Raw genomic sequence first — 144,179 nt, forward strand, 5'->3', positions numbered from 1 at the left:
CCCTACCTGCTGTTCCAGTGCTTGAACCTGACTCGCCAAGGATTCCACCGCTGTTTCAGAGGCTGCAGTCCGTTTCTCCACCTCCATGATCTGCTACCTGAGACGCCGGATCTCCTGGTCACGCTACTGCAACATGACCGAGATCGGTTCAAACCTGGCCTGGGTCTCCTCCATCGCTGAATCGATCTTCTCTCAGAGTTTCACAAACACCAAGGCCAGGCTCTGCTCCACAGCTGAGTCTCCGGGAGCGCTCACTGAGGTCGGTGATGTGGCCGCAGACGTGTCCCTTGCTGCAGGGGAGTGCCCTGCTTGTTGCAATCCTCGCGGTCCCTTCCCTTTAGTCATTTTGCTAACTACTTTAAACTCACGCACAGCAATTCAGGTCATCAAAAACTAAAGATTTCGACTGCAATGGGTTATAAAGGGAGAGTGAGTGCCCCACTTTGGGTTCTGGTGCAGAGCTCAGCAGGGCAGGCCTACGGAATTGCCCACCATCTTGAATCCTCCCGCCGTATGCCTTCTTAACAACTCTATCAATCTGGGTGGTAGATTTCAGGGATCTATGCATATAGACACCGAGATCTCTCTGCTCATCCTCATGACCATGAAGTTTCCCACTTGCCCAGTACTCTTTATTCCTGTTGCTCCTTCTAAAGTGGATCACCTCACACTTTTACGCATTAAACTCCATTTACAACCTCTCAGCCCAGGTGTGCAGCTTATCAATGTACCTGTGTAAGCTGCAACATCTTTCGGCACCATCCACAACTCCAACAACCTTAGTGTCATCTGCAAATTTACTAAATTATCCTCCTACTCCCACATCTAGGTCATATATGAGAATGACAAAGAACAGTGGTCCCAATCAGATCCTTGCGGTTCACCACTAGTAACTGAACTCCAGGATGCTCATTTCCCATCAATCTCCGCCCTCTGTCTTATTTTTACTAGCCACTTTCTTATCCAAACCGCTAAATCGCCCTCAATCCCATGACTCTGCATTTTGTGCTTTAGCCCACCATGGTGAACCTTATCAAACACCTTATTGAAATCCATATACACCACATCAATCCAAGGATTTTCAACTTATTGAAAAGACAGGGAGGTGGGCAGAGGGGGTGGGGTTGCCTTGTTAGTTAAGAACAAAATTAAATCTATGACATTGAATGACATAGCGTCGGATGATGTGGAGTCTGTGTGGTTGGAATTGAAGAACTACAAAGGCAAAAAAAAACATAATTGGAGTTGTGTACAGACCTCCTAACAGTGGTCAGGTCCAGGGATGCAACATGTACCGGGAAATAGAGAAGGCATGTCAGAAAGTCAAGGTCATGGTGATCATGGGAGACTTCAATATGCAGGTGGACTGGGAAAAAATGTTGCCAGTGGATCCAAAGAAAGGGAATTCATGGAATGCTTACAGGATTGCTTTTTGGAACAGCTTGTCATGGAGCCCACAAGGGAGCAGGCTGTTCTGGACCTAGTGCTTCGCAATGAACCAGACTTTATAAAAAATCTTAAAGTAAGGGAACACTTAGGAAGTAGTGATCATAATATGGTAGAGTTCAGTCTGGAGTTTGAAAGAGAGAAGGCAAAATCGGATGTAATGGTGTTACAGTTAAATAAAGGTATTATGAGGGCATGAGAGAGGAACTGACAAAAATAGACTGGAAGCAGAGGCTAGCGGGGAAGACAGTAGAGCAAAAATGGTAGCAGTTTGTGGGTATAATTAAGGACACTACACAGGGGTTCATCCCCAAGAAAAGAAAGATTATCCGGGGATGGATTAGACAACTATGGCTGACAAACGAAGTCAGGAAATGTATTAACGAAAAAGAGAGATCCTATAAAGTGGCCAAGAACAGTGGGAAATCAGAAGATTGGGATGGTTACAAAAACAAACAGAGGATAGCAAAGAGAGCAATAAGAAATGAGAGGATCAAATATGAAGGTAGGCTAGCCAGTAATATTAGAAATGATAGTAAAAGTTTCTTTCAATACATAAGAAACAGACGACAGGGAAAAGTAGACATTGGGCCACTTCAAACTGATGCAGGAAGCCTAGTGATGGGAGATGAGGAAATAGCAGGAGAACCTAACAAGTACTTCCACTTTTCACAGTGGAAGACATGAGTAATATCCCAACAATTAAAGGGAGTCGGGAGGGTGAGTTGAGTATGGTTGCCATTACAAAAGAGATAGTGCTAGCAAAGTTAAAAAGTCTTAAAATTGATAAATCTCCTGGCCCCGATGGGATATACCCTAGAGTTCTGAGAGAGGTGGCTGAGGAAATAGTAGAGGCATTGGTTGAGATCTTTCAAGAGTCACTAGAGTCAGGAAAGGTCCCGGATGATTGGAAGATGGCTGTTGTAACCCGCTTGTTCAAGAAAGAATCAAGACAAAAGATGGAAAATTATAGGCCAATTAGCCTAACCTTGGTTGTTGGTAAAGTTCTAGAATCCATCATTAAGGATGAGGTTTCTAAATTCTTAGAAAAGCAGAGTCTGATTAGAACAAGTCCACATGGATTTAGTAAGGGGAGGTCATGCCTGACAAACCTGTTGGAATTCCGTGAAGATGTGACAAGTAGGTTAGACCAGGGAAACCCAGTAGATGTGGTCTATCTAGACTTTCAAAAGGCCTTTGATAAGGAGCCACACGGGAGGCTGCTGAGCAAGGTGAGGGCCCATGGTGTTCGAGGTGAGCTACTGGGATGGATTGAGGATTGGCTGTCTGACAGAAGGCAGAGAGTTGGGATAGAAGGTTCTTTTTTGGAATGGCAGCCGGTGACGAGTGGTGTCCCGCAGGGTTCAGTGTTGGGTCCACAGTTGTTAGCATTATATATCAATGATTTGGATGAAGGGACTGGGGACATTCTAGCGAAGTTTGCAGATGATACGAAGTTAGGTGGACAGGCAGGTAGTACTGAGGAAGTGGGGAGGCTACAGAAGGATCTAGACAGTTTGGGAGAGTGGTCCAGGAAATGGCTGATGGAATTCAACGTCAGCAAATGCGAGGTCTTGCATTTTGGCAAAAAGAATAAAAACATAGACTACTTTCTAAATGGTGAGAAAATTAGTAAAGCCAAAGTACAAAGGGATCTGGGAGTGCTAGTCGAGGATTCTCTAAAGGTAAACATGGAGGTTGAGTCCATGATTAAGAAAGCAAATGCAATGTTGTCATTTATCTCAAAAGGGTTAGAATATAAAAGCACCGTTGTACTACTGAGACTTTATAAAGCTCTGGTTAGGCCCCATTTGGAGTACTGTGTCCAGTTTTGGTCCCCACACCTCAGGAAGGACATACTGGCACTGGAACGTGTCCAGCGAAGATTCACACGGATGATCCCTGGAATGGTAGGTTGAATATACGAGGAACGGCTGAGGATCCTGGGATTGAGACTTAATAGATACGTACAAGATAATACATGGCTTGGAAAGGGTGGACGCTAGGAAAATGTTTCCATTAGGCGAGGAGACTAGGACCCGTGGACACAGCCTTAGAATTAGAGGGGGTCAATTCAGAACAGAAATGCGGAGACATTTCTTTAACCAGTGGGTGGTGTGTCGGTGTAATTCATTGTCACGGAGTGTCGTGGAGGCCGGGACGCTAAATGTCTTCAAGGCAGAGATTTATAGATTCTTGTTGTCTCGAGGAATTAAGGGCTACGGGGAGAACACTGGTAAGTGGAGTTGAAATGCCCATCAGCCATGATTGAATGGCGGAGTGGACTCGATGTGCCAAATGGCCTTACTTCCACTCCTATGTCTTATGGTCTTATGGTCTTATCAGTCACTTTACCCTCAACCAGTTGTTTGGTCACATTCTCAAAGAACTCAATACAGTTTGTGAGTCACAACCTGCAGTTCATAAAACCGAGTTAACTATCCCGAATGAACTTATTCCTCTCGAGATGTTTACAAATCTTATCTCTTGTAACCTTGTCCAATACTCTACCCTGAAACGAAGTAAGGCTCACTGGTTGAAAATGTCCAGGTTGTATCTACTCCCCTTTTTGAACGAGGGGACATTTGCTATCCTCCATTCGTCTGGTACTGCCGCCGTTCCTTCTCAGTTATTGGGTCAAAATCCTGAAATTCCCTCCCGACTGGCATAATGGGCCAGCCCACAGCGAGTGGACTGCGGTGATTGAGGAAGGCAGCTCACCACCACCTTCTCAAAGGCAAATCGGGATGTGCTATCAATGTTGGACAGCCAGCAATGTCTAAGTCCCAAAAATGTTGTTTATAAAGCTCTTGGACAGGGATTGTGTGGAGTCAGATGAAGGAAACGGAGTTTGTCACCGTAACAGAAGGCAGTGACACCAATGCTCCCAATATTTGAATAGCCATGGCAGTGAGGCAATGGCTCACTGCTGAAACTCAGTCGGTTAACATGGAGACCCATGGGTAACACTGCCAGAAGCAAGGAAGGAGACAGGAATTCAATAAGTTCACTGGAGCAGTTTATAATAGTCTGCAGAGTGAATATCTAGATTCAGAGTGTCAACAGGAACAATGATGTTGGCAAGAAGTGAAGATTCTGTGATAGAACAGTAATGCCGTCATAACTGGTTTATAGAAAAAAAAATCTGGAGAGTGAGACCTACCAGGGAGACAAACAATAGACAGGAGACAATAATAAAAGTATTGAATAATGCAAAAAGCAAAATAGATCCGCGATGATAATGACAACCGATCATAAAATGTAGAAAGAAAAGAGAAATATTCGGATGAACTCCGTTTCATTGTTGGAACATTCCAGCCCAATGTTCACAGATCCTGAGCCATTGTTGGAATATTCCAGCCCAATGTTCAAGATCCTGATCCATTGTTGGAACATTCCAGTCTAACGTTCTCAGATCCTGTTCCATTGTTGGAACATTCCAATCTAACGTTCTCAGATCCTGATCCATTGTTGGAACATTCCAGTCTAATGCTCTCAGATACTGACCTCTCCTCCCCTTCTCTCTGGAGGTGCAGATCTCTGTTAGTGCTGTCGGTGATGCTCCCACTCAGACAATGGAATAACGTATTGAATGGAGCTCACTTATCATTAAAAGATGGGAACTCTCACTGGGATAATTAGAATCCATGGAGCTTGGCATTAATCTCAGTCACTGAAATAGGCTCAGTTAACGCCTTCGTTACATCCCTTTTCGTTGTTCAATAAAAGTGAGAATTTACTCAGTGTGGTTGGAATCGACGAGCGTTACTGACGGATGTACCATGAATCTTTCAATTTATTTAATAATTTTTCCTTGTATGTGGGCCTATTGCTGAAACACTGCAGGGTTGTATATTCCCGACCCTGTTTATAAAAGGAGACAGGGATAAAATAACAAAGCAGCTACAAAAAATGCATGGTGGGGGACATTTCTATAGACTTTAACCCAAGTTATGATACTTATTGCCAAACTTATTGCCAAGTTATTTTGCGTGAGGCTACTCCTGGTTAAAAGTGCCTAGTTATTACACCCTTTCATAACTTTGAGACAGAGCATTGAGTCTGCTACTCAGGAATGGGGAAAGCAATTCTCTCCCAATGCGCCTGTTACAGAGGGATAGGAGGAGGCAATTCAGCCCATACTAGCTTATTCACACTTGAAGAGGTGGGAAGATGCAAAGGGAACTATTCAAAACAGAGAGAGGTGTTACTGCAGCTGTACGAGGTGTCACTGAGAGAGCACCTGCAGTACATTGTGTTGTTTGAGTCTTTGTAACTGAGAAGGGAGGGACCTTCATTTGATACAGTTTACCAGCCCCTCATCATCCACGGGTTGCTGTGTCATTTAATGTCTCGGGACTGTTACAGAGGCACAAGAAAGAGACCATTCAGCCTCTCGAGTCTGTCACACAGGGATATGAAGAAGGCCATTCAGCCTCACAAGCCTGTTGCAGACGGACAGGTGAGAATCTGACATCTGAATACAGGCTGAGTTGACCAGTAGTAGTCAGGGTCAACCATTTAACAGCTGCTCTTCATAACCTATGTGGCAACAAGATGGTTTCTCGGTACAAATAACATGAAAAACAGCTTCTAGGCTGCAAACTGACAATTCTGCTAAAGCTGCAGAAAATAGCTTTTAAACTACTAACTGCTAATTCAATATAAGTGACTAACCACAGTCTGCTTCAGTAGTGATTATCAGACCATGTGCGCTTTAAAGCATAGAATAACTCAACTAGATAAGACAGTTTTAGCCAGCGTTTAGCTGCAGGTGCAATGGCTCCACTAGTGAGATCAGGGTGGCCTGTGTTGGAACATAAATTTGGTTCCAAGGAAATATCATTGGACCAAGGAAGTGTCACATAAAGCAATATCGTGGTTTAAATGGCAATTGTCGGAATGTACTAGTCGATCATGGCCTCTACCCTTCTACAAGGAAAGTATTTTAAAAAGTCTTTGTTTTCATCTTTGTACACCGTTACACCAAGGAACACGGAAGTGTATAACCTCTGTGTATTTGCACGCTCTGTACTTGGCTGTACGAAAAATAAAGAGTGCAGTCTTAACAGCCAGACCAATTACGAGTGTTTATTGACCGATTACGGAACCGAGAGACCTCGCCGGGGATCCTGATCTTCATCTGGTGTCGTGACTCGGATTCAGTAGGGATGGATTGTAGACAACAGTATAAAAGACTTCAGTCCTCCATATTCAATGCAGAGAAATTGGCCGGCCAGACATGAGTATAGTCTCTGTTTGGTTTTTCTCACATTCAAACATTGTTGACTGGAACCCTCGCTCTGTATCGTCTAAGTCCAGCCCGAAAATGTCCTGATAAGAATACATTGTGAAATGATAAAAAAGGAGTCGGGAACTCCAGGGAGTTGTCCAAAAATCTGGCATGCCAGATCAGTATGGACTGGTATAAGATTTAAGAGCTATCATTGCTATTGCACAGCCTGATCATGTTCTGGACCCAAATCTCTCACCCTCACAGTTGGGTCTGCATTGATCCAACATGAAGATGACCACCTTGTTGCCAGTCTAGATGAAGAATCTAATCATTACGATGTCGTCCTCTTCAACTATCTGAAATGCCTGAGCTGTGTTGTCTCTCCCAAAAAAAAGTCTCAATTGCACAATGCCAGGTATGGTTTCTAGGTTTCATACTGACAGCTGTCACACGTTCCTTTGAGCAGAGTGGTATTACTCCTATCGACAACTTCCCAATCCCAACAACTGTGAAACAGGTTCACCCATTACTGGGCATGGTCAAATTCTGCCGACAATGGATCCCAAACGCTGCCCTCCTCGTTCAGATGTTGACCCCCTTTACTTCCTATGAAGGTACCTTCGAACTCTCCTCAGAGAAAAAACAAGCTTTTGAGGAACTTGAGCAAACCTTGTCATCAGCTCCAGCTTTAGGAAGGCTCCTGTATAACAAACCTTTCCAACTTTACTGCACTATTATGTTTGACTGTGCTTCCTCAGTTCTCACTCAACTACATAGAGATCGTCACCGCCCGGTTGCCTATTTCGCAACTCAACTTGGCTCTGTTGCGTTAGGAAATCCCCGCTTTATTCAGAAGCTTACTGTCAAGTATCTTAGATTACAGTCCATAGAAAGCCTTACACTTCAGCAGGATATTGTCGTCCACAGTTCTCATGCGGTGATCGCCCAGCTGGGATAATTGCAAACTCAACATTTAACTGGGCTTGCCAAAACCGTTATGAGATTTACCTCTTCAACAACCCCCGCTGCTCTGTAGTTATTGTACCACCATTGAACCTGCCAATTTCCTTGCACATACCCCATCACCCTTATCCAATCCAGACCATGACTCTCCTCATCAATGAGAACATCCACATGCGTCAAGATCTTTCCCATGCCCCTATCACAGACTTTGGCAACAATACGTTCACTGATGGTACTTCGTCTACTGGCCATACAGGTACTTACTTCTCATGTGACACAATAATTCATGAGTTGGCTTCATCCTAGGATCAGCTTCTTTTGAGATTTCCTTTTCTGCCCAACAAGCTGAACTTTTTGACCTGATCAGTGCCTGCGTCTTTGGGACAGGCCTTCATGTTAACATGTACACTGGCTCCAGGTAAACTTTCAGAGTTATGAATGTTTTTTGGTCAATTCTGGAAAAATGCAGGGTTTTTGACATCTTCAGCTACTCGCATACCACTGGCCAATCTCTGTCGACATGTGTAACCATGCTGTTGATGAGGCCACAATAGCAGCCTCTCATGGCCATCTTATGATTGTGCCTAACATAATGAGTCAGACTGAAAGCTAGAGAGTGCATCAAAACTGCAGAAAAGAAGGTTGTTGGGGAAGGTTTGTCCACTGAGTCAGTATGAATGGGAGTTAGGACAAGCAAGGGAACAGCCACCGCATTGGGGGTTTTCTACAGACCACCTAATAGCAGTAGGGAGATTGAAGATCTCATAGGCAGGCAAATTCTGGAAAAATGCAAAAGTAGCAGGGTTGTTGTTATGGGTGATTTCGACTTTCCCAATATCGACTAGAACCTCCTAAGTGTAGATGGTTTGAGTGGTGCCAATTTTATCATGTATGTTCAGAAGTGTTTCCTTACTCAATATGTCAACAAGGAGAAAGTGAGGACTGCAGATGCTGGAGATCAGAGCTGAAAATGTGTTGCTGGAAAAGCGCAGCAGGTCAGGCAACATCCAAGGAGCAGGAGGTTCGACGTTTCGGTCATAAGCCCTTCTCCAGGATTCCTGACCTGCTGCGCTTTTCCAGCAACACATGTTCAGCTCAGTATGTCAACAGACTGGCGAGAGGAGAGGCCATTTTGGACTTGGTGCTCGGCAACGAGCCAAAACAGGTGTCAGATCTCACAGTGGGAGAGCACTTTGGTGACAGTGATCATAGCTGCTTCACATTTACCATAGCCTTGTAAACTGAAAGGAACAATTACCAAGGGAATGTATTTAATTGGGAAAAAGGAAACTATGACGCTATCAGACAGGAGTTGGAAAGTATAGACTGGGAGCATTTGTTCCACAGAAAGGGCACAGCAGACAAGTGGAGACTATTTAAGGAGAAGTTGCTGCGAGTGATGCCCAAATTTGTTCCTCTGAGGCAGGTAAGAAGGGATAAGATTAAGGAACCTTGGATGACGAGAACAGCGAAAGTTCTCGTCAAAAGGAAGAGTGCAGCTTATGTAAGGTGGAGGAAGCAAGGATCTAGCACAACTTTAAAGGATAACAGGCTTGCTAGAAAATGAGCACAGAAATGGACTGAGGAGAGCCAGGAGGGGACACGAAAAAGACTTGGCAAGAAGGATTAGGGAGAACCCAAAGGCGTTTTACTCATACATGAGGAATAAAACAATGATCAGGGAGAAGGTAGGGCTGATCAAGGATAGTGGACAGAATTTGTGCGCGGAGTCTGAGCAGATAGGGAAAACCCTACATTAGTTTTTTTTCTTTGGCTTTCACCAAGGAAAGGGAACTTGTTGTAAATGTAAACTTAGAGGAGCTTGGATACATTTTTGGCCAGATCAAGATTAATGAAATTGATGTGCTAGAATTTTTTGAAAACATTAAGATTGATATTTCCCACGGCCAGACCAGATTTATCCGAGGCTGTTCTGGCAAGCGAGAAAGGAGGGTACTAAAGTGCTGTCAAGAATATATGCCTCCTCTCCACGGGAGTGGTACCGGAGGATTGGAAGGGCTCTGTGCTTGGGCTCTGCACTTTGTAGTTTTTTAATAAATGACTTGAATGTGGAGGTTGAGGGGTGGGTTAGTAAATTTGCAGATGATACGAAGGTTGGAGGCGACTTAGACAGAATGCAGAGCTCGGCTGAAAAATGGCAGATGGAGGTCAACCTGGATAAATGAGAAGTGATGCATTTTAGAAGGTGGAACTGGAATGCTGAATATAGGATTAAAGATCGGATTCTTGGCAGTGTGGAGGAACAGAAGGATCTCGGTGTGCAAGTACATAGATCTCTCAAAGTTTCCACAAAGGTGGATAGGGTTGTTAAGAAAGCATATGGTGTCTTGGCTTTAATGAACAGGAGGATCGGGATTAAGAGCCGTGAGTTTTTGCTGCAGCTCTACAAATCCCTGGTGAGGCCACCCTTGCAATATTGTATCCAGTTATGGTCGCCCTACAGTATGAAATATATAGAGGCTTTGGAGAGGGTGCAAAGAAGGTTTACCAGGGTGCTGCCTGGACCGGAGGGCTTGGCTTATGAAGAAAGGTTGAATAGGTTCGAATTTTCCCTCTGGAGAGAAGGAGGAAGAGAGGGGACCGGGTAGAGGTGTATAAGATAATGAGAGGAATAGATAGAGTCAATAGCCAGAGACTTTTCCCCTGGACAGGATTGACTGGTACTAGAACTCATAGTTTGACGATATTAGGAGGAAGGTATAAAGGAGACGTCAGATGTAGCTTTTTTTTACACAGAGAGTTGTGAATTTATGGAATGCATTACCAGCAGTGTGGTGGAAGCAGAGTCTGAGGACATTTGAGCGACTGCTGGACATGCACATGGATTGCAGTGAGTTGAGGGGTGCGTAGGTTGCTACTATATTTTACATTAGGAGTAAATCTCGACACAACATCATGGACCAAAGGGCCTGTTCTGTGCTGTAGTTTTCAATGTTCTATGTTCTGTGTCCTCTGACAAGAGTGAGTCGACAAACTAATTCCAACTGTAAAAGATGTTGAAAGACTTCATTGAGTTTCAAAGTTGTCAGCACTATAAATATGTTTTGGTCATTGTTGATTTTTTTTTTCCTTGATGGTTTGAAGCTTACTCCACTTCCAACGCTCCTGCTAAAACAGTTGTAAATATTTTACTCAAGGAGATTATTACCCATTTTGTTTTTCGCGTTTGTCTACCTTCTGACAATAGCCCTCATTTTATTTGAAATATTAATGAGGAATTATGTTCTCATTTTGGGATCCATCACCAACTTATTGTCCACAGGCTGCAGGGCTCGTGGAGCATGGTGACCAGAGTCTGAAAACTAAACTTGCCAAATGGACTCTTGAGACAGGTCTTTCCTGGTTCGGTTGGTGCCTCTGGTATTGTTCCACCTACGATACACTCCGATGGGGAAAACTCGCTAGTCCCAAGCCGAAAACATCCATGAACGAGCTGTCTGCTCACCTTGGAATGACGCCTCCTCTCCACTTCCTATTAAACACGTTACTGACGGTATGTCCTCCTGAATTCTTTCTTTGACCAAACGTTTGTGAGGTCTTCACTCCAAGGTCTGTGCTGCTCATGAGAAACACCCCTCCCTCAACAGCATTCCAACTGTTGAACCAGGCTTTTTCATTCTCATCAAGAATTGGATAAGCCACAGCCTCGAATCTCAATGGCAAGGGCCCGTCCAGGGTCTCCTCACCACTCCAACTGCTGTAAAGGTCACCAGGCATTCCGCCTGAGTTCACCTTCATCATTCCAAGGTCATTAGATGAGCCCCTTCTGGGGTGGGGGGAAAAGGGGGTGGGTAGTGTGGTGGCAGTGATGATGGAAATGGAGACGATGGGGAACTGGAAGATGAACCAGAATCAGTTGATAACAAACCGGACTAATATGATATAGCTGCACAAGTGTTGCTGGTCAAAGCACAGCAGGCCAGGCAGCATCTCAGGAATAGAGAATTCGACGTTTCGAGCATAAGCCCTTCATCAGGAATATGATATAGCTGCATGTTTCGAATCATAATTCTTCTTCTCTTTTGCCTATCTTAATCCTTGGGGCAGAACATCCATTATGATGAAGGTCGAACTTATGTGGATTCGTTGCCACCAGCATTAGTGCTGAAGAGGGTCTGCTTGCCCGTGTGATCCTGAGCAACCAGAAACTGTGTACCGTTTAAGCCAAAAAGATGTCCCTATGTGCCAGAGAAACTGATTCCTTTGATGAATGGAATGTTACCAAGAATGACTTCTGCAATGTTCAACTGCACCAAGAAGATCGGACAGTTCATTTACAGAACAAGTCTCAATGGTCTTTACTCTGTCAAGGTGTTTTGTGCCAGTTTGATTTCAGTTGTCGTTTCAGCGTTCTGGGTAAGTGTTGCCTGTATACAAAGAGGCCGAAATCGGCACGTCACAAAAGACAAAGGGGGGATTGTCGTCTTGCATTAACAATTTGATTTTGCAAAGTCAGCGTAAAATATTCGGCCAGGGTGAAGTGTTCTGTTACGCTCTCACATCATCAAAGGACTCTTTGACCCTTTTTCCCCTCCTGAGTCCCAACTTTGGAGTATGTAAGGCGGTTACCAGATATAATGCTTCCTTCAATTATTAAATATCCCCACCTGCTAGCTGTCTGTGGAATTCCTCTAAGTCCAGAGAATCCTATCCAATTTGTTACAATTGTACAGCATGGGGACTCGCTTACGTGAATGTGACTATGTTTATTCCATGTGCCTTTGTCCAATGTACCAACCGCTACTGCTTCCCTGTGGCGCCTCGCATTCCATGCAGGAGTGTTTCTCTTTATTGTGCGTATTCAGGCTCTTTGTGATATTTATAATGGAACACACCTTAATATGAGACCACTAATAGCACCTCCATCTTCTCAATTGTGGGAAGGAAGGAACCAGTCTGGGTCAATAATCACATCTCTTACTGAAAGACCCACCACTTTTTATTGAACAGCTTTCACCCTAAGAGCCCATTGCGACCATATTTTGCAGCTATGGACTACCCATACGTTCAGGTTAGTCACAGGCCTGTCTTTTTTATTGGGGAGCCCCCTCTATTATCTATACTAAACCCAGGTATTATTGTCAGCCGAGACAAACGGACTAACTTCATTGCACTTAATGAAATAGGTAATCCATGTGCTGTAGCTGTAGGGCAGTTTTCATAACTACTGTTCCCTGTCCAACTAACTTGGAATGTGGTTGGGGTTTCCCTACCAAATGTTCAGTTTCACCTCTATTCTGCGCACATTACTGGGATGATAAGGCTTTGGGTAACAGTGAAGCCCAGTTTCTGGCTTACACATTTCTCAGAACCTTTTCCTGAGGAGGATCTGGCGGAATTATTTGCCATCAAAATTGAAACTATTTTATTTGTGGTATAACCCGCTTGGGAAAAGAGACCCCTTGGACTTAGCAGGAGGTTAGGACATGCTCTCAGAATTACATCTATCTGCCCAGCAAAACCGGTATGTCCTCGACTACCTACACGGCAAAGAGGGTCGGGCTTGTTCCATCGTAAAGGGCAAGAGTATGATGGGGATTACTGACCTCAAGGAGAACATTAGCAGGTAGATAACATCTGCACCTTCGACAATCAAATGATAGAAGCCACTGCATGGCGAGATAATGTGGGCTGCTGTATCCACGAGTGTCACCCTGAGAGCATTATGGTGTGGGATGGTATAGCCCAGAGTATTCCCTTGACAGTGACGTGGTGTGGGCTGGTGTAAGCCGCAGTGTTACTGTGTCACTGACTGAAATGGAGTGTCATTGAGTCATAGAGTAATCGAGCATGGGAACTGGCCCTTCAGCCCAAACCGGTCCGTGCTGACCATGCTGCCCACTCAACTAATTCCAATTGCCCACATTTGAACCATATCGGTCTCAACCATTCCCATCTATGTATCAATTCATTTTTTACATGTGGCTATTGTACCTGCCTCAATCACATTTTCTGGCAGCCCATTCCATTTCATAAACATTCTCTGCATAATGAAGTTGCCCCTCAGCTCCTTCTTAAATCTTTCCCCTCTCACCTTAAACCTATGCCCTGTAGTTTACAGTCCCTCATCTCTGGGAAAATGACTCTATGCATTCATCCTATCTATGGCCGTCATAAAAACACCCCCTTCTTCTCCTACATTCCAAGCGATGATATCCGAACCTGGCCAAACCCTCGCTATAACGCTGGCCTATTAGTCCTGACAACATCCTTGTCAAACTTATTTGCACTCTTTCCAGGTTAACAGGGTGATCAAAACTGTACACAATACTCCAAGTGTGGCCTCTCCAACGACTTACAGAATGGTAGCATAGTGTCCCAACTCCTACATTCAATGCTTTGAACGATGAAGGCCAGCATGCTAAATGCCTTCTTTACCGCCCTGTCTACCCGTGATGCGTCTTCCAGTGAAATATGGACTTGTGGTCCGAGGTCCCTCTGTTCCACAACACTCCTCAGAATCTAACCATTTACTGTATTAGCTCTATCTTTGCTGACTTTCCAAAGTGTAACACCTCCGACTTATCTGTATCTAATTGCAGTTGCCAATCATCAGCTCACTTCCCCATCAGATTAAAATCCCTCTATTATTTCTGATAACGTTCATTGCTATCAAAGATACCTCATAATTTTGCATCATCCATAAATGTAGTAACCTCCTTGGGAGTACTTGGAGTATTTTGTGCAGTTTTGGGCCCCATATCTCACAACAGATATACTTGCCTTGGAACGTGTTCAGAGGAGCTTCACGAGAATGGTCCCAGGAATGAAAATTTTAACATACGAGGAACCTTTGAGGACTCTGGATTTTTACTCAATGGATTTTAGAAGGGTGAGGGGAGATCTAATAGAAATATACCGAATACTGAATAAAAAAGACTGAAATGGACAGGTTCTTGATTGTCAAGGGGATCAAGGGTTATGGCGAGAAAGCAGAAGAATGGGGTTTAGAAACCTAGCAGCCATGACTGAATAGTGGAGCAGACTTGCTGGGCTGAATATTTCAATTTCTGCTCCCATGTCTTATGGTCCTCATCATGCCTTGTATATTCACATCCACGTCCTTTATATAAATAACAAATAACAAAGGTCTCAGCACAGTCACGTGTGGCACACCATTAGTTATAGGTCTCCAGTCTGAGAAACAATCTTCAACCATTACCCTCTGCTTCTTACCATCGTGACAATTTTGAATCCAATTAGCTAGCTCTCCCTGGTTCACATGTCACCGAACCTCACTGACTAACCTGCCGTATGGAACCTTGTCAATATTGTTACTAAAGTCCGTATACAGATCATCCATTGTCCCACCCTTATCTATTCTCGCAGTTTCCTCTTTGAAACAATTTAAAAGATTTGTCAGACATGATTTCCCTCACACAAATCCATGCTGACTATTTCTAATCAGACCTTGAATTTCCAAATATTGGTTCATCCTGTCGTTCATTATCTTCTCCAACAACTTACCTAACACTTATGTTACGCTCACTGACTAAGAGCTCCCTGGGTTGTCTTGGCTCCCTTTCTTAAACAATGGAACCACTCCAGTGGCAAACGATGAAGCAACAATCTGTGCAAGGGCCTCTGTAATTTCTTCCCTAGCCTCCCATACCATCCGAGGATGGACATGTTCTTGCCCAGGGGCTTTATTCACCTTATTGTGCTTTAAGGTATCAAATATCTCCACTCTGATAATACATATGCGGACCAAAACATTCCGACTTGTTTTCCTTATTTCCTTAGTATACATCATTTGCTCCTGAGTAAACATGGAAGAGAAATATTCATTAAACAATCCCCCCACCTCCTGGTGATTCCACACAAGGACATCAATGCTCATCAGTAAGGGGACATATTCTCTCCTGAGCCACGCTTCTACTCTGAATATGGCGAGAGAATCTCTTGGGATTATCTTTCACCTTTTCTGAGAGATCCATGTCATGTCCTCTTTTAGGGCTTCTGGTTCCCCTCTTAAGGGTGCCTCTACACTTCGTGTAGTCATCTAATATTGCCTTAAGCCCAACCATGCCGTATGCTTCTTCACCACTCTACCGATCTGCCTTGCCACCTTCAGAGAGCAATGGACCCGAACACCTAGATGTCTCTGTACATCATTTTTTTTCCCAAGACATTTCTATTTACTCTATAGTTCGCTCTTGGATTGGATTGTACAAAATGCATCGCCTCACATTTGTCCAGATTGAACTCCATCTGTCATTTCTCTGCCCATGTCCCCAATCTACCTATATTCTGTTGTATTCTTGGACAGTCCCCCTCACTGTTTGCTACTCTAACAATCTTAGTGTCACCTGCAAACTTGCTAATGAAAGAAGCTACACCTTCCTACAAAAGATTTATGTGCACCTCAAAAAACAATGTCCCAACAAGGGCCTCTGTGGGACACCACTGGTCACAGATAGCCATTTTGAGGAGCTCCTTTCCATTATTCCTCTTTGTCTCCTGTTGCCTAACCAGTTCTCTATCCACCTAGCTAGAACACCCATGCAACTTTACCTTCTTCATCAGCCTACCATGTGGAAATTTATCAAACGCCTTACTAAAGTCCATGTATATGACATCTATATCCCTTCCCTCATCAATCAATTTTGTCACCTCTTCAAACAATTCTATTAAATGTGTAAGCCATTACCTTACCTTCAGAAAACCATGCTACCTAGCACTGAGAAGTCATTTTATTCCAGATGGGTATATATCACATGCCTCAGTATCTTCTCCAGTAGCTGCCCTACCACTGACGTCAGGCTCACAGGTCTGTAATTTCCTGGATTATTCCTTAAAAAAGGAGATACCATTAGCAATTCTCCATTCCCTAGGGACCTTCCCCGTGTTCAAGGAAGCTGCAAAAATATCTGTTAAAGCCTCAGCTATTTCCTCCCTCGCTTCCCTCAGTAACCTGGGGTAGATCCCATCCAGAACTGGGGACTTGTCCTCCTTAATGTCTTTTAGAAATCATAACACTTCCTCCCTCCTTACGCAGACTTGACCAAGAGTAATCAAAGATCTATCCCTAACCACAACATCCACCATGCCCCTCTCTGAGGAGAATACTGATACACAGTATTCATTAAGAATCTCTCCCGAGTTCTCTGCCTCCAAGTATATCTTTCCTGCTTTCTCCTTGAGTGGGCCAACCCTTTCTCTAGTTACCCTCTTGCTCGTTATATATGAACAGAAATCTTTGGCGTTTTCCTTAATCCTGCTCGCTAAGGATATCTCATGACCACTTTTCGCCCTCATAATTCCTCATTTCAGATTGGCCCTACAAGTCTTCCTCTATCTTCATTCGCCTAGACACTATGTACACATCCTTTTTCCTCTTAGCTAGTCTCACAATATCACTTCTAATCCCTGGTTTCCTAACTTTGCCATTTCTATCCATAATTTTCACAGGAACATATCTATCCTGAACACTAATTAACCTCTCTTCAAAAGTCTTTCACATATCAAATGCGGATTTCCCTTCAAACAGCTGTTCCCAATCCACGTTCCCCAGCTCTTTCTGAATTTTGCTATAGTTGGCCTTTCCCCAGTTTAGCGCTCTTCCTTTAGGATCACTCTCATCTTTCTCCATGACTATTGTAAAACTAAAGGAATTGTGATCATTATTCCCAAAGTAATCCCCCACTGTAACTTCCACCGCCTGGCGGGTTCCGTTCCTAACCCCAAATCTAGCATGGCTGCTTCCCGAGTTGAAATATATCTCTACTGCTCTAGAAAACGCTCCTGGATGCTCCTTACATCTTCTGCTCCATCTAGACCTCTAACACTAAGTGAACCCCAGTCCATGTTGGGAAAATTAAAATCTCCCATCACCACCATCCTGTTGGTCCGACATCTTTCTATGATCTATCTACACATTTGCACCTCGATCGGTGTCGGGAGGCCTGTTGTACAAACCCAGCATTGTTACTGCACATTTCAATTTCTGAGCTCTGCCCATATTGCCTCACTGCTCTAAGCTTCCATGGTGCACTCCTTCAGCACAGCTGTGATATCTTCTTTGACCAATGACGCTTCTCCTCCACCACTTTTCCCTTCCTCTCTACTCCGCCTGAAGCAATAATATCCTGGGATATTTAGTTCCCAATCACGCCATTACCTCAAACATGTCTCAGTAATATCAATAACATTATATTCCCAAGTACTATTCCAAGCCCTAAGTTCATCTGCCTTACCTACTATATTTCTTACATTAAAACTACGAGTCCCTCTGAATTCACCCTCTGCTTCCTGCCTCCTCTTCCCCTCAGTCATGCTGATTTCATTATCTAGCTACTTAGGCTTTAGTTACTACTTCCTTTCTGTTCTCCAAACTCCTCATTTGCTTCCAGATCCTCTGCCACATTAGTTTAAACCCTTCCCAACAGCGTTAGTAAATGCACTCCATCGGATATTGGCTCTCGTCCTACCCAGATGTAGACTGTCCAATTTGTAATAGTCCCACTTCACCAAGAACCGGTCCCAATGTCCCAAAAATCAGAACACCTCCTTCCTGCGCTACCTCTCATACCACGCATTCTCCCTGATTATTCGATCATTTCTACTCAGACTAGCACTTGACACTGGTAGCAATCCAGATATTACTACCTCTGAGGTCCTACTTTTTAACTTGGTTCCTAACTCCCTAATTTTGTTTCTTGTAGGACCTCATCCCGGCGGCACGTTAATGAAGGGAGAGTTCATCCAGGCACATAAAGCATTAGGGATACTATATTAGACTGATGAATGGACTCTGTAACTCCAAATAATGCTGATCTTGTTCATGTTGATTGTGTCATTTCTAATGTCCTACGCATTGTAACCTTACTCTCTCCAAGTTTATTTTTCACCCTATGATCTGTGTGTCCTTGCTTCCTTTCATCTGCCTGTACTGCTCGCAAATAAAGCTTTCCTTAGGCACATGTGAAAATAAATCTCATAAATTAAGTATTTATCACCCTAACATTGTCTCTTTTAGAAATATGTGAACGTCGCTAACCCTCACGTTTCAACGTAATCATCCCTTTTTGTCTCCTAGCACGACAGATTAAATACTCAGTTCCATCACTGTCTTATTATGGGGTCATCATCTCATGGATTAGACTGCTAATACTTAATTGAGCTGTGTCTGTGTTACTGAGATCATGCCTTACAAAGGAGACCATATCTTTTCACAGTGCCCCAAATACTCTATCATCATGGTCCTAGAAATACAGGAAGATGGCCTTACTTATGCACTTGAATCATATTACAATGAAGGGCAGCATACTATATAAGATGCTCAATACTTACGTCCTTGGATGTGCTATTTTAGGTGAGTCTGATCAAGGACATTCAGGTCCTTTTGAAAAACAACACTTCTCAACGTTATACCATTTAATCAATACAAAATGAAATGCATGCTGTTTATTTCTCACATCCAAATCATCTCTATGCTTTGCAAACTGTTGTGGTTCAAACACTGAAACTTGTGACATCCCATGAGTAATTTACTTCAGTCCATAAAAGTGCAAAAGCTCTGTATTGCTTCCACTGACCAATTTTCAATCCATGTGGTACATCCAGATCACCTCATCTGCAACTTATCAATGTACTCTAACTTCCTTTGCTCACTTGTTAGCAACAATATAAAAACGAATTCTACAAATTCAAATACACCACTCCCACTGGTTCTGTTTTGTGGATGTATCAACTAACACAAACTCCACAGGTTTCTCATCAAGTCACATTATGATTTCCCAAGTGTCGAGTTCTAACATTTCTCAAAGAAGTTTCTAATATTTTCCACAGACCTATCATCTAGGTAACCTTTTCTTTCGTTTCCCTCCCACTCCGGTTTTAAATATTTAGGATTTCAATAACTACTTTCCAGTCTACAGGAACGAGAATTTCCACAGTCTAAAGACATTTGAAGGGTAATCAATTTCTTTCTTGCTGTTACAACGTTTAAAAGACATTTGGATAAGTACATGAATAGGAAAGGTTTGGCCGGATATGGGCCAAGCGCGGGCAGGTGGGACTAAGTTAGTTTGGAATTGGAATAGTCAGCATGGACCGGTTGGACCGAAGGGTCTGTTTCTGTTCTGCATGACTCGATAACTCTTTTACTTTCTGTATTGCCACTTCCCTGAAAAATCTGGGATGGAGCCCATTTGGGGCAGTAACTTGCCAAAGGTCAATTCAATTAATTTTTGAGTAAATTCACTTTATTAATTCTAATCATGCACATGGTCTTATTTTCACGAATCTGTCCCATATAATTTCTAGAAGATTTTCGGTACCTTCCATTGTGGAGACAGCGCGAAGGTTTACCCTAAGCAGCAGGCAGAGATGTATTCTGTCATTGTGTGAATACATCGGAGCAGTGCAATTGGGAGATGATGGATGTGACACCCACTCCTGCTCAGAAAGTTCTAGAATCAAGACAGCTCAATGAAACTGTCACTTCCTGGTCACTGACAGCATAGTCCTCCCTCTCGTGTGAGTTTACAGGTTATGCTGAAAATCATTTTAGAATCAAACTGACTTCACACTTTGCACCTGGCATAGGTCCAGGACGAGGTAAGGAAACGTTTGTGATTAAAATAAGTGGAACCAGAAGAGTTGCCAGAAGAGAATTGTAACTGGAAAGGTGTGGATAATGGATTATTCGGAAACAGCGTTGAGGCAGAAGTGAAGACTGGGGATATTGTGAAGGTGGGAGTGGACATGTTTTGTGGTAGAAGGAATATTGAGATATAAATCAGTTCATGATAAAATGGGATAATCGTGGTTATGAACACTTTTGCTTCTCCTCAGATGTTTGTAAGGGAGGGATATAAACTTCATGGTATAGAAATGGAGATTGTGATTAAAACCGAAGACAATAGTTTGGATCTTTGCCAAATATGGACTACAGAGAAAACGATGACATTCACAACGGGTTAGAGAATTAGTAAATGGGCAGAGATAGACTCACCAGGAACACCAACAATAGCGAGGATGGGATTGTAACCTGCCTGAATAGTCATCATTACACAGCGTCAATCGAGATGTTGTCACTACACTGAAGTATACTCCACCACAACAACTTCTAATATAAAAACTGCTTCTGGGCAGAACTGCCCTGAACATACACAAGAAATATGGATTTCCCTGGATTTTACTCTCACAGCTCTTACCAGTTAATTGTTTATCGTTTACACAATACAATTCTATAATCTGTTTATAATGATGCAAACATCTTATTGCACAATTTATATACCTTTTCTTTCTGAAATTTTTTGTAGCCTTAGCTCAAAAGTAAGTGTTCTGTTTACAATTGACCTGTTTATTGGGGTTCAAGGGTCAGACACAGTACCTATCGTTCATGGGTTAAGAAACAGAAAGGAATAAAAGACAGTGGCTGTGGAGACTGATGAGGAGTAAAGTGACATCCCCGCCAGTCCCAAATGTCTTCTTGACGGACAGAATAAAAAGATTGCAGTGAAAGGAACAGAAAATATTCAGAAGAAGGAATGACAAGTGACAATGTAAACAAAACAGAATCATTTGAAATCGAATGATTGGTGTGTGTGTGTATGTGTGTGTGTGTGTGTGTGTGTGTGTGCGTGCGCGCTGATAGATACGATTGTTCATATGTGTGCAACATATTCATCATGAACAAGAGAGACATACTTAACAAAAATGATGCATGTGATGTACAACATTTATAAAATATTAATATGCTATTTAATCTTCAGCTGGGATGTTATGTTCCCCTTCTCTCAATATATCGTCTGGCTCCTGCCCTTTTCTGGCATTCCCTGATTTAATCTTTCATTCTTATCAGATGGATGTTATACATTCCTGCTTATGGTGTTCCACTTTATTTCAGTTAATCCATTTTCTACCAGGAAACAAATGCTGGGTTCTGTCAACAGGTGGTGCTTGTCATATTGATGGAGATAAAGGCTCTGGCACCAAATCCAGGATTTCAACTTATTAATCTCTTGCACATATACTGTACAAAGGACCACAGCACACAGGAATTGTCAAACCAAATACGGAAGCACATCTAATTCTATAAATCATGTAGACTTCCCTATTTTTACATCTCCAGTCTGTAATCTCTCTCTCTCTCTCTGTCTTTCCATCTAGTTAATAAATACTCCAGTTGTTCTTCGTCTCCTATGTCTCAAACCTCCCTCCTTCAGTTTACATCTATTGCTTACTTTTGGTTCAGACGGCTCATAATTGAGTAATGTAACTAAAAAGACATGAGGGTGCCGTTGGCCAGAGTTAGTTGGAAGGGGAGCTGAGCACGACAATATGGTGAAGCAGCAATGACAGGAGTTTCTGGAGATAATTCAGCAGCACATCAGACATTCATCCCAAGTAAGAAGAAAGATATTGAGCGGAAGACAAGGCAGCCGTGCGTGATAACAAACTCTGGGACAGCATAAAAACAAAAGAAAATGCGCACAATGTGGTGAAGATTATTGGGAATCGAGACGATTAGGAAACCTATAAATTCCAGCACGGATATCTAATGACTGCAAATGGGAGGAGAGGGTGAAATATGATATTACGCTTGTGAATCATGTAAAAGAACATTGAAAGAGACTTTTAGATATATAACAAGGAAGACAGGGAGCATAGAACAAACAAAGGAATGTTGGAAAATGAAGCTTAAATAGTTTTGGGAAGCAACGGAATTGCGGAGGAATTGAATACATTGCACAGTCTTCACGGTGGTAGACACCAGCAAAATGTCAGAAATTTAAGACAGTCAGTGGGTAGAGGTGAGTATAGTGACCACCAGTAAGGGGAAGGTGCTGGGAAATGTGAAGTTGGATCAATCAGCGAGACCAGTTGGAGAACACCCCATAGTTCTAAAGGAATGCCGAAGTTGATTATGGAGGCACTGCTGGAGATTTTTCAGGCAATTTTGGAGTGAGGGAGGATTGGTAAATGTAACCACCCTGTTGAAGGAAAGAGGGACACAGAAGACAGGAAATTACGAATGGCCAGGCAAGTTGAAACTGTTGTAAAGAAGGACTTAATGGATCCTTACGTGTATGAATAGATGCGTGGAGTATAAGAACAAGGAAGTTGTGAAGTATATTGGACGCAGTGTGATTAAGCTTCAGCATAACAAGAGTTACATTTATCATGCTATTGCGAACAGCAGACTTGAAAGTACGGTTAAAACAAAGGAAATCGTTTCGAAGCAGACAGGAGCATGAGTGACAAAGAGACTGTTCCCTTGACGCTGAAGTGTGAATGTTGAGGTAAGCTTGTCAGTAAACAAAACAAAAGAATGTATAAAAAGCACAATAAAATCTGTTGTTGCGGATATAGCAACACATATGAAACTGAAAAAGCACAGCAGGTCAGACAGTATCCTAGGAACAGGAATGTCAACATTTCAGGCTGAACGACTTCGTCAGGGTTGGGCCGGGGGAAGGGGAGCTGGGAAGTAAATAGAGGAAGGGGCGTCGGGCTGAGGGAAGGCTAGATGGGATGAGGATGGGGATGAAGTAGGGCGATAATGTGATTGGTCAGTGGGAAGGGTGCAGCGGATATGCGACTAGGAAGATGGACAGCTTAAGTCAGGTCAGGGAAGGGGAACATGGAATAAGGCTGTGGGCGGAGAGATCTCGAAGCCAGTGAAGTAAATATTGAGACCAGTGAACTGTAAGCTCTCCACACCGTCGGTTTCCCGTCAACCCTCCTCTAGCTCTGGCAAGAGATTGAAAATCCCCTTTCGAATCCTTTTCTGTTCTGAAGAAATGTCACATTGGACTTGAAACGCTACCTCTGTTTCTCTGTCACTGTAGATGCTGCAGATCTGTTTTGCTTCTCCAGAAATGAACAAAACACATTTTCAATAAAGCAAATAACTGTTGATACCGGAAATCTGAAACCAGAACGAAAAAAGAATCTGCGAGCCTTGAAGAATGATCACTGGAACCAATGACTAACTTTACTCTCACTCCACAAATGCTGCAAGACCTGCTTAATGTCCCGAGCAATTTCTGTTTTTTCAAGACGTTTCAAAGATGTATGTCAATGTTGCTCAAACCCCCTGTCCAACCTGGAGCACCATATACCGGGAAGTGAAAGATTACACAAGATGTACAAATTCATTGGTTCTGAAACTACAAGAGGCTGGTATCACTGACACTACAGAGCTCTTACTCTTCGTCAGGCCGAGAAACAGAGGGAGACGTATTCACTCTAAACACAGAAGGTTGCACATACTGGAAGGGAAAGGATTCAGATGAATATATTAAAGTGTGTTGAGGAATGAAATAAACTGTAAGTGTGACACCATGGAGGGATCCTCAATGGAATGAGAATATAAAATTGGACGTGCATCAGAAACCAGAGTAGTTCACTAAGTACAGGGCTGATGGGTGACTGAGTCTCGGTGTGAACTGGGGAACAGGCAGCAGAACTTATTAGAGATATTGCAGCTCAAACCATGTATTCCATGCCGTGCTGTAGACCACAACAACAGCAGAAGCAGAATTATATAAAACTATAATCTGAAACTTTTTGCATCGGATAATCCCTCAGTCTACCATTACCATCAAGCTGATCTATGGCTCAGTGGCGAGTGTGGGTAAACATGCCAGGGTCAGAACCTGATGACAACCTGATATAGATCCCACACTTGACTGGTTATATTCCAAACAGTGGAACTAATATCTGATATAGAGGGCGCAATGATCCCAAGACTAACAGATCAGATCGAAACTCAGCAGTTCTGCCACACGCAGTCATAAATGAAATAATCAACTCACTGCAGGAGATTGTCATACACATGTCCCCATCCGAAATAATGGAACAGCTCTGCACATCAGGGCAATAGAACAAGGATTCTTATCTACACCATACTCAGCCAGAAATGTTGAGTTTATGATTCAACTCACCACATCAATATGCCCACAGAATCACAAATGTCAGTTTTCAAACAATTTGAATCGCTCTATGTGGCATGGAGAAATATCTGAACACAGTAGATACGACAAAGGCAATAAACAACAAGCCCTGTCCCTAGGGAAGCTGTTTCATTCCATTTCCGATTCTGACATCTATCTGGCAATGTGGAAAATTACTATGACAAGTCCCTTAAGAGGAAAATAATTACCGTATGACCAATATCATCTCCTCAACTCCATTATGGCAGTCAGATGGGTGGCAGGACATTTTGACAGCGCTGTGAAGCAGCACAAAAATTACCTGCTCAGTGTGGTTTCCGATGGGTCCCCATGTGGAGATGGTGCTGTTGTGGAAATGTCACTGGATCACTAACCCAGACCACGTTAATGTTCTGGCAGCTGGCAGAAGTCAAAAGCCATTAATAAAATGTCGAGATCCAAAGCCTGGTGTAAGTAACAGTGACTGTGAAGCCAATGTCGATTTTAAACACCAATTTGCTTCCCCAATGTACTTTCAGGAAGTGAATCTCCCGTGCTTTCCTGATCTGGCCTAAAAGTCACTCCAGACACACAGACATGTGACAAACTATTCAATGGTCTCTGAAACGGCCAACCAAGCCACTCAATTGTATCAAATTGATCCGAGACCTTAAAGGATAAAACCAGACAGAACAGCCAGCACCAGCCTCTGGATCAGAAAAGAGAATGGAAAACACAATCCTGTCGACCCTGCAGAGACCTCCTTCTGATCATCTGAGAGCTTGTGACAATATTTACAGTGTTTTCCCACAGACTGCATTGAAACATCAGGAAAGGAGTTAGTTATTCAACACAGTGAGCCTCCCACTTTCTCATCTTGGCTGACAATCTCCTCACTGCATTTCTCCTACAGCAGACTAAGATATATTGCAATTGATTTCATCAACCAGATGTTTGAGATGTTTGAGATGTTTGGGAATAGCCAGGACCCCAAGGACATATTCCTGAGCTACTCCATGAACCTCCATCTCCAATAAAAGGATCCTTTTATTCCTGTGTTTCCGGTCCGAGGGCTCCTCTGCTGGAGCTTGTACACTCTGACCTGCTTTCTTGTACTTATCTTCTTCTCACGTTTCTCTTTGTAACTTACTGGCCTCAAACTAGCCCCATGGTTTGGAGCTCAAGCTGAGCCCAGTGCGGAGGAGAGTGAGTCCTTACTGACCTTTCCGGAGTAAGCACAGTACGTGGAATTGGCAGTGGCTACATCAGCAGAGGCAACGTGGATGTGATAGGGGCCAGCAGCAGAGAGTGATGCCTGAGGATTAGAGACTTGTTGATGATTGGGTCCTGCACTGGTGATGATGAAGCAGATAGTGGAAGGCCATCATGGTAACATCGGTGAGGTGGGTCCAGTAGTGAGAAGCATGTCTCTGACATTGGAAGGGTCTGGCACAGGGGGCAAAGAGCCGGTGATGGAGGAGTATCTGCCCAATGGCAAAGATGGTGCCTGAGGATCAGCATCTTCAATGTTGCTGGGGTCTGGTGTAGATGGTGAAGTAGCTGTCCTGGAGGGATTGGGTTGCAGGGGTGGTCGATAGTGAAGAGCTTTTTCACAACTCATCAACTCTCTTCAATCTGTATCCTCTGTTTATTCCATTTTCTTCAATTGGTACCACTTTGTGGCAAAACGTGAAAGCTTTTCCCTGTATTTTATTGTATCGATCATGTAAAATGCACCTGGTCATAAAAATCAAAATTAAAACTTTTACTCACTCTTTCCTGCCAGCTGATCCATTCTGAAAACATGTCCAAATATTCACCACAATCCCACAAGATTTGATTTTGCACACTGGGCTTGGGACTTCAGCAAAAATCTTTCTGAAAATATCTCTTGTAATCGTATCCTACTGAATCATCTCTCCATCAGCCTTCTCTGCTCCAAAATAAACAACCCGAGCTTATTCAGCGTCTCTCCATAGCTGATATGCTCCACCCCAGGGAGCATCCCGGTGAATCTCGTCTGCACCCCTCCACTACAATCACATCCTTCCTGCAATAAGGTTCCCAGAACTACACACAGTATTCCATTTTGGTCTAACCAAACACTTGTATAGCTCTGACATTGCATATGTTGGGGAATGAAGGTTGGGCCGACGGTTCCCTCTGCCTTCTTTACTAATCTATTAACCTCAGTCAAAAAGAGTGTTGCTGGAAAAGCACAGCAGATCAGCCAGTATCCGAGAAGCAGGAAAGTCGATGTTTCGAGAATAAGCTCTTCCTCAGGAATGTGGCCATCATTCCTGATGAAAAGCTTATGTTCAAAATGTCAACTCTCCTGTCCCTTGGATGCTGCCTGACGGACTGTGCTTTTCCAGAAGTTCACTTCGTGATTCTGGTCTCAAACACCTGCAGTCCTCGCTTTTTCCATAACTTGTTAACCTGTGCAATCACAGTCAGGGATCTGTGGAGAAACGCCCTCTGAGCTTCCCAGTGTGCTGCCATTCATTTGCATACCCCTATTTTTGGTTCCTTCTTCCAAAGTATAGCACCTCATATTTATCAGGGTTACTTTCCATCTGGCCATCTGACCATTCCATTTGAATCTTCCTATAATATCTTCCTCAATGCCAAGACCACCCCCTCCCCTGGCCAAGCTTTGTGTCAAACACAAACTTAATTATCACACTCCCCCGCCCCTCTACAAATTCGCATCTAGATCATTTATGAATGCCACAAAGAATAATGGACAGTGCCACCAATGCTGTCAGTAGAAACTGGATATTTTTATGCATTTGATAGGTGGTGCGGAGTGAGAGGGGGTGAGGGGGGTGTTTTGAGCCGTGTACGAAGAGGACATCCTTTATCTGAGATTCCATCCTTTATTTCCAAATAGACATCCAAGTACGATGGGAATGGCTGTTTCTGAATGAAGAGGCTGTGCTTGCTGCCATGACAGGGGTATTCACCAACATGATGTATTGTGCATGGGCACACTGCAACATTAATGAAGTGAGATTTCCTTCAGTTCTTCTACCTCTCCCCATTGACATGGAACCCTATAGAGCTATGTACACCATCGGGAATCCCATTGTATTGGGAAAACAAGGATACACCCTGCTGAGGAGAAAACATTCACCTCATCCAACACATAGATCCTCCATCACTGAACGGTGACATTGATACTGAAATGCTGGGAGATGACAGATATGTCATGCACTCCTGCCAGAAACGTTCCAGATCATCGAAGCTGAATGCATCAGTGACACTAACAGCCACTGGCAGTATCGTCCTCCTCCTGGTGTGAAGCTGCAGGTCGTGTTGACGGAGGTGACACCACTCTGTGACCAGCTCCTTGTTCAGTCAGGGACCCCTCACACCCCACTCCTGGGTTAAGTGTCCCTTGGGCAGCTGGTCTTGGAAAACCTGGAGTGGATATAGCAGATCCCAATCCCTATACATGCTCACTCCGTGGCTTCAGAGCTTCCCCTCTCTGCAGCCTGTGTTCCATTTGTTGTTCATATTGCAGGCCCAGATGCTGTAACTACAGTCCCCATGCTCCGTTCAGAGTTGGATCACAAAATCCTCGAGTATCCCTGAATGTCTGAGGCAGCTCACAGCACAACCTCCAGCAAACCATCCCCAGCATCTCCACGAACTTTTCAATAACGGGAGACAGTCAGAAGCCCCTCAGCTGCAAGTGTTATACACCAGGCCAGACCACCACAAAGCATTTTTCTTTTTTAAAACGTAGATGTGAGTTGGATGTTCCCGATGTGTTGTGATTGGCCAACCGTTCAACATTAAGCAAAATGCAATCCACTCAAACGCTCTAGTTAAACCACAATCAAAGAGATGAACAATTGGGGATAGCTTCTTTACTGGAACACTTACGCAAACAATTGATACAGTACCTTCTACTCATTAACTGTTCTAATACAGGAACATCCTATAAACATGCCCCTTGACAAAAAGGTAAATTCAAACTCAGAATCTTATGTGCAGTTCTCCAATTCAGAACAAAGCGCCTTCAAGAGAGTTTTCAGAGAGATGAGCAGCTTGCGATCATGTATTGAAATCTGCAACCCTTCTGGGATCCCCAGCAGCTTCTGATTGCTGCAGCTAAAAACAAAACGAGATGACCTGGTCTGAGAGAGCTGTCACTGCCCTTCCATTGTTCCCACCATTTTAATAAATCCTAAAGGCCTCCTGAGTTATTTACTTCTGCCATTTTCAGGCAGCAGTTCGGCATTTCTCTATTTAAGTCTTCTCTTTAAAAAAAACCCACAAGAAAATAACCTTTTTAAAGTGACAGTATTGTCACACCTTCCACTTTGAAAAAAATGACCATCAGTATTTACAGATAGCATCATTTTAGACCCCTTTTTCTTACTGTTACAGTAGACTACAATATGTATATATATTCTATTGACACTAAGCATGCAAACATTCACAACTCTATTATTTTTAAATCAGTTTACTCCTGCCACAGAACGCCTCTGTCTTTCTTCATCCAAGTCTTGACACCTTATCAGCAAGTGCGGTTTCTCGTCCACTCACCTGTATAACTTCCAAATTGGATGGCATTAATAATAAGTGCTGCCTGAACAGACTGGAAGTTTTCTCCTTAAATTTCTCCAAAAATGTTTAGGCGTTGTGATCAATATAACGATTTGTCTCAGACCAGATATTTACAAGTTAAATGCTGAAATGTTGTAAGGCCAAGCTCAAGGCCTCTTTCCCAATTGAGGAATATTTCTGTTGATGGTTTCACCGGACACTCCAACCACACATTACATAAAGGAGCAAATCTCATCTCTCCAAAAATCCTTCTCAATGACAAGTCTCCTCATGTCTCAGCATAAAAGAATTACATGCTTCTGTACCCCTCAATGCTGTAACCTCTTAACCTGCTACTCCTGGCCTACACAAGTAAACCTTACTCTCACCGGTATATGTTTTAAGAAGATCTTGCATATTTTTCTCAATGCCTAACAGAAGCCAAACTTTGACTCATGGATCAACTTATCATCATCAGCCATTTCAGCTTCTAATTTGTCCATTGTAACTCTCTGCTCTTCCACACGAGTTCTCACGACTGCAGGAAGTGAATTTTTGAACTACTCCAAAGTAAGAATATCCCTAAGAGTGTCATAGATTGTTCTCTTTTTAATACCCTTACCCACCTTTCAAAATTAGTTTGTTTGATTCTTTCAAACTTAATGTACGTTTAACCAGGGATGCTACTTTAGATTCCTAAAATGCTGTCTGTGGGCTTCTGGCATAAGCTCATATGCACTTCAGATTGCTTTCTTCACCCTCTTATACTGGCCAGATACCTCCTCCGATTGGGATGCAAATACCTCACTCCTTATACCTACGAGCTTTGTTTGGATCAACTAAATTCATATGGTCACTGATCAGTGCATTCGTTGAGCCACTTTCTCAAATTAAAAAGGCTTTTACATCCTTCTCATCAAATGTAGACTATGACTGGATGTTTTTAAACAGATCCCCACCAATCCTTTGGCTACCTCCTCCTCACTATTCTCCCGTGTCAGCGTACCATCTACCTTCATCTCCGCTTTCTAAGTCGACTATCCTCTCAAATTGTTAACTTTTGAAGTTGAAACTCTATCCCTCTTTCTACTCTTCTTCTTTATTTTTCTGTCTTTCTTAGTCATCTCCTTTTCTTTTAATTCTACTTTTAATCACATCTCAAACGGTTTCAATTCCTTTTCGTGTTCAAGTTGCCTCATCAACTATTGAATTCCAGCCATTTCCAAAAATTCTGGTGATGTTTCAACCAAAATTTAAATGCCAATGCACAGCTGTATTTATTTGTCCTTTTCTTACAGAGGGTTGGTGTGGACTTGTTGGACCAAATGGCCTGTTTCCATACGGTAGGGATTCTAATTCTGAACCCAATTTGGTATGGTTGATTTCGAACCATACAAGATTGCAAAGTTTGCTATGGACCTGATCAGACTGCTTTAAAAAACTTTAAGATGGGAGCCTGGACGCTAACTTTGTCTTATCGTAAAGGTAGATGAGAAATGAGTGTTACAGATGTGATATGGCTGGTCAAACCACACATCTTAAAGCAACACACCATTTATTTAAACACTCTAATAATACCATATACAAAAAGAAGAGGAATATAGAATAACTTAACTACTGGAAATCTTATCAGAATAATAGATACAGTACCTTCTACTAATGAACTATTGCAATGTACTAACATCCCATAAATACATCCCTTGGCAAAAAGACACGCCCAAGGCCATTCAGTCTTGCACGATCAGTTCAAAGGGACAAACACACAAGTCACAATTTCATTGGACAGGCGCAGATTCAAAGCTGCTGAAAACCCAATCCGACATAGAGCAGCACATGGGACACACCGGAAAGTGAACAACAGCCCGCCACACCACCCCACCCCCTTGTCCATGGAGCACCACATGGGACACACGGGGAAGTGAACAGCAGCCTGACACATACCAATTAATTTTTTCTGCGCTTCACAATGCCAGCACTCGATACATTCGGGAAGCAAAAACCAAGGAGAAAGTGAAGACTGCAGATGCTGGAAAACAGAGCTGAAAATGTGTTGCTGCAAAAGCCGAGCAGGTCAGGCAGTATTCAAGGAGCAGGATAATCGACGTTTCGGGCATGAATTTCCTGAAGAAGGGCTCATGCCCGAAACGTCGATCCTCCTGCTCCTTGGATGCTGCCTGACCTGCTGCGCTTTTCCAGCAACACATTTTCAACCAAAAACCAAGGCCAGGGAAAGATACAGAGGGACAGAGAGATTCACATTAAATATGGAAGCAGTTAATTAACTGGGAACATGTTGTGGAAATATGGAGAAAAAGAAAGGGCAGTGGGAATAAATGGAGGATGAAACCTTTAGAGTACGAAATTATAAGAATGAGAACATTGAATAAAGGTATTTTCAGATCAGCTGAAATGGTTTGTTTCAGCAAGTTCTGAACTGGTTTCACAGAACACTTCAAACAACATTAGCTGGGACAAGATGACAGACCAACATGGAGAGCTGAGTAGGCCACGCTAGTGCATTGCTCAGTAATCTGGATTATCAGACCAGCATGAATAGAACTGCAAACCTTTACTATCATGTTTCTGCAGGTTTCAACTCAAGAGTGTCAGCAGCAAATGTTGTCATCATTACATCTGTATTACACAGCCCAACTTTCAAACAGTAGATTGGTTAAGCCAGTGAAGTACACTCTGGAGCAGTGAGTAGTTAAAGTTATTATTGGTCGAGGAATGGTGTCAGAAATCAGCTCATGGCCAAAGAGATCACCACAGATGTGATTCGTCAGTTTCAGCCACAACATGGATGTTCCCCTCCACGCCACTTACCACCCTGACTTGGAATTATACCGCTGTGCCTTCACAGTCGTTGGGTGAGAATCCTGGAATGCCCTCCCTAATGGCATTGTGGGCCAACCCACAGCATGTGTACTGCAGCAATTTAAGAACGAAGCTCACCATAACCTTCTCAAGAGCAAATCGAAATAGACTATTAATGCTGGCCAACACCCAAGTACCACAAATGAATGAAAAAAAAGATATTGGCCAGGATGGCATGGTTGTCCAGGAAGGAAATGGAGTTTGTCAAGATAATAGAGGACAATGACCTCCACACTCCCAATATTTAGATAACAAGGGTGAGAAACAATGAGCGTCAGGCAGCATCCAAATAGCAGGAGAATTGACGTTTTGGGCATGCCCGAAACGTCGATTCCCCTGCTCTTTGAATGCTGCCTGATCTGCTGCGCTTTTACAGCAACACTTTTTCAGCTCCGATCTCCAGCATCCGCAGTCCTCACTTTCTCCTGAGAGACAATGGTTCACATCTGAACATGACCAGGTCAACGTAGAGACCCATGCGTAACACTGCCAGAAGCAAGGAAGGAGACAGTAATTGAACAAGTTCAATGGTGCCATCACTAGCGGTTTGCAGAGTGAATATCTGGATTCAGATTGTCAACATGAACAATAAAAGTGGCAAGAAGTGAAGACTATATGAAAAACAGTAATGCAGTCATAACTGGGTTATAGAAAAAGAGTCTGGACGCTGAGACTTACCAGGGACACGAATGATAGAGAGGAGAGGAGAATAAATATATTGAATAATGCAAAGAGCAGAATAGATCCGTGATGATAATGATAACCAATCATAATATGTTGAAAGAGACCAAACAAAACTGGATAAACTCCTGTCCATTGTTATAACATTTCAGTCTAATATTCTCAGATTCTGCTCCGTTGTTGGAACGTTCCAGTCAAATATCCTCGGTTTCTGATCTCTCCTACCACTTTCTCTGGAGCTGCTGATCCCTGCCAGTGCTGTCGGTGATGCTCCCGCTCATACTATGGCACAACACATCAAATGGAGCCCATTTATCATTGGAAGATACGTTCCACTGGGATAATTACAAAATATGGAGACTGACATTAATCACAGTCACTGAACAAACAGGTTCAGTTAACCCCTTCCTTCTACAACTTTACATATCGCAATAAAAGGAAATATTTACTCCGTCTCAGTGGAGTGGATGAGGGTTACTGACGGATGGACTATAAATCTTTATTTTTTTTCACTTTTTCCGTGTATGTGGGAATATTGCCAGAGCACGGCAGGGCTGTATGTGTCCAACTCTGTTTGTACAGGGGACAGGGATAAAATAACAGGCCACCTGCAAAAGATGTCTGGTGGGGAAATTTCTGAATACATTAATATAAGGGAGAGAGTGAGGATTGCAGATGCTGGGATCAAAGTCGAGAATGTGGTGCTGGAAAAGCATAGCAGGTCAGGCAGCATCAGAGTAGGATCGACATTTCTTGTGTAAGCTTTTCTTCTGGAATGAGGCTTGTCGCCCAAAGATGCTAAGAGATAAATGAGAAGGGGATGGGATTGGGGAAGATAGCTGAGAATGTCGATGGCAGATGAAGTTGGGGTTAGAGGTGATATGTCGGAGAGGAGGGTTGAGCAGATAGGCAGGAAGGAAGATGGTGATGGGGCGGTGCTGAGTTGGAAGATTGGATCTGGGGTAAGATGGTAAAGCAGAAATGAGAAAACTGGTGAAATCCACTTTGATCCCATGTGGTTATAGGGTCCCAAGGCAGAAGCTAAGTGGTGGAAGAGCTCCAAGACCTGCATGTCCATGATGGAGTGGGAGGGGGACTTCAAGTGTTCAGCCACGGGGTGGTGGGGTTGGTTGGTGCCGGTGTCCCAGAGATATTCTCTGAAGTGTTCCACACGTTGGCGTCCTGTCTCCCCAGTGTAGAGAGACATCAGGAGCAACGGCGACGTGTGTAGAAGTGCAGGTAAAACTCCGAATGGTGTGGAGGGATCCATTGGGGTCTCGGACCGAGGTGAGGATGCAGGTTTCCCAATTTTTACGGTGACAGGGGAAGATGCCATGAATGGAGGGAGATTTGGTGGGTGACGTGGACCCGACAAGCGTGCCGTGCTGCGAATGTTCTATATGGAATGTAGTTCGGGTGGAGACGGAAATATATTCCTGGTGGTGGGGTCTGTTTGTAGGTAGCGCAAATGGGTGAGGATACTACGTTGTATCTTGGTGGGATGCCTTTAATTCTGTTCTCACTGCTGTAGGAAAGATGTTGTTAAAATTGAAAGAGTGCAGAAAAGTTTTTCAAATTTATTGACAGTTTTGGGGAGGGTTGTGGTGTTGAGTGATGTTGAGCTATGCGAAGAGTATGAATGGGCTGGAGCTATGTTTCCTGGAGCGTTGGTTCTGAGGAGTGACCATTCTGAGATTTATTGCGGTGAATCCCGATGCTCCAGGGTGAGCAATGCCAACGACCGGGAAACAGACAGAACAGTTATTCACACTGAAACCGGATAATTACTGATCGACAATATGTTGGCGAACGATGGAGGTAGAGTGAAGAATGTGACTGGCTGGAGGAATCTGTATTTGGAGGGTCCAATCACATGAATGAGAACAAAATTAAAGGCATTACCATATCAACTGAAAGTATTAGTTATACCACATTCTAAATCCACCTCAGCGAACCATAAACCCAGAGGAGATATCTGTTCGGCATGGAGCACTGCGCAGACCAGACTAGTGCACTGCTGAACACCACCGTGCAATCAGTCCACAGTGGAACACTGTGCATACTATGGCAGTCCATTGTTCTATAAACCCAGATGAGATATGTGTTCAGCAGGGAGCACTGTGCAAACCGGGCTGGTGTACTGTGCAATACAATGACAATCTACCCAGAGTGGAAAGGTACGCTGGCCACAGCAGTGCTTTGATCTATAAACAAAGATGAGATATGCAACCAGGTGTGGAACTGTATCCATCAGCCCAGTGCATTGTTCACTACATTATAACATGGTGTTAGATCACTGCCCAGCGTTGAAAAACTTGCAACTCATGCTGGAAGTGACAGGATGTGCAGCTCCCACACATTTACAGCTCCATATCTGTATTGTGCCATGACAAGCGGGTGCTGTGGGTGTGAACATCACTGCCAGAGAGAGATGGCGGGACAGTCAGTTTAAGTATCAACAAATGGGAGGGATTTGGGGAATAGAGAGAGCGAGACTGAGAGACAATTTCCTGGAAGGATGTTTTCCCAGGATCCAGAATGCTGAAATGCAGACATTTCAACAGTATCCTGCAACATGAGCCAATGTTTTCAGGAATGATGGATAAACTGGATATTCGTGTGATGTCAGATGATGGAGAGTATTGGATGAGCATTTGTTCTGCAGCTTTTTAACTGGGAGGAGGGGCAGCAGAGTCTTCGACACATTGGGCTGAATCTAACAATATTTTGCCTCAGTGTCATTTTCACTGAGTATAACAGAAGGATTGTCTGTATGAGACTGAGCTAGTTTGCTGGTGATATCTCATCGAACTCACCTCATTAACTATCTATCCCACCCCATGGCAACATTCTCATTCAATGCCAGCTCAATTTCCTTCATGGTTGGAGGTACTCACCAATACCCGCAAGACTGTAAATATTCCGTGATCCCTGGCACTGGTGCCATCATCAAAAGGCCAATGGGCACACCGTTTCTCTGTTTGGAGCTGCCCTGCACAGTTTACCCCGAGCATGGCAGATAAGAGGCAATTCCATCATGGTTTGTCAACAGAGTTACGGAAGTCCTGGTGAATGGGCTAGTGCAGAGGAGGACCATTCTTTTCCCAGAGTAGGCCATACTATCAGACCCACAGAGCATGATCTGAGATCACCACCCAGCTCAGTGCAGTATCGGCAGTCTGAAGAAATGTCCACAATACAGGACAAGCATCAATAACCTTCCCCATTCTGTCAGGATTAGGGTCACTGTATTCTCTCAGCTCCCTCACACTCATGTATTTCTGCTACCCGAACAAAGCTCATGCTCCACCACTCTCATTACTGCTTACCGTTTCTCTCTCTCTCTCTCTTTCTCACACCATCAACTTTACCCCCTCCCCAACCCATCTCTCTCTCTCTCACTCACACACACACACACACACACACACACACACACACACACACACACACACACACACACACACACACACACACACACACACACACACACACACACACCAATAACACTGCATAGATACAACACTGTGGAATGACTGTCTCCGGATACCTCACCATGTCCCTCACCTACACCAGCACTAACAGCAGGGCCACCCACCCTCGCTCCCTTTCTCCTATTCCAGGCGAAACAGCCTGGAATAAGACAGAAAGGGCCAAGCCGGGTGGTGGAGCGCCCGATATCCGTTACATTCGCCCCTCCCCCAACCATGTGTGGAGGACTCTGGTACGAGCCAGAGAGGACCGGGACGTCTTTTGGGGTTCTGAAACATCCATGTCCCACCGACTTAGTAAGGAGCAATGTTCAGTGAAGTGCAATTCTCACTTTAAACCCACCGGCAGCTCCGTTTACCACCGGCACAACATAGAAGCCGTGACCGTGATGCCATCTCCCTTTTGTGTCGAGCTGGTATAAATGGAATTCCCAAGGTGTCAGTGGGCAGGAGGGTGGGCTCACAACTCATCGTCAACACCACCTCCCAGGAAGCGAGCTCCTACACTTCCTCCTGTAAACACCTCAGATGCTGAAACTATTTTCTGCTCTCCCCACTTGCCCTGACATCTTCAATAGTCTGTACTCATATTCAGCAAGTGCACTATATTCTGATGTTCCATTCAGCCCTTCGGACATGCTACACAGGAGCAGATCAAGACCACTCTGACGATTAGGTGTAATTTCGGAAATGTACTTGGAAAATCGAGGCTGGGTCAGGAAGTGACCCCGCCACCCCCAATCCCTCTTTTCAGGCTTCCCCTCTCTGTCACTTATGCTCCAGATGTGGGTCATGTCAAAGATCCAGATTCACTGGGAATTCAGCTCCCAGACCCCACTCAGTTTAAACCCAAACAAATCGACTGCTCTCCTGGAATGCAGCATTGTACAACATGACTTTCCGGAAAATAACCAGTTACTTTTGAAAAGCATAACATGACAACATGAGAAGTGGGAGCAGGAGTAGGCCATTCGGCCCCTCAAACCTGCACAATCATTCAATAAGAGCATGGCTGATCTACTCCAGGGCCCAACTCCACTTTCCTGCTAACCCCTTGCATCCCTAAACTCGCTGATATGTCAAAAGCCAATCCACCCCGTCTATAAATGCATTCAGTGCCCCTTGGATGCTGCCTGAACGATTGTTCTTTTTCAGCATTATATTCTTTCAACACAGACACACGTATACACATACACATGCTCACACCCACCCACACACACACACAAACACACATAGTTGAGAGAGACACAGAGGTGCACAAACAGACACACAGAGATGTATACATGCCAAGCGACATGTGTGTGTGTGCGCGCGCACACACACACACACACACACACTCACAAAACACACACAGCCACATATTTCACCAGTTCCCTCATTTCTCCTTCCCTCAACTTATTCCAGATCCAACCCTCCACTCGACACCTCCTTCTTGAACTGTGCTACCTGTCCATATTCATCCCCACCTATCCACTCCACCTTCCGGTCTGCCCTATCACCATCACCCCAACTTCATTTAACAATCGCCTTTCCAGCTACCTTGCCCCAGCACCACCCCCTCCCCTTTATCCCTCAGCTCCCTTTGCCAACAAGCCTCATCCCTAACGAAGGTATTATGCTGGATATTTCCACTCTCCTGCTCCTTGGATGATGCCTGAATGGTCGTGCTTTTTCAGCACTACACTCTTTCAACACAGACACACGCACGCACACACACCGACACAGAAACGCATATACAGAGAGACACAGATACAGACAAACAGACAGACAGAAACAAACACATACCGACACACGCACAAACACACAGACAGCCACACTTAACACCCGCGAATACATCCACACTCTCCCTCCACACACAGACACCAACACTCCCCCCCCCCCCCCCCCCACACACACACACACGGAGATAGGCTCACATAAAGGCACACACACAGGCACACACAGACACACATACACACGGACAGACATACTCAAACAGTCACATACACACTTACAGGCACACACAGACACACATATACACGGGCAGACATACTCAAACAGTAACATACACACCCACATTCCCTACACATGCACACATACGCTAACATAGACACACACAAACAGATATACACACTCCAACAGACACACACTAACACACACGAAGACACACGCAAAAAACACACATACACATACATACACACAGATACAAACACACACACACACAATGCACACACATACATATGCAGTCACAATGATACACACAGACAGACATACACACACAAGCTCACAGGTAGAGGCACACACTCATTCACATACACAACATAGAAAACACACACATACAAACCAACACACAGGCACACACGCACGCACACACAGACTCTCTCACACATAGGCACATACAGATGCCCACAACCACCCATACACAGACACCCAAATTCCCCACACACATGCACACGCACAGATGTACACAGACACACAGGCACACAGACACAGACACACAATGACATACAAAGACATGCACACACAATCGTGCATGCATACACACAGCTGCTCACACAGACTTACAAACACACACACACACAGAGTAAAATGCAATGTTTAGTGATAGTGACTTACCCTTGCAATTAACCTTTCATGTAAGAAAGGATTGAAAAGTCCTAAAACACAACAGCAGAGCATGGCATTTTATCACTTTCAGCAAAAGAGGGAGAGATGGAGGGAGAGGGAGGAAGGGAGGCTTTGAACCCCATTCAATGATCCACCCCAAAACAATACATTTCACATTGCACACAAATGCAGAGATAGAGATGCAAATATATCTGCACATCCTAATGCAGAACACATGAGAGATTGAAAAACATAGGTACACATATAGACACACACAAATCAATAAACGCGGAAAAAATATATGCAGATACATACTTGGACATGCAAGCACACATGGAACCATAGAGTTATACAGGGGGTTTGAAAACAGACCTATTAACACATACACTCAATGCTAACGATAATCTCAAACTAAACTGGTCCCACGTTCCTGCGCTTGGACCATTTAGGTTGCTGGAAGATATGAGGCTGACCAATGTGGTGCTATTATTAAACAAACTGGCAAGGAAAAGCGAGGGAACAATAGACCAGTGAGCCTGACTTCGGTGGTGGGCAAGTTGTTGGAGAGAATCCTAACGACGGGATTTACATGTATTTGGAAAGGCAAGGACTGATAAAGGAAATTCAACATGGCTTTGTGCATGGGCGATCATGTCTTACGAACTTGATTGCTTTTTCTTGAAGAAGTAACAAAAAGCATTGATGAGGGCAGAGCAGTGGACGTGACCTACATAGACTTCAGTAAGGCATTCGACAAGGTTCCCCATGAAAGCTTGGTTAGCAAGGTGAGATCTCATGTAATACAAGGAAAACTAGCCATTTGGATACAGAACTGCCTCAGTGGTAGAAGACAGATAGTCGTGGTGCAGGGTTGTTTTTCAGACTGGAGGCCCGTGACCAGTGTGTGCCACAAAGATTGGTGATGGTTCCACGGCTGTTCATCATTTGCATAAATGATGTGGATGTGAATACAGGAGGCATGGTCAGTCAGTTCATATTTGACACCAAAATTGAAGGTGCAGTGGACAGAGAAAATGATTACCTCAGAGCATAACGAGAACTTGATCAGACGGACCAATGGGCTAACGAGTTGCAGGTGGAGTTTAATTTAGATAAAGGTGAAGTGCTGCAGTTTGGAAAGAAAAATCGTGGATTGGCTTGTACATTTAATGTTGATATCATGGGGAACATTGTTAAACAAAGACCTTGGAGTGCAGGTTCATCGTACTTTGAAAGTGCAATCGCAGGTCGACAGGTTAGTAAAGGAGTTGTTTGATATGCTTGTCGTTTTTGGACAGTGCATTGAATGTAAGAGTTGGAAGGTTATATTGCGGCTGTACAGGACATTGGTTAGGCCACTATTTAATATTTCGTGCAATTACGGTTTCGCTCTTCGAGGAAGGATGTGTGAAAGCTGAAAGGATTCAGAAAAGATTTATCAGGATATTGCCAGGGTTGGATGTTTTGAGATTTATGGAGAGGTTGAATATGCCGGGGTTATTTTCACTGCAGCATCAGCGGTTGAGTGGTGATCATAGAGGTTTATATATTCACAAATGGATTGGATAGTGTCAATACCACGGGTCGTTTTCCCAGGGTAGCCCTTTCCAAAGCTAGAGGATATAGTTTGAAGGTCAGAGGGGAAAGACTTAAAAGGGATCAAAGGGGCAACGTTTTCAAAGAAAGGGTGCTTTATATGTAACGAACTGCCAGAACAAGTTGTGGAGGCCGGGACAATTACAACAGTTAAAAGGCATCTGGATGGACACATGACAAGGAAGTGTTGAGGGAGATATGGGCCCAATGCTGGCAAATGGAATTACATTAATGCAGGGCATCTGATTGGCAGGATCGAGTTGGATAGAAGTGTGTGTTTCAATGCTGGACAGCTCTATGACACTCTATCTTCAATAAAATGTCCTCCAGTCATCTTAAAATTACCCCTTTATCTTGAAATCCACCATCCGAAGGAAAGGGCTCCTGCCATTCAACTTTATCTATGCCCTTCATTGTTTTATAAACCTCTATAAGGTTCATAAGGTCTCAAGGTCTATGCTGCAGTGGAACAGGTCCCAGTCCATCGAGCCTGTCCTTATAACTTCAACACTCCATTCCCAGAAACAGCCTGGTAAATCTTTGTCTGAACCTCAATGTAACTCGTTGACTAGAACTGCACACAGTACTTCAGGAGAGACCTCACGTGTGTTTAGCACAACCTAAAGATAATGTTCCAGCTCCTGTACTCAAAGTTCTGAGCAAAGAAGGTCAGCAAACAAAGCGCCTATTTCACCAGCCTGCCTACACATGATGCAAACTTCAAAGAAATATATCAGTACCCCTAGATATCTCTGTTCTACAACGCTACAAATGGCTAGACATTTAATTGTGTATATTCTCTCATTGTTTGTTTTACGAAATTGTGATACATTGATTTATTGAAATTAAACTGCATCTGCCACTCCTCAGCCCAGTGAGTGAAAATACTGAGGAACAAAGGCTGGACAGCAATCAGCTGACTGAGATCATTTCGTGGTTTTAAAAAGAGGGTAGTCAAACGTTACAGGCGGGAAAGAGAGATTGGTGTTTTTGATCCAGAAAGTAGGCTCTGTCTTCGTCTCTGGTGTTCAGTAATAAATATCTATTCCAGATCCTTTCTCGTGCAGAGTGTCTCTGTATATGTTTTTCCCTCATATTGCAGATCACAAATAAAAGTCACTTAAGGTGAAAATCATAGCCAAGCAATTAAAGATTTTCATAGTTTATCTCGAAGGCAAAGTACATAAACTCAACATCCTATAGTTGAGGTGAGTATCTTTCATCTGTTCAACAAAATGATTCTTTTAACTGTGTAATTCAATAAAGTTAAGCAAACCACACCGAGCTGAAAGCTGACATTTAAAATGTGACCCAAAATCTGGGCATGGTTTCAGTCTTGAGTAGTGGGTAATGCCCATGCCTCTGAGCCAGAGCTCTGGGTTAAATTCCAACACCTGAAATTGTGTGGTATTGTCTTTCACTCTGGACCAGAAGGTCTGGGTTCAAGACCTGCCTGTCAAGAAGGTATGTCACAGTATTTCAAAACAGCCTGATGAACAAACAAACAGGTGAATAATGTTGCAGCTTTAGGGATTGTTGACAGGTGGTGGTTGTGTCCCTACCTCTGAACCCGAAAGTCTAGATAAAAATACCACAGAGGTGTTTCATAATGTGGCTGAACAAGTTGGTAAAATAATTTTATAATTGTGGTGTGATGAAGAAGGAAGAGGAGTCCCTATTGAATTTGAGAATGCGGGCCCAGGTTTACGGATTGGAGTCACATTTACGCGTTCTATTCGTTTATAAAATCATGAAGACCATGGATAGGGTGAATAGTCAGGCTTTTTACCCCATGTAGGGAAGTCCACAACTAGTGGACATAGAATTAAGGTGAGATGGCCAAGATTTAAATGGGACCTAAGGAGACCATTTTCACAAATGGTTTATGTATGCAGTGAGCTGCCAGACGAAGTGGTGGAGGATGGTATAATTACAACATTTAAAACGTATCTGGATGTGGTCATGAATTGGAATGGTTTAGAGGGATATGGTACAAATGCTGGAAAATGAAACTAAGTTAATTTATGACATCTGGTTGGCAAGAATGAGTTTGACTAAAGGGTCAGTTTCTGTGCTGTACGTTTCTATGATTCATTGATCTTATTTAAAAAACAGATCTCTTTGTAATGTTATGTAACCTTCTTCACTTTCCACTATATAACTAAACTTGGTGCCATCTCTAAACTTGCTTGACATACATTGCATAATTCTCATCTAAGTCACTGATATGAATGACAACCAAAAGTGGATCCACTACTAATCTCTGTGGAACGCCGCTGGTCACAGGCCTCCTGTCCCAAAGACAACAATCCTCCACCACCCTCTGCCTCCTTCCAATAAGCCGAAACACCCACACACGCATACAGACATAGAGAGCGAGGCACAGTTCTGTCTTTAAGACAGAGATGGATGAGTTTTAATTGATAAGTGGATCAGGGTTACAGTGAGAAGGCAGTAGAATCTTTTTGAGAAACATGTTAGCCATGATTGAACAGCAAATCATACTTGATGGAGCAACCAGTCTAATTATGCACCAATTTCATACGCTCTATGGTTTACACTATGAGAAATGTCTACCCAAGAGAAGAGTGGAGGATGAATTTGATAAGTACTTTCCTGAACAGAGTCAATGAGAATGTGGGATAGGTCTGAGGGGCTGAATGGACTATGTATTTCCTATTGGTTGTGCCCTTGTTTTTAAAATGGGGAGCTGACTTGCTTTGAGGCTCGTACACTTCTAAATTTCGAGTTTATACCATTTAAGATTGAGATAAGGATGTTCTTATCTCCTTCGGGTTGAGCTGTCTGTGGTATTCTCATCCCCAGGAAACAGTGAAGACTGGGCCATACAGTCATAGAGTCCGAGAGATGTGCAGCCTGGAAGCAGACCTTTCAGACCAACGCACCCATGCTGACCACGTATGCCAACTCAATCTGGTCCCACCTGCCATATCCCTCCAAACACCTCCTATTCATATTCCCATCCAGATGCCTTTTGACTGTTGCAATTGTACCAGTCTCCACCACTTCCTCTGGCAGCTCATTCCTTACCACCCTCTGCATGAAAGAGTTGCCGTTAGGTCTCTTTTATATATGTCCCTCTAGTTATGGACTCAATTACCTCAGGGAAAATACCTTGCCTATTTACCCTATCCATGCTCCATAGAGATTTTATAAACCTCTATAAGGTCACCTCTCATAACAATCGCTTACTTTAATGTGCAGTGACTACAGCAATTTTAAACACAACAGCCGAAAACGAAACTAATAAAGGATATTATTGGTTGTGTTGTTAAGGGGACACATGTTTGTCAGGCTAATAGCAACTCTCCCCTCTCCTCAGTGTCTGAAGTTCAAAATTGAGCACATGACTGATATTGCAGATGGTTCTAACGTTGCATCAGAAAGACAGCATTTTTGACCGGTTAGCAATTCCCCCAAATGTTAGTCTATATTCTGTGCTCATCTTTCAAACCCTCAGCGATCAGGATCATTGACAGTACGAACTCCGCCTGGTCATCTGACAACAAATAGCCCGAATGGAGGATCACTGAGATCAGAAACAAATCGACAATCAGCTACACAGTACATCAGGAGGCCATGCAACCTTTCTGAGCTGTTAAACAGGAACAGAAAAGCCCTGGTCCACTACCAGGAAATACAGAGTCGAGATAATTACTTATTTTCAGGTTGTAAAGCTGTAACTAGTGGAATTCCTCAGGAATCAACGTGAGGTCAGCAACAGTTTACAATAATTTGGATGAAGGGGCTGAATGGGTTGGAGCTCAGTTTGCTCATACACCAGGATAGCCATTCAGCAAGATTTCATGTGGAGGCAGAACATTTGCAATGGAATACAGACAGGGGAGGACAATTAGTAAATCTACGCCAAAAAAAACAGTACAATGTAGGTGATGGGAAGTTTCTGTTTGGGAAGATGCATAAAACGACCTTAAATTATATAACTGGAGGCAGAATGCAGAACTCTGTGGTGCAAAGGGATTCGTGTGTCCTGCCACATAAATCACACGAAGTTAGTCTGTACAGGCAGCACGTGAGTGGAAAATGAAATGAAATGATACTTTTTCTTATCAAGAGAATTGGGGCTGATCTTAAGAATGTTTTACTGCATCTGTACAGGCCGTTGCTGAGACCAAATCTGAGGTACTGTCTATGGTTGTAATTCCCCTGAAGTGAAAAACAAATTGTTTTTGAAATGTTTCAAAGGTGTGTCTCTTTACTCGTCCATGCGATGAAGGCATTGAACGATTAAACGTTTAGGCCTGAGGATGAAAAATGTTCTTATTAACCGTATAACTTTTGAGCTGGTGAATACCTGATGAATATTTTATCCTCTATGAGACAATAAGATGGGGAGCTATTTTAAGGATAAGATGCAGTCATTGAAATGCAGATATTGTGAAGATATTACAAGTTGCATTGTAAAAGTATACGGGAACATATAAACACATCTTCAAATCTCGTGGCACTATTTGTTCCGGAAGAAGTGGCTGGGTGTCCAGCAGCAACAGTGATGTACCTACACGGAGCAGAGAATGTGCTGGAGTCCTACAGTTCATACGCTGTTCAAGCAGACTTCATTTGGTCCAGTTTGGGGCCGGATATCGTTATTGTGTGATTCAAGTCAGAGCGGGAAAAATGCATCCTTCCTGAGAAGGAACAGCCTGTTTTTCCCTCTCTCTCTCTGTGTTCCTCTTCTCAGCAATGTGTGTGAGCTGAAGACTTCTCATTCGTCTATACCAGTCATGGAGAATTCCTGTCGAAGATTCACTGGGATGACCCCACGGCCTGAAGTAAAGGCACTCCAGCTGAATCCACCTGTTCCAGGAAGTGATCCTATTACCAGTAGCTTTTAAGAGCAAACAGCTATATGAGCTGAATGATATTTGGAACAATTACTTATGTTTCCTTTCGCCATGAGTTCAATTACTATTTGGGCACAGTTCTTTCAAGTTAGCGTTCTGCAGAGTTGAGACTTGTTAATTTGAGCAGTTTAAAGAATCCTGCCTGACTTGTTCCTAATCCTCACACAATCTGAGACCTATATTATTGATCATATCACCAACCCAGTAACATTAACATTTGCAATGAGCAGCGGAAGCGTGGGATGAGGAAAGGGAATAATACCCTGAACTATAGATAAGTGAGCCTGACGTCATTGGAGGGTACGTTGTTGGAGAGCATTGATAGGGGGAGGATTTACATGTATTTGCAAATGTAACACTTGATGAAGGAGAGTCAACAACGCTTTGTGCATGGGAAATCATTTCGAACAAAGTTGATTGCATTTTGTGAACAGGTGACGAAGAAGATTGGTGATGGCAGTATGGTAGACGCTGTCCATATAGATTCAGCAAAGCATTCGACAGGATTCCGTATAGGAGACAAATTAGTAAGGTTAGGTCATAAATAGATCCAAAACAATCTAGCCAAATGACTACAAAATGAGAGTGAGCTAGGAGACACAGGGCGGTAGAAGACTGGTTTTCAGACTGGAGGACTCTGGCCAGTGTTGTGCCACAAGGAGCCGTGCTGAATCCACTGCTTTTCATTATTTATATAAATGATTTGAATGTCAATATTTGCCTGTTCATTATGTTTACAGATTATATTAAAATTGGAGGTGCAGTGGCTGGCAAGTTTTACCTCAGAGCACGATGAGACCTTGATCAGATGGGCCAATGGGCCAAGGAGTGACAGATGGAGTTTAATTTAGATAAATGCGAAGTATTGCATTTTGATAAGGTAAAATAGGGCAGGACATATGCAATTAATGGTGAGGTCCTCGGGAGCGTTGTTGAACAAAAGGGCACAGGATCATAGATCCTTGAAAGTGAAGTCGCAGGTAGATAGGGTGTTGAAGGAGAGGTTTGGTATGATTGCCTTTATTGATCAGCGCATTGACTATGCGAGTTGGGAGATCGTGTTACGACTGGGCAGAATGCTGGTGAGGCCAGATTTAGAATACTGTGTTTAATTCAGTTCGCTCTGCTACAGGTAGTATGTTGTTAAAATTGAGAGGGTGCAGAAAAGTTGTTTAAGGATATTGCTGGGCATGGAGGGATTAGGCTACAGGGAGAGGCTGGACAGACTGGGCTTGTTTACTCTGGAGCATTGGAGGCTGAGGTGTGACATTATAGAGGTTTATAAAATCATGAGGAACATGGATAATCTGAATAGCCAGGGTCGTTTTCCCATGATAGGGGAGTCCAAAGCTACAGGACGAAGGCTTAAGATGAGACGAGAAATATAGTAAAGTGTCAATGCTTTCATGCAGGTTGCGGTGTGTGTACGGAATGAGCTCTCAGCGAAAGTGACGGAGGCTGGTACAGTTACAACATTTAAAAGACATCTGGATATGCATATTAATAGGAAGGATTTAGAGGAATATAGCCTTAATGCTGGCAAATGGAACTAGATCAGATTGGGATGTCTGAATTATGTGGACAGGACTCCTTGCTGCACTGTAAGGGAGATGAGGAGAAATTCTAAAAGGACCATTTGAGTGGCAATTCTCTTCTCCAGAGGTATGTGGCGCCTCTTTGTCCATATTTATCCAAAGCTGAGTTCGATAAATATTTGACACAAAAGTGAATCACAGATGATGGGATACGGAAAGAAAAGTGGGGCTGAGACCACAACCTGATCAGCCACAATCGTATTGCCTGGTGGAGAAGGTTCATAGTGTCTAACGCTCTAACCCTGCTCCTGTTCTGATGTTCCATTCAGACCCTCCAACTTGCTAGATAGGTACAGTTTGAGGCCACGTACTGCCACAGCTTCCCTAACTCTCTGGAATAGAGAATTCTTGACATTCACCACCCCTTGTTTGAAGAAATCACTGCCTGCTCCTACACGATGACCTATTGATATGAGCAATAGAGGTGAATACAAGGACTCAGCAAAGAACAACTGCCCTGATATCAAGGCAGTATTTAACTGAGGGTGACATCAAGCAGCCTGAGCAAAATTGCATTTCATCAGAATCCATTGCAAACTCTCCAGTGTTTGGAATCATCTACAGCACAATGGAACATGTTTGCCATCAGTGGGCACCAATCATCTCAGCCGTGGCGCATCTCTGCAGGAAATCCTCAGGGTAGCTACCTCAGCCCAGGCATCCCCAGTTTGTCAATCGGGAATCCCTGCTGTGATGATGCAGACCTTCATCCATTTGCGTCCACATCAATCAGAAATGGGGATATTCACTGTGTTTTACACAATATTCAGAAAGCTTCCTCATCTCTGACCTCCTGATTCAGTCTGTCTCTATGTGCAACAGGACTGAGACAACCCTCAAGCCTGTGCTGTTAAACTGTGGGTAACATTCATGAAACAGCGCTGCACATTTCCACAGTAAATGAAAGAGTTCACTTACTACCTCAATCTGGCTTCACAGGAATATGAGAAAGTCGTTCAGCCCATCAAAACTACTTGACAAGAAGAGGGACAGCACATTCAGTCTCTCCTGCCGTTAAACAGGAAGACAAGGAGTCTGCGCATGCTCACACATCACTTACAAGGGATCAGAAAGTGACCATTTCACAACTGGTCACTTGCGAAGGAACAGGAAAAGGAACATTCAGATTCTCAAGTCACTAACACAGGAACAAGAAAGTGTCGGAGATGATTCGGCATAACAAACAAATGGAGCAGGATAGGCACAGATGGACTGTTCCATGGCATTCCTCGTGGCTTCATTATTAGTAGTGCATCCGTGCTTTTCTGGCAGTGGGAAAGAAACCATTTTTAAAATGAGTCTCAAAGGCATCTTCCGTCGCAGAGACAGCAGACCTATGTTCTCCCTGGAATTCAGAAGCTGGTGGGGAATGGCTAACTGTCTCAGAATGAAGGTATTGTGGCTGCTGACAGGATTATGGACAATGTAACGTTGAGTGGAGGGTCACACGGAAACTGTGCATTACAGTGTTCAGAGTTCTTTCAGAGTCTTTACCTCTCTGTTAATCCAAATAAGGTCTATGCACTGGCAGATAAACTATTGGCAATCGAGCATCTAATGGAAAGTACGAAATTTCTCACCTTATCAATGGCTGCTTGGGACAAAATGAGTGTCGGTCCATAACCGTCAAGTTTCATCTTCATATACTCTTACATTGCTACAGGTTAATGACATAGTTACCGCTCTCTCTCCTGATGGTACCATCATGCCAGGGTTCAGTCTGGTGAAACTCGTTTGCACTGTCTCGGTAACGTGGCGTTCATTATTGATGAAGTAGACTCAGTCTGTACATAATACCCCAAATTCTCTTTCAACAAAACACTACCATTAAGTAAGGTATATTTACTGTGGTACTCAATTATTTTGCATGAAAGACAATATATCATTTCCAGTTATAATTACTTTCGGTCGAATCTAAATTATGTTAGTGACTTATAACAAAGGACATCTAGGTCCTCTTCAACAACAGAACTTCCTAACCTCTCACCATTTAATAAACTCTAAAGAAAATCATTTTATTTGTTGTTCCTATTCGATCATGTTATACCTTGCGAACAGCTATTGTCCAAGCACTGATCCTTCTGATATCCCATAAGCCTTCCACCCAGAGAAAACATGACTCTCTTCATTTTGCCCATTATCCAATTTTTGATCCGTTCTGTGTGTTCCACCCCTACCTACCCATGGACTCTAACATTCCCCACTCACCAGCATTCAGCCGTGGCAAACGCTTTCTGAAAAATCAAATCCTCTACACCCACCATTGACAATTTTCGATATCACAACGGACAATCTCCACAAACTACAGCAGGTTTATCAAGGATCCTTTCCCTTTCCTGAATCTAGGTTGCCTCTACCAAATCACATCAGTATTTTCCTCGTGTCTAGTTGTCACATTCCTTATAAAAGGTTACAATGGTTTTTTCTCACAGCTGACATCAAGTTATTTAATTTTCTGTTTGCCCTCTCTGTCCTGTTTTAAATATTTAGGTTTACAATAGCTGATTTCCAGTCTGCAGGATCCTTTGCAGAATCTCATCAGCTTTGACGAACAGTCAGTAATTCTTTCACTAGCTCTGTTGCCACATCCTCAATACTCGGGGATGTAGCTCATCAGTTCCAGTAAAATACCAATATTCAATTCGAGTCGGTTTACAAAGACATAGTCTTCATTAATTCTAATTTCGTGCAGCACCTCATTTTCATCAAGGATCCTGTTCCCTAGGATTTCTGCAAGTTAGTTTCTGCACCTTCTTCTGTGGAGGCAGAAGCAATGTATTCCTCTCAGCAGGCAGGTGGCTTCGATCAGCTAGTGGTATATCAGAGGACTGCACTCCGGATATGTTACTCACTCCTGCCTGGAAATTTCCAGACTCGATCCAATACACTTCATTGCGATGGATATGTCACCCACCTCTTGCCTGGAAAGTTCCAGAATCAGTCCAGTTCCCTTTATGGTGAGTGCCAGCGCAGTTCTGGTGTGAGTTTGAAGCAGGGGACACAGCTCAGTGGCCACCTCATTTTTTAAAGGCGCCCGTTTCACATTTTACACTTCGAATGTGTTCAACTTAGACAAATGTTCCTGGAAATTCCTGGTAGGATCATGCAGTGCCCTGCCCCTCCCTGTGTACGGAGCTTCCCTTCTGTGTAACCCCAACTCCATTTGTTTACCATGGACCCAGAACACTCTGTAAATGCAGTGCTCATATCTCATCCAGAGTGGATCACCATACCCTTGCGTCTCTCTGAATGGACGCAGCAGCTGATAACGCAAACGCGTGAAAAGCGTCCACAGAACATCCCTTTATCTGTAATGACAGCAGGAAGTCAAATTTTCACACACATGGTGCACCAATTCCGTGTTGAAAGCGTTTCTTTTCTTAGCAGAACAAAAGTTACATCTCTGCACAGCCCTACTATTACAGTTCCCTTCTCCAAAAAATCAGTTGACAATGTAACATTCTGTTTCTTCGTATCTCAGCAACTATAAGGGCGGCACCAGTATTGCCGATGGAGTTGATCATCACACTCAGGGAAGAAAGACAGAGGGAATATAACTCAAGTTAAACAGGGACACATCTAAGTTGACATGATATTCAGGAATATGGGAAAAAGGGAAATTTTAGAATAAGCTCCCATGTTGTTTTCCTTCCGGTTCATCATCAGCAGTTCCTATGTTTGCTTTTCATTTCTCTCTCTCTCTCTCTCTCTCTCTCTTTCTCGCTGGGCATTTCTACATCCATTCAACTAACCTTCCCCTCACACATCTCATCATCCCTGATATAAATAACATTACTTCCCAGTTGCTTTCAGTTGCGATATAGGATCATGAGATTCAAAACTTTATCTGCTTTTCTCCTGACAGAGGCTGCCGTCCTTGCTGAGATTCTCCAATATTTTCAGACGCTGGGGAATTTTATTTCAGATCTCCATCATCCACAGTTCCTTGGTTTATTTCATCTTGTTTCACGTGATGTCTGCGTCACTGGCAGCATTTGTCATCCATCACTAATTGCCGTTGACTGCAAGACCATTCGTTAAGACGATATGGAGCCAACCTTTTTTTGTCACACTTAGTTTCTTTACCAAAGGCTTTCTGTGAAATAATAAAAGAAATCCTGATGGTTTACGGTTGCCGTTTGTAAAATGTGGTCTCTTTCCGATTGTTGCCATTTGAATTTAAATTCTATTATTGGTTCTGGTAGAGTTTGAAACAATGCCTTCAGAGTCATAACACGGCAAGTGACATTATTATTCTGAAATGAGGTCCCTGTTATGAAATAACTGGAGAGACAAGAAAATGTTTGTGGTCAAAATGTTTGTAACTGGAAGAGTGGTCTGAAAAGAACTGGAGCTGTAAAATCTGAAGTTAACAAGGGGGAAGATGATTGTTTATTCAGCAACAGCACTGAGGCAAAGCTGGAGACTGAGGATATTATAATGGTGGGTGTAGGCAGGGTTGATAACAGAGAGAATATAGAGACATAAAACAGTTCAGGGCAAAAGGAAAACTCAAGGGTCTGAACAGTCTTGTTCCTTCTTAGATGTTTATGAGTGAGGATTCGGAAATTGATAGAAATGAAGTGGAATTTGTGACTGAAACTGAAGATAACAGGGTATGTATTTGTCAAATATAAATAACAGAAGTAGCAATAACCTTCACCATCGCTAATAGAATTGATAGAGATAGGTTTACCAGCATCAGCAGTAATAGCGAGGATAGGACAGTAACTTGCCTGAATAATCATTAGTACGGCTTGTATCTGCAACTCTAACCGTGCCCAATCCTGATAAAACAAATATATACCCAAGGATAAACAACTGTCCATTGCTGGAACATTCCAGTCTAATGCTGTAAGATTCTGATCCATTGTTAGAACATTCCAATCTGTTGTTCTAAGATTCTCTTCCTTTCCCCCTCCCTGTAGCTGCTGATCCCAATCATCTTGAGGATGACGCTGCCGCTGATATTAGGGAATGACAGGTTGAAGGAAGCCCCTTACTAATAGAAGAGGGAAACCTTCCAATGACACAGTTAGTATCCATGGAGACTGACATCAATCACAGTCAATGTACAAACAGCTCCAGTTAACCCTTTCACTACAATCCTTACAAGTCACAATAATACTTCGCCTGGTTGGGATGTTGAAATCGCTCACTATCGGGCTTCTAGCATCATCTCCAATTGTAAAGTTAGAGGTTAGGCAGGCAGATGATACTTTCTATCCACTAGCGCGATGATCCTAATATGTTTTGGCAGGGTCGGAATTGCTGGGCTCCCAAGTCTGGCTGTGCCTGATAACCAGGCCTGCTGCATCCTTTCGTTTTATTTATTTATGTTTAACTTTGACATTTATCTTACCATCATTTAACGGTTTCGGTGGCGTTAGGCATTTCTGAGAGGCTCCTACAGTGCCATAAACATCGTAGATACAGTCCATTCCTTGTGGCCCTTGCAGCTGGGGCCGGGTCCTGTGGAGTGACGGTTAACTTCTTACAGAACCAGGATTCTTTGCATTACCTTTCCCCAGTTTTTGCTGGGGTCTGAGCAGGATTGGAAATATGGAAATCTCTCCAGGCTGCTGCACTCTCTCCGACATTTCTCTCAGAATTGTCTTTTGATGTTCTTTCCTCCTGCATTGGAGAACTGCATGTGAGACAATCTGTTTTCTGAATCTGTTTTTTGACAAGTGTGTGTTTACAGAATGTTACCATATTGGAACAGTTATTGCTTAGTAGTTAAACAATCTGTTATTCTGTTTCTTTGTGTGTTTTGTCAACAGCAGTTGAATGAATTGTGCTTTGCTTAATTTTGAACAAGCGAATTGCATCTGAAACACATCAGCTCACATTAATCTTTAAAATAAGTAAATGTTCCGGTCAAGACTACCTTCATCATATATGGTGGGATGTGTCTGCTCAGTTGCGTAACAAAAAGGACGGATATTCACGTATTAATTGGCTAATTACTTAACGAACAACATGTTGCAGAAACACAGGATGTGACAGCGTAATGTGCCATGCTGGAGGAGTGATAGCTCTATCAGGAATTATATCGCACAGTTAGTTCACCTCACAGGTCCAGCCCAGACCGTATAAGCCCAGATGAGATATCTGTTCAACATGGAGCACTGTGCAGACCAGGTTCAGTACAACCCAGCAATCAGTCCGGGATGGAATATAGCACAGGTCTCTCCAGTCCACTATCTATCTGTCCAACACGTGCAGCAGTACAGTACACACCGATGCACTGATTCAGAAACACTGACGAAACGGTCTGTCCAGCATTGGGTGATATGTAGCCCTCACCAGTGTCTTGCTCTATAGACGTGGACAAGGCATCTGTACAGTATGGGCAGCTGTGCCGTGAATGGATCTATAAACCTGGAGCAGTTACCGTCAAAGCAGCTGTTTTCATCACCCCAGTACATTGCTCAGTAACACTCTGTTAGATCACTGCCCAGAGTGAGGAAACTTACAGCCCATTCTGGAAGTGACAGGATGTGCAGCTCCCATCCATTTACAGCCACATCTGTCCATTGTGCCATGACAGGGGATGCTGTGGGTGTGAACGTCACTGCCAGAGAGAGATGGTGGGGGAATCAGTATAAATATCAACAAACAAAATAATTTGGGGGAAAAAACGGAAGGGAGATTGAGAGACAACTTCATTGAAGATCACAGGTTTCAGAATGCTGAAATGAAGATATTTTGACAGCATCCTGCAACGTGAGCCAGTATTCCAAGGAATGATGGGTGGATGGGATATTGGTGTGAGTTTGGATGATGGAGAGGTTTGGGTGAGCATTTGTTCTTCAGCTTTGTAACTGGCAGTGGTGTCAGCGGAATCTTGAACTCATTGGGCAGAAACTAACAATAATTTATCTCAGTGACATTTTCATTGTGTGTGACTGAGGGATTTTCTGTACAAGGTCGAGTTAGTTTCCTGGTGTTAGCTTATCGAACTCACCTCATTAATTACCAACACCACTCCACGATGTACTCTCATTCAATACCAGCCTAATTCTCCCACCCTTCATGGTTGGAGGTAAACACCATCGCTAGGATGCCCCGTGGATGTTCTGTGATCCCTGGCATTGGTACCATCTTTAAAAGGCCAATTGGCAAACAGTTGAGATTTCTCAGTTCGGAACTGCCCTGCACAGTGGTGTGAGCTCACCATCCAGCGCAGGCAAGTATCTGCGGTCTGAAGAGATGTCCAACAATACAGGACAAGCATCAATAACCTTCACCATTCTGCCAGGATAAGGGTCACCGTCTTCTCTCTGCTCCTGCACATGCATTGAAATCTGTCATAGCATCTACCCCCGAACAAGGCTCATTCCGCATCACGCTCACTGCTGCATGCAGCACCTTTGCCCCCCTCTCTCTCTCTCTCCACTTTACCCCCACACTATAAACACTGTATATCTGTTATAGCACCTACCCGAACAAGGTCCATGCTCCATCACTCTCACTGCTGCACGCAGCGCCTTTCCTCTTTCTCTCTTTCTTTCTCGGCTTTCCAATACCCTCACATGGTGATAGAATATTCTGGAGAATATCGATTATGGGATATTCCAGAAAATGTTCCAAGTAATTTCCGTTTTCAGGAAATGCAACAGTATGTAACATAAAAAAGGAAGGAGTAGAGATGTGTGTTATTCAAATCACATATAATTAAAATCCATCATGAGGCCAATCAATACTTCAAATGTGTTCGAGCATATAATAAAATTGCGGCTTATTTGGTGGTTTTCTCAGCTCCTTGTTGCAGGAACTTTCAGTTATTCAACTCCCTGGGTTCTTGTTACTGACCAGACGACACTCAGGCACTTTTACACCGGTTTCTTCAAGCGCCTGTTCGAGGGCTTTTCCCATGGGGACAGACAATCCAAACAATATATTCCATCAGTTGTACTATTTTATGTAATGATAAGCTCATTTTACACAGACTGACCAAAATCTACAGTTATTTTACGGTAATTGGTAAGCAATAACAATTAGTATTCTGGTCATTTCACTTGTCTCACCTGATTTTATTCAGCCAAAGACAGCTTCCAAACACTTATCTCTGATAAGATACAATTCCTAGCCGAGAACATTTTTATCCTCAGCCGTTATCTTGACCGTTATCTGAATTGTACCTTTTTCCCTTGTTTTGAAAGTTTCTACTGTCCTTTATCTGTGGCTGTTCCTGTCTGTAACATTTACACTGTCACCCACTCATTTGGTTGGATGGGCTGCTTTGTAATGCAGAGAGAGGACACCAGCACAAGTTCCATTCCCCACACTGACAGAGGTTACTCTGAAGAGGACTCTCCCTCAACCTCACCCCAACAGCTTAGGTGTGCTGACCCTCAGGTTAAACCACCACTTGTGGTCGCTCTCTCATGATAGAGCAGCCCCATTGGAACACTATTCTATCACTTTTGCATTTTTTTTTATCTACGTTATCATTTGTTTTGCATTATGTTCCTGGGTGTTTTGGATCGGTGTCATTTGTACTACTGCAAGCATTTCCCCACACTGCATATTCCTGCCCCATAATCCATGACTCCATTGTTATCCACGAACCTTCTGTCTGTGCCTCAAAAATAATCAATATCTCTGCCTCCAATGTTCTGTGGGAAGAGAGTTCCAAAATCTCACAACACTGAGTAAATAATAAATAACCTTATCTGGGATGTGAGGTTGTTTTTTTGTCTCCTTACCTGCAAAAGACATCATTACTTTAGAAGCAGTTCAGAGATGTTTCATTTCACATATTCCATGGATGAAGGGCATATATTATAGAGGTTTTAATAGATTATTTTTGGAATGAGAGGTGATATTATTGAAATACGCAAGAATTTTAGGAGCATGGATCAGGTATATATCCACTGGGTGTTTGTCTAGTCCAAACTTGTCGTTGTCATAGAACCTCTAGCGGGATATTGTATCTATTGAGTCCACAATGGTCCACTGAACGACATCCCACCCAGACCTGTCCCCGACCCTGACCATGTAATCCTGCATTTTCCATGACTAAACCACTTAATCTACACATCCCTGAGTACTATGGGCAACTGGGCATGGTCAAGTAACTCTAACCTGCACATCTTTGGACTGTGGGAGGAAACTGGATCACCGGGAGGAAACACACACAGACACGGGAAGAATTGAAGGTTGCAATTGAACTCAGCTCCTTGGTGGGATGAGGCAGCAGTTCTCACCAGAGATCCACCATGCTGCTCCGATATTTCTATTAGTTATATGTGGTTGACTAAAAAAATCTGTCTGACTTGGTCCTATCACTGAAACTGACCCAGTCTGAGACCTTTATCGTCGGCCATATCTCCAACCTGGTTACATTTAAATTTGTTGCCAACCATGGAGGAGTGGGACTATAAACGGTAAGAGTGGCACCCTGCAACCACAGTCAGAACCGGAGTGAGGAGAATTCACAAAAAATTCACAAATTCAAGTGGGAATTCTCTTTCCCAGAAGTTTGTGATGGCTGAATCTTTATATTATATCGAGGCCATCTTCGTCTGATTTTCCATAGACAGATGTATCAGGGATAATGGTGCATGGAGAGCAAAGTGCAGCTGGGACCACAATGAGATGGACCATGACCTACATTACTGGTGGAGTAGGTTCGAAGTGCTGATTGGCCCACTCGTGTCCCTCAGCCTTGTGTTCTGAGGTTCCATTCAACCCTTCGGACCTGCTGCACATAGGCAGAATGAAGCCACGCCGATGGTTCGGTCTTGTTTCGAAAATGCATTTGTAGAATTTAGGCTGGCTCAACTCCACTTTCCTGTTACCACCTAGTATCTCTCAACTCGCTTATATGTCCAAAACCAATCCACCCCGTCTGTAAATGCATTAATTGACCCAGTTTCCACAACTCTCTGGGATCAGGAATTCCAGACATTCACTATCTTCTGAAAGATAAGATTTCTTTACATCTAAATTTGAAATCGATATCCGTTATTCTGTCTCAATGTCCCGGAGTGAGACACTCTGCCCAGGTGTGGAACCACATTCTCAACAAACACCTTGTCAAGCCTCCTCTGTACCGTGTCCATTTTAGTAATGTCATGCTCATTCATTTCAAGCACCATGAATAATTGCCTCAACATTTTTGATGTACTCAATAATTCAAGCCTTTCATCCCAGAAACCCACCTAATGTACCAATCTAGTTACTTTCTGCATCAGCAGGATGTCTTTATGTTTCATGCGCAGGAACACTCCAATCTCTTTGTACTGCTGGTTTGTTGGGACTCATCTTCATTAAATAACAGATTGTCAATGTCTTCCTCAAATTCGGATGTGCATTGCACTCATCTCCCTCCTACATGCTCGCAGTATAGATATAAATAACTGAAGCCATTGGACTGATATTGGTGCTAATCCAGTAGATATGGGTGTATCATAAAGATCGATGAATCTTGACTGTCCAATTTCTATGTGATAACCATCCGTCATCCCATGCTAATATATTATCCATCATACTATGAGTTTCTGTCTGGTGGAATAGCCTTTACTTTGTGATACCTTGTGGAAAATCTCTGAAAAACCTCATGTCTACCAGTTCCCCTTTATCACGCCTGCTTGTTACATTCCCATGGATCTCCAAAAAAAACTTTGCATGATTTTACAAGGCAAAATGTAGTTTCTCTTTCACAAAACCATGCTGACTCTGCCTGAACCTTTTCTAAATGCACTCCAATTCCTTCCTTAATAACATACTGTCGCAAATTCCCAGCAATAATAGTTAGGCTAAATGGTTCCTGCTTTCTGTCTCGCTCCATCTTTGAAAACAGGTGCTAAGGTATGAATTCAGATTTCTCCAGTTTCCTCATTTCCCCTCCCCCCACCTTGTCTCAGCCGGTTCCCTCAACTCAGCACCGCCCTCCTAACCTGCAATCCTCTTCCTGACCTCTCCGCCCCCACCCCACTCCGGCCTATCACCCTCACCTTGACCTCCTTCCACCTATCCCACCTCCATCGCCCCTCCCCCTAGTCCCTCCTCCCTACCTTTTATCTTAGCCTGCTTGGCTCTCTCTCTCTTATTCCTGATGAAGGGCTTATGCTCGAAACGTCGAATTCTCTATTCCTGAGATGCTGCCTGGCCTGCTGTGCTTTGACCAGCAACACATTTGCAGCTATATTGGAGCTTCACGAGTTTTGCTGGAACACTTCTGTAATCCAGAGAGTGACGGAATATTTCACACAGAGGCACTGGCCACTCTGTAACATCTTCTTTTAAGGCCAATTATGAATTACTGCTGACCTGCCTATTCTTAGTCTTATCTGTTGTTAAAAACCTTGTACCGTTTGTTCGAGACAGTCTGAGAATTCTCCTATTTCCACTTTCTTGATGATTTTGAAATACTTACAGTGCTTTCTCCTGTGAGGATTGATGACAAATACTGGTGTAAATTATCTTCCGGTTCCCTGTAGCCACTTCCCTAGTCACAACATCCGAACGTTCTTCATGACTTTCTTTCTATTTAAGGTCACACCCTCATTTTCAACTTTTTATATACACACAGAAAAACTTGCGACGCTTGTTTTTATATTTCTTGCCAATTTATTTACATCATATCTTTTCATCCTTTTTCCGTCTATTTCTTGCTTTTTTCCTCGTTTCCTCGAGTTATACAGTCATAGTGCACTCAAACATTTCATCCAACCTGCCCATGCTGACCAGGTTTTCCAAATTAAATTAGTTCCATCTGATTGCATTTGGTCCGCATGTCCCGAAACGGTTCCCATTCATATGTTTGTCCAAATGTTTTTTTAAATGTTGTCCCTGTAATTGCATCCACAGCTCCTCTGGCAGACATTCCATACACAGACTTCCTCTGCGTGCAAAAGTTATCGTGTTATCCCTGATAAATCTTCCCCTTTTCACCTTAAAGCTGTATCCAATATCGTTGGTATCCCCTATCGTGTGGAAAAGACCTTGGCAATTCACCCTATCCATGCCTCCCATGATTTTATTAACTGCCATAATGTCACCTCTCAACGTTCTTCATTCCATTTGAAACTAACTTCAAGAACAAGCATTCACTAATAAGCATTGCAAATTTGAAACAATATTTTAAAAATCACAGGTAAACACCACTCAGTCCAAACTTCATACTGTGATTTGTTTGTCTCTATGTTACAACACTAAGGAAGGTGAAACTCTTACTAGTGCCAATAAGACGTCAAGAAAATAAATTCCTTTGCCTAAAGGGGGTGATTATCTCTACAGTGAAAACGTTTCTCTAGCCAGAACTATGTAAGAAAGGGAATTGTTATACCACACAGTCAGCGTGCAGTTGCCTTTGGAACAGGGAGATGAAGGCTGAGAATACTTTTTGAAATTTGGATTATTCAGTGCAAAGGGGAAGAGGTGTTTTCAATAAAGTTTACTCCAAGAAGGAAACTTTCGGGAGTGAGATGAATGGAGAGGCCAAACCACACTGAGACCAGAGGCAAAGTGGCAGCAGAAACGGAGCTTGATGCTACTGCAGGGAAGGTAGACTTGATCAAAGAACTTCAATTGTAGTGGTTCGGGACCATAATGTCAGAGAACGTGCTCTGTAATTGGAGAGGGAGTACCTGGAATCAGAAAGGGGAGGCAAGCAGGGAAGAGGATGCAGCAGCAATGGGATGGGTTTTAAAATGTAATTTAGGAAGCACAAATGAAATTCATGCTTCACATCTGCTTCTGGTCCCAGACATAAATGCCTTAAATCTGGGCACAAACTAATGCTCGTTAATTTGTGATTGAATAGTATCCTTGACAGACTTTGTGAACCACGGGTGGTTCATTTTCTTTTGATTCCTTCTTTTCGAACAGAAGCAATAATTTCTGAGCAGTATGGGATATCTGATTGAATTTATGCCCATGTATACCCACTGACCTTCATCTGGGTATAATTTCACATCACGACTCAGACAAGATGTGAGACAAAAGTCCTCAGTTTAGATGTCTGGTTCTATTCAATCATTCGGGGGAACTTCTGCATGTGGGTGAACATATGATCAGCGAAGACTGACTCGATCACACCTCCCGGGTGAAGCAACATTTCAATTGTACTCTTTCAGTCTAGTATCCTGTCATTGCTGCTCACAATGCAGTCTCCTTTGCACTGGTGAGACCAAACAGAGACTGCACTGAGGAACATTCCCTGGTTGTCGGGAGGAATAACCTTGACCTTCTCACTGCTTCCCATTTCAATAACCTTCCTTGCTCTCATGCTGAAATTTCAGTCCTGAGCTGCTGCAATGTTCCAATGAAGCACAACCAAAGCTCGAGTAATACCTCACTGTATGCATTGTACATTACAGGAATTAGGAGTTAACATTCATTTCCATAACTTCACAGTCTAAATCCATTATGGCTGTTCTCCATTTTACATATATTCGGTTTTCTGGTTTCCCTATGACCTTGTCTATATCTTGTTTATATTTCAGAAAGTACAGAGAAACCATTTCTCCCATTCACACTTTAATATACACCTAATTTACATCTGTTTCTCTTTCACCACAATCAAAAGCCTCTCCTCTGTGACATTGCATCTCCACATGCTCTGCTTCCCATCAACCCTCGTCCACATTTGTCAAGGGACTAAAACGTCCTTTTCAGTCCTGAACAAGGGTCAAGCTGGACTTGAAATACTACCTCCGTTTCTCTGTCTCCACAAAAGCTGCTAGAAATGCTGAGTTTCTCCAGCAATTTTTGAACAGCTTGAAAACGTGTTTCAAAGCTGCTCAAATGCCCTGTCTAACATGGAGCACCATAAACTGGGAAATGAACAAAAATGCAAGATGTACAAATTCATTGATTCTGAAATTTCTTAAGATTAGCATCATTGTCACCAGAAATTTCTTAATCAAGGCCATGTAGAGAAACAGAGAGAAACATTTACAATGTTAAAACCGGAAATGCCACAACTGGACGGAAAAGATTCAGATGAATATTAGAATTGAAATCGTCACAGTGTGGAAACAGGCCCTTTGGCTGAACACGTTCACACCGATTCTGTGAAGACTAAACCAAACAGACCCATTCCCCTATCATATATTTACCCCTGACTAATGGACCTAACCTGCATATTCCTGAACACTATAGGCAGTTCCGTAAGGTCAATAACCTGCACATTTTTGGATTGTGGATGGGAACCGGAGAATGCGGAAAAAAACCTCACACAGACATAGGGAAAATGTGCAAGACTGTTGCCAGAGGATGGCATCAAACCTGAATGTCCAGCGCTGTGAGGCAGCATTGCTAACCACTGAGCCACAGTACTGTCTCACGGAAAATATTTAGGGGTTTTCAGAAACATGACAAGTAAGAGGTGTGACACCATGGACATACACTCAGAGGAATTAGAATATTAAAATGGAAGTGTTACCACATCAGTAACAGGGTAGGTCACGGGGTGATGGGTGAATGGGTCTCGGTGTGAACTGGGGGACAGACAGCTGAATTGCATTGCAGATATTGCAGGTCAAACCTGGAAATTCATGTGGTACGATAGATCACAGCTGGACAGAAGGAAACTTGTATTCACTTACAACCTGTAACGTTTTCCCAGTCTAACCTTTCAGTCTATTATTCCCATTATCGGATCGGTGATTCAATGACGCTATACCAGGATCAGAACCATATGTACCAAAAACTGATGACAATCCATTTACTGCTATCACATTGACTACTGTACTTACATTTCAAACAGCAGGACTAATATCTGATAGAGAGGGCAACACGATTACAAAGCAAACAGATCAGATCGGAGCTCTGCAGTCCTGCCAAATCCAGTCAGAAATGGAGTTGAACCATGGAACAACTGACAAGAGAAAATCACTCCACGAATATTATTAGAAAACAATATTCATTGGGATTAGGGCGTCGCTGACTAGGTCAGTATTTATTGCCCAGAGGACTGTTTAGAGTCAATGATATTGCTGTGTGTCTGGAGTTACATGTGGGCCAGAACAAGTATGGATGGCAGCTTCCTTCCCTAAAGGACATCAGTGAATCAAATTATTTCTCCCACAATCAGCAATTGATTCATGATCATCATTAAACTCTTAATCCCAAACATTTATTGGATTTGAATTCCATCATGTACTGTAACAGGATTCGAACTCAGGTCACCAGAACATTACTGGGGCTAGCATGGCCAATAACCTGCACATTTTTGGAATGTGGGAGGGAGCACATCAGCAGAAACATCACTTGGCTATTTCTTTAGCATTCCGTGAAAAAAATGGAAACTTTCTGCACATCAGTGTAAAAGACAATGATGCAGTGTATACACCATCCTCAGCATGAAGTGCTGCTTGGATGATCCCCACAGAAGCACAGATGCCAGACTTCAAACAATTCGATTTGCTGCACGTGACATGAAGAAACAGCTGAACACAGTAGATACGACAAAGGCAATGGGCCCTGACACCATTCCTGCAATAGAACGAAAGACTTGTGCTGCACAACAAGCCGTGTCTCTGTGGAAGCTATTTCATTCCAGCTCCAACTCTGACATTTCTCTGGCAACGCGGAAAATTACACAAAAGTGTCCCGACCCTAGGAGGAGAATAATTACAATCTGACCAATTACCACCCCCTCAGTCCCATCACGACAATCAAATTGGTGGGAATTCCTTTGACGGAACTGTCAACCAGCACAGAAATAACGTGCACAGTGCTGTGTCCGATCAGCCCCCATGTGGAGACGGTGTTGCTGTGAAAATGTCACTGGATTACTAATCCAGACCAGAATAATGCTCTGGCAGCTTTTGGAAGTGAGAAGCTATTAATAAAATATCGAGATCTAAATCTGGTACCAGTAATATTGACCTTGAAGCGCATGTCAATTGTCAACGTAAATTTCCTTCCCCGGTGTACATTCAGGAAGTGAATCTCCCATGCTTTCCTGGTCGAGCCAAAAAGTGACCCCAGACACACAAACATGTGCTAAACCCTTCAATGGTCTCTGAAGCGGCCATGCAAGGCCGTTATATCAAACTTCTCCGAGGTCTTAATGGATAAAAATGAGATAACACCCTGCACCAGCCTCTGTATCGGAAAATGGAATAGGAAGCGCAGTCCTGTCGACACTGCAGAGACCTCCTTCATTACATCTGAGAGGTTATGACAACATTAACAGAGTTTTCCCACGGACTGCACAGAAACATCGCGAAATGAGTAGGCCTTTCAACACATTGAGCTTTCCCCACTCTAGGTTTAGACCAAACATCTCTTCAATTAACCTTTCCCTAACACTATATACTGTATATCCTTTGAAGTGATCGTATATCAGAAAACTATGAAGTAGGAACTTTGGTCCGTCGATTTTGCTCTCCCATTCAATATAACAATGGCTGATCCTGTATCTCCACAAAAAACGCCTGCTGCAACTTCACCCCTTTAGTGTCTCGGAATCCTTATTTACATTCAGTGCCTTAGTTTCCACAGTCTTATGTGGGACAGAATTCCCCAGGTTCACCAGACTGCGAGTGGAGACATTTATTCTCATCTCAATGCAGCGTTGATTGCCTGTACCGAATAATGTGACCCATGTTTTAGGCGTCCCAGCCAGTGGAATTACCATCCCTGCTGACAATCCGTTGCACCCTGTCAGAGTTTTATATATTTCACTGAGATCTGCACCCATTTTCTTAAACTCCATGGAATACAGGCCCAGTCGCCTCAAGCTCTGCTCCCACAGGAAGCTTGCCATCCCAGAGATCAGTCTGGTCATACTTCACTGCACTCCCTCAATGTCAGGTTTGTGCTTTGTCAGATAAGGAGACCAATACTGCACACAATATTGCACAATGTTAGAGATGGGGGCCCACCAAGGTCCTGTGTAGCTGCCGTAAGACACACCTGGGCTCAAATCACCCGGAAATGAAGGTCAACGCATCATTTATCTTTCTACCTGCTTTCTGTTGCAGCAGTATTGCTTTCTGTGACTGGTGTACAAGGAGATCGAGACCCTTTTCAATGATACCGCTCCCCACTTGGTGGGTCTATGTATACTGGTCAGTGTTTCAATATCAATCCCAGTATTGATTTCTGGCTTCAGAACTCACTGCCCTGCATGGACCTTGGAGTTTGGTGCTGAAGAAGTCAACAAATGTATATAAGTATCTTCATGCAGCAACGTTTTTACATTAATTCCTTTTGAAATGCTAGCTTGTTCGTCTAATTGTTCCTACAAAATTGCTCCATGTTACGTCTATCCACACTGTTCTTCATCTGCCACGTATTTTATCATTTCGTCCACCTGTCTCAATCTTCTTGAAACTTTTTTTTATATCCTCCTCACCCACTCACAATCTCAGTCAAGTACCATCCGCAGATTTGGAAAGATTACATTTAATACACATGAACAAATGTTTGATCTGTTTTCTGAATAGATGGGGCCCAAACAGCATTTCCTGGATTATCCCGCTAGTTATTGCTTTCTGCTGCAAAATATCTGGAACGGTTTATGCTGATTCACTTTTTCCTGTCAGCTCTCCTATTCTCAACCCATGCCAGTATATTAGATCTCGCTCTTAGACACTGTTATGGGCCAGGACAGACCCCCTCAAATCATTTCAAGGAGGTAGCACAGACACAACGTTTGCTCGCTGACTTCAGCAAGTGTAAGGCGGATATTCCAGAAGTGATGCAGCTGATCATGTCGCTTAGTTTTAAACAAAACAGAATGTCTTTGCAAGATTACTGAGTGAGACACAAACACAAGAGGATACAATACAGAATAACTTAACCCAACCGAAAACCCAACAGATTATCCCAACTTAATGAAGTTGTTTCAAGTACTTGATATAACATCCCATGGCAAAACCGAAAGGAAAAAAAACAAACAAACCCAGTTTCTTACAGGAGAGTTGTCAGAAAGAGTGACGAACAACATTGACCTGCTTCTCTGGGTCCGGGAGCTTTACAACTGGCTGCCTGCTCTAAGTAAACAGCCAGACTGCGGAAATCAGATCAAACAAACCAAAGCAGAGGAGCGGAATTAGGATAACTGGCCACTCCACTTTCTTAAGAACAGAAGAACTAGGAGCAGTAGGAGGCGGTCTGGTCCTCTGCCATTCAGTAAGATCAAGACCGATCTACTCGTGGACTCTGATCTACTTTCCCGCGCTGTTACCGTATCTCTTATTTACTTTATTATTCAAACAGTATCAACCTTAGTTTTAAATACATTTACTGAATTAGTATCAACTACCTAACTGGGCAGGGAATTCCAGAGATTACAAACCGCTGGGTGAAGAGGTTCCTTCTCAATTCAATCCTAAATCTACTCCCTCTAATGTTGAGGTCATTCCCTCTCGTCATAGCTTCACCTGCCAGTGGAAGCATCCTGTCTACTTCTATCTTAAATACTGACTGCATAATTTTATATGTTTCTATGAGATCATCCTCTCATTCTTCTAAATTCCAATAAATATAGTTCCAATACGGTAAGTCACACCTCATAAGCCAACCCCCTCACCTCTAGAATCCCCTGAATAAACCACCTCTGCACCCCCTCCAGTGCCAGTATACCCTTCCTGAAGTAAAGAGACCAAAACTGCATGCAGTACTCCAGGTGTGGCCTTACCAGCACCATGGACAGCTGCAACATAACCTCCCTGCTTATAACCTCAATCCGTTTAGCAATGAAGGGCAACATTCCGTTTGCTTTCCTCAGTAATTGCTCTACCTGCAGAACAACCTTCTGTGATTCATGCACATGGACACGCAGGTCCCTCTGCACAGCAGCATGTTGCAAGGTTTTACCATTCAAGTAATAATCCTTTTTACTGGCACTCCCAACAAAATGGATCGCATCACATTTATCAATATTGTATTCCATCTGCCAGACCTTTACCCACTCACTCAAAGTATCTATGTTCATCCACGAAGTCTCACAGTCCTCTGCATGCTTTGCTATTAAACGCATCTTCGTGTCATCTGCAATCCTTGACACACTATACGTTCTCTCCAACTTCAAATCATCTATATAAATTGTGAATAATTGTGGCCCCAACACTGATCCCTGAGGCACACCACGAAGTATTGATTGCCAGCCATAATATCACTCATTTGCACTCACAATTTGCTTCCTGTTAGTCAAGCAATCCTCTATCTATACTGATACTTTACCCGTAACGTTATGCACCATTTTCTTATGCAGCAGCTTCTTGTGCGGCAACTTGTTGAAGACCTTTTGAAAACCTAGATACACCATAGCCACTGGGGCCTCGTTGTCCACTTTGCTCGTATTAACCCCATAGATTTCCAAAAGACTTGTTAAACATGACCTGTTCTTCATGAAACCATGCTGCGTCTGCACAATGGGACGATTTCTATTGAAATGCCTTGCTATTTCTTCCTTGATAATACACTCAAGCAGTTTCCCAACTGCACAGGAAAAGCTAACTGGTCTATAATTTTCCATATTTTGTTTACCTCCATTTTTAAACAGTGGTGTCACATGTGCTGTTTTCCAATCTGCTGGGAATGCCCTGGAGTTCAGCAAATTTTATCAAACTACCACAATTGCATTTACTATTTCTCCCACGATCTCTTCTAGAACCATGGGATGCATTCCATAATGGCCAGGAGACTTGCCTACCCTCAGCTCCGTTAGCTTGCCCAACGCTATCTCTTCCATAATAATGATTGTTTCCAAGCTCCTCACCGACCTCACCCTCTTCGGCAATTACTAGCATGCTATTAGTGTCCTTCACTATGATGATAGATAGAAAACAGCTGTTCAATGCCTCGGTCGTTTCGTCATATCCTATAACTAAATGACTCTTCCCATCCTCTGAAGCACCAACATTTACTCGAGTCATGTTTTTTTTTATTTTATATATTTATGGTATATACCATCATTTATCTATCTTTATATACTGTACTTGTTTTTTTTTTGTTTTGTTTTCTCTAGTGTTCTATCATATTTTTCTTTATAATTCATTTTGTGGCTTTCTGTTGACCTGTATAGTTTTCCCCAAGCTTCTAGGTTTCTGCTGTTCTTGGCCACTTCGCATTTCTTCTCTTTCAATTTGATAGCGTCCCTTATTTTCTTAGACACAATTGACAGATTACCCATTTTCTTAGAGTCTTTCCTTTTCACTGGAATATACTTTTGCCACGGAAATTAAAAATCTCCTTTGAAAATTCTCCACTGCTAGTCAACTCTCCCATCATGAATTATTTGTTTCGAGGCGACTTTCACCAACTCCTCCCTCATTGTATGGCAGTCTCCCTGGCTGAAACACGGGACCCTGGTATTGGATTTTATCTTCACACTCTCCATGTGTATTCTAAATTCAACCATACTATGATCTCTCCTTCACTATGATGTGAATAATTATTCTTGTCTCATTGTACATCACGAGACCGATGCTACCTTGCTCCTCACAAGGACAGAATAAACTTGTTAAAGGAGTAGCATTGTCACAAAACTAGACTTGGGACTTCATCAAAACTGTTTCTGATAATCCAAATTCACTGCATCCATTGCTGCACCGTAATTTATTTCTCAATCAGTTTCTCAAATATGATTGGTCTTTAATAAATCGTCAATGACTTTTCCTATGTTCATTACTTTTACATTAATGTAATTTTCAAAGTTCCCTGGTAATTCATCCTTTCTAATAGACTTTTGTATGGTCCTGATTGTTTTTTTGGTGCTAAGCAGACTGTGATTCCCTGCCTCATTTAGCAATACTGGGGTTACATTTGCTGCTGTCAAATCTGTGAATTCAGTTCCAGAATCATCAAGCATTTGGAAGAGGATAAACAGAGTATTCATTATTACCAAGATTAACAGGTCATGGGGATTTATCAGATTTCAGTCAATATAATTTCTCTAAAACTGTTTATGTACAGATTTGATTCTATTTACTTTTTCTCAGTAGATTGAGATGTGCTTGGAATTTACTTTTTGAAATGTTTTCTTTTGTGAAGGCAGAACTGAAGTGGTTGCGTCATAGTGTTGACATTTTCCTGTTCTCCGTTCTCTGGTTTCAGCTACAATGATCTTCTCTCACATTTCACCTTGGTATATTCTATGTTGAGAAGCTTTTACATTTCACTCCTGTAAATGTACGCTTCATAAACCCATCATTTCCTGTCTTAAGCTGATTGACCTTTAACAGTCATACAATCACAGAAGCATACTCTGTACAGTCAGAAATACAGTACAATCAACATTAGTCCCACTTTCTAACATCAGGCCGGTAGGCGCGAGTGTTATGACACTTCAAGTGCTTGTCCAGGTACCTTTTCACGACTGTGAGATGACCCACAATAACTTCACTCAAAAAAGTGTATTCCAGGCACCAACATCCTCTGGGTGGAAAACCATCCTGAAATCCTCTCTAAACCTCAAACCCTTCACTTTAAAAGTGTCCTCCTTTGTTCTTGACCCTCTGACTTCAAGCAACCACTGCTGTCTATCCACCCTGTCCATGCCCTTCATAATCTTTCCCTACGGAATCACGTTCCCCTCAGTATTCTCTGCTCCAAAGTAAACAAACCGAGCTTATCCAGCCTCTCTCCAAAGCTGATATGCTCAATTGCAGGGAACATCGTGGTGACTCTCCTCTGTGCCACTTTCAGTGCAATCACATCTTTCCTGTAATGTGGAGACCTGAACTGCACACAGTATTCCATCTTAGCCTAACCAAATTGCTATATATCTCTTGTAATCTATGCCTCGATTAGTAAAGGCTATGCCTATTGTCACCAATTACTTCTTAACTAATCTATTACCCAGTCCCGTCACATTCAAGGATGTGTGGAGAAACATCCTCTGGAATTCCGAGTCTGCTGCCATTTATTGGGTCCTCCTCTGTCTGATTTCTTCTTCCAAAGTGCATCACCTCATATTTATCAGGATTACATTCCATCTGACATTGATCTGCCCATCTGACCATTCCATCTGTATCATCCAGTAACGTTAGACGTTCCTCCTCCCTGCCAACCACCCGAGTAATCTATGTGTCAGACACAAACCTAATTATTACACTCTCTCCATGCCCCTTCACATTCACATCTATATCAATTTTGAATACCACAAATAATAAGGGACATAGCACTGACACACAAACTGTCTTCAATAGCCACCTATTTTCCGCAATAGTTTCTCGCAAACTGATCTGCTACTCACTGGTATGTAGTTCCCTGGTTAATCTCTACAAACCTTCCCATAAAGGGTGTTTTCCAGTCCTCAGCACTTACCTGTGACCAGATTGCATTTAAACATTTGCATCAGTGCCTTTCATCCTTTGTCTCCTACAGCAGCCTGAGGTGTAACTGAGCTGGACGTAGGGACGCGTCCAATTTTATACCAACCAAAACTATCAAGCAAGCCCTGTACACATCTTACATCAATCTGCTCAAGAGCCTCTCAGTCCATCTTCTGGAATTCTGTCCCTACATCCTCCTTCTCCCAAGTAAAACAGACATGAAGCTCTCATATATCAATCTATCAATGCTCACTAGATTCACAAACAGATTCCCGCCTTGATCTCAGGTCACGTTTCGTCAGGAGAAAACCTTGCTATCTGAGGCATGAATCTGGAGAATGTCCATTCAGTATGTGGGATCAGTATATTTTATTTAGATCCAGACAGCAAAATTGTATGCAATGCTCCAGGTGCAGTCTCACCAGCACTCTGTGTAACTAGTGCAGAATGTTTTTATTACTAGTCGGAATAAAGTACTGCAGAAGCTGGAATCTGTACTGAAAGTAACACATGCTAGATATCACAGTGAGTCAGACAGCATCCGTAAAGAGAGAGCAAGTTAATGATTTGAATCCAGTTGACACTTCATCGTCTGTATTCGGATTCCCTTTAAATGAAGGCAAACTTAACTTTTACCTTCCCTGTTTGTATATGTTCCTCCCAATACACTTTGCGTGTGCTGATTGAAAATCCTCCTGAATATCTGACTATATGGCATCCATTGCTTCTCTATGTTTAGGTCTACAAGATATATCTTCAAACAAGACATTTGTTACTTGTAACTTCCCTTTCATAAATGAGAATAATTCTCTTGAAGTTTGTTATTACTGTCTCAGTGTCCAATATTACATTCGTTATGATAGATTGCAAAAGATGACTTCCTGTAGATGACAAGTAAACTGGTCTGTAGTTTTCCACTCTCCCGCTTCCCTTCTTAAATCATTGGAATGCATTGATATCCTTTCAAATTGAACATGAATAAATACAGTCATCTGCAATACAATCCATCTGTGTACAGCTGCTTTCTCGGAAATTGCAGTATGAAGTATATCTGGTCTGTGATACTCACCAATCCTCAATCCAGATATGTTGTCGTATACTACCACGTCACTAGTATGAATGATTTTAGTGTTTAATTACAAAAGTTCTATGGTATTTCTGGGATATTGTCTGGATCTTCGTCCGTGAAGACAGACATAATGTAACAGTTTCGTCTCCCTGTCAATTTTCTGTACACTACAAAAATTATCCTGTCCATACATTCACTGTGCCACATTTGGCCTGTTTTCATTTTCCTTTCGAATATGAACAGACATTTTTCGCCAGTATTTACCAAGAACCAAAAGCATGCAGCACAGGTACAGACCCTTCGAGCCCGCCAAGCCTGCACCAACCCAGATCCTCTATCTAAACTTGTCACCTATTTTCGAAGGATCTGTATCCCTCTGCTCCCTACCCATTAATGTATCTGTCTACATACATATTAAATGTCGCTATCGTGACTACGTCTACCACCTCCGCTGGCATTGCGTTTCAGGCATCTGCCAGTCTATGTGTAAAGAACTTTCTTAACATATCTCCCATTAACCTTTCCCCTCTCATCTTGAAATCCTGACCACTAGAAATTGAGTACCCCACTTTGGGAATAAGTGTCTTGCTATCCACCCTGTCTATACCTCTCATGATTTTATAGAACTCAATCAGGTCTCCGATCTTCCGTCAGTCTAATGACAATAATCCTAATTTACCAAACCTCTCTTCATGGCCAGTTCCCTCCAATACCAGGCAACATCCTGGTGAAGCTCCTCTGTATCCTCTCCAAAGCATCCACATCTTTTTGGTAATGTGGCGATCAGAACTGTATGAACTATTCCAAATGTTGTCTAACCAAAGCCGTACAAAATTGTAACATGACCTGTCATCTCTTGTACACAATAAAATCCAACAGATTCCCTTCTGTGAATGACAAGTTAACTGGTCTGTATTTCGCCAATATCCCTTTTCTTCCTTTCTTAAAATGGTGGAATGCGGGAAGCAAAGAATGCTGTATGCCTTCATGACCACTCTATCGACCTGCCCCTCTAAGGAACAATGGACCTGAACACCTAAATCTCTCTGCACATCAATTTTGCCCAGGGCTTTTTCCATTTACCCTATAGTTCACTCTTGAATTGCATCTTCCGAAACGCATCATCTCACATTTGTCCAGATTGAACTTCATTTGCCATTTCTCTGCGCAACTTTCCAATCTATCTATTTTCTGCTGCATTCTCTGACAGTCCCCTTCACTTTCTGCTACTCCACCAATCTTAGTGCCATCTGCAAACTTATTAATCAGACCACCTTTACCTTCCTTCAGTTCATTTATGCCTATCTTAAACAATAGCGGTCCCAGCACTAAACCCTGTGAAACAGCACACAGAACAGTTCCTCATTTTGAGAAAATTCCTTCCACAGCTATCCTCTGTCTGATGCTGCTTAGCCTGTTCTCCATCCATTTAGCTAGTAGACTCTGGACGCCTTGCAACTTCACCCTCATCATCAGCTTACCTCGTCAAAAACCTTACCGAAGTCCAGTATATGACATCTACAGCCTTTTCTTCACAATCAATTTTCACTTCCATAAAGAAATCTACTATGTTTGCGAAGATGTGACCTCCCCGGAACAAAACCAGGGAAGGTCTTGTTTGGAGTCTGTTTAGAATCAGATGGGTTTTATTTCTAAGGCAGGATTTTATAAAATGCACATTGGCTGACTGCCTACTAAGTGCATTTTTAAAAAAAAAAATAGAATGCATTTACAAATACTAATCTGCAAATTCAAATTCACTCCACATATTTGTGTGCGTGCATGTGAGAAATGTGGAGTGTGTGTGCACGGGAGTAAGGGAAGAGTGAGAGAGGGAGCATGTATGTGTGTGAGAGAGAGAAACAGCGTGTGCATGTGTGTGCACATGGGCATGCAAGGGTGTCAGGTGTGTGTGTCCTCGTTAAGACACAGATAGATGTGGCAGATCCCTCTCCCCACACAGACCCACGTCCTGGTTTCAGAGCTTCCACACTCTGCAGCCTCTGCTCCATTTGCTGTTCATGTTACAGACCCAGAGACTGTAACTACAGTCCCCATGCTCCATCCTCAGTTGGGTCAGAAAATCCTCAGGTCTCCCTGAATGTCTGTGGCAGCTCACTGCACACCCTCCAGCATACTGTCCCCAACACGTCCACTAAATTTTGAACAACACGAGTCTGTCAGAAGATTTTCATAGAGTCACAGAGATTTACAGCATGGAAACAGACGTTTTGGTCCAACCCGTCCTTGCCGACTCGATATCCCAACCCAACCTATTCCTACCTGCCAGCACCCAGCCCATATCGCTCCAAACCCTTCCTATTCATATACCGATCCAAATGCCTCTTAAATGTTGCAATTGTACCAGCCTCCATCACTTCCTCCGGCAGTTCATTCCATACACGTACTACACTATGTGAAAACGTTGTCCCTTAGGTCTCTTTCCCCTTTCCCCCTAAATCTATGCCCTCTATTGCTGGACTCCCCGACCCCAGGGAAAATACTTTGTCTATTTACTCTATCCATGCCAGTCATAATTTTGCAAACCTCTATACGGTCACCTCAGCCTCCGGCTCAAGTTCGATGCCTGCTCCTTCACAAAAATACTGGAGGACTTCCTCGTGTTACTGACCACACGATCAGCTGAGAGGGACAAACACAGGCATTCAGTGGATAGGCACAGCCTAAGTTTCAAAGACGTGAGTCAAAACTGCTGAATCCCTCCTGTCCAACATTGATCATTAAACTGTCAACCTTTTTTTTCCATTTGTGTGGGTGTAGTGCAAGAGCACTGCAGGATTTCATATATAACATGGAACATGGGACACACGGGAAAGTGAACAACAGTCCACACACACCATTTCATTGTTTCTGAGTTTCTTAATGTCAGCACTCGATACATTAGGCAGCCAGAACTCAAAGCCAGGGAAAGTCCAGAGGGATATAAAATTCACATTAAAGATAGAAACAGATAATTAAGATAGAAATAGGCCATGTTGGTGAAATATGGAGAAAAAGACAGGGCAGTGGAACTAACTGGGGAGCTCTGCTGACTATGCCAATGTATTGGTTAGTAAAATGAACTACATGCCCAGCATGGTGAGCTGTGCAGACTGTACCAGTGTAATGCTCAGTAAGGAGAAAGTGAGGGCTGTAGGTGCGGGAGATCAGAGCTGAAAATGTGTTGCTGGAAAAGCGCAGCAGGTCAGGCAGCATCCAAGGAGCAGGAGAATCGAGGTTTCGGGCATGAGCCCTTCTTCCTCATGAAGGCCTCATGCCCGAAACGTCTATTCTCCTGCTCCTTGGATGCTGCCTGACCTGCTGCGCTTTTCCAGCAACGCATTTTCAGCTATTGCTCAGTAAGCTGAACTACCTACCCAGCACAGGGAGCAGTGCAGACCGTGCCAGTGTATTGCTCAGTAAGGTGGACTATCTGCCCAGCATGGGGAGCTGTGCAGACCGTGCCACTGTGTTGCTCAGTAAGCTGGACTGTCTGCCCAGCATGGGGAGCTGTGTAGAATATGCAAGTGTATTTCAGCCTCAGTATTGACCGGGGATGGGATATAGTCAGAGGGACGAAATGCAGTCTGTAACCAGAACAGAACATAGTGACATCAATGCTTTCAATAGTTAAGCAGCAAGGGCAGTGATACAATGGATCATGTTTCCCAGTTGAAACTGGACAGGTCAACATAAAGACCCATGAGTAACATTGCCAGAAGCAAGGTGGGAGAGAGTGAATTAACAAGTTCATTGCTGCATTTAGTAATGGTTTGTAAAGTGAACATCTCGATTTAGAGACTCAGCAGGAACAATAACAGCGAGAATGATGGTAGAATCTATTAAAGGATAGTATTACAGTCAATCATGATTTATAAAATTAATGACTGAACATTGAGACTTACCAGGGACACCAACGAAAGCCAAGATTGGATAATAAAAATATTGAATAATGTAAAGGGCATATTCGATCCGCCACGATAATGGCCTTCGATCATAATATGTAGAAAGAAGCCAAACATCCCAATATAAACTCCTATCCATTCTTGAATCATTCCAGTCTAATATTCTCAGATTGTGAAACGTTGTTTGAGCATTCCAATCTAATGTCCTCAGATTCTGATTCATTGTTGGAACATTCCAGACACTTGTGCTCTCATTCTGATCTCTCCCCATTGCCTATCTTGAGCTAACGATCCCTATTAATGATGTCAGTGATACTCCCACTCATACTGTGGAATAGCACAATCAACGGAACCTATTTATCATTAAAAGATGGAACTCCTCCACTGGGATAATGACAATCCATGGAGACTGGCATTAAGCACACTCACTAAACAAACAGGCTCAGTTAACCCCTTCCTTATGTAACTTTCCCTATCCCAATAAAAGGGAACATTTACCCAGTCTGGGCGGAATAGATGGGCGTTGCTTCGGGATGGTCGATAAATCTTTCAATCTTCTTATTCTTTCTTCTGTGTATGTGGGAGTAGTGCAAGAATACTGCAGGACTGTTTATATTAAATACTGCTAATAAAGGGAGATAGAGATAAATAAACAAACTAGCTGCATAAGGTGACCAGTGGGGACACTTCCATAGACAATAAACCAGTGTCCACTATTTATTGCCCATTGGCATTGTGCAGTGCTACTCCTTGTGACATCATTCAGAGCATCGAGTCTACTGCTCAGGAACAGGAGAAGGCAATTCTGTGCCCATGTGTCTGTCACAGAGGGACAGGAGGAGACCATTCAGCCTCTCGACCCTGTTACAGAATGTCAGTGGGAGGCCATTAAGCCTCTCACGTCTGTTGCAGAGGGATAGGAGTAGACCATTCAGCCTCTCGCGTCTATTGCAAATGGACAGGAGGAGGCCATTCAGCCTATTGAACCTGTTACAGAGGGACAGGAGGTGGCCATTCAGCCCATTGAGCCTGTTATAGAGAGACAGAAGGAGACCATTCAGCTTCTCGGGTCTGTTGCCGAGGGACAGGAGGAGGTCATTCAGAGTATTGAGTCTGTGACAGAGGGACAGGAGGAGGCCATTCTGTTATTGAGTAACTACCAGTTTTAAAATACTTACGGAGAAAAACAGTCCTGACATAAATGGTAAAGTTCCAAATTGAATCAGGCCAACTTTGAACGCTTTATATTGGCAATTTCAAAAGCTGCTTGAGAGAAGCTCGTGGCAGGAAAGTTGGAGGCCTTCACAAATGAGATTACAGAGTCTAGAGAGAGTATGTTCCGTTTCATGAGCAATGTAAGGCTGGTAGGTGTCGGAAATGCTGGATGGCGAGCAGAATTGAGGTTCTGCTCAAGAAAAAGACGGAAGCATATGATAGGTATAGACAGGAGGGATAGAGTTAATCCACCGAGGAGTACCAGGGCTGTAGGCTAATACTAAAGAGGGAAATCAGGAGGGTAAACTGAGGGCATAACGTATCTTTCGAAAATAATGTAAGGGACAATCCAAAGAGATTCTACCAATGCATTGAGGTCAAAAGAGTAACGAGGGAGAAGACAGGGCCCTTTAAAGATCAGCAAAGCGACCTATGTGTGGAACTACAGGAGATTGGTGACATTTTACATATCTATTTTGGATCAGTATTTATTTTGGGAGTAAAATATGGAAGGTAGAGAACTTGAGGAAATAAATGGTGATATCTTGAAAAGTGTCCATATTACTGAAGATGAGGAGCTGGCCATCTTAAAAGGCATTAACGTGCATAACTCCCTCTGACCTTTTATGTGACTCTTGGATAGACATTTGGAAGTTAGTACAATGAAGGGCACATAGGTTAGTCTGATCTTAGAGTAGGAGAAACTGCCGGCACAACATCAACAGCTCAAGGGCCTGTACTGTGCTGCACTGTTTAGAGTTCTATGACCTAATCAGGTGTACCCCAGAATCTTATGGGAAGCTAGGGAAGGCATTGTTTGATATCTGGCTGAGATACTTTTATCATGGACAGCCACAGGTAAGGTTGTGCCATTTTTTAAGAACAGTTGGTAAGGAAAAGTGAGGAAACTATAGACCGCTTGTCCTGATGTCATTGGTGGGTAAGTTGTTGGAGGGAATTCTGAGGGACAGAATTTACTTGTGTTTGGAAAAGTAAATTCTGATTAGTGATAGTCAACATGACTTTGCATGTGGGAAATATTGTCTCACAAATTTGATTTAGTTTATTGAAAAAGTGAAGAATAAGATTGACGAAGACATAAAAATAGAACTGTGGAATAGAATATGGACTTTAATAAGGCATTCAAAAAGGTTCCATATGGTAAACTGTTAAGCATGGTTAGATCGCATGGAATACAGGGAGAGTTGTAGATAATTCGCTCAAAGGTAAGAGATGAAGGTAATGCTGTTGCGGGATATTTTATTTGGACTGGAGGCCTGTGACCAGCAAACTGCCACAAGGATCTCATGGGTTTTGTCATTTATATAAATGATTTAGATGTGAATATTAGTAGGAATGGTTAGTGAGTTTACAGATAACACCAAAATTGGTGAGGTGGTAGACAGTAAAGATGGTTAACTCAGAGTAAAACGAGACGCTGATAAGATGTGCCAAAGTGCCGAGGAGTGGCTGATGGAGTTAATGTCAGACAAACGGATAGTGTAACATTTTTGTGAGCCAAATTGGGTCAGCACTTGTAGGCAGGATCCTGGGAAGTGTTTCCAAACACAGACAGCTAAATAGAAACTATAGAAACCCTGCAGTGTGGAACAGACCATTTGGCCCATCGAGTCCACAGTGACCCTTGGGATAACATGCTGACCAACACACCCATACTTTACTCATGTAACTCTACATTTCCCTTAGACAATCCACCCAACCTGCAGTTTAGTGAGGCTACTGAACCTATCCTGGGCATTTTTAGACTGTAGAAGGAAAGCCAAACACCCGAAGGAAACCCACACAAATACTGGGAGAAATTGTAAACACCGCACAAAGAATCAAACCCAGGTCATTGATGGTCTGAGGCAGTAGTTTTGGCCGCTTTGCCACCTAACGACCAACGGAGTGAGTGACTGATTCCTCCCACTGTCTCTGGATCTGTCACATCTGTTCAGATGATGTCGAATTCCAGCGTGGTGCCTCTGTCAAGCCCTCCTTCACCTTCTATCCTGGATTCACATTCTAATGGACAGGGCCTTAAGCTATGACTGACACATTTCCTGCATATCTGCCCTCACCCCTTCCCCTCCTTTCCAGATCAAGTATTCCATTAATACTGCAGCATGCAAGAAAATTGCTGATCTAAAATCAAACAAAGAGCTGTATACACTGGAGATCGGTAAACAAAACTTTTCAGATGAAGACTCTCCAGATTTGAAACATTGACTCTGTTCTCTTCTGACAAAGGATTCTGAGAAAGCGACAACTGCAAGTGCACTGAATTCTAAAGTGAATTCCTGATGAAGGATTTATGCCTGAAACATCGTCTCTCCTGCTCCACGGTTTCAGCCTGACCGGCTGTGCTCTTCGGGGGCCACAACTTTTGACTTTCTTCCTTCAGATGCAACCAAACCCGTTGAGTTTTTCCTGCAAATTCTTGTGTATATAATTTCCTATTTATAACATAAGCAAAGCTTTCCCTGCAGCATTGACATCCATGCATATCTCCCACCAGTGTTTGCTTCTCCTTCTTGATTCTAAGCTGCAGTCAAACTGTTTCTGTATAAAAACTGCGCACCGTGGTGAGGTGAATGGTAGATTCAGCGAGATTGTTCTTGATGCCTTTCTCAATGTTACAAAATCTCGCTGCATTTTGTTCGAAAAACGCATGTGTATGAAAGGTTGAGAAGGATATGGGCCACGTACACGGATATGGAATGAATGTGGACCATTTTTGTCGGAATGGACCAATTCTGGCTGAAGGGTCTGTCTCCATGCAGTAGGATTGGACGACTGTAAATTAAAGTAGTTTGGGATATAGACGCGGGGGGAGAGGGGGTGGTGGGGGGGGGGGGTGGGTTGGTTTTGGTGGAGGTGGGGCAGGGTTTGAGAAAAAATGTCATGGAAAGGTATGTTCACTGGTTTCAAAATTCTGAATGTAGATATGTCGATAGCATCTGACAACATAAGCAAACATTACCAGGAATGATGGGGAATGGGATATTGGTGTGAGATCAGATGATAGAGAGTTTTGGATGAGGATTTGTTCTGCTGCTTTGTACCTGGGAGTGGGGTCTGCAGAGTCTTTGACTCTGGGCTGAATCTAACACTAATTTCTCTCAGTGTCATTTTCATTGAGTGACAGAGGGATTGGCTGTATGACACTGAGCGAGTTTCCTGGTGCTATCTTATCGAACTCACCTCATTAACTACCCAACCCACCGCATGGTGGCCCTGTCACTCAATGCCAGCCTGATTCTTCTACTCATCATGTTTGGAGGTATTCACCATCGCTGGAAATCCCTTGATGTTCCGTGACCTCTGGAACTGATGCCAAAAATAAAAGCCAGTGGGCAAATAATTGAGCTTCTCAGTTCGGAGATGCCCTGCCCAGTTTAGGCCGAACATGGCAGATGAGACAATAGTTAATAGACAATAGACAATAGGTGTAGGAATAGGCCATTCGGCCCTTCCAGCCAGCACCAACATTCATTATGATTATGGCTGATCAACCACAATCCGCATCCTGTTCCTGTCAAATCCCCGTAACAGTTGATTCCACTATCTTTAAGAGCTATATCCATCCATAAGTGGCAATTACAACACGAGTTTGTCGACAGGGGCATTGATGTCCTGGAGAATGGGATAGTAGAGAGGGGGAACATTCTCTTCTCAAAGGGAATCACACCACCAGACCCACCGAGCATGGTCTGAGCTCCCCACCCAGCTCAGTGCATTATCTGCGGTCTGAAGAAATGTCCAGCAATACAGGACAAGCATCAATAACCTTCCCCACTCTGTCAGGATAAGGGTCACTGTATTCTCTCTCTGCTTCCTCACATTCACTGTGCTATATCTGTTATAGCACCTTCCCCTGAACAAGACTCATGCTCCAGCACCTCCCCCTCCTATCTCTCTCTAGCTTCTGTGATACCCCCACTCATTTGTAGAATACTCTGGAGAGTGATGATTATGGAATGTTCCAGATAACGTTCCAAACAATTCCCAGTTTCAGGAGAATGAAAGTGTCCCAGTGTGGAAAACATGAGGGAAAGGAACAGTGTGTTTTTTAACAATTAAAATTACATGCACACGAAATTGAAATCCATCATGAGCCAATTCCGTCCTTCAAATGTGCTCTACCATTTAATAAGATTGAGAGTGATCTGACTGTCTCCTGAGCTCCATTTTATAGGAACTTTCATGCATTCAGCCCCCGGCTTCCTGTCTCTGACCAGACAACACCCAGGAATTTTTATCCTGGGTTTTTTGAAGTATGTGTTCCTTAGGCATTTCCCATGGGGACGGACTCTCCTACCAATATATCCCATCAGCTTTCTATTTTCATGCAATAGTAAGCATGCATCTCACAGACCAATCAGAAATATACTGTTATTTAATAGTTGTCGTTATCTAAATACAATTATTATTCTGGTTATTTTGCTTGTGTCACCTTATTTCATTCAGCTCAAGATAGCATCTAAACACTTGTTTCCACAATTTCCAGCAGGGAACATTTTTGTCCCCAGCTGGTACCTTGACCGTTACCTGAATTGTACCTTTTTCCTTGTTATGAAAGTTTCTCTTGCTCTTTGGCTGTGAGTGTTTCTGTCTGAAACAGTCACACAGGCTCAGTTGGCTGGACAGCTGGTTAGTGATGCAGAGGGAGGCCAATAGCACAGGTTCAATTCCCCGCAATGACAGAGGTCACCATAGAGGGGAGGTTTTGACAACCTCCAGGACTCAACTCCACATTCCTGCTAATCCCTCATATGCCTCAACTCGCTGATATGTCAAACACCAATCCAGTCCATCTGTAAAATCATTCAGTGACCCAGCCTCCACAAGTCTCTGGGTCAGTGACCCAGCCTCCACAACTCTCTGGGTTAGTGAAATTCAGACTTCACGACCTTCTGAAGTAAGACATTTCTTTGTATCTCAGTTTGTAATCGATATCCCTTATTCTGTCCCTGAGTTAGAGATTCTGCCCAGGTGTAGAAACACATTCTCAGCATCTACCTTGTCAAGCCCCCTCTGTATCCTTTCCGTTTCAGTAATCTCACGCTCATTCATTTCAAGCACAATGAATAATCGCCTCACCATTTTAGGTGTATTCAATACTTCAACTCTTTCATCCCAGAAACCTGCGTACTGTATCAACCTAGTTATTTGCTGCAACACCACGCTGACTTTATGTTTCATACACAGGAACACTCCAATCCCTTTTACCTGCTCCTTTGTTGGGAGCCTTCTTCGTGAAATAACAGCCTGCTTTTTGGTTCGCAGTGTCATCCTCAAACTCAGATGTATATTGCATTCAGCTCCCGCCTTCAGGCTGTCAGAATAGACTGTAAATAACTGATGCCATCGGACTGGTATTTGTGATACGCCAGCAGATATATCTTTATCATTACGGTCCATTAATCCAGACTCTCTGCTTTCTATGTGTTAACCATCCGTCATCCCATGCTAATATATTGTCTGTAACACTACGAGCTTCTGTCTTGTGTAAGACCCTTTATTTTGTGATACCTTGTGGAAAATCTCTAGAAAGCCACATGTCTACCAGTTCCGTTTTATCAAGTCCGCTTGTTACATTTTCAGGGCTCCCAGAATAACTTTGCAGGCAAAATATAGTTTCCCATTCACAAAACCAAGCTGATTCTGCGTGAGGCTTTTCTAAATACCCTTCAATTCATGCCTTAATAATAGACTATCGCAGAGTCCCCGTCATAATAGTTCGGCTAAATGTTTCCTGCTGTCTGATTCGCTCATTTCTTGAAGACAGGCGCCACATTGGAGGTTCTCCAGTTTCGCTGGAACACTTCTGATATCCAGAGAGTTATGGAATCTTTCACACAGTACCACTAGCCACTCTGTAAACACTTTTTCAAAATAAAAACAACTGTGAGTTACTGCTGACCGGTATACCCTTACTCTTATCTGTTTGCCAAAAAACTTTGTTCCTTTTGTTACACTCAGTTCAAAAACTTGCCACCTATTAACATTTTGTTTATATCATTGACATGCGTACAGTGCCTTCCCCTGTGAGGAACAATGAAAAGTACTGGTGCAATTGTTGCCTGTTCCCTGTAGCCACTTCCCCAGTCACACCCTCCAAATTACCTCAATAAACTTTCCATTCTTCATTTCTACCGAAGGTCACACACTTATTTTGAACTTCTTTTTATATACACAGAAAAATTTATGATGCTTGATTTTATATTTTTTGCCAATTTACTTACATCATATCTTTTAGAACATAGAACATAGAACAATACAGCACAGAACAGGCCCTTTGGCCCACGATGTTGTGCCGAACATCTATCCTAAATTAAGCACCCATCCATGTACCTATCCAATTGCCGCTTAAAGGTCGCCAATGACTCTGACTCTACCACTCCCACGGGCAGCGCATTCCATGCCCCCACCACTCTCTGGATAAAGAACCCACCCCTGACATCTCCACTATAACTTCCACCCTTCAACTTAAATTTATGTCCCCTTGTAACACTCTGTTGTACCCGGGGAAAACGTTTCTGACTGTCTCCTCTATCTATTCCTCTGATCATCTTATAAACCTTTATCAAGTCACCCCTCATCCTTCGCCTTTTCAACGAGAAAAGGCCGAGAACTCTCAACCTATCCTCGTACGACCTATTCTCCATTCCAGGCAACATCCTGGTAAATCTTCTCTGCACCCGCTCCAAAGCTTCCACATCTTTCCTAAAGTGAGGCGACCAGAACTGCACACAGTACTCCAAATGTGGCCTAACCAAAGTCCTGTACAGCTGCAACATCACTTCACGACTCTTGAATTCAATCCCTCTGCTAATGAACGCTAATATACCATAGGCCTTCTAACAAGCTCTATCCACCTGAGTGGCAACTTTTAAAGATCTATGTACGTAGAACCCAAGATCCCTCTGTTCCTCCACCTGACTAAGAACCGTACCGTTAACCCTGTATTCCGCATTTTTATTTGTTCTTCCAAAATGGACAACCTCACACTTGGCAGGGTTGAACTCCATCTGCCACTCCTCAGCCCAGCTCTGCATCATATCTAAGTCCCTTTGCAGCCGACAACAGCCCTCCTCACTGTCCACAACTCCACCAATCTTCGTATTATCTGCAAATTTACTGACCCACCCTTCGACTCCCTCGTCCAAGTCATTAATAAAAATTACAAACAGCAGAGGACCCAGAACTGATCCCTGCGGAACTCCACTTGTAACTGGGCTCCAGGCTGGATATTTACCATCTACCACCACTCTCTGACTTCGACCGGTTAGCCAGTTTTCTATCCAATTGGCCAAATTTCCCTCTATCCCACGCCTCCTGACTTTCTGCATAAGCCTACCATGGGGAACCTTATCAAATGCCTTACTAAAATCCATGTACACTACATCCACTGCTCTACCCTCATTCACATGCTTGGTCACCTCATCAAAGAATTCAATAAGACTTGTAAGGCAAGACCTACCCTTCACAAATCCGTGCTGGCTGTCCCTAATCAAGCAGTGTTTTTCCAGATACTCATAAATCCTATCCCTCAGTAACCTTTCCATTACTTTGCCTACCACAGAAGTAAGACTAACTGGCCTGTAATTCCCGGGGTTATCCCTATTCCCTTTTTTGAACAGGGGCACAACAGTCGCTACTCTCCAGTCCCCGGTACCACCCCCGTTGATAGTGAAGACGAAAAGATCATTGCCAACGGTACTGCAATTTCCTCTCTTGCTTCCCACATCATCCTAGGATATATCCCGTCAGGTCCGGGGGACTTGTCTATCCTCAAGTTGCTCAAAATGTCCAACACATCTTCCTTCCTAACAAATATCTCTTCTAGCTTACCAGTCCGTTTCACACTCTCCTCTTCAACAATACGGTCCCTCTCGTTCGTAAATACGGAAGAAAAGTACTCATTCAAGACCTCTCCTATCTCTTCTGACTCAATACACAATCTCCCACTACTGTCCTTGATCGGACCTACCCTCGTTCGCGTCATTCTCATGTTTCTCACATACGCATAAAATGCCTTGGGGTTATCCTTGATCCTATCCGCCAAGGATTTTTCATGCCCCCTCTTAGCTCTCCTAATCCCTTTCGTCAGGTCCCTTCTGGCTATCCTGTATACCTCCACTGCCCTGTCTGAACCCTGTTTCCTCAATCTTATGTAAGCCTACTTCTTCCTCTTTACTAGACATTCAACCTCCCTCGTCAACCACGGCTCCCTCACACGACCATTTCTTTCCTGCCTGACAGCTACATACATATCAAGGACACGTTGTATCTGCTCCTTGAAAAAGTTCCACATTTCCACCACATCCTTCCCTGACAGCCTATGCTCCCAACTTATGCTCCTCAAATCCTGTCTTACAGCATCGTAATTTCCCTTCCCCCAATTGTGAAATCTACCCTGTTGTGCGCACCTATCTCTCTCCATAACCAAGGTGAAAGTCCCAGAATTGTGGTCACCATCACCAAAATGTTCACCCACTAACAAGCCCATCACTTGTCCCGGTTCATTACCGAGTACCAAATCCAATATGGCCTCCCCTCTGGTTGGACAATCTGCATACTGAGTTAGAAAAGCTTCCTGGACACATTGCACAAACACCGCCCCATCCAATCTACTTGATCTAAAGAGCTTCTAATCAATATTTGGTTAGTCGAAGTCGCCGATGACTACGACCCTGTGGCTTCTGCACCATTCCGAAATCTGTTTCCCAATCTGTTTCTCCACATCTCTGCTGCTATTGGTGGGCCTATAGTAAACACCCAACAAGGTGACTGCACCTTTCCTATTTCTGACTTCAGCCCATACTACCTCCAAAGGCAGATCCCCCTCAAACTTCCTTTCTGCAACCGTTATACCATTTCTAATTAGCAATGTCACCCCCCCTCCTTTTTTACCACCCTCCCTAATCTTACTTTTGTTCCCCTTTTTCCTCGCTTTCTAGATTCATACAGTCACATCACGCAAAACAGACCCTTTGGTCCAACTTGTCCATGCTTAACTAAACTAGTCCCATCTGCTTTCACGTGTCCCATATGCCTCTAAACGTTTAGCATTTATATTTGTCCAAATGTATTTTAAATGTTGTAGCTGTGCTTTCATCTACCACTCTTCCTCTTGCAGCTCATTCCATACACACATCTCCCTATATGTGAAAAAGTTGCACCATTGGCACTTTTAAATCTTCTCCCTTTCACCTTAAAACGATGTACTCTATGTTTGAACCCCTCCCCTCCCCCCTCTCCAGGGGAAAATACCTTGGCTGTCCACCCAATCCCTGACTGTCATGATTTTATAAACTTCTATAACGTCACTTTTCAACCTCCTCCACTCCATCTAATACTAACTTCAAGAACAAACATTTAATCACAAGCATTGCAATTTTGAAACAATATTCAAAATGACAGGTAAACAACACAGACAAAACTTCATACTGTGATTTGTTTTATCTCAAAGTACCAATACTAAGAAAGCGTGAAATCCTTGCCAGTGCCATTAGAAAGTCAAACGCTTGAATTTCTTTGTCGAAAGAGGGTAATGATCCCTACACTGAAAGCGCATATATCTGGCCAAATCCAAGTAAGAAAGGGAATTCTTATACCACACGGTAAGCATGCAGTTGCCTTTCGCAGAGTGAGATGAAGGCTGAGTGTACTTGTTGAAATTTGGATCACAGTGTGAATTCAGTGCGGGTGGGGTGGGGGTGGGGGTAAGTAGGTGTTTTAAATAAGGTTTACTCCAAGAAGGAAACTTTCCGGAATGAGATGTGAGTGGGAGGTGTAAAACAACATGAATGGAGAGGCCGAGTCACACTGAGACCAAAGGCAAAGTGGCAGCACAAAACACAGCTTTGTGCTCGTGCAGGGCAGTTAGACCTGATCAAAAAGCCTCAGATAGGAACCATAATGTGATAGAATGTGCTCTGTATTGGAGAGGGATAACCTGGTATCAGGAAGGGGAGATTAATAGGGAGGGGATGGAGTAGCAATGGCAGGGGTTTGTGGGGGTAATTCAGGAAGCACAGCTGAAATTCATGCCCAGCATCTGCTCATTGTCCTTCTAATATACAGCCTAAATCTGGGCACACACTGATGCTCGTTAATTTGCGATTGAATAGTATCCTTGACAGATTTTGTCAACCACGGGCGGTTCATCTTCTTCCGAGTCCTTCTTTTTGAACAGAAACAATAATTCCTGAGCGTTGTAGGATATCTGCTTGAATATCTGCACCTGTATGTCCACTGACCTTCCTCTGGGTCTATTTCCACATCTCTCTTCAGACCAGATGTGAGTCAGAAATCCTCAATTTAAATATTTGGTTCTTTTGAATCATTCAGGAGGAACTTATGCATGTGGCTGAATACATGATCAGCGGAGGTTGACTCCATTCTCCCAGTTTCTCCATCTCTGTTGTTTCTGTTTGATAATGTCACATTCCAGTGAACTGCCTCTGACCTGACCTCCTTTTCCTTCAAACCAAAAATCCCCTAACTCCGGTGGACAGGTCCTTCAGCTGTCACTCTCCCATCGCCCACAGTGTCGCCCTCAGTCCGTCCCCTCCTTCCCAGAACAATAATATATCTCCCCTTATCATCACTTCCTACTGCACTAGAATCCACATTCATGGAATCCTCCTCTGCCTCTTCCATCACCTCCAGCAGGACTACACCATCAAACACATCTTCCCCTCACATCCACTGTCAGCATTTCACGGGGGCCATTCCTGAACACCCTGAACACTTCCCCACTCTCCCCATTGCACCTACTCATGCAATTGCTGAAGGTGCAACACTTGCCCATTCACCTCTTCACTCCTCACTCTCTAAGGCCCCAATCACAACTTCCAGTTGAAGCAGCATGCCACTTGTATTCGTTCAATCCAGTCTTCTGTCATTGCTGCTCACAATGCAGTCTCCCTTACACTTGGGAGACAAAACAGAGATTGTTTTAAGGAATACTTACACTCTGTCTGTAGGAATAATCCTGACCTTCCCCTTGCTTCCTATTCCAATAACCTACGTTGTTCTCATGTTGATTTTTCGGTCATGGGCTGCTGTAATGTTCCAAAGAAGCACAATCCAAGCTTGAGTAACACCTCATTTTACACTTTGAAACATTACAGCCTGTAGGAGTTAATATTCAATTCCATAATTATACAACCTGACCCCATTATGGCTGTTCTCCATTTTTCAGACGTTCTGCTTCATAGTTTCCTATGACCTTGTTTGTGACTTGTTTATCTTGCACTAAGTAGAGAGAAACCATTTCTCCCATTTACACTTGAATTTACACACATTTTACATCTGTTTCTCTTTCACCACAATTAAAAGCTCATTCCTTTGTGGCATTTCATCTCCACATGCTCTGTTTCCCATCATCCTTCGTCCACTTTTGTCAAGGGATTAAGGAGTTCTTTTCAGTTCTGAATAAGGGTCATGCTGCACTTGAAACAATGTCTCTTTTTTTCTGTCTCCACGGATACTGCTCGATCTGCTGAATTTCTTCAACAATTTCTGGTTTCGAACAGCTTGAAAGACGTGTGTCCAAGCCGCTCAAATGTCCTGTCCATCATGGAGTGTCATACACCGGGGAGTGAACAATAATGAAAGATGTAGAAATTAATTGGTTCTAAAACGACATAAGTCTGGCATCATTGATGTTTCAGAGTTTTTAATGAAAACCATGGAGAGAAACACATTCAATCTAAACACCGAAGGTGGCACGACTGGAAGGGAAAAGATCCATATGAATGTTAGAATTAGAATCACTACAGTGTGGAAACAGGCTCTTCGGCCCAACAAGTCGACAACGATTCTCTGAAGACTAAACCAACCAGACCCATCCCCATACCCTACACTTACCCCTGACTAATGGACCAACCTACGCATCCCTGAACACAATGGACAATTGAACAAGGCCACTGCACCTAAACTGCACTTCTTTGGACTGTGGGTGGAAATCGAAGCCCCTGGAAGAAGCCCATGCAGAATGTGTAAACACCACACAGACAGTCGCCGAAGGATGGAATCGAACTTGGGTCCGTGTTGTAACGCAGTAGCGCTAACCACGGATGCACGGTGCTGCCTGTCAGAATGTGCTTAGGGCTTTTGAGAATCATGACAGTTAAGAGGGGTGACATCATGGAAAAACGCTCAGAAGAATGAGAATATAAAAATGGAAGTGTTACCACATCCGAAACCAGAGTAGGTCATAGGGTGATCGATGAATGGGTCACGGTGTGAACCTGGGGATAGACGGCTGAATTGTAATGCAGAAATTGAAGCTCAAAACTGGGAATTCATGTGGTACTGTCGATCACAGCTGGGCAGAAGGAGAATTGTATTGAATCACCATCTGTAACTTTATGCCCAGGATAATCCCTCAGTCTATCATTCCCATTAATCTGATCGATGTTTCAGAGACGAGTTGGTGAATGTACTAGTGTCAGAACCATGTATACCTAAAACTGATGACAATCCATTTAAAGCTACCGCACTTGGCCACTGTACTTACATTCCAAACAGCAGGACTAATATCTGAGAGAGAGGGCGAAATGATTACAAAGTAAACAGATCAGATAGAAGCTCTACAGTTCCGCTACATTCAGTCAGAAATGGAGTTGAACTATGAAACAACTGACGATTAAAGAGGACACCACAAGTACTATTTAAAAACAACATGGTTCAATGGGATTAGGGCGTCACCTATTGCCCAGAGGGTAGTTAAGAGTCAACCACATTACTATGGTTCTGGAACTACATGTGTCCAGAGCAGGTATGGATGGCAGTATCCATTCCTTAAAGACATCACTGAACCAGATGGGTTTGTCCTACAATTGGCAATTGATTCATGATCACATCATTAGACTCTTAATCCCAAACATGTATTGGATTTGAATTCCACCATCTACTGTAACAGGATTCGAACTCAGATCACCAGAACATTACTGAGGTTATTCGACTAACATCGCAGCAGATATTGCTGAAGCTATTACTCTACCATTCCTCGAAAGAATGGAAGCTTCCTGTACGTTAGTGCAAAAGACAAGCATGCCGTCTCTGCACCATCCTCAGCCAGAGGTGTTGCTTGAATGACGCCCACAGAATCACAGATGCCAGTCTTCAACCAATTCGATTCGCTGCACGTGACATGAAGAAACAGCAGAACACATTAGATACGACAAAGGCAATGGGCCCTGACACCATTCTTGCAAAAGGACTGAAGATTTGTGCTGCACAACAAGCCGTGTCCCTCTGGACGCTGAATCATTCAAGCTCCAACTCTGACATCTCCCTGGCAATGTGGAAAATTTCTCAAATATGTCCCATCCCCTAAGAGTGGAATAATTACATTCTGACCAATTACCACCACCTCAGTCCCATCACGACAATCAAATTAGTGAAAGTTCTTTCTGCCAGAGATATCAAACAGCAAAGAAATAACCAGCTCAGTGTGGTGTCCCATAGGTCTCCATATGGAGATGGTGCTGTTGTGGAAATGTTACTGGATTACTAATCTCGACCAGGTTAATGCTTTAGCAGCTGGTGGAAGTTAGAAGCAATTAATAAAATATCGAGCTGTAAAGTCTGGTGCCAGTAATACTGACATGGAAATCCATGTTAATTGTCAAATTTTCTTCCCCATTGTACTTAAAGGAAGTGAATCTCCCGTAATTTCCTAGTCTTGCCTAAATGTGACTCCAGATACACAGCCATGTGGTAAACTGATCAGTCGTCTCCGAAACTGCAAGGCCGTTGTATCAAACTGTTCCGAGGTCTTAAAAGATGAACCCGGACAGAACACCGGGCACCAGCTTCTGCATCGGAAAAGGAAACGGGGAACACAGTCCTATCGACGCTTCAGAGACCTCCTTCCTAACATCCGAGAGTTTGTAACAACATTTACAGAGCTTTCCCACAGACTGCACAGAAACATCGGGAAAGGGGTAGGTCACCCAAGCCGTTGAGCCTTCTCCACTCTGTTTTTTGCCAAACAACTCTTTATAATTGACACTTCCCAAACACTGCATACTCTATGTCCTTTGAAGTGATTAACTATCTGGATAAAAAAAAATGAAGTAGGAACTTCGGTCCGTCAATTTGGTGAAGAAGTCAACAAAAGTATACATATAAGTCTCTTCACAGAGCAACAGATTTACACCAATTCCTATTAAAATGCTAACGGTTATTCTGCTTTTTTCCAACCGATGTGCTCAATGTCACGTTTATCCACATTGTTCTTCACCTGCCACGTATTTGCTCATTCCCTGCAATTGTCTCAATCACCTTTGAACTTCTTTACATTCTCATTACCCACTCACAATATCAATTTGGGGCCATCAACAGATTTGGAAAGATTACATACAATGCCCATGAACAAATGTTTGACATGCTTTCTGAATAGCTGGGGTCCAAACTTCAATTCCTGCATTATCATGTTAGTCATTGATTTCCACTCCAAAATATGTAGAAATGTTTATACTGATTCACTTTTTCCTTTAAACTGTCCCATTCTCAACCCATGCCAGAATATTAGATCTAGCTGTTACACACTGTTATGGACCAGGACAGACCTCCTCAAATCATTTCAAGGAAGTAGCGCAGACCCAACCTTTGCTCATTGACTTAAGCAGGTTTAAGGTGGATATTCCAGGAGTGATGCAGCTGAATGAAACACAAACTGAAGAGGATAGCAGATAGAATAACGTAACTATCTGAAAAAACAAGAAATTATCTCTCAACTCCGGATTCAACCCAGTAAAACTCTTCGGCATCCAATCTAATGCCAGTACATTCATTCTCAATTAAGACGGCTTAACCTTCATACAATACTTCAGGTGTGGCCTCACCAGCACCCTGTACAGCGGGAAAATAACTTACCTGATTTTAAATTGAATCTCTTCGGCAGCGAAAGACAACATACCATTTGCCTTCCTCAGTACTTGCTGAACCTGCAGACCAACCTTGTGTGATCCGTGCACATGGACACCCAGGTCCCACTGCAGAGCAGCAAGCTGCAACATGTTACCATTAAAGTAATAATCCATTTTACTGGTACTTCGAACAAAATGGATGAATTCACATTTACTGACATCGTATTCCATCTGCCAGACATTTGCCTACTCAGTGAAAGTATCTGTGTTCCCCTTAAAAAGTTTCTAGATCTCTGCACACTTTGCTCTGCCACTCATCATCGTGTCATCTGCAAACTTTGACACATTACGGATGCTCCCAACTCCACAACATTTATATAAATTCTGAATAATTGCAGCCCCAACACTGATCCCTGAAGCACGCCACTTGTCACTGATTGCCAGATATGAATAGCACTCATTTAGACCCACCCTTTGCTTCCTGTTAGTCAACCAATTTTCTATCCATACTAATGCCTTACCCATAACGCCATCTTTATCTTCACCGCAGTCTATTGTGCAGCACTTTGTCGAAGACCTTTTGGAAACCGAGATACACCACATCCACAGGGGCCGCGTTGTCTACCTTGCTCATAATGTCTCCATACATTACCAAAATACTTGTTCCGCATGACCTGCCCTTCAAGAACCAATGCTGTATCTGCGCAATGGGCCGATTTCTGTCAAAATGCCTTGCTATTTTTCCCTTGATAATACACTCATGCATCTTCCCTATTATACAGATTAAGCTAACTGGTTTATAATGCACCATCTTTTATCTACCAGCCTTATTAAACGGTGGCATCTCATTTGCTGTTTTCCAATCTGCTGGGACTGCCTCAGAGTTCAGCAAATTTTAGAAAATTACCACAAATGCACTTGTTATTTCTCCCCCTACCTTTTTAGTACCCTGGAATGCTTTTCATTCGGGGACTTGTCTGCCTTCAGATCTATTAGCTAACCCAACACCACCTCCTCCGTAATAATGATTATGCACATGTCTTCACCTACCCTCATCTCTTTGACAGTTACTGGCATGTTATTAGTGTCTTCCACGAGGAAGATCGATACAAAATAACTGGTCAATGCCTCAGTCATTTTATCATATCCTATAACTGAGTGCTCCTTCTCATCCTCTGAAGGACCAACATTTACGTTAACCACTCATTTTCATTTTATATATATAGGGAATCATCTGCAATCTCTTTTCAGATTCTGTGCTAGTTTTTTGTTTGCTTTCTATCCTACTTTTCTTTATATCTCTTTTCATGGCTTTCTGTTTACCTTTAATGTTTTTCCAATCTTCTAGGTTACTGCTGTTCTTGGACACTTTGCCTGCCTTCTCTTTAGACTTGGTAGCCTTGCTTATTGTTTCGACACCCGATGCAGATTACCCCTTTTCTTGGAGTCTTTCCTTTTTACTGAATGTACTTTTGCTAAGGACTTTGAAAGATTCCTTTGAAAATCCTCCACTGCTCGTCAACTCTCAATGTAAAGTCTGTGTTTTCAGTCGACTTTAGCCAAGTCCGCCCTCATTCTATTGTTGTCTCCCTTGTTTCCGCACAGGTCCCTGGTATTGGATTTTATCTTCACGCTCTCCATCTGTATTTTAAATTCAACCATACTGTAATCATTCCTTCCAAGTTGATTTCTAACTATGAGGTTATTAGTTATTCCTGTCTCATTGTACAGGACCAGATCTATCATAGCTTGCTCCTTATTGTACGTGCTTTTATTTTAGAGCAGTCAAACGCAGACATTTCGTATTCACTGCTTTTTCATCCTACAAAAATAAAGCAAGGACAGCATGCCCTTGTTAAAGGAATAGCATTTTCACAACACTAGACTTGGGTCTTCATCAAATAGTTTCTGAAAATCCAATTCACTGCATCCATTGCTTCACCATAATTTATTTCCCAGTCGGATTCTCAAATATGATTCAGCTTTAATAATTTGGCATTGACTTGATCCATGTTCATTACTTTCAAACTAATTTAACTCTCAAAGTTCCCTGGCAAAGCATTCTTTCTAATAGACTCTTGTATTGTCTTGACTGCCTCCTTGGTGCTAAGCAGACTGTAATTCCCTGCTGTCTCCCTGCCTCCTTTAGAAATATTGGGGTTATATTTGCTGTTCTCAAATCTGTCAAAATCATCAGGAATTTGGAAGACAGCAAGCAAAGTATCCATTATTCGCATGGCCACCTCCTTTAGGAATCAGATATATAGATTATCAGGCCATGGGGATTTATCAGATTCCAGTCCAAATATTTGCTCCAAAACTGATTTATTTACTGATTTGATTGTATTTCCTGTTTTTTTTTCGCAGTAGACCTAGAATTGCTTGGAAGTTTTTAGTATTTTTCTTTCATGAAGGCAGAACTGAAGTACTTGCTTCATAACCTGCCATTTTCCTGTTCTCCATTCGCTGCTGTTGGACTGTAAGGAAGCTACAATAATCTTTTCCAACATTTCACCTTGGTATATTGTACTTTGAGAAGCATTTATGTTTCACGCTTGTTTAATATACTCTTCTGAAACCTATTACATCCTGTCGTAAGCTGTTCAATTATTGACCTTCCACAGCCATACAATCACAGAAGTATAGCATCGAAATTACAGCACGATCCATATTATTCGAACTTTACGACATCAGTGCCATAACCATGAATGGTTTGACACTTCAAGTGCTCGTCCTAATACTGTTTAATGGTTGTGAGGTGACCTGTGATAACTACGCCCCCACCAATAGGTGAATCTTTGTACACCCTCCAGAACAATCACATCTTTCCTGTAATGTGGCTCCCAGATCCTCAAATAGTATTCCATCTTGGCGTAACCAAAGTGCTACATAGCTCTTGTGATCTGTGCTTCAATGAGTAAAGGCTATGCTCACTGTTTCCAATGATTTCTTACGTAACCTTTGATCCTCCCCCGTTACGTTCACGGATGCGTGGAGAAGCACCCTCTGAGCTTCCTGGTGTGCTGCCATTCATTGTGTACTCTCCTGTCTCCAAAGTGCATCACCTCATATTTATCAGGGTTACATTCCATCTGCCATTGATCCGCCCATCTGCTCATTCCATCTGTATCTTCCTGTTACATAAAAATGTCCTCCACACTGCCAAACACCCAGCCAATATTTGTGTCAAACACAGACTTGCGTATCACGCTGCCACTCCCCCTCCACTTTCACACCTACATCATTTATAAATACCACAAATAATAAGGGACACATCACTGATCATTGTGGTACATCAGGGAACACCGGTCTCCAGTCACACAAACAGCCTTCTACTCACATATATTTTTCGCAAAACTTTCTCTAACACTGATCTGAAATACACTGGTCGATAGTTCCCTGCTCTATCTCTACAACCCTTCCTATAAAGTGTGATCTGCAGTCCTCGGGCACCTCACCTGTGACCAGATTCTATTTAAGCATTTGCATCACCGCTCTCCTCCTTGTCTCCAACATCAGCCTGAGATGTAACTGAGCTGGACTTGGGTACTGGCCCAGTTAATCCCAGCCAAAACCAGCAATCCCTGCTCACATCTTACATCAATCTGTTCAAGAGCTCACCAGTGAACCTTCTTGAATTCTGTACCTACCTCCTCCTTTTCCCAAGTAAACAGACGTGAAGTTCTCAGATAACAATCAATCAGCGTTCTCCAGTTTCAAACAAAGATTCCCGCCTCGATCTCAGACCAAGTTTCCTCAGCAGACCATCGTGCCATGTGAGAGATTAATCAGGAGAATGCCCATTCAGTATATGCGATCAGTATATTTTACTTAGATCAAGACATCAAAATTGTACAGGTACAGTCCACCCAACTCTCTGTGTTACTCGTGCAGAATGTCTTTACTTCTAGTAGGAGAAAATTACTGGAGAAGCTGAATCTGTACTGAAGCAAACACATGCTAGAGATCACAGTGAGTCAGACAGCATTGTAAAGAGAGAGCAATCTGACACTTTGTGTCCAGTTGATTCTTCATCGTCTGTATTCGGATTCCCTTTAAATGAAGGCGAATAAAGGGGCACAGCTCTGAAACCTGTGGCACACCAGCGTACACCGGTCTGCAGTCACACAAACAGCCTTTTACAACCACCTATATTCTCCAATAGCTTCTCTAGTGCTTACCTTCCCCGTTTGCATATGTTCCTCCCAATACACTTTGATTTAATGTTTTCTGATAACTTACTGTGTGTGCTGATTAAACCTTCTCCTGAATATCAGACTGTACCACATTCACTGATTCGCCATTGTTTACATCTAGTTGAGATATCTTCAAGAAAACAATTGTAAATTATAACTTCCCTTTCATAAATGCAGAACAACTCTCTTGAAATTTGCTATTACTTACTCAGTGTCCGATAAGATTTTCGTTACAATAGCTTGCAACAGATTCCCTTCAGTGGATGACAAATAACTGTCCTGTAGTCCTCCACTCTCCCACTTCTTCCCTTCGTTAATCATTTGAATGCATTTATAACCTTCCGAAGTGAATACAGAAAAGTACAGTGGCCCCTATTGCAATCAACATGTGCATTGCTGTTTTCTCTGACATTTCAGTTTGAATTATATCTGGTCTGTCAGACTTATCAATAGTAAAAAATGAGGTCTGCAGATGCTGGAGATCACAGTTGAAAATGTGTTGCTGGTTAAAGCACAGCAGGTCAGGCAGCATCCAAGGAATGTGCTACCTCATAACTGCATATGAATGGTTTTATTCTTTAGTTACAAAGGTCCCATGATGACTTGGTACTTCTGGGAGATTTTCTGGATCTTTCTCTTTGAAGACAGACGCAATGTTGCTGTTTCGTCTCCTTGTCATTTTCCTGTTCTCTACAATAAATTCTCGTATCCACACATTCCCTGTGCCATATGTGATCTTGGTATCATTTTCATTTCAAGTATCAACAGACGCTTTTCGCCAGTATTTACAAATAACAAAGAAAATCACAGCACAGGAACAGGCCCTTCAGCCTTCCAAGCCTCCGTCAAGCCTCCTCTGTATCTTGTACGTTTCAGTAATGTCACCCTCATTCATTTCAACCACTGTTACAATAAGCTTCAAACTGCAATTTGAGAGGGAGAGGGTACAATCGGAAATGACAATATTTCTGTTGAATAAAGGGCACTGTGGAGCTATGAAGGAGGAGCTGGCCAAAGTTCAATGGTGCAATACCTTAGCAGGGATGACAGTGGAGGTACAATGGCGGATATTTCTGTGCCACATTGATCTTGGTATCATTTTCCTTTCAAGTGTCAACAGACGCTTTTTGCTAGTATTTAGAAATAACAAAGAAAATCACAGCATAAGAACAGGCCCTTCAGCCCTCCAAGCCTGTGTCGAACCAGATCCTCTATCTAAATCTGTCGCCTATTTTCTAAGAATCTGTATCCCTCCATTTCCTCATATTAAATGACACTATCGTCCCCGCCTCTCCCACCTCTACTGGAAACGCATTCCAGCCACTCACCACCCTCGGTGCAAAGAACTTTTCGAGCCTACCTCCAATAAACTTTCCCCTTACATCTTGAAATCTTGACCCCTAGTAACTGGGTCCCCCACTCTGATAATAAGCTTCTTGCTATCCACAAAGTTTACATCTCTCATGGTTTTGTAAACGTCAATCAAGTCTTCCCTCAACCTCCGTCTTTCTAATGAAAATAATCCTAATCAACCAAACCTCTCTTTATACGTCATTCTCTCCATACTAGGCAATATTCTGGTGAAAATCCTCTGCCCTTTTTCCAAAGCATCCAGATCCTTTCAGTAATGTGGCAAACAGAACTGTCCGCAGTATTCTGAATGTAGTCGAACCAAAGTCATATATAACTGCAATATGGCCTGCCTACTCTTGTACGCGATAGATTCCAACAGATTCCCTCCTGTGGGTGACGAGTTAACTGTTCTGTGGTTCTCCACTTCTTAAATTGTTGGAATGCAAGAAGGAAAGTATGCTGTATGCCTTCTTGATCATTCTATTGACCTGCCACTTTCAGCGAACAATGGACCTAAAATCCAGATCTCTCTGTACATCAATTTTTCCCCAGGGCTTTTGTCAGTTACTGTATAATTTGCTCTTGAATTGGATCTTCCAAACTCCATCACCTCACACCTGCCATTTCTCCATTCAACTCTGCAATCTATCTATATTCAGCTGTGTTCTCTGACAGTCCCCTCTACTTTCTGCTATTCTAACAATCTAAGTGTCATCTGCATAACTTGCTAATCAGACCACGTATACCTTCCTTCAGACAATGTAAGTATATCACAAAAAAACAGTAGTCCCAGCACGGATCCCTGTGAAACACCACACAGAACAGTTCTCCATTTTCAGAAACTCCCTTCCATTACTACTCTCTATCTCCTGTTGCCCCGCCACTCTTCCATACATCTAGCTAGGACGCCCTGGACTCCTGCGACTTCACCTTCTCCATCAGTTTATCACATCAAACGCCTGACTGACGTCCATACCTTCCACTGGCCTACATCACACTGATCAGAAGTAAACTCCATCTGCCACTACACTCCTCAGTTTATATCTGATCGATATCAGACTGTAGTCTGAGAACATCCGCTTCACTGTGGACTACACCCTCACCTTTCCTGTCATCTGCAAACCTACTAATGATACCTTATGCTTTCACATCCGAGTCATTAATGTACATAATAAACAGCGATGTTTCCTGTACATATTATTGTGGTGCCCCCGGTGGGCAAAGGCTTTCAGTCACAAAACCAACCCTCCACCAATTATGGATCCGATTTCCCAACTTGCCTTGCATCCCGTGAACTCTTACCTTTTGGAGCAGCCTTCTATTTGGGACCTTGTCAAAAGGCCTTAATGAACTCCATGGAAGCCACATCATTTGCACTATTCTCATAAATATTTTTAGACACCACTTCAAAAACTCAGCTGAATTCATCTGACAGGGTCTTCCTCTACTAAATCTATGCTGACTATCCGTAATCAATTATTGCCTTTTGACATGGTGATCCATTCTGTGCCTCAGAATTGTTCTCAATAATTTCCCTCCCACTGCTGTCAGACTATCTGCTCTGTAATTACCTAGCCTTACCCTGCTGCCTTACTTGAACAAAGGAACACATTAGCGATCCTCCAGACGGTCGGCACTTCACCTGTGACCAGCAAAGTATTAAATATATCCACCAGGGCCCCAACAATCTCCTCCCTTACCTCCCATAGCAGCCTGGCATACATTTCATTGGCACTGGGAATTTCTCCACCTTTATGCCTGTGAAAACATTTATTACCTCTTCCTTATTGATCTTAACATCTTCTAGTTCCTCGGTGTCCCAACTGGAATTCCCAGCTACAATGCCTTTCTCCTGTGTGAATACGGGTGTGAAGTGTTCATTGAAGACCTCACCTAATTACTCTGGCTCCATGCACAGATTGTCCCTTTGGTTTCTAAGACGGCCCACTGCTTAGTTGGGAATCCTCTTAATCTTATTATTGTCATAAAATACCTTGTGGTTTTTCGAATTCTGTGAGAAGCTCGGGAAGAGTTTGCAGGGCCGTTTGCAAAGTTATTTGTATCATCAACAGTCCCAATGAAGTGCTGGAAGACTGGAGAGTGGCTCATACTGTTCCATCAGTTAAAGGCTGCAAAGAAACGCCAGAAAACGACAGACCACTGAGACAGACATCAGTGGTGTGTGAATTGTTGGAATAGATTCGAAGAAATTCATGCAGATGGAAAAGCAATGACAGATTAAGGATGATCAGCATGGGTTTATGTGAGAGAAATTATATCCCACAAACCTGATTGAATTTTTGAGGAAGTGGACAGGAGGAAGAGTGGGAGATGATGTGTAAAAGGTTCTGAATAGTCGACTGGTTAATAAGGTGGGATCCAGGGAGCTGCACTAATGGATACAAAGTTGGTTTGGTGGTAGGAGACAGAGGGTAGTGGCATGGGTTTGTTGTTCTGAATGGACAATGTGACCATTAGTGCGTGGCAACGATTGGCGCTTGATCGACTGTTTTTCTTGATTCATATAAACGATTTAGAGGAGAATATAGGAGGCATAGTTAGTACATTTATGGGTGACACTAAAGTTGGTGTCAGAGTGGTCAGTGAAGAAGGTGTCTCAGGTTCCCATGGGATGTTGATCCGATGAGTCAGTGGGCTGAGGACCAGCAGATGGAGTTCAAGTTATTTAAATGCGAGGAGTTATATTTTAGTCAGGGGAAAAGAGTAGGACAAAAACAGTTAATGGTGCAGCTCTGAGTAGTATTTTCAAAGAGAGAGAGATGGGTACTGGTACACAGTTGCTTGGATGTGGTGTCACAGGTAGACAGGGTGGGGAAGAAGGCATTTGGATCCATTTACCTTCACTAGTCAGAGCTTGGGAGACTGAGCTGGGACACCATATTGTGGCTGCACAGGATATTGGTGAGACCATTTGCAACCATTTAATGATGACCATAAAAGCATTGTTGATCATCAGGAAAATCTCATCTGGTCCACTTATACCCTGAAGAGAAGGACATCTGACATTGTAACTCGGTTTGCCTGAGATGTTTTTCCAAACCGACAACAACATGGTTAACTCTGAGCTGCCGTCTTGCAAATAGAAGTGGTTAATGAAAGCTGGTGCAGCTAGTGACACCCACATCCCATGATTGTATCAATAAAAAGACATATTTCCCTCCCTACTTCACATCTGACAACAGCGTGGAGTTGATCTTTATCCTGCAGATTGTGAATGGTTGTGTGTGTGTGTGGTGGTATGAATGTTCAATTCTCTGTGTACGCATTGGCACCTCTCCTCAAGCAGAACAACCCTCGCTTATCGCTGTATCTTTCTCTAGTCCCTAAAGCATTCCTTATGTGTGTAACTGCCTTTCGGCCCAAATATGCTCCTGTTCCTCCAGTTTCTGTCATTATCGAATGTCCTTTATCCCTTCCTGCCCTGTTAATGTCTGGTCAAACCCCATTGACACTTTCTATCTCGATAAACTGATTTGAGTCCTACAACTTGCTCTGTATTTTTAATTCTTTCCCTGTCCCATAATCCTCCATATCTCTTGAACCAACTCCAGCACATATTGCTCTCCCTCACTTTGTGAGCCCCTCCTGCCACAACAATCCATATCGGCTTTTTATTGTCGTTGAGGCCCTTATCACTCTTCATGTATCTGTCAGCACATCCAGTACATTCAGGTCTCCCGTATCATGTCATTACAGACCAACAATGTTTCCACTTCCTATAACACTCCTCTTACTGGTATAACCCTTGCTCTCCCTTGAACACTTGCGTAAACATTTTGATTGCTCTTTTGTCAGTTTCTGAGACACTCTGCCTTCCGAATTGTTGGCTTTTATTGACAGTCTTCGAAGCCTGTTTTATTCTAATATGATCCTTAAAGACCTGAGGCATTCACTGATTCGTATTTCTTCAGAAGTTTGGTCTGTGCCAAGGGAATGTCCTTTTGTTGAATATTTTCTTGCTGTTAATTTAGAGGCATACATTTCAGTCTGTTTACCCTGTTAACTTTAGGCAGTTCTCCCCTCATACCCATGTACTTTGCTCTGTTTAAATTTCAGACTGTTGGGTGTACTTGGAGTGGTCACTATGGAACTTCATAATCCATTTGAATTCCATCTTACTACCCAAGCCCCCCAGGCCCCATCCCACTGCTGGCCAAGGATGGAGTGACTCTGATCAAAGACAAAGAAACCGTTAAACAACGCGGGGGGAGCACTACAGAGACTTCCTCAACCAGGGTTCTGTCATCGATCAGAGTGTCCTTGACCGTATACCACAACACGCTACACACTACGGGCTCAGCAATGCCCCAGCACCACACTAAGTAGAGAAGGCTGTCCGCCAGCTCAAGAACAACAAGGCTGCTGGAGCAGACAGTCTCCCTGCTGAGGTATTGAAATGCGGAGGCACAGAGCTCTTGCAGCTACTCCAGATCCTGAGCCAACAGAATTCTCCACTCCAGAGAGACGAGGAAGCGCAGGCCAGGATTGGAGATTGGGATTTTCCAGATCTCTGTGTGACTCAGGACCATTCTCCATATGTAGTGCTCACTGCATCAGTCTAAATTTCCATTCTGTCTGTCTCCTGTAGGTACTCAGGAAGTTCCTGACTCAATAGATTTCCCAGCTGCTGGGTGTCTCATTGAAGATGGTTGGTTAGCCAGAGAGACAAAGGGCAGGGAGACCTGGAGCCTTCAATAACTCCTGAACTGAGGTATGATCATTCACAGTGCACAGCACAGAGAGTAATGAGAGGGCTCCAAACATCGGCCAACAAGACATGACATAGTTATAGTGCTGGAGGGGGAGCACAGTACAGACACACCCCAAGCTCAATCACCGCCCCTACTTAAACTTACTTTGCACTGAGACAGCATCGGGAATTCACAGTTATCAATCCAGGCCTGTGCTGTCTTAGTGAGCATGCGTACAACAGAGGGGAAAGCAGGCCTCCCACAAGAGGGTGGGAATGCTGCCTGAGATCTTTCTGTTCTGTGTTCCTTCTCCAACACTGTATCTATGGTATGTCTGATGGACCAGTCTCTTCAATAATTTGTAATTCCTTCATTAGTTCCCATCCCTGTAACCTCCTCCCTTCCCTATAGTCCCTCCCCATAATTGAAATGTGCTGCATTCCAGACGACCATCCCTATAGCTGTAAGTTGCTTCAGTGTCTACAACATGCCTTACTTCGATAGTATCTTCCTCCAGTAACTTGATACAGATTCATACAGCACGAAAACAGAACCATCAGTCCGACTAGTCCATGATGACCAGGTTTCCCAAACTGAACGAGACTCATTTCCCTGGGTCTGGCCGATATCCCTTCAAACCTTCTCCTCTCCATGTACCCACCGAAATGTCTTTTCCATATTGTAATTGTTCTTGGTTCTCCCATGTGCCCCTAGCATTCTCTTCTATCTCTCCACCATCCTCTGTGGGTAATGTTGCCCCTCATCTCCCTCTTTGAATTTTTGCTGTCTCACCTCACATGCATGCCTTTAGTTTTGGACTCATCTACCATTGGCTATTCACCTTCCTTATGGATCGCATGGTTTTATAAACCTTTATAAGATCAACCCGTAGACTCCTCTGCCCAACGGAAATATTGAGGACAAATATCTCCAACTTATGTACTCAATGTTCTGATCCATAAACGTAAGTGTGCCAAATTCCGCATTCCCCACCCTGTCCACCTGTGATACCACTTCCAAGGAATAATATAACTGCATCCCTTGGACTCTCTCTGTTCGACAACACTGCCCAGGGCTCTACCATTAACCGTGATCATTCTCGCTGGTTTGTCTTAATAAGATCCAACACCTGATTTTAAACTCCATCTTTCATTCCTTGGTCTACTGGCCCAGTTGGTCAAGATCCTCTTTGGTAACCGTATTCACTGCCCTCTATGAAATTAATTTGAACATCTACAAACTTAGGAACAATGACTCCTATATTCTCAACCAAATCGTTTCTGCGGATGATGCACATCAGTGGACCTAGCCCCGATCCTGATACCACACTGCTGGTTACAGGCCTCCAGTCTGAGCAACAATCCTCTCCCACCACACTCTGTCTCCAACTGTCAAGCCAATTTTGTATCCAGTTGGTGAGTTCTCCCTGATCAAATGTGACCTAACCTTACAAACCAGTATATAATGATAAACCTGTCAAAGACCCTGCTGACGGTAGTGTAGGCAATGTATATTTACCACTTCAACTAAAACAATCAAGTTAGTGAGACCTGACTATGTCTGCACAAAGCCGTGCTGACTATCTTTCATCAATCCTTTCCAAATGCATGTGACTCCTGTCTGGCAGAATCACTTCCACAACTTACCCACCACTGACATTGGGCTAATTGGTCTTTAGTTCCCTGGGTTTCCATCACAGCCTTTCTTAAATAATGACAAAACCATATTCTTGTCATCGTCGTACTGCATGGAAACTGACTCTTCAGTGGAAACAAACCATAATCTCAAAGTAAACTTGTCCCAGCTGCCTGTTGTTGACTCATATCGCTCCAAACCTTTCCATTTCATGTACTTATCCAAATGTCTTTTAAACGTTGTAAATGTACCGTCATCCATCACTTCCTCAGGAAGTTCATTCCACACTTGAACCACCCTCTGTTTAACAATTTGCCACTTATATCCTTTTGTTTTGAACATGTCTCTCCTCTAACCTTAAAAATGTGTCCCCTCCTCTAGAGACTCCCCCATCCTGGGGAAAAGTCAACTGCCATTAACTCTATTCATATCTCTAATCTTTTTTCATAAACATTCATAAGGTCATCTCTTATTCTCCAGGTTCCAGTGAAAGAAGACTCAGCCTGTCCAGCCATTTTTCAGAACTCAAGCCTTCTATACCCAGCAATATCCTGGTAAATCTCTTCTGAACATCCTGCAGCTTAATATCATCCTCCCTATAACTGGGGCGACCAAACGTGGACAGACTAATGCCAGAAGAGGCCTCACCAATGTCCTTACAATCTCAACCTGATGTCCCAAATCCTACACTCAATGGACTGAGCAATAATCAAGCATGCCAAACACTGTCTGATCCATCCTGTGATGCAAACTTCAAGAATGATGGACCGGAACACGAAGGTCCCTCTGCTCTAAAACACGAACCGAGGCCCTAACATTAATTGTATAAGCTCTACCCTTGTTTGTTTTACCAAGTGCACTACCTCACATTTATTCAGATTGAATTCCATCTACAGGTTTTCAGCCCATTCACCCATATCATCAAGATCCCTTTGTAATCTTAGCAAACCTCCTTCACTGTCCACGATTTCACTCTACAGCCTTCCAACCCATCACACATGGCTGTCAAAGGTACCTTTGCTCCGGGGTCCACAATTTCTTCCCTAGCATCCCACAATGTCCTGTGGTCACATAATCATGTCCTGGGGCTTTCCATACCTTTGTGTTTTAAACCTCCAGCACCACCTCTTCTATAACGTGCACTCTTTTCAAGTACTAGAAAAGTACAGCATGGAAACAGACTCTTCGGTCCCCAACTCATCTAGGCTGACCAGAAGATCTAAACAACTCCATCCCATTTACCAGCATTTGATCCATATACTGCTAAACTCTGACTGTTCATATACCCATCCAGATACCTTTCAAACATTGTCATTAGTATCAGTCTCTGTTACTTTCTCCCTCAGCTCGTTCCATACCCGCATCACCTTGTGCATGAAAAAGCTGTCCCTTCCGTCCCTTCTGAACCTTTCCCCTCTAACCTTAAACCTATGCCCTTTAGTTTTGGACTCCCAAACCCCTGGGAAAACACCTTGAATGTTTACCAAATCCACGTACCTCACATTTATATAAACCTCGGTACGGTCACCTCTCACTCTCCAATGCTCCAAGGAAAATAACCCCAGCTTATTCAGCAACAACCCTGGCAACAGCTTGTGAATCTTTTCTGAGCCCTTTCAAGTTTCACAACATCCTTCCGAGAGCAAGGAGACTGGAATTGCGGTGTACTCCAGTTGTGGGCTGAGATATTACTCTTGATCCCTGAGTTGCCCAGTCTTTGTTCACAGTGAGTTCTGGAGTGCAAAATGTGTTTAGGCTCTTAGTCATATCCTACAGTTCCAGACATCGATAGCCTCATTGATCTTTAAGGGCCCATATTTTGTCCCAAGTTACTCTTTTGCTCTTAATATAATTATACTATTACTTTTGGATTCTCCTTATCCTTATCTGCCAAAGCTATTTCATGTCACCTTTCTGCATTCCTGAGTTCCACCTGAAGTGTATTCCTACAACCCCTCTGCTCCTCAGGGATTCACTTGATCCAGCTGGCTATACCTGACATGTGACCCCTTTTCCTTGACCAGACCCTCAATAGACAGCCAGTGTTTCCGAATGCTGTCAGCATTAACCTGCACGCAATCAGGAACATGTTGGGCGCTGATCGCTCAATATATCTCACCTTTAAAATATTCTCACTTGCCAGACTCCCCTTTCCTGCAAATAGACTCAACAATCACCTTTTAAAAGTTCCTGGCTGATACAATCAAGATTTGGCTAGCACCATTTTAGATCTTGAACTTTTGGACCAGGTCTGTCCTTTTCCATCGCTGTTTTCAAACTGATTGAATTGTGGTCACTTTGGCAAAATGCTTTCCCACTAACACCTCAGTCCCTTTCCCTACCTTGTTTCCCACGGGGAGGTCAGGTTTTGCACATTTCTGTAGTTGGGCCATTTACGTACTGTTTGGCAGTTTTCTGGAATGCAATTACCAAATTTCTCCCTTCCTAACATTGAATAGTAGCAATGCCAATCTAGGTTTGGAAAGTTTAAGAACCCCTACCATAACAGCCTTATTATTATGATTGATATTTGAGATCCCCGATATATTTGTTCCTCAGCCTGCACAGATTATTCAGGGTCAGTACACTCGTATCAAAGTGATGACCCATTCTTATTTCGCAGTTCCACTAACACAGTGGGCGATCCCACAGGAATGTCCTCTCCAAGTATTGCTGTGATGTTTCATGCAATCAAATCCCACCACCACGCGTCCTTCCTTGCTCGCGACACCTTCGATGCTTCCTGTGGTCTCTCTACCTTGAAACGAAGATTTGCTAGTCCTGCCCCTCACTCAGCTGTGTTTCTGTAATAACGATAATCTCCCAGTGCCATGTTCCCATCCATCCCCTGAGTTCATCTTCCTTAACTGTCAGGCCCCTCGCATTGAAATAAATGCAGTTTAATCATCAGTTTTTCCCTATTCCCTGATATGTTCTTGCCTGCCTTTTCTGTTGAAATTGCTCTCTTTAACTTGTGTACCAAACTCAAACTTTCTGACAGTTTTAGGTCCAACACCCTGCCAGACGAGTTTATATCCTCTCAAACCACTCCAGCAATTCGCCCCACCAGGGTGTTGGTCCCCATTTCACCCCCGGGTTAGGTCCATTCCCCACTCTGTCTCCCTGTGCTGACACCTCCAGGGATCTATAGACATGTTCACCAAGGTCCCTGTGCTCCTCAGAACTCAACTCGTTCCTCCCACAGGGTATTACCTCACTTCGATGACTACTAAACTCTGCTCAGATTATCGTATGATTGACATCGGACTGTAGACTGAGACCATTCCCCTCACTGTAGACAATACCTCACCTTTCATGTCACCTGCAAACCTACTAATGATTTCTTCTGCTTTCGTATCCGAGTTGTTAATGTACATAATAACAAAAAATGGCTCCTGCACCGATCCCTGTGGTACACCCGCTGGTGAAAGAATTTCAAACACGAACAAATTCATCCACCAATTGTGGATCCAATTTACCAACTTGCCTTGGATCCCATGGTCTCTTTCCCTCTGGACCAGCCTTCCATGTGGGACCTTGTCACAAGCCTTACCCAACTCCATATAAACCGCATCATCCGCACTGCCTTCCTCAATATTTTTAGATACCATTTCAAAAACCTCCACTGAATTTCTCAGACAATATATTCCTCTATCCGAGTTGATCCTATCCTTTGCAAGTGTTGATTCATCCACAGAATTGTTTCAAAACATTTCCCTCCCATTGCTGAGAGACTACCTGCTATGTAAATACCTGGCCTATCCCTGCTGCCCTTCTTGAACAAAGGAACCACATTAGCGATCCTCCAGTTATTCAGCACTTCACCTGTGGACAACGAAGTATTAAATATATGCACCAGGGCCCCAGCAACCTCGTCCCTTACCTCCCATAGCAGCCTAGGATACATTTTATTGAGTACTGGGGATTTCCCCACCTTTAGGCCTGCGAAAGCTTTTAATACCTCCCCCTTACTGATCTTAAAATGTTCTAGAGCCTCGCCATCCCAACTGAAATCCCCAGATACAATGTATTTCTCCTGTGTGAATACAGATGGGAAGTATTCATTGAAAACCTCATCTACTTCCTTTGGATCCACGCACAGATTGTCCCTTTGGTTTCTCATAGGCCTTGCTCTTTCTTAGCAATCCTCTTATTCTAACTATTCTGATAAAGTACCTTGTGACTTTTCCTTAATAGTATTTGACAAGGATATTTTATGGCCCTTGTTTGTCCCTCATTCTTAAGGACCCCTTGCACTCCCTACACTTTTGGATGGCTTCGCCTGGTTCTATTACACTGTATTTTCTTTATCAGTCTCATAATATCGCTTTATCAGTATTCGCTGGACTTTTTGCCTTTACTATTCCCTTGTCAGGAACACATTGGCCCTGAATTTTCTCTGTATCATTTTAACATACTCCCACTTCCCTAATATAGACCCAACTGCAGATAGTCCACCCAGTCTATATTTACCAGATCCTCTTTATTGATAGTGATACTGTTAGGAGACTCAGTTCTGAAGGGGTCAGACAGGAGACTGTGCGGCTGCAGAAGAGAGCCCAGGATGGTGTGCTGCCTCGCGGACACCAGGGTCAAGAATGTCTCTGAGTCGTTACTGAATATTCTGAAGGGAAGGCTTAGTAACCATTGGTCATTGTGCACATCAGTCCACATGACAGAGGTAGACAATGGGATGGGGTCCTGTGAAATGAGTATCAAGAGTTAGGTAAGAGTTTTAAAAGGATGACCTCAAGGGAAGTGATCTACAGATTATTCCCAGTGCCACCTGCACCGTTGAGGATTGAAATAGATAGATAGGCCAGATAGATGTGTGGCTGAGGAGCTGGGGGAGGGGGTAATATTTGGATCATTGAGATCTCGTATGGGGTAGAGGTGACCTGTACAAGGGGGAACAGGTTTGACTTAAACCAGAGTCACTGGATCACTGCGAGGGAAATTTGTGTGTGTTGCCTGGCTAGGGTTTAAACTCGGTTGGCAGGGACTCTGAGTAAGAGAGTTACCATCGGCCAGTCAGGGGAAAAATACATCAGCCACCGAGAGCAAGTTTCCTATTCTGGATATCCTGGGGCACAGTCAAGGGAGGGAAAAGACTACTGATTTAAAGGACATTTATTTTGTGAGGCCTGACTGGTAAGGCAAGTGAGCTCAGAGGATGGATTGGCTCTGGGGACTGGGATATTTTAGCCATAACAGAAACATGGCTGAGAGAAGGGCAGGACTGACAGCTCACTGCTCCAGGATACAGAAGCTACAGGTCTGACAGAGAGAGTGAGATGGGAGAGTTGCACTTTTGATAAGGGAGGGCAGAACAACAGTGCTTAGAAAGGATGCTCTTAAGGGATCATCAAATGAGGCCATATGGTTAGAAGATAGAAACAAAAAGGGAATGGACTCTGTTGGGACAGTGTTCCAGATTCCCAAAGAGCCAGCGGATACTAGAGGGGCAGATGTGAAGAGAGATTGCAGATACCTATAGAAATAATAATGTAGTATTGGTTGGAGATGTTAACTTCCCCTGGATGGACTGGGCCACCCACAGAGTAAACGGCCTATACGGAGTGCAATTTGACAAATGTTTTCAAGAAATTTTCCTAAACCAAGATGTAACGCTAACAAGGCCTAACTCTACTCAGGCGGGAGCAACACTGTACCTCCTCTCAGAAAACGAGTTCTGGAGAGTGACTGAAGTGCAGTCAGAGAGCACTTCGGGTCCAGTGATCGCAACTGTCTTCGTTAGAATAGAGTTATGGAAAAGAATCAGACAGGTCCCCAGATGAAACTGGAGCAGGGCCAGGTTTGGAGCCATTCGGCAGGATTGGGTGAATTAAAAATCACAGAACAACAGGTTATAGTCCAATGGGTTTATTTCAAAGCACCAGCTTTCGAAGCGCAGGCGATAATACTAAAAGGTGTAAGGCAGAAACTAACTGTGTTTGATATTACATTCCATGACACTGCTATCCTGTTGTTATAAATTCTGTGCCATACGACTGTGCTCCACAACCACCTGATGAAGAAGCAGCGCTCTGAAACCTAGTGCCTCCAAATAAACCTGTTGGACTGTAAGCTGGTGTTGTGCGATTTTTAACATTGCCCACCCCAGTCCAAAACTGGCACCTCCACATCATGATTACCATCAATTGGGTGAGTCTGTTTGAAGGAAAAGGAATGACTAGCAATGGGTTCAATCAATCCATATCTTTTTCCAATCCGAAAGACACGATCAATCTGTGGAGACCCTGCAATCCTCTCAGGTCCCTGCTGCAGTCAGGATCTGTAGAACTCACTCCAATGCCTGTTACTCTCCTGATACAGTTCCGAAAAGACTCATATCTGTGCAACATCCTCCCATGGCTATCTCCTACCCTGTCAATGCAAGCTCCTCCAGTCTCTCCATCCATCTACTCATCTCCATAACCTTCTCCAGCTCTTACACCTCTATCTGTGTAAATGCCACACTCCCCTACAAACCTTCCCACTTTGACTAAACTGCAGGAGGTTTAAACTTCCTTATCTGTAAAACTGCCTCCAACCATCCTATCCTACCAACATCCTTGTGCCTGTAAACTGCTTCATCCCTCCCAACCTCCCCATCTCCGTGAACTCCTGCAGGCCCTATAGCTCTGTAACCTCTTGTGGCTTTATGGTCCTCGCTCCCTGTGAAACTACTTCACGTCCTCCCACCCCTCCCAATCTGGGTTTCTGCTCCAGATCAGATCATTGCTGTGTCTGTTACCCTCGACAATCCTAGCAACCCTTCCTATTTGTGTCTCTTCATTCAGATCCCATCCTCTCCAGCTTTCTGAAACCTCTTTGTGCCATTGTGACCCTCCCTATTTAGAACGTAGAACAGTACAGCACATCACAGGCCCTTTGGCCTCAATGTTGTGCTGACCTTTTATCCTACAGACCCTACATTTTACTATCATCCATTTGCCTATCTACGAATTGCTTAAATGTTCCTCATGTATTGGACTCTGCTACCACTGTTGGCAGTGCATTCTACGCACCCGCTACACGATGTGTAAAGTACCCATCCCTGACATCTCTTATAAACCTTCCTCCAATCATCTTCAACTTATGCCACCTCATCATTTCCATTTTTGCAATGGGATAAGTGTGTGGTTATCCTCTCTATCTAAGACTCAAATCATCTCATTCACCTCTATGAAATCACCTCTCATCCTTTTTCATTCCAATGAGAAAAAGCCCTAACTCCCTCAAATATTCTTCGTAAGATCTCCCCTCCAGTCCAGGCAGCATCCTGATAAATCTCCTGTGCACCCTCTCTAAAGCTTCCACATCTTTCTGATAATGAGCCAACCAGAATTGAACGCAATAAACCAAGTGTTGTCTAACCAGGCTCGATAAAGCTGCAGCATAACCTCGTAGCTCTTAAAGTCAATCCCCCTGCTAATGAAAGTCAACACATCTCATGCCTTCTGAACAAGGCTATCAGCTTGAGCACCAGCTTTGAGGGATCAATGGACGTGGACCCCAAGATTCTTCTGTTCCTCCACACTGTCAAGAATCCTTCATTTTTCCCTGTAAAGGTCTTCTGCGGAATCGTTCAATCTGAAACCCTCCCTATCTTGGTAACCTGTTCTAATCCATCCAACACTCGTAAACTGGGAAACCTTCTCAAGTCCCGACAATCCTCCTTACCTGTGTAACTTCCTTTATTAGTATCTTCCCTCAAAATTACTGAAACCTCTATTTGCCTCAGCAATACTCCTGATATCTGCATAACTGTCCAGACTGGCTGTGCACGGCTTCAGGTTCCCAGGCTGGGAGATATGAGTTCAGATGTGAATCTTTTTGCCCGTTCTGTCTTTGTGCCTGATACTGATCTGATGCTGCTCAGGTAGAAAGCACTCACCGTGCATCTGGTAACCTCCAGATCTATGTTCCTGTCCAGAGGTCACCTCATCGATGCCTTCCTTTGGAAAGCTCTTTATTTTGACATTATTGTCAAGCGGCGGTTTCGCGACTTGCAGGAATTGGGGAGTTGCCATTTTGAGAGAATGAAACGTTTATCATTGGGAATTGGGAAGCCTTTAAAAATGAAAACAGCAGTCCAGAGACAGTGTACAGTATTCCTGTTAGGGTGAAAGGAAAAGCTGGTAGGTGTATGGAATACTGGATATGGAGAGAAATTGAGGTTTCAGTGAAGAAAAAGAAGTAAACATATCTCAGGAGAGAATGTGAATCCTGAGAAGAGTATAAAGGTAGGAGTGTACTAAAGCGGGAAATCAGGAGGGTGAAAAGGGGGCACGAGATAGTTTGGACAAATAGTTTTAAGGAGAATCCCAAGGGTTTTTATAAAAACATAAAGGACAAAATGGTAACTAGGGAGAGAATAGGGCCTCTTGAAGATCAACAAGGTAGCCTGCACGTGGAGCTGCAGGAGATGGGGAGATACTAATCAAGTGTTTTACATCAGTGTTTACTGTGGGGAAGACATGGAAGATGTAGAATGTAGGGACATAGATGGTGTCAACTTGCAAAATGTCTATATTACAAAGGAGGAGGTGCTGGATGTCTTGAAATGCATAAAAATGGATAAATCTCCAGGAACTTATCAGGTCATAGAATCATAGAGATGTACAGCCTGGAAAAAGACCATTCGGTTCAACCCGTCTATGCCAACCAGATATCCCTACCGAAACTAATCCCACCTGGTAGCACCCGGTCCATATCCCTCCAAACCCTTCCTATCAATATACCCATCCAAATGCCTCAAATTTACCAGCTTCCACACTTCCTCTGGCAGCTCATTCCATGCGCGTACCACCCTCTGTGTGAAAAAGTTGCCCCTTAGGTCTCTTTCATATCTTTCCCCTCTCGCCCTAAACCCATACCCTCTAGTTCTGGATGCCCCGACCCTTGGGAAAATACTTTGTCTATTTATCCTGTCCATGCCCCTCATAAATTTGTAAAACTCTATAAAATCACCGCGCAGCCCCCGACGCTCCAGGGAAACCAGCCCCAGTCTTTTCAGCCTCTCCCTGTAGCTCAAATCCTCCATCCTTGGCAACATCCTTGTAAATCTTTCACAACATGTTTCTGATAGGAAGGATACCAGAATTGCATGCAATATTCCAACAGTGGCCTAATCAATGTCCAGTACAGCCACAACATGACCTCCCAACTCCTGTACTCAGTACTCTGACCAATATAGGAATCCATACCAAATGCCTTCTTCACTATCCTATCTACCTGCGACTCTACTTTCGAAGAGCTATGAACCTGCACTCCAAGGTCTTTTGATTAAGGAACACTTCGTAGGACCTTGCCGACACCTGATCAGGTGTACCCTAGAACTCTGTGGGAAGCTAGGGAAGTGATTGCTGTGCCCCGTGCTGAAATATTTTTATCATCGATAGTCCCAGGTGAGGTACCAGAAGACTGGAGGTTGGCTAACGTGGTGCCACTATTTAAGCAAGATGGTAAGGAAAAGCCAGGGAACGACAGACCGGTTTGCTTGACGTCAGTGGTGGGCAAGTTGAAGGAGGAAATCATGAGGGACAGGATTTGCATGTGTTTGGAAAGGCCGTGTCTCATTAGAGATAGTCAACATTGCTTTGTGCGTGGGAAATCATGTCTCAAGAAATTGTTTGAGGTTTTTGAAGAAATAACAAAAAGGATTGACGACGGCAGAGCGGTCAGTGTGAGCGATATGGACTTCAATAAGGTGTTCGAAAAGTTTCCATATGGGAGGTTGATGAGCAAAATTAAATCTCATGAAATGCAGGGAAAACCAACCATTTGGATACAGAACTGGCTCAAAGCTAGAAGACAGAGAGTGGTGGTGGATGGTTGTTTTTCAGACTGGAAGCCTGTGACCAGTGGAGTGCCACAAGATCGGTGATGGATCCACTATTTTTGTTATTTATATAAATGATTTGGATGTGAACATAGGAGGTGTAGTTAGTAAGTTTGCAGATGACACCAAAATTGGAGGTGTGGATAGCGAAGAATGTTACCTCAGATAACAACGGGATCTGGATCAGATTGGCCAATGGGCTGAGGTGTGGCAGATGGAGTATAATTTAGATAAATGTGAAGTGCTGTGTTTTGAGAAAGCAAATCTCAGCAGGACTTACATACTTAATGGTATATTTCTAGGGAGTGTTGCTGAACAAAGGATCTTTGGAATGCAGGTTCATAGCTCCTTGAAAGTGGAGTTGCAAGTAGATAGGATAGTGAAGGAGATGTTTGGTATGTTTGCGTTTACTCATCAAAGCATTGAGTTGGGAGGTCATGTTCTGGCTGTACAGGACATTGGATAAACCACTTTTGGAATAGTGCATGCAATTCTTGTCTCCTCCCTATCGGAAGGATGTTGTGTAAATAGAAAGCGTTCAGAAAAGATTTACAGGGATGTTGCCAGAATTGGAAGATTTGAGCTACAGGGAGAGGTTGAATGGGCTGGGGCTATTTGAGGCTGAGGGGAAACGATATAGAGGTTTATAAGAGAGATATGGATAGGTTTAACAGAAAAGGTCTTTTCCCTGATGTAGTGGAGCCCCGAACCGGACAGCCTAGGTTCAGGATGAGAGGAGAAAGATATAAGAGGAACCTAAGGGACAACTTTTAAAGGCAGAGGGTGATGTATATATGGAATGAACTGCGAGAGGAAGTGGTGGAGGCTGGTACAATTATTGCATTTAAAAGGCATCTGGATGGGTACACGAACTTGAAAGATTGAGAGGGATTTGGGCCAAGTGAAGGCAAATAAGACGAGATTATGTTAGGATATGTGGGTGGTGTGGATGAGTTGGACCGAAGGTTCCGTTTCTGTGCTGTACATCTCTATGACTGTAAATGTTTTCCACTATCCATTTACAGCCACACATTTCACTGCTTCCCATGTTTACCTTGGTCAGTTCTCCTCTCAAACATATTTAAATGGCTTTGGATGTGATTGTAGGATGTGCTTTATTGTCACTTTAACAATCTATCATCTCACTGAATTCCACTACACTACAATTTCGCAGAGGATATCTCAGTATGATATTACTCCTTCATTCAGCATCATCACCCAAAGGTCGATCTGAGATAGTCACATCCCTGGCCATTTACACAATGTGTTATTGACAGAAATACTGACAAAAACATTCCAAGATGAGTTTGGAGAATATCACTTTTGACAAAGACTGAAGTCTCCTAAAATTATCGCAGTGCCTTTGCATTATACAGGAATTCATTTGAATGTGCAACAGTATTGAGCAATGAAATGTTGTCAGGCAGCATGAAAAACATTCTCCTGCTTCTGGTTTTGACACGTGTTAATCTGCATTCTGGCTGATTCAGCTGCATCATCTGAGGCCAAATGTGGTCTCTCTCATGTCTTTGTTACCCATTACTGTCAGGGTTACCCATGCTGCATTCCCTGAGACCTCTCTAGGATGTGTGGAATTGAATATTTATGTTCCAACTTCTGTTTCTCCTGTAACCACGTCTTTCTGGTGACTAAATATTATTTATCTCTGTGTCACAAGTCTATTAACTTATTGCAGAGACTTTGTTCATTCCAAAGAAAGAATATTGTAATTGACTTTTTCCCAGAATTTTTTTTCACAACCTAATTCAATGATGTACAGTTTCAGTTAAACTCTGTTCCATTCTGTTCCTTTCTGCTTGTTTTCAGCCACATTCCGTGCTGTTCCGATGCTTCACCTTTTCTATTTGGATTTGGAAAGCTCCTTTCACCTGAACCCTGTCCCTGCTTCCTCTCTGTCAGTTTAAAGCCCTGTCCATAAACCTACCAACATGACTGGCCAGGACACTGGTCCCAGCAGAGTTGTTTTTAATTCACTCGTGGGATGTTGCCCTCTCTGGCTGGCCAGCGTGTATTTCCCACCCCGAGCTGTCCTTGAGCTGAGTGGCTTGCTGGATCATTTCAGGGGGCAGTTAGATTCAACCTCCTTGCTCTGCGTCTGGAGTCACATGTAGGCCAGACCTGCTGTCGAAAACAGATTTCCTTCCTTAAAGAATATTAAGCAGTTAGATGGTTATAGCTGACACCGGCATTAAATTCTGGATGAGCAATCTAGTGAGAATAACACGAGGCCATCAGCTCTCCGACTCGTAGCTCAATCGTCATTGAGTACTGATCCTACTGTACCATGAAGCAAAACCCTGTCATCATGCCCATTGCTTTATCCTGAAATCATTCCTGCACTCTGGTGATATCACTCAGTATCTCTACATTTGGTATCCCTCACTGTGTGGGTCTAATTGCTGCCTCTGTCAATGTCTCTCACTCTTGCAGCTACTCCAGATCCTGAGCCAACAGAATTCTCCACTCCAGAGAGACGCAGCAGCACAGGCCAGGGTGGAGTCTCGGACTTTCCAGATCTCTGTGGCACTCAGTACCATTCTCCCTGTGCATCCCTCACTGCATCAGTCTAATTTCCCATTCTGTCTAATTCTCTCTCTCCTGTAGGTACTCAGGAAGCTCCTGACCCAATAGACTTCCCAACTTCAGGGTGTCTCATCCATCCACCACATTGAAAATGGGAGGTCAACCAGAGAGACAAAGGGCATGGGGATTTGGAGTCCTTAATGAATCCTGCAGTGAGGGAAGATCATTCACAGGGAACAGAGCAGAGAGCATTTAAAAAGCTCGAAACATCGGCCCTCAAGACATGACATAGATACAGTGCTGAAGGGTGAACACAGACCATAAAGCTCCCAGGCTCAATTCCAATCCTTTGTGAAAGGATTACATTCAGCTCTGCTGTACTGAGCTTGTCTGAGACAGCATCGGAAGTGTCACAGTTGTTAATCCAGGCCTATGCTGTCTTAGTGATCATCAGGACAATGGAGGGGAAGGCAGGCCGACCACGAAATGGTGCTATTGAAGCCTAGGCTCTTAATGTTCTCTATTTACACTCCAACATTCTCTATTGTCGCATCATAGAGTCATACAGCAAGGAAACAGACCGTTCAGTCCAACTCATCTCAGCTAGTGCCTTGAATGCTTTTAACACTGAGAACAGTTTCTATCTCTGTAACCTCACCCCCTCCCTACAATCCCTCTGCAAATTTAAAACCTACTTCAATGCTGACTATCTCCCTGTCACTGTAAAATGCTCCAGACTGGACGACATGCCCAATCTCAGGAATCTCCTCCACCCATCATTATAATAATCTCTCTTTCTGTTATCTTGCACAATACCTCCAGACCACCCTGTCTCTGTAACATCCTCCAGCCTCGACTATTTGTGTACCCTCCTCCAGCCCCTACGGTACATGATATCACTGTTACCTTCAATCCCTTTAACATTCCTGCCTCCCAACCTACACCACCACAGGACTTCTAATCATCCACCATCCTTCCAGGTCTCCCTATCTGTGTAAACGCTTCCAGTCCCTACAGCCTTTCCTGCCTGTGTAACCTGCTCCTATCCCGGCAGCCTTCCCTGTGAACAGTGTCCTGAAGCCACAATAACCCTCCCAATGTCTGCAATCTCCTCTATCGCTGTTACCTTCTCCTGTCACGACACTGCTCCATAACTCTAGCCCTGTCGTCACTACCAACCTTCATATTTCTGTAACCACGAGGTCACTAAAACCATCCATGTACCTGAAACATCCAAGCCCAGTCCCTACAGTTCTCATTTTCTGTAACCTCCTTCAGTCTGAAGAACCATCCAGTATCTACACCACTCTGTATTATTGACTTCATCCAATCGCAAAAACCATCACCACAAACCTCACTATCGCAGTAAACTCTTCCATGTCCTCCCTATTTCTATACACCATCCTTTCATTACTACTCATTCCTGATGAAGGGGTCTGGCCCAAAACTATGTTCCTGATCCTCGGACGTTGGAAAAGCATCATGGATCAGGCAGCAACACACTCTTGATGCTGATCTCAGCATCTGCAGAGCTGACCTTCTCCTGGTGGGGCAGAATGGCCTACAACTGCCCCTCTTTCCTATGTTTCTGTGTAGCACTCCCTGGCTCTCTATCTCTGTCAGTTCCCACTATCCCCACTAACTGTGTAAACTACACAATCACCAATCAATGGAATTTTCTCAGACCATGGAATAGTCCCCATCTGTCCAATCTCTTCCAGCCTATCCAACCCTCTCAATACGATTCCTCCTGTAGTCCGATAATCCCGTCTATCTTTGTAACTTACTTTATCCGCTGGAACACTCCCTATCTCTGGAACATCATATCCTATAGCATCCCTCCGTTTGTGTGCTTGTCCAATCACTATGGCGGCGCCTACCTCTGCGACGTTATCCCACACACGGAATCCACTGCCAACACTGAAAACTTCACTGCTTCTGTTATCTTCTCACGCAACCACAGACCTCCCTTTCGGTATGAACTTCTGACGTTCATCAGTCCACCATGTCTCTGCAATCTACACCAGCCTCCAGAGCCCTCCTTAAATCTGTCACCTGCTCCAGCAGCTATATCACTCCCCATCCGTCAGGCCAACTCTGCAACTGCTGCAGCTGCTATATCACTCCCCATCTGTCAGGTCTACTGTGGAACTACTCCTACAGTTATATCACTCCCTATCTGTCAACCCTACTCTGTATCTTCTCCGGTAGCTATATCACTCCCCATCTGTCGGGACTACTGTGGAACTGCTCCTGCAGTTATATCACTCCCCATCTGTCAACCCTACTCTGTATCTTCTCCAGTAGCTATATCACTCCCCATCTGTCAGGCCAACTCTGTAACTGCTGCAGCTGCTATATCCCTCCCATCTGTCAGGCCTACTGTGGAACTGCTCCTGCAGTTATATCACTCCCCATCTGTCAACCCTACTCTGTATCTTCTCCAGTAGCTATGCCACTCCCCTTTTGTCAGTTCTACTATGTAATTGCTCTGGCCGCTATATCACTAGCCATCTGTCAGGCTCACTCTGCATCTGCTCCGGCAGCTCTATCACTCCCTATCTGCCAAGGCCACTCTGTAACTGCTTCAATAGTGATATCACTCCCCATCTCCCCAACTTTGTAACTGCACAAGTGATATTAACACCCCCCCCCCCATGTAGCAATCCAACTCTGTAGCTACTCCTGCAGCTATAACACTCCCCATCTGTCAGGCATACTCCAGTCCTCACAGACTGTGGAGGCCATTGTCTCTGTAATGTGCTCCAGGCCCTGAAAGTCTCTCTGTACTCAGAGTACTTCTCCAGCGACAGCAACATTCCACATCTCTGTTTGCTCCTCCTCCCCCTCCAGCACCTCAAACATTCTCTCTTTGTCTGACTTGGCAACTCTCCCTTTGCGTTCCTTATTTCTGTCCCCAAAATCTCCCTGTATCTGTAACTCTCTCTTTTTTTATATATTTGTATAAAATCCACCCTGTCAAAGTACGCTTCTCCAGTATCTCCATCCATCTACTCATCTTCTTTACCTTCTCCTGTTCTAACACCCCCTCCCGTCTGTATAAACATCACCCTCCCTGACATTCCTCCCTACCGCTGGAGCCTCCTCCAGTTTGTGAAATGCTCTCTATCCGTCTAAGTATCACCAGGCCTTATTGCTGTTCCTGTGTCTGTATGCTCTGCCACACTCTCCAGCCTTCCCATTGATCCAACCTCCAGTACCTCAGCATCTGATATCATTCACTGCAGCCTTCCGTATCTCTGTAAGTGCCTCAATTCTATACAAATCTCTTCGTCTCTGTAAATAGCACCATTCCATAAAATACTCCGTCTGCATAAACTACCCCCATCCGACACTGAGAAGCCTCATTGTCCTTTTGATCACCTGTAGTCCCTTCGGACCTCCCTGTAACTTCCCTGACTCCATTGAATACAGCTCATCTCATGTTATAATTCCTCATACTCATATGTTACTCCCCATCTCTGTGACATTCTTGAATCCCTGCAAGTCTCGTTCTTTTTCTCTAGACCTTCCAGTCCCGCTGATTGATGTAAAGTTATTGATCTCTTGCAGCATGTTTAATGCCTAAGCAGCTTCCACTCCCTCAATGCACCCTGTCGCTGTAACCTCCTCAAATACTACAACTTTGTAACTGTCTTTGTAATATCTTCCAACATCTACAACCCTCTCGATTTCTGTAACCTCCTCCATAACAGCACTCCACATCTCTGTGTAACTGATGGGAATGCTGCAAACCTGTTTTCACAGCTCTAGATAACTGTCTGAACTCCTGCAGTCTTACAACCTAAGTATCTGTGGTTCCTCCAATCCTTACCATTTTCCCTGGCTCTGAACTGATCCAGCTCCTTCGAACCTTCCTAATTCAGTAAACGCTGGCAGAGCCAACGAACATCCTTATCAGTGTATTGCCGAGTCCCTACAGCCCTCCCTACAGCTCCAAATACCACCCTCCCTATCTTTGTAACTCCTTCAGGACTGATAACCCTGTACTTCTCTGTGACATTTTTCATCCCAACAACCTGTCTGATCTCTAACTACCAACAGTGACCTTAAACCACCCCAACTCTGTGACATCCTCCGATCTCTCCAACCCTGCTTTTCTCTGTCAGCTTCCCTAGTACCTACATTCGCCTTTGTCTCTGGTTACAGATCCTTTCTCAGGGAAGCAATGTCTCAGTACAGATCCTGGAAGAAGACCAAAGAATCTTCGATGTATCAGTAAATTTGCTTCATTTTCTAAATTCTCATGAGTTCAAATTCAACCTTCTCCAGCTTTTCTCATCAATATCCCTCCATTTTGTGGGACAGTTTGTCAAACCTTCGCTGGGCTGTCTCCAATGCAAGAACATTTCCCTCTAGACAGGGGACCACATCTATTCACATTATTTTCATTGTGAGCTGACTGGAACCCTCGATAGTTATTACAAGCCTTCCCTATTGTTATTTTCCATTCCCTTTGGAGTCAACCCCAGCATTCCATTTGCCCTTTCTATGACCTGCTGACACTGTAAACCACTGTTCTGAGATTTATACACAAGAATTTCCAAGTTACTTTATGATGTAGCGTTCTGCAGTCTATCTGAAACCAAGAGGTGACGGTAATAATCAGGGAAGTGTTGGAATATGTGGTAAACGATATGGCAGAAATGATCACTGCACAATTCGAAAGCAGATGAATAAGCACGTCCAGTAAGCCCATCTCGATGGCACGGAGGCAGCGCGGTGGCTCAGTGGTTAGCACTGCTGCCTCACAGCAACAAGAATCAAGCTTTGATTGCAGCCTCGGGAGATTGGCAGTGTGGAGATCTCCCTGTGTCTGTGTGGGTTTCCTCCAGTTATTGGTGTTTCCTCCCACAGTCCAAAGATGTGCAGGTTAGGAGACGTGGCAATGAAACGTTGTCCACACTGTCGGATTTCTGTGATCAAATATCGTAGTCGGTCACTTGGACCACCGAGTCTGTTTCACAATTCGATGATGGTGGAATTGTTTCTCTCTCATAGTCCCTGTAATCCTTCATCCCCTTACTCATTAAGAACCTATCTGTCAGGTGAGAGTGAAGGCTGCAGATGCTGGAGATTAGAGTTCAGAGTGTGGTGCTGGAAAAGGACAGCATGTCAGGCAGCATCCAACGAGCAGGTGAATCAACGTTTCGGGCAAAACCCCTTCATCAGTCCTTTCCTGATGAAGGGCTCTGCCAGAAATGTCAATTGCCCCGTTCCTCGGATGCTGCCTGACATGCTGTTCTTTTCCAGCACAACACCCCTGACAAGAACTATCTTATCTCTGTTTTAATACACTGAATTACTTCTCATCCACAGCCCCCCGTATGCAGTAAGCTCCCCAGATTATCGCCCTCTGGCTGAATAAATTGCTCCACATCTCCATTCTAAAGGGGCGTCCCTTCATCTGAAGCTCTCTCTTTGGGCCCGAGTCTCTCCGAATCATGGAACCATCTTCCCCACGTCCACTCTATCCAGGTCCCTCAGTATTCTGTACGTTTGAATCAGATTCTGCCACTGCTAACTAAACTTCATCGAGTGTAGACCCAGAATCTCCAACTGCTCCTCATTTGACAAGCATTTCATCTCTGGAATCTTTCTGGGAAATCTGTTTCCTGTACCCCCTCACATCCTTTGTCCAGACTGTTAATGTACAGCATGTTCAGTGTGGTTCCAACGCTTACCCCTGTGGAACACCACTTGTCACTGGCTGACTCTTTTATATCTGCTCTCTGTCTTCTGACAGCGACAGCATGTTGTTCTGAAAGCGAGATGTCATTTCATAAACACTACTGGTTTTGTTTTCCTGTCTGGTTGTAGACAGCAGAGTAGATAAAAGGGAGGAATGGTTTATTTGGATTTTCAGAAACTTTTTAACAAGGTCCCACTGAAAAGGTGGATAAGCAAAATTGGCACATGTGGGATTGGAGAGAATGTACTGGCATAGACTGGGAATTATTTAATAGACAGAAAATTAAGTGGAAGAAAATGGATTAGTGCTAGATATACAACTAATTTCAAATGGATTTGATGGATTTGATGGTCGGACAAAGTCTAATGTTCCACGTTTGTTGGTGATACAAATTTAGCTGGGAATGTGGATTGTATGGAGGAAGCAAAGAGAACATGAACAGTCTGTGAATTTCCCTTTTTTAAAAATTCCGTGATGTACCGTGGTCATTACTTGCTCGGCCATCCTTACCTTCCCATCTGTAATTCCCTAGTGAAGGTGGTGGTGAGCTGCCTTCCTGACCCATTGCAGTTCTTTGGGTGTAAGGACAGACACATTGCTGGGAGGATGGAACGTGACTTGGAGGGCACCTTTAAATGCTGGTGATCCCATGCACCTGTAGCTCCTTTCCTTCCAGGGAATAGTGGTTCCGGGTTTGTGAAGGGCTGCTGAAAGTGTTTTCCTGAGTGACTTCAGTGCTGCTTGTTGCTTTTTACTACAAATTCCTTCCTTCATTCATTCATTCACGAACATGTGCATTGTTCTCTGAGTCAGCATTTTTTTTATTGATCTTGAGTTGTCCCTGAGAAGATGGCGGTGAACTGCCTTCTTGAGTGACTGCACCAGCCGTCAGAACTGTTGTTATCAGTGCACCCTCCAGCAGGCGCTCCAACCCTCCTCATGTCTGTAACATATCCCACATGTGCCACTGTAACTGCATACAGACAATGCAGCTCTCCCCTTATAGGTGATATACTCCTCTACTTACAACTCTTATAGTTTCTCACAATATCTCACCACCTCCATTCCCATCTGTGCTGTTGATCTTGCAAGTTGTTTTTATTCCTGTTTAAACTTCTGATCACCATTCAACTCTTCCTTTTTAAATTTGTAACCTCTCAGTATCTGTATCCCTCCATATCACTGTTATAAATTACAGCACAGGTTCCCCTCAAATCTCTATGAATTACAATGGCTGGATGTGTTTAATTCGCACTTTTCACCCTCATTATCCATCTCACTTTGTCCACCTCCTACAATCCCACCATTTCGGAATGCTCCCATTCTCTGAACCTTCTCATATCCTAAGGGTCCTTGAAGACCACCCGTGCTCCAATGATCAATATCCCCGACCCCGACCCACAAGTTATTGCAAGTCTTCTAATTCTGTGACGTCCAACAGTGTCCAGTACCTTACAACAGTTCTTGGCTGTCAATTTGCATTCGTTGAAGTCTTTCTATCTCTGTAAGCAGTTCACAAAAAGCCCTTTAGACTCGAGAAGACTCCATCAAAAACCAACCACCATCTGTCTATTTCCTTTGCTTATTCAGATCCTGCAACTCTCCATGTATCTTCCAGTAACCTGCTTTAGACACTGCAGGTCTGCCGATCTCCCCAGATAGCCTGTTCTATTCCCTACAGCTCGCTTAATAACTATAACACCCTCTGCCCCCTCTAATCCTCCTCTTTTTCACGACCTATCAGGCACAAAAGCGATCCTGTGAGGGAGCAGTGCGGATGGGATATTACAAATCTCAGCTCAGGCTTGAGGAATACAGTACCAGGGTGTCACAAAGGGAGAGAACCTGAGAGTGAGCAGCACATAGCGGGAAAATATAAATCAGCAGTGAGGATAGAGGCCGACTGGGACTTGGAGTTGGAGACGCAGCAGAGCAGGAGGATCGCAATCGACACCGAGTCACAGAAGGGGTGACCGTGTGAGGGAGCAACTTGGAGCAGGAGCATGAGGCTCACTCACATCTCGGAGTTACAGAGGCACCAAAGTGGGAGGATATAAATCAGCACTGAGGATCGAGGCCTGGTCATACCTGGGAGTCACAGAGACGGTGACCTTGTGAGGGAGCAGAGTGGAGTGGGAGCTGGAGGATTACACGTACCTGGAAGTCACAGAGACGGTGACCCTGTGAGGGAGCAGAGTGGAGTGGGAGCTGGACGGTTACACATATCTAAGGGTCACAGAGACGGTGACCCCGTGAGGGAGCAGAGTGGTATGGGAGCTGGTGGATTACACGTACCTGGGAGTCACAGAGATGGTGACCCTGTGAGGGAGCAGAGTGGAGTGGGAGCTGGAGGATTACACGTACCTGGAAGTCACAGAGACGGTGACCTCGTGAGGGAGCAGAGTGGTGTGGGAGGTGCGGGATTACACGTACCTGGGAGTCACAGAGACGGTGATCCTGTGAGGGAGCAGAGTGGGAGCTGGAGGATTACACATACGTAGGAGTCACAGAGACGGTGACCCTGAGAGGAAGCAGAGTGGAATGGGAGCTGGGGGATTACACGTCCCTGGGATTCACAGAGACGGTGACCCTGTGAGGGAGCAAAGTGGAGTGGGAGCGGGAGGATTACACGCACCTGGGATTAACGGAGAAAACCTACTGCTGCTGGGACCTGCCTGCACCGACCTTGTATGAAGTGCAATAGCCGTCTCAGAAAAGTCTGTAAGTTCACTGGCTGATAAATACACCATTATTAGTGACTGTCGGTTAATTGCTGTAAGTTTTTCTTTAACTTCTGAAGTAAGGAATGAGCTCAGAAATATGAGGGAGCTGTGAAATTCTGAGCCAGTACCATAAATTATGCTCAGTAAACCGCAGTGGAATAAGGGAACTTAACCATACTGTCATTTCCCGGATGTTAACTTCATTCTATGTAATTAATTAAGTTACTCCAGCCATGTTGTATTTTAAAACATGGCAAGACATGTTTGTCTGATAGAAAATGCGTTCTGTTACTTTGGGAAGCCATCGCACCTGCTAGTGTCTCAGACAAAACATTGGATCGTGGAGGTCAGACAGTGACTAGAGGCTCTGTGATGCTGAGAGGTTTAGGGATAGCACACACACAGAGCAGACCACCCTGCAGACCTGACAGCCTGGAATAAGTAAGGGATGGGGGACTAGGTAATCGAAGAGAAACAGACAGGGAATCCATGAATAGTCTGACGTCTCTCTCCCAGTTCAGTTTCCCAGTTCGAAAGCTGATGAAGGTGCGGCCTACTCAGGGGAGGGCAGTCAGAGCCATGTCTGTGGTACCACAAGCAGCTTAACTGTACAGGAGCAGAGGGAGAAAGAAGGAGAAGCAATAGTCACAGGGGAGTCAGGAAAGTGAAAAAGATGTCAGTGTGTCTGTAATTCCAGAATAGTGGGGTTAAGAACGTCACTGTGTCTGCAGGACATTCGTCTGGTGGCCAGTGAGCAGTCAAAGGTCATGTCCATGTTGGTAGGAATGACCTGGGTAGGAAGGGTGAAGTGGTCAGGGAATCAGAATTTAGGGAGCTTGGTGGATGGATAGCAAGCGGGAACTCAAATGTAGCAATCCCTGGAATACTCCCAGCGCCATATACAAGTGAGAACAAAAGTCGGAGTTTTAGGTAGATGGGAGTGTGACTGGAACGATGGTGCACCAGGAAGGACTTCAGATTCCTGGGACATTGGGACTGGTTCTGGGGGAGACATCAACTGTACAAACTGGATGGGCTAACATGTGACAGAGCTGGGACTGAATTCTTTCTGGGGTGTGTGGGAGGGAATGAAAATAACATTGTGTGTGTATGGGATCCAAAAAGGAATAGTGGAGAAGACTAACAGGATTCCCAAAAGAATGGGAGATACAGTTGGTACTAATTTAAAACAACAAGTTTATGGGTGGAAGATGGAGTAAGAAATAAAGCCTTCATCTGGGGTACTCTGCATGGTCATGAATACTCGGAGTGTGGAGAGTTCCAGTTGCAGATTGGTGTGTGGAAATCTGATGTACTGATGACAGAGAGCTGGCTCAGGGAATTGCAGGCCTTGGTGTTAAATATTGCTGGGTATAAAGGATTCCAAAATGATAGAAGGGAATGGAAAGGATGAAGGTAGAAGTATTGATTTAGATTAGCGTTAGTTAAGGGGTCCAAGAGAAAGAGGATCCATACAAGTACAGAATGAATTTGGCTGGATTCACAGAACAAAAAGTGTACAATTACACTGTGAGGTACAGTTTGTCGGCCGTCAACCATTGGAAAGAATGAAGAGAATAAATATGCAGGGGCATTTGGGAGCGATGACAATACTACAGATTAGTTTTACTGAGAAACTTAATTTATCCAGCTATTGACTGGGTTACTGGTGGTGCAGGGTCGTGAGGGGCCAGTATCCCTGGATTACTTGGAGGAGAGCTCACTTTTGTCCAGCCCAAGAGAGCATGTGCTGTTGCACCTGCTTCTTGGGAAGAAGGTGAGGCAAGTTTATCCAGTGTCAGTAGGGGAACGTTTTGGGGCGCTGCGATCATTTTATTGTAAAGTTCAGGATAATGGTAGAGAATGATGTGCAATAATATAGAGTGAGAAACAATAGTTGACTGACAGAAGTCTTCAACGTGACAAGAATGAAGCTGGGAACTTTTCAACAAGGCCAGTGAAATGGTAGCTTTAAATAGTGTGAACCAGGTCAGATGGAGCTGGGTTTATGGAGATGGGGCTGCAGTGTGACCACGATTGAGAACTGGATAATCAAAGGTTTTCCCCAAAGGATAAATAGGCCAAAACAAACAGTAAAGTATCATTGTGTATGAAGGATGGGATCAGTATTATTGTGATGCTAATCAATTCACACACTGCTCCTCTCTGCCCACACCCCTTAACCCTGTATATTGATCCTATCGGATATTGGTGACCTTTGAAAACTTCAGAAAATAGCACAGTATAGAGGAGATCACTCTGTCCACTGTCTGCATTGGACAAGATGTAACGTTGTTTTTTAATGCACGAGTTCGGTCTCCTCGGACAGTATAGGACTTCAGGCGCAGATCCCGACACCTTTTTAAAATAGTTTGAGTGTTTCTGCCTCTCCTCCACTTCCACGTGTGTCTCCCAGATCCCGACCATACTCTGGGTGAAATAACAACTTTCCTCACCATTTCTCTAATAGTTCTTCCAATTACATTAAATATTAACCGCTGGTAATTGAGCACTCCAACAGCAACAAAATTTTGTCTCCCTCTCTACCCAGGTCCCTGATAATATGTGCAGTCCAATCAAATCTCCTCTCAGCACTCTCCATTCCAATCTTTCATCATGACTGCACTTCCACATTCACAGGGTGGAGAATCTCCTCTGTACGCTCTCCAGTCCAATTCCATCCTTCCATGTGTTGGGGTGACCAGAACTGTACACAGTCCCCAAGCTGTGACTGAACTCATTACTTATACAGTTCCTGCATAAGCTCCCTGCTCTGAAGTTCCGTATTTTGTCTGATGGAGGAAATTATGCCAATTGCTGCATTAACAAGATTATTGATCTGTCCATCTTCCTTCATTAACCTGCCCACACTGAACATATTCTCATTTATTGTACATTCCCCTCTATTGTTGATGTCCCCAAATGCCTTGCCTTGAACCTCTCTGGGTTGTTTGCTCCATTTCCCTGGACCCCATAGTTCCTGTTTTTAAACAGCCTGCCATGGGATCTCTCTTCAAATACAAGTAAGTCAAATGCACTTACAGGTTACTGCCTCAAACCGACACAGTCAGATTAATTACACACAATCTTCCTTGAACAAATCCAGACCGACGGTCCTGGACTCCCTGGAACTTCCTCAGTGACCGTTTATCCACTGTCTCAGAATTCCAGCCACGACATATTCAGTTAGTCCCTTGTTCCACATTAAACAAAGTTGTGGTATTAGCCGTTCTACAGTCCTCCGGCACCATCACTGCATCCAGTGACGATTGGATAATGTAGATAACTATAAGGCAGGGAATTTTCCCCGGTTCCTTTTAACAATCTGGAACATTGTGTTACCTCTATTTTAAGGATTTCAATCTCCGGTAAAATTCTCTGCTCCAAGTTTGTTGCTCCCAAAATTTCACACTGCATTCCCATTTTGATTCAGACAGAGGCCTAAACCGTCTTATGATTTGGTCAAGTCCCACTTTAGTCCAGTTTCATGGAGGGTTTCTCTCGACAAGGTTAAGTGCATTTTCTCATGACACCATCCCCAATCTGCCTCATTAACTGCCTGCCCTGTCCACGTGGTCTTCCTCTCATCTGACACTAACACGATGATTTTTCCCCTTCGTCACAACATCCGCCCACTGCAAGATATCCCAGAATGCACCGCCCTTCTGTTCCAGGGGCTATCTTTTAAAAGTCATTACACTCTTGGATTGTCAAGCCAAAGCTGCTCTGGATATGGCAGAGGGGTAAAACTGGGGCTTCACTTTAGGGACAAGCCCCTGAGTTCTGGTGGATGACATGGTGCAGGAGAGAGTCATTAACTTCCTCCAGGACTGGCAGGGGAGGCCATGACACCAGACCATGACAGCTTGGTCCGAGGTTGACCCCTGGGTCAGTGAGGTGCCAGCCTTCTGGGTGAATGCCAAACAGTGTAGGAAGGAGGTCAGTGACCTTCTCCACTCCACCAGGGTAAGTGCCATCATCTGCACTTTGTGAACTCAGCCTCACTCTTTCTCTGTTACTGCACCCACCCCCCAGCAAGGCTCATGTTCTCCCACTCTCACTGGATGCAGCACCTCGTCTCGGTCTATAACTAACCTCTTCTCCGTCCCTCTCCCCAACTTTGCCTGGTGTCTGTGCTGCCTACTCACTCACTCAGGACATCTCGACACCTTTTCCCCGTCTGTTCCGGCACTCACAGCTGTACCAACCACTGATGTCTCCCTGAATACCTCTTGCTAATTTTCACATTTCAGTAGGAACCAACCCACACTAGAGGAGAAAGAGCCAACAGGGACAGGGGTCTCCTCAACACTCAGCTCCTCACCCCCTAACTGGGGAACGATCCTGACACGAACAACCACGTGAGGCTGACTGACCGTGTCCAACCTCCCAGACTGAGAACCATAGAACATAGAACATTGCAGACCAGTATACGCACTTCGGCCCTCGATGTTGCACCGATCTGCCATACCAGTGTGAAGCCGATCTAACCTACACGATTGCATGTACCTCCATATGCTTGTCCAAGAACGACTCAAATGTACATAAAATTGGCGAATCTACTAACGTCATAGGCAAAGCATTCCATATCCTTACTACTCTCTGAGTAAAGAAACTACCTCTGGTAAACAGCCTCAAGTCACTCAGCCTTTCCTCTTAAGACCTTCCCTCCATACCAGGCAACGTGCAAGTAAATCTCCTCTGTACTCTTTTCAAAGTTTCCACATCCTTCTTATAATGTGGTGACCAGAACTGTACACAATACTCCAAGTGCAGCTGCACCAGTGTCTTGTACAGCTGTAGCATAACCTCATGGTTCCGGAACTCGATCAATTTATTAATAAAAGCTAAAACATTGTAAGTCTTCTTAACAACCCTGTCAACTTGGGTGGCAACTTTCAAGGATCTGTGTACCTGGACACATAGAGCTCTCTGCTCATCTACACTCCCAAGGATCTTACCATTAGCCCAGTACTTTGCATTCCGGTTATTCCGACCAACGTGAATCTACTCACGCTTGTCCGCATTAATTCCATTTTCCACCTCTCAGCCCAGCTCTGCAGCTTACCTATGTCTCTCTGTAACCTACAACATTCTTCATCTCTATCCACAACTTCACCGACGTTAGTGTCGTCTGCAAATTTACTAACCCACCCTTCTACGTTCTCCCTCTGACTCACTGTGTAGGGCACCATGGCTGACTGTGGACAATGATATCAAACTTCCTGGTTTTGCGTCTGTGGTGAACACCAAAACGATAAAGTAGGCGGGTGAGACTGGTAGCTCTGGCTGAGGGGAAACGGTGCTGAGAGCAGGGTAAGGCAAGGCAATAATTCTGAGTATTTAAGTCGGCTCAAAGTGAGTGTGTACAAACACGGAGTGAGTAGCCCAGAGGGACAGTCCATGAGCTGGGTGTGTGTCCCTGAGCCCAGTATCCTTGCAGCAGCATTGAGTGTATCCAAACACGGAGTGAGCAGCCCATAGGGACAGTCCATGACCTGGGTGTGTGTTCCTGAGTACAGTGTCCTCTCAGAAGTATTGCAATGAGAGTTGTCAGTGCACTCTGAGCTGCAGCATTGAAGTACAGAAGCATACTGTCAGTTGGTCAGAGATGTGCTGAGATGACATGGTGAGGCTGGTATGTGACAGATGCCAGCATTGGTGGGTGTGGAGTACATGCAGTTTTATCTGCGCAATGACCCCCGAGATGTTGGTGTCCGAAAATAGAAGGCCGCAGGAGCGAGGGACGAGATGGAGTCACCAATGACTGCCTCTGACTTTCATGTCAAAGACAGTCACTTGCTACTACTGCGCTCAATTTTTGTTGTAAATAACAGTCCAGCGCCAGAAACAGGCCCTGCAGCCCAGCAAGCCCACACTGGCACATGATTCCCTTCTAAAGTTAAAACAAAAGATTGTGCGCTGACACCTTCTATGTCATTCTATTTCCTACTTACTCTTCTCTGTGACAAGATACCTCTTACACTTTGCTGTATTAGCTTCTTTCCTTGTATCAGTGTATTCCAGGCACTTTCACATCCTGTATGGAAAAGCAAAAAATAAACGTGTCAATCCTATCTCCAGAACTTTCTACTTTTTTACCTAAAACCTACGGTCCTGAGTAATTGATATTTCTACTCTGGGAAAAAAAAACCTCTAACTGTCCTTCTATCTATGCCTCTGATAATTTTGTAAATATATATCAGGTAGCCCTACAGCCAAGGACCCCCAAGTGCACACAAACCATGTTTGTTCGATTTCTCCGTCTGGCTAATAACCTCCAAACCAGACAACATCCTGGTAAACCTTTCCATACCCTCTCCAACACTTCCACATTGTTCTGCTATTGTGGCCACCAGTACTGTATACAATATTCTAAACGAGCCCGAACTCAGTTTCTCTACAACAGCAATATGACCTGTTAATTATCATACTGCATGCTCCGATGCCTGTCTGCAAGTTTGCCATCAGTCTTCTTGGTCACCCTATCCACCCCTGTTGCGACTTTCAGTGGACTGTGGAGCTGAACACCTAGATCCCTTCGTATGTTGATGCAATCAGTAGTTTATCCATCCACCTCTCTCCTGCATTAGAACTTCTAAAATTCATCACGTCGCAACTGTCCTGATAAAGTTACATCTGCGTTTTCTCTGTCCAACTCTGCAGCTGACCTACATTCTGCTGTATTCTCTGGCAATCATCCTCACAATATGCAACCCCGCCAATCTATTTACACATCTCCAGTCACAAAAACACTGTTCCACCACCACTCTGTCTTCCATGACCAAACAGTTCGCTATCCATCTTACTAAGTGACCGCTGATCACACTTCACTTCACATTTTGTATGAGCCTGCCGTAAGGAACCATATCAAAGGCCTTGCTGAGGTCCAAACGGCCAACATCATGCCCCATGCCCTCATCAATCAATTTTGTCACTTGCTCACAATATTCAATCAAGTTTGTGAGGTAGGATCTTCCCCGCACAACTGACTGTCGCGAATATGCCCATATTAGAGTACTGATGGAGATGCACTCATTCAGACTATTGATTATTCCATCATATTCCTGATGGAACCTTGGAGGTTAGATTAGATTCCCTACAGTGTGTAAACAGGCCGTACAGCCCAACCAGTCCACACCAACACTCCGAAGAGTAATCCACCCAGACCCATTTCCCACTGACTAAAGCACCTAACACTATAGTCAATTTATTATTGCCAATTTGATTAACTTGCACATCTTTGGACTGTGGGAGGAAAACCACACAAACACGGGGGGAACGTGAAAACGCCACAAAGACAGTCACCCCGCAACCTTGGTGCTGTGACGTAGCAGTGCTATCCACTGAGCCACCGTTTTGCTCTTGATGTTTACCATAGAGTGGGAGGTATGTCACGCCATGATGGTTACTGTACAGAGGGAGGTATGTCGGGTTGTGATGGTTACTGTAAAGTGGGAGTTATGTCGGGCCTTGACGGTTATTGTATAGTGGGTGGTATTTCGGGCCGTGATGCTTACTGTACAGTGGGAGGTATGTCTGGCCATAATGGTTACTGTACCGTGGGAGGTATGTCTGGCCGTGATGGTTACTGTACAGTGGGAGGCATGTCGGGCCATGATGGTTCCTGTACAGTGGGGGGTATGTCTGGCCGTGATGGTTACTGTACAGTGGGAGGTATATCTGGCCGTGATGGTTATTGTACAGTGGGAGGTATAGCGGGCCGTGCTGGTTACTGTACAGTGGGAGATATGTCGGTCCATAATGGTTACTGTACAGTGGGAGGTATGTCGGGCCATGATGGTTACTGTACAGTGGGAGGTATTTCGGGCCGTGATGGTTACTGTATTTTGGGAGGTATGTCGGGCCGTGACGGTTACTGTACAGTGGGAGGTATGTCGAGCCGTGATGGTTACTGTACAGTGGGAGGTATGTCGGGCCATGATGGTTATTGTACAGTGGGAGGTACGTCGAGCCGTGATGGTTACTGTACAGTGGGAGGTATGTCGGGCCATGATGCTTACTGTACAGTGGGAGGTATGTTGGGCCGTGACGGTTACTGTACAGAGGGAGGTATGTCGGGCCGTGATGGTTACTGTACAGTGGGAGGTATGTCTGGCCGTGATGGTTATTGTACAGTGGGAGGTATATCTGGCAGCGATGGTTATTGTACATTGGGACGTATGTGTGTCTGTGAGTTTGCAGACTGTATGAGCTGTACAGAGTATGATTCTGCTGCTGCCAATGGCCCTCAACACCTCATGGCTGCATCATCATTAGTTATTCAATCTGTTTAAAGTCTGTTCCATTCAGTACTCGAGGGGTTACATTTCATGGTGAGGAGGGTCTCCAAAATGTGAAGGTAGTTCTTTCTCCCCATTGTGCAGTGACCATTCTTACAGATATTTGAAATGGAGAGGTGTATATGCAGTAGACGGATTGATAATGATGTGATCAATTATATTTTTCCCTTTTATTGATTCCTCCATAACCTGCCACAGAGCAGTCTAGCAGCCACAGGATCCAGCATCAATGTTGAGAACTGTCAGTAGATTAGATTCCCTACAGGATGGGAACAGACCCTTCGGACCAACCAGTCCACACCAACCCTCCCAAGAGCAATACACACCTCTCTGACTAATGGACTGAACACAATGGACAATCTACCATGATTAATTCACCTGAGCTGCACATCTTAGGACTGTGAGAGGAAACCCATGCAGACACAGGTGAATGTGCAATCTCCACACAGGCAGCTGCCCGAGGCTAGAATCAAACCAGGGAACTTGGTGCTATGAGGCAGCAGTGCTAACTACTGAGCCACCGTGTCAGCCTATATTTACTATATACAAAGGAGCTGTTCCCCTCTGCTTGGCTGTGTCCTGTCATTGGAACAGAACCTACCAGAGCGGGTGGTGATGTTGCCTGGGACATAGTCTTGTTCACAGAATTCTGCTTTACAGACAATAGCTGACTGTTGCTTGATTAGTCCATGGGAAATATATACCTGGTCACTTTCACATTTTCTGTAATGAAAAGTTAATCTCACTTTGTTTCTTACATATTTTAAAATAAACCAAACATCATTGTTTTCCAGTTGAAAACAATTGAAGTGAACAATAATTGAATTACTGGAGCGCACACCTAACTATTACACAATTCAGTGACTGTAGTAAAAACAATTCATGTTCAGATCAGTGAACATACCATCTTGCAGGCAGCAAAACTGATGGAAATGACTTTGAAGAAAAGCCTGAATTCACACGCAGTGTTTTGGGCCTCACCATGACCTCCAAAACACTGGCCATCTCCAACATCTGTCCAGAGAGCTTCCTAACTGGAGCTGGGCAATTATTCACACAATCCCTCACAATAGACCGGTTGGAGACATAGCTGAATAACGGGGAGATGTGTGCGGGACAGACTGGTCAAAGGACTAGCACATGGTGCTGGTCCAGATGCAGTTCAATATTTATAACAACGACCTGTAAACAGCCATGTCTTGCAAGTATATCTCTTCTTGTGTGGCACCTAAACTCTGTAATTCTGCACCTTGGATCCGATCCGGAATTAAGATGTTACAAATGCGATGGACCTCTGCAGCACATGGCACCTTACATTGAATCCCTCATAAACCATATCCAGTGTATGTTAGCCCCACAATGTTAGTATCCATACAGAATTGTGCAGCTCCATTGACGGGCAGCATCATCCCTGACCAACGAACTTGTGTGTGACTTGAGCTGGAAATCTATGTGTAAATGTTTGCCGCATTGTTCTAACAGTTAACAGCCATTAAGTAAAGTCTCTTTACTGAAGGTCCGATATCCTTTCTTAATACCAACTTTTAGATTGTCCAATAAGCACAAAATCCACCCATTTATTCAGTACACTGTAAAAACAACAATATGATGAAAACTCACAATAAGTAGCATTGAAACGATAAGTCTCATTGCTACACGCAAGACCAAATTATTATTAGGTATAAGGACTTTGAAAATATACAATTATTTTCCCTTTATTAATGTTATTAACTAATAGTCGATTCTCCTGCTACTCAGATACTGTCTGAGTTTTTTTTTCAGTACCACACTTTTTGACTCTGTTCTCCAGCATCTGCAGTCCTCACTTTCTCCCTGCTAATATTCACTCAATCATTTTCATGGCAGCAACGTCACTGTATGTTTAAACATGTCCCAGTCGGATGTGAGTACATTTTCAGTTGCTTCTGTCTATCTCAGTGCTCAGTAATGTGGGATGAGAATGCCAGCATCTGTGATGCTCGGTATGTAGGCCATGCCTCTGAGAGACTGACAGATTGATTCAAACATCATATCCCTTCAGCTGTTCACAACTAGCCGGGTACTGCCTGGACCAACAAGCCTGAGCTCACAAAACCCAAAACACAGTATCCAGCATTGAACAGGTCGAGACATTTTTTATGATAATTTATTCATGAAATGTGATTGGGACTGCTTTTATTGATAGATAGGGAACCTGAAGCAGCGACACTGAAGGAACAACAATGTGACTCCCAATCAGGATGGTAGAAGGCTTGGAACAGAACGCGAACATGGTGGGGGTCCCGTGTATCTGCTTCCCTTGTCCATCTAGATGGTCGGGGTTCAGAGGTGCGTTGTAAGGAGCCTTGGTAAATTTCTGCAGAGAACCGTGTAGATGGAAGGCATTGCTGCTACTGAGCGTCATTGGATGAGGGGTGAAGCTGCACTCACACAGGCAAATGGAACTATTTAATCACGCACACATTAAACATGTGTCTTAGCAATAGAGGACAGGTTTCGGAAATTTTGACGTTAGTTATTCCTCCAGAATTTCTAGCCCCTGACATATTCTTGTAGCCAATGAATTTATATGCGTCAAAAAGTGGCGCTGGAAAAGCAAAACAGGTCAGGCAGCATCTGAGTTATGGGGGAGTCAATGTTTTAGCATAAGCCCTTCACAGAGATGCGTAATGAAATCATATGCTCAGTCCAGTTCAAGTTAACAGTAATCCCTGCGATATTGCTTTTTGTGTGTTCAGTTATGGTGGTGGCATTGAACGTTAGAGGATGTGGTTCAATTTTCCATTGTTGGAAGTAATCGTTGTTTGGCATACGTATAAAGGAAATGGTCTTGTCACTGTTTAGTACACACCTGCATATTTCCAGGTTCTGGTACATTTGGATAAGTAAATCACGAATGGCATTGAAAATTGTCCAATCATTGGCAAACATCCCCAGTTGTGATTTTACAGTAATTTAGGGAGGGCCATTTATGATTAGGCCTAAGGCAGAGACCACTCTTGTAGCTCACTGATACTGTCTCTCTCTCTGCATTAGGAGGCTTGCTTCTAGTTCCAGAGGTGTCTTAACAACATATCTGAATGGAATAATATTACAGTATCTAACCCAAGGAGCTGAGCGAGGACTTGATTAAGACAATCAGTTGGGCGGCTAGTTGGTAATGCAGATAAATATAAACAGTGTGGGTTCAATTTTGAGGTGACTGAAAGGGCTGTCCTATTCAACATTCTCCCTCACTTGAGTCATGATGACTGTTCAGTTAAACTACCATCAGTCGTCTCTGTCTAACAAGAGAGCATCCCGTAGGAGTATGGTGCCTTATTTTTCAATTTCTCAAACGCCAACACAGGAGAACTGCTGCGGAGCTGTCCTGGAGCTGAGATGGCTGCTGTCCTCCAACCCTAGTCACCTTCCTTTGCACCAGGTATAACTTCAGCCAGTGCAAACGATTCTATTTGCTCCCGTTTTGCCGTTAATCCTGGATATGACACTTGGTCAAATGCAGTTATGATGATGATAAGTGCAGTCACTGTTGCCTCACCTCTAGAATTCAGCTGTGTGGTCTCTTGTTGTACATCGTTAAACCAAGGCTTCAATGAGCCCAAGGGATGAGAGCCCAAACTGATCTTCAGTGAGCAGGTTGGTGCTGAGAAAGTGCTGCTTGATCACACTGTGGGTGACATCTTCCATCCCTTGACTAATGATAGAGAAGAGAGCAATGGGGCAGTCATTGATTGTCTGGTTTGTCTGTGTGTGTTCAGGACACACCCGGATAGTTTCCCCACATTGACAGGTCGATGCCAGTGCTGTATCCCAGCAGGAACAGCATGAATGGATTATTATCAGGGCCCACAGCCTTTGCATTCCCCATCCCTCCAGCCGTTTGGAGTTACCACACACAGTGAATCGAATTCGCTGAAGACTGCCATCTGGAGGAGACTAAAATAGATCCTCCTATCGATACTTCTGTCTGAACATTGTTGTGGCCGTTTCAGCCTAAGCTTTTCTATTGTTGTGTTGGGCTCTTCCATCATTGAGGAAGGTGATATGTGGGGATCCTCCTCCTCCAGTGAGTTGTTTGATTGACACCACCATTCACCCTGACTGCATGTGACAGGATTGTGGAGATTAGGTCAGATTTGTTAGTTAGATCTGTCTGTCAGTAGCTGTTTATGGTATTTGGTGAGTAAGTTGTCCTGTTTGGTAACATCACCTCATTGTGAGGTGCACCTGGTGCTGCTCTTGGCAGGCCCTCAAGTATTCTACATTGAACAAGGGTTTATCCTCATTCCTGATGCTCAGGGTAAAGCGCACAAGTTTGTTTCTCCCTGTCAGTCGTTCCCTCCTCACCGGGTGAAGAACCAGTCTCACAGCTATGTTCTTTTGGACCCGGCAATCTCGATCAGCAATGCTGCTGTTGAACCACTCCTGGTGGTGGGTTTGAAATGGCCTATCCAGTAGACATTCTTCAGCTCATTCACTCTGTCAGTGCGTCCTCCAAGTGTTGTTCAATGTAGAGGGACACTGATTCATCAGCTGAGGGAAGGGAGTCAGCAGGAGGTTTACATGTCATGTTTGATCTGACACCGTGAGGTTTCGTTTGTCACATTGTTGGTTGAGGAGTCTGTAGGACGCCTCTCCTACATCTACCCCTCATCCCAACATGTTAAGAAGGAGGGATTTCCAGTATCTGTAGGGCTTTTAATTTTTTTTGTCACTATCAATCGAAGGGCCTCTTCTGTGCTGTATGACACTCACTCTATAACACTTCTGATTGGACAGTCCAAGGTCTCACTCCTTCAGTTCCACCAAGTGCCTTGTCTATTCCACAGATTTCTACAATATTTTCTCTATTAAGACATTGCACAATTCCGTTTTTAAACTATCTATGTTTGTCTCTATCTTTCCCTATCATCTCCTCCAGCGGCTACATTCATTTGTTTCTCAGTGACCTCCCCTATCACTACAATATTTATCTCATACTCCAGCCCCATCTATCACTATAAATTCTGCCAGCCCCTATACCCCTCTCCATCTCTCTAACCTCCAGATGCTTCACCTTTCTCCATATCTTGTGAATGAATTTAAAAATATCTCACTAACCTATTGTAGCATGCACAGGCCACCCTATCTCTGCAATATCACTCGCTTTGCTTTCCCATCACTGTGACATCTCCATCATTGCTTTCCTGTCTCTGCAACACATCCATCCTTGCTTTTCTATCTCTGTTACAACTGCAGCCTTACTTTCCTATCTCTATAACGTCTCCAGTCATGTTTTCCTATCTCTGTAACATCTCCAGTCATGCTTTTCTTTAACTGTGATATCTCCAGTCTTGCTTTCCTCTCTTTGTAACATCTCCAGTCTTGCTTTCCTAGCTCTGTAACATATCCAGCCTTGCTTTCCTATCTCTATAACATCTCAAGCCTCATTTTCGTATCTCCATGACATCACCAGCCTTGCTTTCCTATCTCTGTAACATCTCCAGCCTTGCTTTCCTATCTCTATAACATCTCCAGCCTAGCTTTCCTTTCTCTGTAACATCTCCGGCCTTGCTTTCCTTCACACCTCAGTGAATTGTTTTTTACATACCTCAGTGAATTGGTCATGTATCTGCTCCTATATTTTCATCTTTTCCTATAAAATACCTCCAGCAGTGTGCCTGTCATCATTTGTACCCTAATCTCGACCCATAAAGCCTCATTTGTAGACATGTCCAAGGTATGGTCCCTCCTCACTGCAGTAACTGTTCCTTAATTAATAATGCGACATCACCTCTTCTTTAACACCTTCTCCTGTACTGCCTATATCTCCAGTAAAAGAGACTATTGAGTTTTATAACTGACCTCTCTCAAACACATCTCTGTGATGGCAAAATGTTGAACCTCCACATGTCACCTCATGTCATTATGACATCAGTCTGTCTGTTAATACTGCCACTATAAATGTAAGCTGGAATGTAACACCTGGAATACTCTGTACCTCAGAGTTCTTCAATCTTTCACTATTTGTTAACAAGCTGCCCAAACCATGAAGCAAAAATGTAACTCTGGGACTGAATAAATATTTGTTGAATTGTCATTTCTTTTAAAAGTAAATGTATTCATCAAGTACAACTTTCCAGAACTGAGCAGTCAGCTCCACATACAATGAGTTTCTGATGCTTAGTTCCCCACTTAGTGTGCAGAGGGGACAGTCCTCAATAATAGAGAAAGTAAGGACTGCAGTTGATGGAGATCAGAGTGGAAGTGTGAGAATTGAGAAAAACACAGCAGGACAGTCAGCATCCGACAAGCAGAAGAGTCGATAGTTCGGGCATGTGTTCTTTATTAGGAAGGCATTGGTGCATTTATTTTGCATTCCGTGATTCGCAGGACATTGGGAACTGTCCTTAGGAAGGAAGCACTGCATATAGCACTGAAAATGAAAACAGTAAATCAATTGGTTGGACAGGGTGTAGATACGTTGAGGGGAAGTACAGGCTGATTGAAGTAAAAACATAAGGATAGATAAATCCCCTGAGCTAGATAGGTATACACGAGGTTACTCCAGGAAGTGAAAAACCAGATTGATTTGCCTTCGGTGATGATCTTTGTGTCTTCACTGTCCACCAGAGTAGTACCAGATGGTTGGAGGGTGGCAAATGTTATTATCTTGTTCAGGGAAGGGAATAGGGATGATAGAACAGTCAGACTTACATCAGTGGTAGGCAAAGTATTGGAGACGATTCTGATTCATAGGATTTTCAATTATTTAGAAAGTTTGATGAAAGATGGTCAGCATGGCATTGGGAGGAACAGGTCATTCCTCACAAACCTTATTGAATTCTTTGAAGGTGTGAAAAAAACATGTTGATGAAGATAGACAAGTAGATGTGGTGTACACGAATTTCAGAAATGTGTTTGATAAGGTTCTCCATTGTAGGCTCATTCAGAAGGTAAGGAAGCATGGGATGCAGAAAAATGTGGCTGTCTGGATATGGACTTGGCTGGCCCATAGAAGACAGAAGATGGTAGCAGATGGAAAGTATTCAGCCTGGAGCTCCGTGATCAGCGGTGTTCCACGGGGATTGGCTCTGGGGCATGGGCTCTTTGTGATTGTTATCAATGACTTTGAAGATGAAGTAGAATGGTGGGTTAGTAAGTTCGCTGATGACATGAAGGTTGATGGAGTTGTGGATAGTGAGGAGGACTGTTGTAGATTGCAACAGGACATTGACAGGATGCAGAGCTGGACTAATAAGTGGCAGATAGAGTTCAACTTTAAAAAGTGTGAAGTGATTAATTTTGGAATATTGCGTTTTCATACAGAATATAGAGTTAAAGGCAGAATTCTTGTCAATGGGGAGGAACAGGGGGACATTAGGGTCCATGTCCATAGAACCTGCAAAGTTGCCACCCTAGTTGACAGGTTTGTTAAGAAGGCGTATGGTATGATGTCTTTCGTTATCAGGGGGATTGAGTTTAAGAATACTGGGAATAATGCTTATCTCTATAAAGCTGTAGTTCAACAATGCTTGGAATATTTTGTTCAGTTCTGGTTGCCTCATTACAGGAAACATGTGGAAGCCTCAGAGAGTGTGCAGAGGAGATTTATCAGGATGCTGCCTGGACTGAAGGACACGTCTTAGTAAGAAAATTTGAGTGAGCTAGGGCTTTTCTCCCTGGAGCGAAGAAGAATGACAGCTGACTTGATAGAGGTGTACAAGATGGCGAGAGACAAAGATTGGATAGCCAGAGACTGTTCAGAAGGCGGAAAAATTTTAAAATGATTGGAGGAAGATTTGGGGAGATGTCAGAGGTAGGTTCTTTACACAGAGAGTGGTGGGAGAGGAATGCACGATCAGCGGTGGTAGTAGAGTCAGATACATTATGAATATTTAAGAAGACTACTGAATAGGCACTTGGAAGTTAGTACATTGAAAGTTACGTAGATTAATCCGATCTTAGAGGAGGATAAAACGCCGGCAAAATATTGAGGTCTGATCGCTCTGACTGTGCTGCACTGTTCTATGTTCCAGGTTTCATCCACCTTGTGGATTCTCATTAATTGGGGAATGTGTGAGGGAGTGAGGTGTGTGATGTCAGGATGCTGGGAGGGACATTAGGCCAAGACTTTCAGTTATGGTGTGTATGGTTATTGTCGCCTGAGTGTCAGCACAATATGTGCGGTTCCCTAGACCAAACAAAATCCACCAAGTTCAGTTACTAAAGTGATTTTTGGCTTGCTGTTTGCTCCTGCTTGCTTCAGATACATTCTGTTGGGTGACCCATATGTTAATATCTGACCATCCATAGCCATGTATAATTTTATTTTGATACTGGAGAATGCGAAGGTACATTTATTGGATAAAATTTCAGAGGGTCATTGTGAGACACAAGATACTGCAGAAGACTATCAAAGTGTGAATGTTTTCACCCACTGTCTGGTCTAGGGTGCAGGTGTGTGGTGTCCTGGGGGCATGCCAGATGTCATCACCACAGATAACTTGTGCGGTTTGATTCTGGCCCTCCATGTCCATAAATCTGCTCCCTGAGCCAGGCTCTGACAGAAGATGAATTTTTAAGACCTGGCTCCTGTTCAGTCATTGGTATCTAATTTAGACAACATTTGTACCTGCAGTGACAGCAGTGATAGCCTGTTGGCTAGTTTCCGCCTGCCCGAAGTGGATTCCGAATGATTTTCTATGAAGGAATGTTTGAATGACTGCCCTGACCCAGGTTGGAAATTCTTTGCACAGATTCAGGAGCAGGCCAGTGTCACACTGAGTGCTACAGGCAGCTGTGAGGTCCAGTAGTACTGTACCCAAATTCAGGCCTTTTGGAATCCACTTTTAATGTCGGTCATGATGCAAAGTTATGGGTTTACTGATCTGAACAATGATCAGAAGTTTGCCATGTTTGTGAATTGGGCAATAAAAAGATATGAGGTACAATTGTTCAACTAAAAAATATCTGCAACATTTCTGAAAACAATGGATTCAATATTTACGGAAGTAAAATATAAAGACCGAAGAACTTTTTATGGTACAAAAGTAAAGAATGCACATTTTGTTTTGTACCACAAAAGAACATGTTTTCGTACAATCAAAGAGACTTATAACTCTCACGTATTTAAGTATAATCAATCAATTTAATTTCTCACTTGAAATGTGTGAGCTTCAGCTATTTGTCAACAATTCTATTAGTTTCAAAATAATAATAGGAAAGGATAGACTAGATCAAAATGTTGAAGTTCTAAATTGGAGAAAGGCCAATTTTTACGGTATTGGGCAAAAACTTTCAAAAACTTATCGGGGGCAGATGTTCACAGGTAAAGGGATGTCTGGAAAATGGAAAGCCTTCAGAAATCTGATTGCCAGAGAACAAAGAGAGTATATTCTTGTTAGGGTGAAAGGAAAGGCTGGTAGATATAGAGAGTACTGAACGACTAAAGAAATTGAGGTATGGTTAAGAAAAAGAAGGAAACATATGACAGGTACAGGCAGGATAGATCGAGTGAATCCTTCGAAGAGTATAAAGGCAGCATGAGTATGCTAAAGAGGGAAATCTGGACGGCTTAAACAAGACATGAGATAGTTTTGGCAAATAGAATGATGTAGAATCCAAAAGGATTTTACAAATACATGGAGGACAAACTGATAAAGAAGGAGAGCATAGAGCCCTCAAAGATCAGCAAGGCATCCTTTGTGTGGAGCCGCAGGTGATGGGGAGATACTAAAAAAATACTTTCTGTCAGTATTTACTCAGGAATAGGACATGGGAGATGTAGGTATACAGAGAAATAGTTGGTGACATATTGAAAAATGTCCATATTACAGAGGAGGAAGTGCAGAACGTCTTGAAACGCATAAAAGTGGATAAATCCCCATGCTCTGTTCGATCAGGTGTACACTAGAATTCTGTGGGAAGTTAGGGAAGTGATTGCTGAGCCTCTTACTGAGATACTTGTACCATTGATAGTCACAGGTGAGGTGCCAGAAGATTGATGGTTGGCGAACATGGTACCACTGTTTAAGAAATGTGTTAAGGACAAGCCAGGGAACTATAGACCAGTAATCCTGACGTTACTGGAGGGCATGTTGTTGCAGAGAATCCTGAGGGATAGGATGGACATGTATTTGGAAAGGCAAGGACTGATTAGGGAGAGTCAGCATGATTTTGTGCGTGGGAAAGTGCAGGGTAGTAGTTGATGGATTATGTTCATCTTGGGGCGCAGTTACTAGCGGTGTACCACAAGGATCTGTTTTGGGACCATTGCTTTTTGTTATCTTTATAAATGATCTAGAGGAAGGACTTGAAAGCTGGGTAAGCAAGTTTGCGGATGACACAAAAGTCGGTGGAGTTGTGGATAGTGAGGAAGGAAGTGGTAGGTTACAGCGGGATATAGATAAGTTGCAGAGCTGGGCGGAAATGTGGCAAATGGAATTCAATGTAGCTAAGTGCGAAGTCGTTCACTTTGGTAGGAATAACAAGATGATGGATTACTGGGCTAATGGTAGGCTACTTGGTAGTGTGGATGAGCAGAGGGATCTTGGTGTCTATGTACACAGATCTCTGAAAGTTGCCACCCAGGTAAATAGTGCTGTGAGGAAGGCATATGGTGCACTGGGCTTTATTGGCAGAGGAATTGAGTTCCGGAGTCCTGAGGTCATGTTGCAGTTGTATAAGACTCTGGTGAGGCCTCATCTGGAGTATTGTGTGCAGTTTTGGTCGCCATACTATAGGAAGGATGTGGAAGCTTTAGAACGAGTGCAGAGGAGGTTTACCAGGATGTTGCCTGGAATGGTAGGAAAATCTTATGAGGAAAGGCTGAGGCGCTCGGGGCTGTTCTCATTGGGGAAGAGAAGGTTTAGGGGAGATCTGATAGAAGTGTATAAGATGATTAGGGGTTTAGATAGGGTAGATACTAAGAACCTTTTACCGCTAATGGAGTCAGGTGTTACTAGGGGACATAGCTTTAAATTAAGGGGTGGTAGGTATAGGACAGATGTTAGGGGTAGATTCTTCACACAGCGGGTTGTGAGTTCATGGAATGCCCTGCCCGTATCAGTGGTGAACTCTCCTTCTTTATGGTCATTTAAGCGGGCATTGGATAGGCATTTGGAAGTTATTGGGCTAGTATAGGTTAGGTAGGATTCGGTCGGCGCAACATCGAGGGCCGAAGGGCCTGTACTGCGCTGTATCATTCTATGTTCTATGTTCTAAATCATGTCTCACAAATTTTATTGAGATTTTTGCAGAAGTAACAAAGAGGATTGATAAGGGCAGAGTGGTGGACGTGATCTATATGGACTCCAGTAAGGTGTTCGATAAGGTTCCCAGAGGGAGACTGGTAAGCAAGGTTAGATCTCATGGAATACAGGGAGAACTCGCCATTTGGATACAGAACGGGCTAATGGTAGAAGATATTGGGTGGTGGTGGAGGGTTGTTTTTCAGATTGGAGGCATGTGACCAGTGCTGGGTTCACTACTTTTGTCATTTATATAAATGATTTGCATGTGAGTATGAAAGGTATAGTTAGTAAATTTGCTGACGACACCAAAATTGGAGGTGTAGTGGACAGTGAAGAAGATTACCTCAAATTACAACGGGATCCTAATCGGATGGGCCAAATAGGCTGAGAAGTGGCAGATAGAGTTTAATTTTGATAAAGGCGAGATGCTGCATTTTGGAAAACAAATCTTAGCAGGAATTATACTCTTAATGGTGAGCTCCAAGGGAGTGTTGCTGAACAAAGACACCTTGGGGTGCAGGTTCATTGTTCTTTGAAAGTGGAGCCACAGTTAGATAAGTTAGTGAAGAAGGCATTTGGGATACTTTCCTTTATTGTTCAGAGCATTGAGTACAAGAGTTGGGAGGTTATGTTGCCGTTGCAAAGGACACTTGTTCGGCCACTTTTTTAATATTCTGGGCAATTCTGGTCTCTTTCCTATCGGTAGGGTGTTGTGAAACATGAAAGGGTTCTGAATAGATTTAAAAGAATGTGGCCAGGGTTGGACGGTTTAAGATAATAACTGGAAGTTGAATAGGCTGGGGCTGTTTTCCCTGGAATGTCGGAGAATGAACGGTGACCTTTTGGAGATTTATAAAATCATGAGCTTCATGAATGGGGAAATAGACAAGGTATTTCCCTTGGTGTGGTGGAGTCCATAACTAGAGGGCGTAGGTTTAGGTTGGGAAGGGAAAAATAGAAAATAGACGTAAGGGGCACTTTTTTCACACAGAGGGTGGTACGTATATGGAATGAGCTGCCCGAGGAAATGGTGGAGGTTAGTCCAATTGCAACATTTAGAAGGCGTCTGGATGGCTATATGAATATAAAGGGTTTGGAGAGATATGGGCTGAGTGCTGACTGGTGGGACTAGATTGGGTTGGGATATCTGGTTGGCATGGATGAGTGGGACTGAAGGATTTGTTTCCATGTGTACATCTCTTTGACCCTGTGACTGTAATTTAGAAATGACAACAATTTAACATGCACTATCAAACAAATAAATCGTTTATGTTATTTAATTGTTGCATACAGTAAGTTGATAACTTGCTATTTTTAGAATGAATGATAAAGAACAAAGAACATTCCAACACAGGAACAGAACCATTGCCCCTCCTCGCCTGTGCCGATTCAGATCCTTGTATTTTCTAAACCTGACACCAAATTTCTAAGGGCCGGTATCCCTCTACTCCCTGCCCATTCATGTATCTGTCAGACACATCTTAGATGATGCTAGCATTCCTGCCGTTACCACCTATGCTGGTAACACATTCCAGGTTGCCACCACCTTTCTGCCTAAAGAACGCCCCACATATATCTGCCCTAAACATTTCCCCTCACACTTTCAACTCATGACCCCTAGTAATTGAGTTCTAAAATCTGGGAAAAAGCTTCCTGCTATCAACCCTGTCTATATCTCTCTGGATTTTGTAGACCTCAATCAGATCCCCCATCAACCATCATCTCTATGATGAAAATAGTCTTAATCTACTCAATCTTTCTTCAC

Source organism: Hemiscyllium ocellatum, chromosome 42 (genome assembly GCF_020745735.1).
Source record: "Hemiscyllium ocellatum isolate sHemOce1 chromosome 42, sHemOce1.pat.X.cur, whole genome shotgun sequence".
Classification (NCBI taxonomy): Eukaryota; Metazoa; Chordata; class Chondrichthyes; order Orectolobiformes; family Hemiscylliidae; genus Hemiscyllium; species Hemiscyllium ocellatum.